The 121,896-nt window shown below is 42.6% G+C and overlaps 3 protein-coding genes and 1 long non-coding RNA gene across 4 annotated transcripts; all 4 read right to left on the bottom strand.

Moving 5' to 3' along the window:
* Positions 1–692: 692 nt before the first annotated feature.
* CIST1 (colon, intestine and stomach enriched 1) lies at positions 693–6,502 on the bottom strand. The gene is made up of 4 exons (XM_072601657.1): positions 5,966–6,502; positions 2,219–2,746; positions 1,744–1,883; positions 693–1,340 (listed from the first exon to the last, which is right to left on the bottom strand). The coding sequence occupies exons 1-4, from the start codon at positions 6,027–6,029 to the stop codon at positions 1,293–1,295; spliced, it is 780 nt and encodes a 259-aa protein (XP_072457758.1). The 5' UTR covers positions 6,030–6,502; the 3' UTR covers positions 693–1,292.
* Positions 6,503–22,842: 16,340 nt separating this feature from the next.
* Positions 22,843–82,221, bottom strand: IQCN (IQ motif containing N). Its single transcript, XM_072601655.1, has 3 exons — positions 82,159–82,221; positions 76,244–76,294; positions 22,843–31,345 (listed from the first exon to the last, which is right to left on the bottom strand). The coding sequence occupies exons 2-3, from the start codon at positions 76,247–76,249 to the stop codon at positions 22,919–22,921; spliced, it is 8,433 nt and encodes a 2,810-aa protein (XP_072457756.1). The 5' UTR covers positions 76,250–76,294; positions 82,159–82,221; the 3' UTR covers positions 22,843–22,918.
* A 12,958-nt stretch (positions 82,222–95,179) lies between these two features.
* On the bottom strand, positions 95,180–97,937 carry JUND (JunD proto-oncogene, AP-1 transcription factor subunit). The gene has a single exon (XM_072601654.1). The coding sequence runs from the start codon at positions 97,412–97,414 to the stop codon at positions 96,215–96,217; it is 1,200 nt and encodes a 399-aa protein (XP_072457755.1). The 5' UTR covers positions 97,415–97,937; the 3' UTR covers positions 95,180–96,214.
* Positions 97,938–103,242: 5,305 nt separating this feature from the next.
* Positions 103,243–117,836, bottom strand: LOC140499787 (uncharacterized). Its single transcript, XR_011965540.1, has 3 exons — positions 113,944–117,836; positions 108,087–108,234; positions 103,243–105,788 (listed from the first exon to the last, which is right to left on the bottom strand). It is a non-coding gene; the product is annotated as an uncharacterized lncRNA (long non-coding RNA).
* Positions 117,837–121,896: the final 4,060 nt, after the last annotated feature.

Raw genomic sequence — 121,896 nt, 5'->3', positions numbered from 1 at the left:
CTAGGTCAATCCCTTCAGGCTCCTTCCAAGCTGGCTGCCCCCTCCCCCCACCCACCTGATGACCGAGGGTAACCCCAGCTGGCCTTAACCTCAGCTTCTGCACACTGTGGGTATCAGTCAAAGGCCCAAGCAATGGAAGAGATCCCAGGGGGGGAAGGAACTGATGGAGACATCACCTCCCTCCCCAAAGTTCTCAGACCCTATTTCCACTGAGGTCTAAAATCAATTCATGCCCTCCATCTTTGGTGGACTCATGGGGGCTGTGAGTGCCCCAGGAACAAGAGTCCTCAGCCAGAAGCAGAAAGTTAGATTCAGAAGCAAGAACAGCCATTCTCTTCTCCCTTCTTAGACCCTGAGCACCAGTATAAAGGTCTGATTCCAGCCTCCAAAGTTTAGGGATCTGACTCCTGGCTCTGCCCCATGGCTAGTTGTATGACTTTGGGTAAGTCGTTTCCTACTCTTTCCCAACCAGTTAAATGAAAGAGAAGAGAGCCAGTCGGTTTTGAAAATGGAGCCCAAAAGGCGGGGGCTTAAATTAGAAGCTGAATTTCCCAGGAAGTCATTTTACAGATGAGTAAACCTGTAAAACGGGAATGATGGTATCTACCTCAGAGAGACTTGTGAGGATCCAGTGCGATAACAAGCGTAATGTGCTTTGCAAACTAAATGTGTTAAATAAATACCAGTCATAATTATCATTATCCACGTTACTGCTTTATTATTATTAGTACAAAGAATGGAAGGGTCTTCCCCAAGGTCACATAGTCAGGGGCAGAGCAAAAATTCAAATCCAGGTTTTCCTGATTGCAAATCTGGTGCTCTATTTTTTTCCTTCTTCAATACACTGAATATCCCCTTACTCTCTAGGGCCAACAGTAAGGTGATGATTTTCCTGGGAATAAGAGGGGGTACAAAGGACACAGCTCCACACTACCGCAGCTTCTTGACCCCTGAGCTCTGCCCACCAGAGGAGAGAGTGGTCCAATTCAGTACAGTTTGGTCCCCTTACTTGGTATTGGGGTGCTCAGGGAAAATCATCATAACTATAATGATAGCAACACCTAAAAAGTGCTTTGAGGTTCAAAAGCACAAAAGCAAAGGTGGGGTCCCAACTTCAGTAGTAGAGTAGGGTGATACCAGTTAAAGGATCCAGTGTGAGCCTCGGTCTCATTTCAGTCTTCATTTTATTCAGTGACAGACACCTGTATCCTTATGGGAGGAGGGAGAGGACATGGGTGAGCAGGAGCTGTCCCAACAGCCCCTCAGAAGCCAGCCCCTACTGCCATCTGTGGTCACTGAGGGGGAAGTCTTGCAAAGGGTGTCTCCTCTCGAACAGTTTCCTGAAAAAAAAAAAAAGCACACAAGGCATTCAAGTGGGAGCTGCCTCCTTGGGGTGAGGAGAAGGTGGGGAGGACCAGGTTTTGGGGTTCCTTGGAGCTATCAATGCCTTGGGCCGGCCAGTCTCAGCCTACTGTTCTGGTAATTCTTCCAGGGTGAGCTGGTAACAGTGGTGTAGGGCAAAATGTGAAGGCAAGAACAAAAGAGGAAGAGAAGAGGAAAGAGAGAGAATGGGAGGGGAAAGGGGAGAGAAAGGGGGGCAGAGAAAGTGATAGGAAGGCAGAAGGGGGAGGGAGAGAAAGGGGGAGGGAGAGAAAGGGGGAGGGAGAAACAGGGGAAGAGAAAAAGAGGAAGGGAGGGCTCATCAGAGAGGAATAAGGACAATCTTCTCTCAGAGGCACAGACCATGGGCGTCTCATCCATCTTCTCAAAGCCTGTAGTATTCTTCCGGCAACATTTCACAGCTACCACCGCAGAGCCCAGGACCAGAATGGACACCACCAGGCAGACCACAATCACCACAGCAGGATCACGCTGGGTCCCCTCTGTGGGGATGGGGAGGGAAATTCCCAATCAGGCTCTTCCCCTCCCCCATCAACATCCCCCCTCTTCCCACTGCTGCTGCCCCTGCAGGGCCCTGTGAGTAAGGTAAACGGATGGGGAATAGAAGGAAGGCTGCCCAAGCAGAGCAAGGCATTCTGGAGTCTAACTTCCCCCCCTCCCCCTTCATCTCTCTTTCCTTTGATCAACCTTCCTGCTACTCTGACACCTGGGTGAGTTCCCATGAGGCAGCAGCGCCGTCTGGTGCCCTTATGTGTGATGACCAGCTTTCCAGATGTTAGCCTGACCCTGGGGTTAACCAGCAGCATTAGGTCCTCACCTGAACTGGCACTGATCCCCAGCTTGGTGGACCTCTCCTCTGGGGTTGTTGTAATAGCTCCGGAGAAGGTATTGGAGTTTGGAGAGAAGCCCTCAGGGGTAGTTGGGGAGAAGCTGGAGGGGGAGGTAGAGCCACTGTGGGAGGTGGCAGGGGTGGAGGAGGCACTGGTGGAGGTGGCAGGGGAGGGGAAGCCACTGTGGGAGGTGGCAGGGGTGGAGGAAGCACTGGGGGAGGTGGCAGGGGTGGAGGAGGCACTGGTGGAGGTGGCAGGGGAGGGGAAGCCACTGTGGGAGGCGGCAGCGGTGGAGGAGGCACTGGTGGAGGTGGCAGGGGAGGGGAAGCCACTGTGGGAGGCGGCAGGGGTGGAGGAGGCACTGGTGGAGGTGGCAGGGTAGGGGAAGCCACTGTGGTTGGTGGCAGGGGTGGACGAAGCACTGGGGGAGGTGGCAGGGGAGGGGGATTCACTGGTGGAGGTGATGGTGAAGTTGGTAAAGTAGGTATTCCCGGTGGTAAGACTGGTAGTGCTCTCTAAAGAAAGAATAGAGATCTGGGTTAGAAATATCCCTTTACTCTCTCCACCCCCTGAAAGGAAACCAGGTTCCTTCTTCCTGTCTAATTCCTGTCCTAGGAGATGGCTTAGCCGTTTGGATCCTTGGTCAAGATTCACCCTATAGAGAGAAAAATTGGTAGCATAATTGAAGGACAATAGAAGGCTTCCTTCAAACCCCCGTCCTCAAGGTCCTTGACCTCTGGCCTGTCAGGGTGGCCTAACAAATTCTGTGGTCCCAGGAATCATAAAACCACAGACTGTCAGAGCTGGGAGGGCCCTTAGAACAGCATCAATGTTGGAAAAAGCCTTAAATTCATTTGAGTCACAGGGCAGGGCTTTCTGTACTCTACCATAAAGGGAAGCCCTGAGCAGTTAGGAGTGAAGGGACAGCAACCTTTCCAACTTTACTATTCTGTGGTTGGCTGGTCTTCTCTCCTTCTATCCCGCCCTACCCTGTTAGGGAACTCCACAGGTGGACCTGCCCCAGGGTGTGGGTGAATCAATATTTCCTTATCTCCTCTCTCTAGTCCTGGCATGGCTCCCTAGACAATACTTTGCTCACAGATTTTTAGTTGCCCAACCTGGCCAGATGTTTCTTCTAAGGGCTAATAAATGAGCTAGTCTCTATATGGCACTTATGAAAGTTGACAAAGTCTTCCAAGGCACTTATCAAAAATTCTATCTCATCTGATTCCCACAACAACCAGGGGAGGTAGATGCTAGTATTTTTTCTTTTAAGAAAAAAGTGAGGCAGGCAGAGATAAACTGACTTGCCCAGAGTCACACATATAGAAAGTGTCTTCAGACAGGGTTTAAACACAGGTCTTCCAGAATCCAAGTCCAGTACTGTATTCACTGCAACACCTAGCTGGCAAAGACTGCATAGTTCTCTTACATTAGCACAGGACTCTACTTCTCCTCCCAATCAATCTTCTCTCTTTCTCCCTTTGCCCACAAATTACTCTACCTCGAGTTGCAAGGCAGGGGGAAAACAGACCTCTTAATTCATATGGCTCTGTCAGGAACAACTGAGAGTCCTGAAGCACAGATTTATTTTAGAAAGGGGGAACTGAAACCAAAGAGGGTAAGTGATTTGTACAAGGTCACACAAGGAGCTATTTAAGCAAATAGCTGAGCTGGGACTAGAACTCAGGTCTCTTGACCCTCCAAATTCAGGGCTCTCTCCACTGGACCACATGCTATCACCCCAGTTTTCCCTAACTTTTCCAAGTGATTAGAAATTTATCTGTAATCCATGAATATCTAAATGCTGACATTTAATAATAATAACCTTAAATAATAGCTAGCCTAAATAGGGCACCTACTATGTGTGAAGCACTGCACTAAACACATTTTGCAAATATTATCACTTGATCCTCATAATCCTGGGAGGTAGGTGCTATTATTGTCCCCATTATACAGATGAGGAAACTGAGGCTGACAGAGATTAAGTCACACGGGCAGTAAGCATCACAGATGAGATTTATGTACCTAGGTCCTCTGACTTCATGGCCAAATCTCTTTCCACCTGACCATGCTGCCCCCTGGTGGAGAAACCACCAATGGACATAAGGAGGAGACACAGGAGGCACTGTCAAGAAACGTGAAGGAAGAAGGCAATGTGTTTGCTCTGCCTTGAAACTTTCTGGGGTTCCCTATTGCCTACAGATCAAAGTAGAAGTTTCTTAGCCTGGCATTCAAGGCTCTCTATGGCCTGCTTTAATCTCATACTACTTCCCTTCATGAAATCTACACTGCAGTAATTCGGGTTTCCCCCCAGAACACAAGTCTCCACTTCACCCATTGAAGTCTACCCCCATCACCTCAGGTGACCACTACACTACAAAGTCATCCCTGACTTCCTGGACACCCCACTGCAACCTCCAGCTAAAGGAGTTCTTCCATTACACCCCATTCCTAGAGCAGTTTCCAACTCCCTCTTTTGCCCGTCCTGCATACATCAGATTATTTATGGCCACCTTTGAAACCAGCACTCAGCCTAGGACCATGCACAAAGAAGTCGCCTGAGTTATGTTTGATTAGAAACTAACCAATGGGTAAGTATATCAACCATCTTTGCCCCAGAGAAAAGAGATCTCCCACATTTGAAAGGCTACGGATGTGGAATATTCTATGGACAGTCAAATTTGGTCAAGATGTTGGTTAGTTTTCCTGACCTGCTTTATTCTTCTTTTTAATTATTTGTTAAAAGAGGTGGCTGGTTGGGCAGTGGGAGCTGATGGTGGTGGTAGAGAGGATGAGGATGATGCTATCACCTACTATCCAATCAGTCATTTCTTGTAACAAAGCTAATAATAATAGTTAGCACTTAAGGTTTATGATTTGCAAAATACTATTACAAATATTATTTCACTTGATCCCCACAATAACCCTGGAAGATAGGTGCCATTATAACCTCCATTTTACAGATAAGGAAACTGAAGCAAGCACAGGTTAAGTGAATTACTCAGTGTCACACAGGTTGTATGTGTCTCAGGTTGGATTTTGAACTCAGGTTCAGTCAAACACAACTCCAAGTCCAAGGTTCTATTCATTGTGATACCTAGTTGCCTCTAATATTCAGAACAGAAGGTGACGGGTTGTGTTTTTTTTTTAAGACATCAACAAAAATAAAAAAAAAACTCAGAAAAATATTGGCTGAACTGGAAGGAAAAAACAGATTAATGCTCACCTAACCCTTCCTGGAGAATGTGAACTGTTAAGACATCATATTAAACAGACGTAAAAGCAAGAAAGAAAATCTGACCCATAGGAAAGGGGTAGATGGGGTGGTAGGGGTAGGTTAGGGTCCTAGCTCTATCAGTCTGAATTTAGGTTGACCTAGTCTTGGAGGATGGCCACCTGCTCGGTGCCATTTAGGATGAGAGAAAGAAAAAGACTGAAATCGAAACAGCCAGTTGTTTGACACCAGGCTCAACACTTCCTGGAGAGCGGTCAGGAGTAGCCAGGGAAGCTACAAACATTTTAAGAGTTTGTCTGGGGAACGGAAGGACCAGATGAAATCGGGATGATTCCCTTCTACATCATCTACAATTTGTGGGGTGTGTGGCACGAAGGGAGGAGTGGGGGGCATCTGTGGCAGGGAAGCCAGATCCCTACTCTCACCGAACTCCTAACCCTCCCAAACTGTCCAAAGGTCCAGCTAGGAGAAGGCGCCCCAGATTCGCAACTCCTACCTCCAATTACATCCAACTTCCAGGACAGAAGCAGCAGGGCGAAGAGAAGAGACCGTCCGGTCATGTCTAGAAGGTTTCAGGGAGAGGCCCCAGCTGGGGAAGGGCTCCCAGTTTCGGGCTGCCTGCGTGTCTGCCTCAAGTTCCACTGAGGTGAACCACTTAACCTGGGGCTCCGGCGAGCCGGCGGCTGCCCAGTCCCACCTCGCCTCCTGCACACCTGCGGCGTGGATTGGAGTGGGATGCGGGCCGGAGAGGTGGTGGAGGTAGGGTTGTCCGGAGGGAGGGGAAGTAGAGCTAACATGGGGAAAGTCCCACCTGGGGAAAGGGCGGAGCCAGAATTTCAGACCTACCCAACCCTTCCTTGGAGGTGCCTGGGAGCTCAGCCTAGCCTCCTGAGAAGGAAGGGCGGGACCAACACAGCTGGAATCATTCTAGCAGCTCACCTAGGGCTTTAAGGGTTACAAAAGGCCTTTCTTCGCAAGGTCTCCCACATCCACTGGAAGCGCTGCATGGGAAGGGCCCTTCAGTCACCCACTCGGAGGGATTTTCCACATCACATCTAAGGAATGGTCTGGAATCATAAACTTTGAACTGAAAGGGACCTTCATTCATCTACTTAAATGCATTCATTTTATTGTTGTTCAGTCGTATCCAACTTTTCTAGACCCCGTTTGGGATTTTTCTTGGCAAAGATACTGGAATGGTTTGCTATTTCCTTATCCAGCTCATTTTACAGAGGAGGAAACTAAGGCAAATAGGGTTAAGTGACTTACCCAGAGTCACACAGCTAGGAAGTATCTGAAGTGAGATCTGAACTCAAGATTCCAGGCAGGGCACTAGTACTGCTCCACCTAGCTGCCCTACTCATTTTACCAAGGGGAAATGACTTGCCCAAGGTCACACAGGGAGTTAATGACAGAGCCTCAATATGGACCCAGGACCTCTAGACTCCAGTGCAAGTAATTTTTTCCACCACATCACATTAAGTCTCTTAGTTCCAATCACAATTTCTCCCCTCTTCCTGCCTCTGTTCCTCTAACTCCCTAGCGCATCTCACTCTTCTCTAGGGATGCCTTGACAGGAATGTCCTTACACTCCTGGAGCCAGCTCTGGGAGCCTCAGCATCCACTAGGGAAGACTTATGTATGCCTTTACCAATCACACATCGCTCTTGCAGAGGGACATCCTCAGAAGTTTCATGGGTCCTAAGGACTCTCAGGCCTCTTAAGAGGGGCAGCTGCTCTCAAGTGGATAGAGTGAGGATCTGGACTCAGGAAGACAAGTCAAAATTTGGCCTTAGACTCTAACAGTGTGACTCTGAGCAAGTCACTTAACCTCTGTTTGTCTCAGTTTCCTCAACTGTAAAATGGGATTAATAATAGCATCTACTTCCCAAGATTGTTATGAAGATGAAACGAGAAAATATTTGTAAAAAGAGTTTAACTGACAAAGGGTGAGGAACGTGTGATCTCTGTGAAGTCTGGATTCAGTCACAGGGCTGTACTTGAGGACCTAGAGGGCCTCAAGGCCAAAGGTTCCCCACCCCTGGTTTAGCACAATGCCTGGCACAGTAGGCACTGTATATCTATATATCTATAGACATAGTTATATAGGTATATACACATACGTATACACTCACATATGTATGGAATAAGTGCATATAGAATATGTATACTTATTCTACATATAGATATATGTACATATATATGCATGTATAATATATATGCTTATTCCATTCCCTTTTCCCCCTTATAACTCCTTAGGATGTGTCAGGCCCCCCATATGCTCTAGGGTCCCTCACAACCCCTAGGATATCCTGTAGACCCCACAAACCCAAACTGGCTTACAGTCCCTAGGAAAAGCCCTACACCCATCATTTCCCTCAGAGATGGCTCGGGTCCCTTATACTCTTAAACCCTTAGTTGTACCCTGGGGAAGTCCTGGACTTCCCCAAACCCCCAGGGATAGCCCTGGTACCCCGATGCCCTTTAGGAAAATCCTATGTTGTCCACACATCAATGAGACATATTTAGGGCCCTGTATGCTTTGTAGAGTCACACATCTAAGGGTTATCTTGGTTTTCCTTTGCACATTCTAAGGAGCCCTGGCCCTCTGGAGACAGTTTTCGTAGTGGGTAGAGCACTGGCCTCCTGGCCTCAAAGTTAAGAAGGGCTGGGTTCAAATTCTACTTCAGATGCTTACTGTGTGACACTGGCTGGGTAAGTCACTTAACTTCTCTCCATTTCAGTTTCCTTATCTGTAAAATGTATATAATAGGACCTGCCTATACACAACAACAACCGAAAGTGGTTGTGAGGATCAACGAGATCACATAAGTAAAGGGTTTGGCAAAGCTTGAACTTATTATAATTATAAATGCTAGCTATTATTGTTATGATTATTAGATCCTCCCAGTTCTTCAAACTGCCCAGGGCTTCTCAAAGGCCTTTGCTGTTCCTTAGGGATGGCCAGCGTCACTTCCATTTTTCGGGGCCTCTAGGAACTTCCTAGGGATGTCCTTTGCTCTCCAAACTTCCTTAGGAAAATCTGGGCACCTTCCACCCTGTGCTGTGAGCCTGGGCTTAATTCAAACCTCTCGGGAAAGTTCTGTGACCTCAAGCTGCTTTGAGGACATACTAGTCCCTAAAGATAATGCTGTCCCCTCATGTTATTTAGGGATACAGTAGAACCCCCACACACATCTAGGATCAGCCCTGGGTTTTTCCCTTTCCCCTTGCAATGATTCAGATTGACCATGTCCTCTAGGTATAGGTTTGGGTCCCTAACATCCAGAAGGATGGTCCAGGCCCCTCCCACTCACTAAAGACAACCTCAGTGTCCCTTACCTCATAGAGCTATCAGGTCCATTCCACACTCCCTGGAGACACCCTAAGCCCCTGAGAATGCTCTGGGTCCCCTAGGGAATCCAAAGCAGCACACCGTCCCTAAAGATAGCCCAGGCCTCTCACCTCTGTAGGGACATCCTTGGAAGGAATGGTCTCAGACAAAGATAGGAAGTCCTGGTAATATAAGAGTCCTTGCTCTGCCACCCACCCATATCTATCATTAGATGGTGATTCATTTGTCAGAGTCAGATGGGATCTTAGAGCATCAAATCTCCAAATTAAGCAGTCCCCTTGAATACAAACTAGAGAACGTCAGAGCTAGGGGAGGCTTTCAAACATGGAACATTAGGGTAAAATGGAAAGTGCTAGACCTGAATAAAGTTAGAAGAGACCCAAGTTCAAACGGAAGTTTTAGTGGTTGACAGCTGGAAGACAGTCATGCCAAGTGACTTGGCTCTCTCAGCCTCAATTTTCCCATATGTAAAAGGAGAATAACAATACTTGGCAGCTCTCCAGGTTACACGGCGGGTGTTATATGGCACTGGTGAAGGGAGTCTCCTCACAGAGTTTAGAAGGAAATCAAAGGCCTGGTTCAAAAATACTTATCTAATCTATTATGGGAACATGGCCTGGCATGACTGGAAAGGACTTTAGAAATCAAGGACTCTGAAATGGAAGCCAGGATAGGATTCCAAGGGAGTTATGATACCATGATACCGTGACTCCAAGGAGTGGGTGATCAACCAATTAGAAAGTGGAAAGATGGATTGTAGTATCCTATCCTCCCCAGAATATCCAATAATAGCTTTGTCTCCAACATAACTCTACCACCCCCCCTTTGCCCATTGTGAATCAACTTTCTCACCCCTACCCCTCACCTCCCAGATCAAAATAGGGCTGTGGTAGGTACCCTTCAGTGAGTGGCTCTAAGGCAGCAGTTGGTTTGTGATCTGTATTGTAGATGTCATTCTATTACCTTTTCCCCCAAACCCACTCCTTTTCTGATCCTTATTTCAGTCAAGGGCACCCTTCAGTCAGCCAGGTTCACACAGCCTCATGTCATCCTTCATCACTCCCACACAGCCAAATCAACTATCAAAGCTCATTATTTTTTACCTACAAAGCCCTTCTTTTTATGTTTTGTCTTTTCTATACAGGCATATCTCAGAGATATTGTGGGTTCAATTCCAGACCATGGATATAAAGTGAATATCACAAAAGTGAGTCAAAGAAACTTTTCGTTCCCCAGTGCATATAAGAGTTATGTTTACACTGTATGTAGTCTATGAAGAATGCAATAGTGTTATGCCTAAAAAAAGACCAAAGTACATAGTTTAATGAAAACTACTTTATTGCTAAAAAATGCTGACCATCATCTGAACCTTCAGCAAGTTGTAAACTTTCTCTTGCCTCGATGCTGCTGGCTTCTGGCTGAGCAGAGTGGTGGTTACTGAAAGGTGGGGGGGGGGCAATTTCTTAAAATAAGACAATGATGAAGTTTGTTGCTTCTGTTGACTCTTCCTTTCCTGAAAGATTTCTTTATAGCAGGCAGCGCTGTTTGGTAGCCTTTTACCCATAGTAGAACTTCTTTCCAAACTGGAATGAATCCTCTCAAAACCTGCTTTGTAATTTTTAGTGTAATATTTATTATGTATAATAATATATAATTATAAATTATTAATAATTTTATATAATATTATTCATGTAATATTCTTCAATGTTGCTGTTTTAGGGAATGGGGAGACCTGAGAAGAGGGAGAGAAGGGAGGGACAGCAGGTCAGTGAAGCAGTCAGAACACACCCATTGATCGGTTAAGTTCACGGTCTCATAGGGGCATGATTCCTGGCCCCCCCAGAACAATTACAATACTGACATCAAAGATGGCTGATCACAGATCACTATAACAGATGTAATAATAATGGAAAAGTTTGAAATAGTGTGAGAATTATCAAAATGGAAAGCAGAGACATAAAGAGAGCAAATGCTGTTGGAAAAATGGCACCAATAAACTTGCTTAACACAGGGTTGCCACAAACCTTCAATTTGTTTTTCTAAAAAACCAATATTTGCAAAGTACAATAAATGTAGGTCTGTCTTTTTTACAGAGCCGAGTGTGAATACTCTCATTTGGATTATTGCAATAGCCTTTTAATTAAGCTCCCTGTCTCATTTCTCTTCATCCTAATCCATTCTCCATATAGTAGTCAAAATGATTCTTCTAAAGTATAGGTCTAGTCAAGTCACTCATACACTCAATAAACTCTGGTGGCTCCCTATTACCTCTATCATCAAATATACTTTCCTCTTTTACCTCATCCTTTGTATTTTCCATTTTTATGTACAATGTACATAATTATTACACAGTAGTGTATCTATAGAGTAGCTAGGTGGCAAAACATACCAGCCTTGGAGTTGGGAGGACCTGAGTTCAAATGTGGCCATGTAACCCTGGGCAAGTCACTTAATCCTGTTTGCCTCAGTTCTGAAAAATGAGCTTGAGAAGGAAATAGCAAACCACTCCAGTATTTGCCTTCCCTTCCATCATCCCCTCCACCTCGCTTATCCCCTTCTCCCCTGTTTTCCTGTAATGTAAGATAGGTTTTCATACCAAATTAAGTGTGCATGTTATTCCTTCCTTGAGCCAAATGTGATGAGAGTAAGTTTCACTTTTTTCCTCTCGCCTCCCCCCTTTTCTCCTCCACTGAAAAAGCTTTCTTGCCTCTTTTATGAGAGATAATTTGCCCCATTCCATTTCTCCCTTTCTCCTTCCTATATATTCTTCTCTCACCCTTTAATTTTATTTTTTTAGATATGATTCCTTCCTATCTATTCACCTCACCCTGTGCTCTCTCTCTCTCTCTCTCTCTCTCTCTCTCTCTATATATATATATAATATGTGTGTGTGTGTGTGTGTGTGTGTGTGTACAATCCCACCAACTACCTAAATACCAAGAAAAGTTCCAAGAGTTACAAATATTATCTTTCCATGGAGAAATGCAAACAGTTCAACTTTAGTAAGTCCTTTATGATTTCTCTTTCCTATTTACCTTTTCATGTTTCTCTTGATTCTTGTGTTTGAAAGTCAAATTTTCTTTTCAGCTCTGGTCTTTTCATCAAGAATGCTTGAAAGTCCTCTATTTCATTGAATGACCATTTTTTCCCCTGAAGTATTATATTCAGTTTTGCTGGGTAGGTGATTCTTGGTTTTAATCTTACTTCCTTTGACTTCTGAAATATCATATTCTATGCCCTTCAATCCCTTAATGTAGAAGATGCTAGATCTTGTGTTATTCTATTGTATTTCCACAATACTCAAATTATTTCCTTCTAGCTGCTTGCAATATTTTCTCCTTGACCTGGGAACTCTGGAATTTGGCTACAATATTCCTAGGAGTTTCTCTTTTTGGATCTCTTTCAGGGGGTGATTGGTGGATTCTTTCAATATTTACTTTGCTCTCTGGTTCTAAAACATCAGGGCAGTTTTCCTTGATAATTTCATGAAAGATGATGTCTAGGCTCTTTTTTTGATCATGACTTTCAAGTAGTCCCATAATTTTTAAATTGTCTCTCCTGGATCTATTTTCCAGCTCAGTTGTTTTTTCAATGAGATATTTCACATTATCTTCCATTTTTTCATTCTTTTAGTTCTGTTTCATAATTTCTTGCTTTCAGTCATTAGCTTCCATCTGTTCCATTCTAATTTTTAAAGAACTGTTTTCTTCAGTGAGCTCTTGAACCTCCTTTTCCATTTGGTTAATTCTGCTTTTTAAAGAATTCTTTTCTTCATTGGCTTTTTGGACCTCTTTTGCCAATTGATTTAGCCTGTTTTTAAAGGTGTTATTTTCTTCAGCATTTTCTTGGGTCTCCTTTAGCAAGCTGTTGACTCACTTTTCATGATTTTCTTGCATTGCTCTCGTTTCTCTTCCCAATTTTTCTTCCACCTCTCTTACTTGATTTTCAAAATCCTTTTTGAGCTCTTCCATGGCCTGAGACCATTGCACATTTATTTTGGAGGTTTTGGATGCAGAAGCCTTGACTTTTAGGTGTCCCTCTGATGGTAAGCATTGTTCTTCCTCATTTGAAAGGATGGGAGAAAATGCCTGTTCACCAAGAAAGTAATCTTCTATAGTCTCATTTTTTCCCCTTTTTTGGGCATTTTCCCAACCAGTTACTTGGCTTTTTGGTCCTTTGTCAAGAGGAGGGGATACTCTGGGGCCCTGTAAGATCTCAGTTCCTCCAAGGTGGCATAATCAAACCTGCACATTGGTCTGGGAGTAACCAGAAACTTTTCTGCCCAGAATCTGAGAGTAGTAGAATCAATTCCTTTCCACAGCTGCCTCCAGTCCTGCCATGACAGCACTCAGGGCTGAGGTTCATATTAGCTGCTCAATTCCCTTAGGAGTTTTAGGCTGAGGGCTCCAACAATGGAAGATGCTGCCTATCCCAGTCACTGCCACCACAGCCACCTCTGCTGCTGCCACCTGGGGCCAGAGCTAGGGGGGAGACCCTGCTCCCTTCTCACCCAGCTGAAAAAGCCCTCTCACTGATCTTTGAAGCTGCCTTTGTTGCCTGTGGGTTTGAGGGATCTGCAAATCTCTGCTGTTGCTTGGAATTCTGCCCCTGAGGCCTGCTCTGGTCCTGCTCCTCCTGGTACCACATGACCAAAGCTGGGCTGTGCTCTGCTCTGCATCCAGTGTGACAGACCTTTCCCATTGGCCTTCCTGGTCACTCTGGGCTGGAAATCTCCTTCACTCCATCATTCTGTGGCTTCTGCTGCTCTATAATTTGTTGAGAGTCATTCTTTACAGGTTTTTATGGGCTGTAGGGGAAGAGCTAGAGTATGTGTGTCTTTCCACTCCACCATCTTGGCTCTGCTGAGAAATCCTATTTAAAGCTACTGTCAGGACTATAAAATATCTAGGAGTCTACCTGCCAAAACAAATCCAGGGACTATATGAAAACAATCACAGAACACTTTTCACACAAATAAAGTCAGATCTAAGTAAGTGGAAAAACATGAGTTGCTCGTGGGAAGACCGAGCTAATATAATAAAAATGACAAATTTATTTTACTTCTTTATTTTACAAAATTATTTTACTTATTCAGTGCCATGCCGATCAAACTACCAGGTAATTATTTTCTAGAGCTAGAAAAAATAATATCAAAATTCATCTGGAAGAAAAAAATGTCCAGAATATCAAGGGAACTAATGTAATGAAATGCTAGGGAAGGTAGCCTAGCCCTACCAGATCTCAAATTGTATTATAAAACAGCAATCATCAAAACCACTTGGTACTGGCTAAGAAACAGAGGGTAGACCGGTGGAATAGGTTAGGTATTCAAGACATAGTAGTCAATGAATATAGCAATCCACTGTTTGATAAACCCAGCTTCTGGGATAAGAACTCACTGTTTGACAAAAATTTCTGGGGAAACTGGATAACAGTATGGCAGAAACTGGGCATAGACCAATGCCTGATACCATCTACAAGAATAAAGTCCAAGTGGGTACAAGATCTCAGTATAAAGTTTGATACTATAAACAAATTAGGGGAGCAAGGAATAGTGTATTTGTCAGATTTATGGAGAATGGAGAACTTCATGACCCAACAAGAGATAGAAAACATTATGAAGTACAAAGTGGATAATTTTGATTACATTAAATTGAAAAGTTTTTGCACAAACAAACCCAATGCAACCAAGATTAGGAGGGAATCAGAAAACTGGGAAAGAATTTTCGCAACTAATGTCTGTGATAAAGGCCTCATTTCTAAAATATATAGAGAACTGAGTCAAATGTACAAGAATACAAGTCATTCCCCAACTGACAAATGATCAAAGGATAGGAATAGGCAGTTTTCAGAGGAAGAAATTAAAGCTATCTATAAGCATATGAAAAAAATACTCCAAATCACTATTGATTAGAGAGATGCAAATCAAAACAACTCTGAGGTACCACATCACACTTATGAGATTGGCTAACATGACAAAACAGGAAGATGACAAATCCTGGAGAAGATGTGGGAGAGTTGGAACACTAATTCATTGTTGGTGGAACTGTGAGCTGATCCAACCATTCTGGAGAACAATTTGGAACTATGCCCAGAGGGTTATAAAAATGTGCATGCCCTTTGACCCAGCAATATCACTTCTGGGATTCTATCCCAAAGAGATCATAGAAATGGGAAAGGGTCCCACATGTACATAAATATTTATAGCAGTTCTTTGTGGTGGCCAAAAACTGGAAATCAAGGGGATGCCTATCAACTGGGGAATAGTTGCACAAGTTGTGGTATATGAATGTAATGGAGTACTATTGTGCTATGAGAAATGATGAACAGGAAGGACTTATATGAACTGATGCTGAAGTGAAAGGAGTAGAACCAGGAGAACTTTGTACACAGCAACAACCATAGTGTGCGAGGAATTTTTCTGGTTGACTTAGTACTTCATTGCAATGCATGAACTTAAAAAATTTCCAGTGACTCTACAGGCAAAACACCTTCCACATCCAGAGAAAGAACTATGAAATTGGATCGCAGAATGAAGCAGACCATTTTCTTTTGCATTATGTTTTGTTTTGTTTTATGGTTTCTCCCATTCATTTTAATTCTTCTATGCAACATATATTTAATAGGAATGTTTGCGTGGAACCTATATAAGATTGTATGCTGTCTCAGGGAGGGAGTGCGGAAGGAAGGGGATATGAGGGGGAGGGAGGGGAAAACATCTAAGATATATGGAAGTGATTGTCAAACACAGAAAACAAATAGAATAATTTAATTTTTTAAAAAAGAAAAAAAAAGAAAAATAAAATAAAATGAGAAAATTTTCTCCCTCTCCCTCTCCCCTCCCTTTCCAAGATGGCATGCAATCTTATATGGGTGCATATTTTTATATTTTTTAAATATGTATGTATTTTTAAAATAAATATGTATGTATTAGATGCATATACTCAAAAACTTTTTACTGATAGGATGTCAAAAACGTTTGGAGACATGACTAACATGGAAATATGTTTTACACGATTGCACATATATAACCTATACCAAATTGCTTACTGTCTTATGGAGGGGGAAGTTAAGGGAGGGAGGGAGAAAATTTGGAACTAAAAATTTAAAAAATTAATGCTAAAAATTGTCTTTACATGTAACTGGGAAAATTTTTTTAAAAAAGTTTACAGACTATTCATCCAAATCAGTTCTATTTATGCCCCCCCTGGAAAAATTCCTCTGTACTTATTTTATGTATATTTTTTATATTTTTAGAATTTTTTAAAACTGGCATGATACCATCTAATAAAAGAACATTTTTATTGCATTTCTTTTCTGACTATTATTCTTACTATCTTCATTTCATGGTTATTTCAGAAAATAATTTTACAAATTTTTGTGTCCCTGCTTGCAAAATAATTTGCAAGTCTCTCCCACCCCCTCCCATGATCATTTAGCATTTCCTTGAATACTTCCAGCAAAGGAGAACTCACTACCTCCCCAGGCAGCCTATCTGGGGGATGGCTCTCTGTTACAATGTGTTCCATTCCTCAAGCATCAATCTGCCTCTTTGCTACTTCGAACCGTTCCTCCAAGTCCTGTCTCCTGGGACAAGAAGAACTCTTTCATATAACAGCACAACAAATAGCCAAAGATAACTAAAATGTCTCCTTTAAATTTTCCACCCTTCAGGCTAAACATCCTGAGTTCCTTCATCTACTCCTCCCGGGACGTGAGACATCCTGAGGTCGATGGTGCCATGTTGCATAGAGCAATGGTCCTGGAGTAAGGAAAACCTGAGCTCAAATCTGACCTCAGAAACTTACTCCCTGTGCGATCTTGAGTAAGTCATTTAAGCTCTATCTGCCTTAGTTTCCTCAGCTGTAAAATGGGAAAATGATAGCACCTACCTCCTAGGGAGGATGTGAGGATCAAATAAAATAATATCTGTAATGCACTTAGCACAGTGTCTGGCACATCGTAGGCTAGCCAAAGAGGTCAACAGGCATTTAGGAGCCTACAATGTACCAGACAATTTGTTAAAAGCTGAGAGTGTAAATCCAAGCAAAAAGAAAGATAATCCCCTTTCCTCGAGGAGATTGTATTCGAATGGAGAGCTCAACACGTAAAAGGGAAGCTGAGAAAGGAGAGGGGGGTTGGAGTAAAGATGTCAGGGAGAGAAAGTATTTGTTTGGGTGTGTGTGGGTTGGTGGAGGAGACATGACGAAGTTCAGAGAATTTCAGCCTGGTAGGAAATGTCTGGCTTGAGCTCCCTCCTTAAATGAAGGTTCCAAGAGAAGCCCGCTACAATCCAATCAGAGAGAAGAGCCCCAGGGGCAGAGGGTACTGATAAGGTATAAGGAAAAGGGTTCCTGGAGGATAGTGGAGTCCAGAGGAGTGGCCACTTAAAAAATGAAGTAGGCACTTAGTAAATGTTCATTCCCTTCCCCCTTGTTTCCCCTACTCTCCTGCTTCTCAATGTCCTTTTGAAAACATGATACCAAGACATAAAAGCATAGCTCCATTTGGGGTCTGACCAAGCATAGAGAGATCAATGGGAAGTAGCCCCCTATGGGGGAAAGAGCATTGGTTCTAGAGTCAGAAGGCCCAGACTGAAATCCTACTTCCGATGCCCATTCCTGGTATTTTCTTGGGCAAGCTTCTCTACAACTATAGCTTTCAGTTTCCTTTTCTGTAACACCTGGGAATTGGATTATTTTGCCTTTAAATTTCCTTTCTGCCCTAGAACTTAGATACTTGTTTCCGGACACTGTGCCTCTCCTTAACACAGACTAATGTTGTATTGGCTGCCATCTTGGTCTCAGTATCATACTGGTGACTTCAGTCTGGTTTGGAGTCCATTAAAGTCCTCAGATCTTCTTCTGACAAACTGCCATCTAGACTTGTTTTCTCTTATCTTATACAAGAGAAATTGATTTTTTTGGTCCTAAGAGCACAACTTTTCATTTATTCCCATTCAAATTTGGTGTTATTAGATTTAGATCTGTGTTCTAGCCTTTTTATATCTTTCAGGATCCTGACTGTCATCTAACACTCTAGCTATCCTTCTTGATTTTGTGATATCTGCAGATTTGATGAGCATGCTATCTCAAAGTCACTGATAAGAAAATATTAAACAGCTCAGTGGTAAATAGATCCCTGGGACATTCCACTGGAGACCATTAATCAATACTCTTTGATTTTGGCCATTCAATCAGTTTTGAATCTAATCAAACTATTGCTTGGCCATGTCTCTCCATCTTGTTCTCAAGAAAAGCACAAGAGAATTTGTGTGTGAGTCTCTGATTTGAGAGCCTAATCTTTCTTGTGAAAGGCTGTTTTTGTTCTGGATTTGCCTCTTCCTCCTGCCCTTTTTTTGACATTGTCTCTGCCTGGAAACTTTCATGCTTGAAACTTCAATGTCTCATGCAACCTCCATTATTGATGGTTCCCAGATCATTGCTTCAGAGGTGGAACATGAAACAACTGTGGCTATTGAAGACTCTCTCTCTCATCCAGGGTGGGGAACCTGCTCTAAGTCTTCTGGGTCCTGTCTGTATTCTATAGGTACTCTGTTGTGTGCGATGGACCTAAGTGCTCCTGAACCAAAGCAGAAGGAGGAACAGGAGTCTCTATTTGTATTAGTGAGCAGGATGGTCTGCTAGCACAGGTTCTTTGATTTGCTTTTATAAAGGAAAGACAGCTCAAAAGGGGTTAACAATTAAACAATGCAGACTTTATTCTATCTAACCTTCTCACAAGGGGTGCTGAGCAACCAACTTCTCCCATGAACTGGTGAGAAGGGGGGCAACTCCCTCTATATCTCAGTGGGGCCAATCGAGACAGGCACAATGTGTGCATTCACCTAAATCCCCTCAATTCTCAATGGGAACCAGTTGAGGCAAATAGAGATCCCCTTGATGGGGGCTGATCGAGGCACACACAGCATCCTAGCTTGTGCATTTCAACCTTAAAGGTTCCCCATCCACTGACCAGTATCCACCTGCTTTATACTTACACTCCACCCCTCCAGGGTCCTGACCATTAAAATCTAAAGAGATGATACCTGGCCCTCACAATCTACATGGGTCATGGTGGAGATGTTTTGAACCATAACTAACACCTGGGATTGTTATGGTTGTGGATTCCAGAAAACCAAACTCCAAAAAATGTTAACAACAATCCACTCTGCTTATGCTTACATTACTGGATACAGATGGCATGGCATGCTAAACTCTTAACCCTGGGCCCATGTCCCTTGCATAGGACTTCTTCTGTGGGGTGTCAGTAGGATTAAATGAGGAATTAGATTACTCTAGGGATGCTAAACTATTATACCTCTAAAGGTAATGAGTTTGTATCTATTTATGTATGAGTGCAAAGGATGTTTTCCTCCTTTCTTGTTCTTTATGTTGCTTCATATCTTAATTAAATACTTTCTTACTCTGAGATTTATATGTACCTTATATTGTCTGATAATGAAGTGTGGTAGATAGGGACTTGAACTGAGAATTGTATAGTTGGTTACCCAAAAGAGCCACACTGACGCTAGGGATAAGCAATGGATTCCAGAATTACATAGGCTTCCTGGTCCTTCTGTCACATTTCTTTGATTTGTACTGGTGATCTCTCACATTATAGTGATTCTGGAGACACAATATCCTACCTTGAAGGGCAATTAGCTGCTTGATCATCCTTGAATGGTGAACTGGGACTTGAGACTACAGTTCTTTCATTCAGAAAGAACCTGTCTTTCTGGTATAGAGGGCAGGCACCACCCACAGGTAAGGGACTGATGGTATTGCTACAGTCAGTTTTACTATTTTATAATGCACCTGTCTCTTACATGAGCAATGGAGGAGGAAAGACAAGTGGTTGAGCCTCAATCATTGCTTATGTGCCTCCCAGAGACAAAGAATAACTCAGTGCAATCTCAGCATAGGTCACCAGGGGGCACCCTGACCTTAGGCCACCAACCCTAGACCTCTTGAGAACCCCCTACATGTACAAATTTAGGTTTCTAGTTTTCACATATGTGCACCTACTGGAAAGTATTCTCTTCCTCCTCCCATTATCCGCTTGGGTTCTATTCAACTTGGCCTAGAGTTTAAAGTGGAAAGCCAGTTAGAAACTCTGGACTATTCCACACCCAATTTCTGACTCACCTTTTTGGGTTGGGTCTCTTTGGTGACAATTATACAGGTGCAAAGTCCTCTGTGGTTCTGCATTCCTAAAACACTAGTGCTGATGAGTTTATTACCTCCAACAGTCAGAGAATGAACACAACTAGCCCAAAGCAAAATCATTTACTGAAATGGCAAACTGAGAGCAGTAGCAAAATAACTCAGTGTTCTCATAAACTTCTCCCCAAAATATTTTCTGGTAGAGAGGCACAGTCATAGGTGATACATGTGGCCAGGGCAATTATTACCTCTTATCCTACAGGATCCTAGCATCCTCATGCTGTGGAGCACTTATGTTGGGCAAATCTCTCTGTTGGTTTCCCTAGGCTTATTTTTCCCTATAGCTTCTCTCTCTGCAACAGTCCTCTTCTGGGTAAAGTGCCTCCTCTGCAAGGATGTGCTGGGAAATGCTTAACAACCAGCTCTCCTGGGGGAGAATGTAAGCACAGCACACTATTAAGCTTAATATGCGTTGTTAACATTATCTGTCACTTTCTTAAGTCTAGACCAGGGGTCAGCAAACTACAGCCAGGGGGCCAAACCAGCTGGCCACCTGTAAGCTAAGAATGGTTTTAAAGAATGACATATGGTCTACACAAGCAATTCTTTTTTAAAAATTATTTTGTTTTCAGTGTTCTACAATCACTTCCATATAGCTTAGATTTTTCCTTCTCCCTCCCCCTCCTTCACCTTCCCTCCCTACTCCCTCCCCAAGACAGCATGCAATTTTAAATAGGTTCTACACATACATTCCTATTAAATACATTTTCACCTTAGTCATGTTGCATAGAAGAATTAAAGTGAATGGGAGAAACTATAAAACAAAACAAAAGATAATACAAAAGAAAATGGTCTGCTTCGTTCCACGATCCAATTCCATAGTTCTTTCTGTGGATGTGGAAGGAATTTTGCCTCAAGAGTCCATTGGAAATTTTTTAGGTCCTTGCATTGCTATGAAGGACTGAGTTAACCAGAAAAATTCCTTGCACACTGTGGTTGTTGCTGTGTACAAAGTTCTCCTGGTTCTGCTTCTTTCACTTAGCATCAGTTCATAAAAGTCTTTCCAGGCTTCTCTGAAGTCTTCCTATTCATCATTTCTCATGGCACAATAGGACTCCATTACATTCATATACCACAACTTGTTCAGCCATTCTTCTATTGATAGACATCCCCTTGATTTCCAGTTTTGGGCCACCACAAAGAGAGCTGCTATAAATATTTTTGCACATGTGGGACCCTTTCCCATTTTTATGATTCCTTTGGGGTAGTCCTAGAAGCGGTATTGCTGGATTAGACAAGGAATTCTTAAACTGTGGGTTGTGACCCTATATAGTGTCAAGAAAAATTTGGCAACAGTAAGAGGTTTCTGACTGCACAATGACCAAAAATTAAATCAAAATCAAACAAGTAATGAATCCAAGGTGTTTTTTTTTTTTACCAGCGCTTGCTTTTATTGCATAGGGCAACTTCACCGCAGCCTTGGTTCTGAACAGAAAGAAGGCAGACTTTGCACTGGGCATGCCATGATGCTCCGAAGTACCAACAAATGCTGCCAGAACACAAAAAGGGGTCACAAGTGGAGAAAGTTTAAGAAAACTTGCTTTAGACCAGTGGTATCAAACTCAAATAGAATTGGGGAAAGGGGAGAACTAAATGGTACATGAGGATTCCTGCCACAGATTATTTTATTAACGTAGTTTTAAAATGTAGTATTATCCATGTTTTGCTGTATTTTGTAAAACATGGGCATTGCTGTTGCGTTTGACACCTCTAATAGTTCGTTCAGTAGTGACCAATTTTTTCATGACCCTATTTGGGGTTTTCTTGGCAGAGATACTGGAGTGATTTGCCATTTCCTTGTCCATATTATTTTACAGATGACGAAACTGAGGCAAGCAGAGTGAAGTGACTTGCCCAGGATCACACAACTAGGAAGTGTCTGAGGCTGGATTTGAATTCAGGTCTTCCTGAACTCCAGACCCAGGGCGCTATCCAGACCACTACCTAGCTTCCCTTCTCTGGTCTGGACAACCAACAAAACAATAAACCAAACCTCAGTTTGTAAGATTTGTGGGGTGTAAGTTCTGGAGAGTCCCTTAGTTCTGGTACACCCCAGCTCCTAGAGCTATCTTAACTGCTCCTGCTCTGAGGGTATTGAGAAGAGGGGAGAAGAGACAACAATCTACTCCCTCCCCTTGCTGCACTCTCCAAGGGAAAGATAATTCCCCAGCAACGAAATCCTCTCTTCAGAACCTTCTCTTTTATCAAGCCACCAAATGCTTCCAAAGTAGCTCAGTAAGTACTTCATCACAGGAGTCAAGACTGGACAGCTGTCTCGATCTTCTTCCGGGCATGGTGGCTCATCATTCAGCCCTGGAATCTTTGCTTCGACTCCTGGCACATGTACGTTGCCACAGATGGGGGTGACCGCCCCCCCCCACCACACCCTTTATGAAGCTGGTCCATTGCGTGCCTCTCTGGGGTGGGTGGGACACCTCCCGGATTACCCTGCTGACCTGGTCTCCCATGGTTTCCCAAATCAGAACGGTATCTTGTTTAAAAGTGTCTACTCTTAGAGAGACCCTGCACGAAATTTTGTCTCATCCTCTTAATCTCTGCAGCTTCTACCACTCACCCCTTTGCATTTTGGGGAGCTATCTGGCACCACCTAGACGGAATTACAGAGATTTGCAACTAAGCAGGTGCTCTGCCGGGCCTTATTCCTAGCTAGACCTCAGGTGCCCTACAACCTTCCAGTGATCCCCTTCATTCTCTTCCACTTAGCCCAACCCTAATAGACAGACTAGGATCAAGGCACTGGAAGGCTTTATTAGGTCATCTCAAGAAAGGCTTCATCCTCCAGAGCCACCATTTCCCCAGACTCCCTCCCCTCCCCCCCCACCCCCCAGGGGCTGAGTGGCTTAACGCTCTAGCCTGGGGCCAAGGTAGGGCCCAGGAGCATGACTTTCTCAGTGAGATTTTTGCGGGTGATGAAGCCCCTCCAGAAAGCCTGCAATAGCGTGGCCGCTGCCTGCTGCTTGTTCAGGGCTTGCCGAGCCTGGTGGCCCCTCCAGAGAGCCTGAATCAACACGGCTGCCTTTCGTGCATTGGGTGGCTGGCGAGACTTCCGGCTGGAAGATGAGCTCACCCTCTGCCCAGGCAGGCCCTCGTTGCCCCCGCCAAGGCCATGGAGCAGCCTCGTCTGGAACGTGCGCTGGCAGATATGGCAGGTCCTGGTGTTGGGCTGCGTGAGCAATGCCAGGCAGGTGGGGCCTTTCTCGACTTTCCTCTGTAGGCTCTGACAGAGGACACAAGAACGTGGATGGCAGGACTGGAAGCAGCGGTGGGGCGGGATCTTCTTGTCTGAGAGTAGGTCCACTGCGAACCCCCGATTCACCAGCTTTTGACGCGTGCGGAAGCTTCTCCAGACGGCTTGGATCTTGATAGCTGCTTTCATGTCGTGGACCAGAGACTTCCGATTCTGGAAGCCTCTCCACCTGGCCTGGATGAGGGTGGCTGCTTCATGCTGTACTTTCAGATGGTTACGGGCTTTGTAGCCCCTGAAGGCGGCTTGGATCACGGAAGCCGCGCGTTGTTGCGCTGCTTCCGATATTTCTGGTTGTCCGCTACGGCCTTTTCGTGGAGGACTAGGGATTTCTTTCTCTGAACCTGAACTCGTTTTAGCTTTGCTACCCCCAGACCCTTGTTGTACAGCGCATTGATTTACCTTTTGGGTCATGAGTCCCCAAAGTGCATTTGGGATATCCTTACTGGCGCCAGATCCCTGATTAACAATTGGCACCGCTCCACTGACCGCAAATGCCTGTTGTATGCTTGGTGGTCCTGGACTAACTGGGTATTGCAAAGTCCCGTGTGGAGTCACTTCGCTGATGAGGGGACTCCCATGGAGTAGGGTCATCCTACTGGCAGGGGAGCCCTGGTACACACTTGGGGGTATTCCACTAGCTATGGATCCCTGGGGCACTCCACTTTCCGGGAACCCCTGATAGATACTTGGTGTTACCCCACTGGCCACAGATTCTTGACTTGGGGCTACTCTTATTACTCCACTGGCCGTAGATCCCCAGTTCACACTCTGGGCCATTCCGCTGGCCATGGATTCCTGATGCAGCCTTGGGATTCCTCTACTGGCTATGTGTCCCTGAGTCACACTTGGGACTACTCTACCAGCCGTGGGTCCATGATGCATGAATGGGGCTATCCGACCACCTGCAGATCCCTGATGTATACCAGGGGCTATGCTCCTGGTCGCAGATCTCCAACTTGTTGTAGGTGGGGTCAGCTCAGTGCTCAAGAATTCTTGATGTGCATTTGGGACTGTCTCACTGACCATGGATTCTTGATATACACTTGAGGCTATGTTAGTGTTCTCCCATCCCCAGTTCACATTTGGGGCCCCTGTGCTGGTCATAGATCTCTGATGGCCACTTAAGATGTCTTCACTGGCCACAGACTGACCACCTGTCCTTGGGGTTAACTTACTGGTCATAGGTCCTAAACTTACACTCGGAACTACCCCACTGGTCACAGAACCCCAATTCACAGTTTGGACTGGCCCACTTGGCATCGCTCCCTGACGTACATTTGGGGCTACTTTATTGGTCACAGATCTCAAATTTGATTTAGAGGCTACTCTACTGCTCCTGGATCCCTGATGTATACTTGGGGCTCCTCCAATGGGTACAGAACCCCAACTTACATTCTGAGTCACCGTATTGGTTTTGGATTCTTGAAGTACATCTGGAGTCACTCCAGTGGTCCCAGATTCTAGATGAACACTTGGGGCCACTACACTAACTTTGGAACCTTTATGTACATTTGGGGCCACACCAATTACCACACTTGGAACTGCTCCACTGACCACAGGCCCCTGGTTTATATCAGGGGGTACTCTACTGGCAATTACATTCCTATTCTGTGTTGCCCTATTGGGTGCAGATGTCCAGTGTACATTTGGAACCACTCCATTGACCATGGCTGATTGATGTACGCTTGGGGATGTACCTTGATTTATATAAGAAGCTATGCCTGTGGCCTCAGACTCCTGAACTACATTGGGATCCTCTCTGCTGGGCATAAATGTATAGAATAGGCTTGGTACCAACTGGTTGGCTGCTAATCTCCAATGTACTTCTGGGGACTCTGGCTTGGATACAGGTCCCTGATTGACATTTAGGGTCACCTCATCAAACAGAAAATCTTGTTTCAGACTTGGAGTCACTCCACTGGCCACAGATCCCTGATTCATTCCAGAGTCATCCCCAATAGGAATAAATTTCTGGAATGGACTTGGAATGAACTGTCTGGCTGCGAATCTCCAATGCACTTGTGTGGAAACTGGTTTGGGCAAAGGTCTTTGACATACAGTAGAGGCCACTCTACCAGTTATATATTCTTGACTCATGTTTGGAATGGCTTCACTGACCACAGATCCCTGAGGCAAACTTGGGGCTACTGTACTGACTCTAGATACCTGAAGCACCCTGCTGACCACAGATTCCTTATGCACAGTTGGGATCACTCCATTGACCACAGTTGTCTGAGGCACAGTTGGAAGCCTCTCACTGACTACAGACCTTTGTTGAATACTGGTGGCAACCTCACTGACCACAGATTCCCAGGGCACATCTAGGGATACCTCATTGAACTTGGGTCCCTGGTGAATATTTGGGGCTATTTCAATGGCTCTAGTTTCCCTATACCCATTTGGGGCTAGCTCACTGATCCTAGATCCCAAGTGCACCTTGGATACTACCTCCTTGACTTCAGATTGCCAGTTCACACTTGGAGTCATCACACTGACTCCAGATCCCTGACTTGCAGTCCTCTCCTTACCTACTGGTCTCCTGGGTGAACCTGGAATTACCTCCTGGGACAGATGTGGTCCCATCCTGTAGCTCATGAACTTCTGGCCTGCATGAGGTTCTACCTTTGTGGACATGGAGCATTGGTGCAACTTTGGATCTTCCCAACAAACTGTAATTTCCTGGGCATCATTTTGCCCCTCACCACAGATTGAAGAACCCACAGGTAGGCTTAGCATCCCACCTGTAGCCATGGATTCCTTATGTAGATTGGTTGGAGGCCCCCTGGAATTATTTGGGGTACTCTCAGTAGTCATAGATTTCTGATACATATTTGGGGGCACCTCAATGACTACAGAATCCCAGGGTATGCCTGAATCCACCCTGGAATTCATGGATCTCTGATATAGATTGTGGGTTATCCCACTGACCAGGGACTCCTGCTGTAGACTGGGGATAACCTGAGTGGCCGAAGGACCATGGTGTAGATTCAGGGTTATCCCATTGGCCAAAGAACGTTGATAGAGACTTGGGGCCTCTGCACTGACTCCAGACTCCTGGTGGAGACTCTGAGCCATGCTTCTAGTAGTGGACACTTGGTGTGTCTTAAGCTCTGACTTGTCCCTAAACACCTGTTGTATACTTGAGGTTAATCCACTAGCCATGGACCTCTGGCATAAACTAAGGGGTAACTTACTGGTCATAGAGATGGGGTGTAGATTTTGCTCCATTCTACTGGCTTCAAACACTCGGTGTAGACATGGGGTCACCTCATTGGCCACAGATGTCTCATATAGATCTGAACCTACCCCACTGGGCATAGGTGTCTCAGGTGGTTTCTGATTTATCCCACTGCTAATAGATATCTGGTGTAGATTTGGATCCTCTCCAAGACTCAGAGACATAGGCCCCTGCTGTAGGTTCTCAGTGGCTATACTGCTCCCCAACTGCTCACTTGGATTTGTATTGGCCAAACTGTGTGACTCCCAGTGCATGCTTAGGGATGGAGCATTGGGTCTCAAAGTGTGTTGCAACATTGAACCAGTGGTTTGGGATACCTGGTGGAAGTCTGGAGCTGGTATCCTAGGGATAGGTGCCTGGGAGAGACTTAGGACTGCTCCATTGGCCAGCTTTGAATGTACCTCATTGGTTGTGGAGCTCCAGGACAGACTTCTGGTTAATCTATCAGAAGTTAAGTTTTGTTGTGAACTCAGAATCTTAATTCCTACAGGTGTCTGTGATGCATTCTGGCCTAAAGTGTTGGCTACAGATTCCTGAAATAGGTTTGAGGCCACATCACTGTTCATGGATGCCTGGTGTAGGTCTGGAGACATGCCACTGATTACCAAGGTTGGATCTAGACCTGGAACCAGTCCACTAGCCACAGACCCTTGTTGTAGATTTGGAGTTGGTGTCACCCCGTGAGCCACAGATGTCTGGTATAGCCTTGGCACTATGCCACTGACCAAAGACTCCTGGGATAGATTTGGGGCCACCCCATTGGCCCCAGACATCTGGTACATATTTGGAGATATAGCAGTGGTCATAGATCTGTTATAAAGACTTGAGGGCACTCCACTGATTATGGATACCTTGGAGAGATTTGGGGTAACTCCACTAGCTACCAAGGCCTGGTTTAGACTTGGAATTACCCTATTTTCCATTGATTTCTGGGGAATACTCTGGGCCAAACCACTGGTCTCAGGCCCTTGATGTAGAGCTGAGATCTCTCTGGCCACAGATGCCTGGTATAAACTTGGGTCTATCTCCCTGTCTCTAGGATCCTGAAATAGACTTGGTACCACCCCACTGGCTCCTGAGACTGGACCTAAGCTTTGAGCCACTCCTTTGTCTACAGATGGCTGGTGCAAATTTGGTGTCACCTCACTGACCACAGGTGGCTGATGCAAACTTAGAATTACCCCACTGGCCATTGGTCTCTGATGTAGAACTGGTGTTACCCCACTGGTCATGGGTAGTTGTTGTAATCTTGGGGTCACCTCATTGACCACAGATGTCTGATGTAGGCCTGGCTTGACTCCACTGCTCCCATTTTCTTGGGACAAACTTGCTGTCTCCCCACTGGCCATAGGTGGCTTATCCAGAGTAGAGGCTATCTCATAACCTGGAGGGCCCTGCAACAGACTTCGGACAAGTTCACTGGCCACAGTTCCCTGAGGCAGATTTGAGGCCATTTCACTGGCCGTGGACCCCCAGGGCAGAATTGAACCCAATCCATTGGGCATGAATACTTGGTGGAGACTTGGTCTAGCTCCTGCATTGACCTCAGAATCCTGATGAAGACTGGGGGCCATTCCCCCAATCACGTTGGTCTCCACAGGTAGCAATGTCTCTTCATGTAAGATTTGCTGCCAAGGGCTCTCCCTTGGGACAACAACTGATGGGTTGGGGTTTACTGAGAAGATAGTACTCTCTGCCTCTCCCAAGTCTACCTGACTTGTGGCTTGTGTGATCCCACCTCCCACTTCCCCTAGGGGTGGGCTTGAAGAAGCTCCCACATCAAATGGTCTTGCCATGGCTGCCAACACACCTTGGGATAAAATCTGGCTGAGGACAGTTCTCAGCTCCCCCTGTGAGAGGGCCTGGTTGAGGGCAGCCCTCTCATCTTTGGTCAGAGCTTTGTCCAGGGCTTCCCCAAGCTTTCCTTGGGACATAGCTTTGGCTACCTCTGCCCGCAGTTCCCCCCGAGACAGGGCTCTTGAAACACTTGTCCCCAGAGCCCCGCGAGAGAGGGCCTTAATCAACACTGGCCCCAGCATCCCTTGAGGCAAAGTCCTGGACATGCTAGGGCCCAAAACTTCTTGAGAGAAAGCATTGATTAAAGCTGCTCTCACCTCTTCCTGACAGAGAGCCTTGGACAGCACGGTGCCTAGCTGTTCCTGAGAGGACTTAGTCTTTGCCACCTGAGGCCCTCCCAACTTATTCTCATTTGCCACCTCTGGAGCTGCCGTTATCCCTCCCTGGTCTTGGAGAGCCTGAGCTTTGTCTTTCCAGGATACAGATTTAGATATGAGTGACCCTATCTGTGCCTGCAATGGCATCTCTGTCCCTGTGGTCCCTAGTTGGACTTGGGGTGGGATTTGAGGCTCTAGATAGGACTGAGATAGACCCTGGATTGTCTTGATCTTCAAATCACTCTGAGATGGGACTTGAGTTGCCTTAGCCTCCAAGTATTCATGGGATGGGACCTGGATTGCTTTGGCTTCCAGATATGTCTGAGATGGTATCTTGATCACTCCAACTGTGGAATGTGTCTGGGAAGATGACTCGTTTACTCTAATTGTGAATGATGCTGAGGATGGTGTCTTGGTCACTCCAGCTGTGGAATGTGTCTGGGAAGAGGATTTACTCACTCTAGATGTGGAATATACCTGAGAAGGAGCCTTGGTCACCTCAGCTGACAGATGTGACTGGAATGGGGCCTTGTTTTCTCCAGGTGACAGATGTTTCTTACTTGAGATTTTGGCTGCTCTAGCTGTGGATTGTGCCTGAGATGGGGCCTTGGTCCCTTCAGCTGCCAGATATAACTGGGACAAGGTTTTGTTTGCTCTAACTATGGGGTGTTCTTGGGTTGGGGCCTTGGTCATTCCTCTTGCCAGATTTCCCTTGTATGAGACTTTGGTCACTCCAGCGATGGGTTTTGCCTGGTGTAAGATCTTGTTCACTACAGCTGCCAGATATGACTGGGATGAGGCCTTGGTTGGTCCAGATGTGGGTTGTGCCTGATGTAAACCCTTGTTTGCTACAGCTGCCAGATGTGACTGGGATGAGGTCTTGGATGTTCTAGACATGGGTTGTATCTGGAGTGGGGCCTTGTTTGCTACAGCTGCCAGATGTGACTGGGACGAGGCCTTGGCTGTTCCAGACATGGGTTGTTCCTGGAGTGGAGCCTTGTTCACTACAGTTGCCAGATGTGACTGAGATGAAGCCTTGGTTGTTCCAGCTGTTGGACGTTCCTTGGATGAGACTTTGGTTGATCCAGCTGTGAGGTGTGCCTGGGGTGGGACCTTGGTCCCTTTAGCTGCTAGATTTGCGTGAGATAGGACCTTGGTCACTCCAGCTGTGGAGTGTGCCTGGGGTGGGGCCTTGGTCCCTTTAGCTGCTAGATTTGCGTGAGATAGGACCTTGGTCACTCCAGCTGTGGAGTGTGCCTGGGGTGGGGCCTTGGTCCCTTTAGCTGCTAGATTTGCGTGAGATAGGACCTTGGTCACTCCAGCTGTGGAGTGTGCCTGGGGTGGGGCCTTGGTCCCTTTAGCTGCTAGATTTGCGTGAGATAGGACCTTGGTCACTCCAGCTGTGGAGTGTGCCTGGGGTGGGGCCTTGGTCCCTTTAGCTGCTAGATTTGCGTGAGATAGGACCTTGGTCACTCCAGCTGTGGAGTGTGCCTGGGGTGGGGCCTTGGTCCCTTTAGCTGCTAGATTTGCATGAGATAGGACCTTGGTCACTCCAGCTGTGGAGTGTACCTGGGGTGGGGTCATGATCCCTTTAGCTGCCAGATTTGTATGGGATAGCACCTTGGTTTCACTAGTTGAGACCTGCGTCTGAAATGGGGTCTTGGCTACTTCAGCTACCAGATTTGCCTGAGATGAGACCTTGGTCACTCCAGCTATGTGTTCCTGCAGAAGGTTCTTGGACAATCTAGCTGTGGATTGTGCCTGGAACAGGGCCTTGGCCTGTCCAGGTGTGGGATATATCTGAGAAGAGGTCTTGACCATTGGATCTGTAGGATATGTTTGGGGTGGGACCTTGATCTCTGTATCATTGTAATGTCTGTGAATTTTAAAGGTCTCATTTTTACGCTTTAGCTGATCCTGGGACTGTATCCAGTATGCTTTGGTCTCTAGATATGACTGGGAAAGTTTCTCAGGGGTTGGAATGTCCTCTTGCTCCTGGGAGACTTGAGTCCGTTTGTCCACTGTACTTTTGGCAGGATGGAGCCCAGTGGTAGAGACCCCTAATTTCTGCTGATGGAAATGTTCCAAGGGTCTCCAAAGCTGCTTCTGGTCCTTACTAGTCTCAGTCACTGTCTCAGAGGTGATTATATTCTGTGAATGAGAAGTCCTTCTGAAGACACGGATCTGCTTCTGTGACATGCACCCCAGCTCCCGAGTGGATTGCAGACGGTGGACACCAAACTGATGCCAGGCACTCTGTACAGCCTCAGCTGCCTTGCTTGCCTCTGACTCCATGCACATCTTCTGTCTAAGATGGTGGCCTCGCCAGGCTGACTGGATGATTGTGGCTGCTTTGGTCAACATCATATCCATCTCATCTACCAGAACATTACTAAAAGGCCGGGTTTTGGAGTTACACCTGAGCATGTAGGGCTGGAGATAGTAGGTGGGGATCTGATGGAAAGTATTTTCTTGCTGCAGCTGAACCTGGACAGCTTGAGCCTTTTGGTTCAATGGGGGCTGAGGAGGGCAAGAGTCTTGAGTGCGACTTAGCCTTTGACCCTTGGATTGTCTTGGTTCCTTTATATTCTTGGTAAATTGGGAAGTCAGCCTTGCCTAGAAGAATGTGTAATAATAATCATATTAACATCAGACATTTATATCATACCTTAGGTTTACAGAACAATTTATATGTGTCATCTCATTTCATCCTGACAATCTCTTGAGACTAGTTCTACAGGAATTGCATCCATTTTATGAGTGAGCAAACTGAGACTGAGAGGAACTAAGTGCATTATTTACCTATTCTCACACAGTTATTAAATGCCAAAGATGAAATTTGAACCTATGCCTCTCCTAACTCTAAGTCCAAGACTCTCTCCACTGCACCATTTTCTCAACTCTTGTTTTCCTCTATCTCCCTGCAGTCTGACATTATTGACCACTCAGTTTATTTTTGATCATAGAAGTAATAGAGAGCTATTGGAATTTACTGACTGGCGCAGTTTGACTTTCACTTTAGGAAGATCACTTTGGCAGCTGAGTATAGGGGGGATCTAAGTGGGGAGAGACTTGAGGCATAGAGACCTGGCTAGAAGGGATGAGGGTCTGTATCAGAGTGGTGGCAGGGCCAAAGGAGAGAAGGGAATATATATGAAAAGTATTATGAAGGTAGAAATGACAAGTTGGCAACAGATCAGGCATGTGGTGTGAGTGTTTTGAATTATACTGGGAGGGTGGGGGTGTCTTAGACAGTAACAGGGAAGAGGGAAGTATGGGTGGGTGGAGGGAATGAATTCAGTCTTGGATATATTGAGTTTGAAGTACCTATGGAACAACTAGTTTGAGATATCTTAAAGGTGATTTAATTAGCACTAGATATATTTGTATCTGTATACATAATATATGTGTGTAGATATACATATCTACATATACATATCTACACACATCAACATGTGGCTATATATGTAGATATATACATATATGTGCATATATGTATATATCTTATATGCTCCCCTAGTCGTATCTATTTATACCATCAATGCTAACATCTCTCATAATTTTATCTAAATATGTCATATATGTACATAATATATAATTTTATGTAATATGTGACATATTTGAGAAATCTTAAATATATGTATATAATGCACACACACATATATACATATGTACACAATACATATAGATGTATTATGTGTATATATACATATGTGTGTACATATACACACATATGATTTGAGGAGAGAGCACATAACACATAGCACCTGGGACACTCCTTTCTCACAAGAGGGACCCCCAGAAAAACTGTTTCAGGTTCAAGGTCCTCTGTGTATGTCTTCATCTACTCAAAATATAGCTCATAAGCTGCCATCTTTTGCTAGTCAGCCAGAGGACTTGACTGGTTCAAAGCAAAGCCAAATCATGCACTGGCGTAGAAAGAAAAGGGACATTAGAAAATTTCTTCCACAAACCTGGGATACCTTCTCCTACAAATGCATATATCATCAGTGGAAAGACCATAAATACCTAAGCCATACATGTGGAGAGATGCATCCATATGTGTGCATACACACACACACATGCTAAGTCTACTGCCCTGTGAATGCTGCTCTCTCGGGCCTGTAACTGAGTATTATCTCTACTTCACTTCACTAGGTATCACAACACCAATGCTCTCCATCTCTCTTAGTCTCCTGGACCTGTCTACTCTCTTCTAGGCTGGTTTTGAGGTCACTGACTGATCTGATTCCCTCCTACTGCCTTCTGGGCCTCATCTCCTTAGACCATCTACTCCAGTGTACTGAGTGTAGTTATTCAAAAGTGTCTTCCTGATAAAGGCAGACTGATAGCTCTTTAGACATATTTAGAGGATATAAGCCACCATACCAAGCTAACAAAAGGCAGACAGCATCCCCCTGGCTACAATTAAGTTTTTCTTTCTTAACCTCTTTGTCTGACATGAAGCTCACAGTCCTTTGTCACATCATAAATCAGGGGTGAGGAACCTGTGGCCTCAAGGTCGCATGTGGCCTTCTAGTCCTTGGATATGGCCTTTTGACTGAGTCCAAGTTTTACAGAACAAATCCTTTCTTTAAGAGGATCTGACTTAAGGTAAGAAATTCCCAAAGATATCTTCTGGTTTAGTATGCATATGAATTTGACCCAGAGAAAAAGGTATATGAAAAAGGCATCTTTTCTCTATCCACTGGATTCTAATATTCTTGCAATGATTATGTATCTTTTGGAGAAAAAACCAAAAAACGCAAACCCAAAAGCCCATCCTATAGCTTTGGTGGTATATTTTGGCCAATAGAAAATCTCAAATTCCCTGCAGATGCCTCCTAGCTAAGTCAATACAAAGATTTCTGGAGTACTGGTATCTCATATTGCTCTGCCATTATTTGCCCTGTTTCTTATGTTTCTCCTAGTTTCTGCATCTGCCTGTAATCATGACCACATTACCTTATTGATGACCTCCTGCCTGCCTAGATGCCTACTATTTCATATTCCTGATTCTCCCAGGTAAATCCCTTCTATATCCTGTGCTACTGCTCCAGGTCCCACTATTAATATGTTTTAATAATGCAGCTTTTGTCATGTTAGTTAAACTACACCAAAGTCTACAATGGCTTCCTATTTCTCAAAAGATCACAGAATTACAGGAAGAAAATGTTCTGTAGGTTAAACCTCAGAACAATGAAAGACACAGAAAGGTCCTTGGAACACAAAATGTCAGAGCTAGGAGGGGTCTTAGAACATGGAATGTCAGAACTGAGGCAGGGGTGCCCTTAGAACATAGGATGTCAGAGTTAAGGGGGTTCCTTAGAATATGGAATTTCAGAGTTAGGAGGGACCTTAGGACAGAAAATATCAGAACTAGAAAGACTTTTTGAAAACGGGATGCCAGAGCTGGAAAGGACCTCAGAGATTGTTTAAAAAAAAATAATTATCTCTTTTAAAAAAAAATAAATCATTGTAGGGGGCAGTTTAAAACCTAGAGAGGTTTACGCCAGCCACTTATACACAACAGACTAGAATTTGAAACAAAGAAGATGGATGACAGTATCTTAAAATGGTTCTTCTACCTAGGGAATTTTGTTCCTGGGCCTTCTCTCTCCCTTCCTCTTATATGAAAAACAAAAATAATCTTCAGGTTGAGAAAACTAGAGATCCTTAAGCCCAGCCAGCACTTAATAAGTTGTTGTTAACAATTGTTGATCAATTGATCTTTAATGGTTACATTTTGATAACTGGATATTATAAAAGAGCATTACAGCGACTTTGTGATCCTAAATCAGATAGAATCTCAATGAAAAAATTAGACTTCATTCCTAGGGGTATGAAGCTGCCTTCTTATTTACTGGCTGGTTATTCTGTGTTCCAAAAGACTTGAATCTTGGAGTAAAGACTCTCTTTTTGAAGAGGAAAAGCCTTTCACAGACAAGTTCCTGGAAACTAACAGAGGCTTCTTCTAAGGAAGCAAAACAATAGATAAGGGTTTATCCTTATTCTGATTACTGGGTAGGAGAGGACTTTGATTATCTAAAAGATCTCTGTTAAAAGCTAAGACAGATGTTGTTGAAGGCCCTTCTTCTTCTATGGGAGAAGAGGTCTCTAGGTCTTCATAATATTTTTCTTTGACCTCATCGGGGTTCATCATGGTGGGAGCATAGGCACTGATGATGGTGGCATGGCGTTTTCCTGCGATTGGCAATAGCATCGTCATGAGCCTGTCATTCACTTCTTTTGGCAGGCATACCAGCTTGCTGATTAGATTAATTTTGATTGCAAAAAGTACGCCAGCTTCACAGTGCTCACCTTCACTGTGCTCACTCCAGAAAAATGTGTATCCAGTTCCAACTTCAGTAAGCCCTGTTTCACTCAGGGCTGCTATTTGGTTGAGATACCTGTTGAGTTCTCTTGCAACAAGATCAGTTTGTCATTAAGGTTTACTGGATTTTGTGTTGTCTATAAGTGTGAGCACATTCCATGTGCCGATGGTGAGTGAAATCATCTTTGCAAATGTTTTTGTACATTTTGTACATTTTTTTGGTGGAATTCCCTGCCTGCTGCGGTAATCAGGCCAGGACTGGGTAAACATACAGTTTTTAGGGCATCTTTTCTAGCCTCCTTCCTCATGCCAGGAGGTGAGCAGTGCCATCCTTAAAAGACTGATGAGACACCCAGGGGGCTGCCGAATCCCTCTGCTTCTTCCAGTGAGAAACGACCCTATGGCTTGGGTCACTTGTGTGCATCATTATCATCAATGTGCCAAAACAGGACAAGGTTATAATTCTGGGTGACTTTAATGCTAGAGTAAACTCAGACTACCAGACTTGGCAGGGAGTCCTAGGAAGGAACAGAGTTGGAAACAGCAACAGCAATGGTCATTTACTGCTGAAGACTTGTTCATTGCATGACCTCTTGAGCAACACTGTTTGCCATTTACCTAAATGCACTAAAACTTCAGGGATGCACCCTCGCAGCAAACATTGGCATCTAATAGACTACGTGATTGTAAGGAGAAGAGAGAGACAAGATGTGAGAGTGATGAAGGCAATGTGTGGTGCAGAGTGCTGGACTGATCATAGACTTATCTTTTTCAAGCTACATATTCGCATTCATCAAAAGTGCCACTCCCAAGGCAAAATGACTACCAGAAGAATTAATATCAACACATTAGAGCTCTTCTCTGAGTGTAAACAGTTTGTTAATAACTTGGAGGGAAAATTGAGCCAACACATAATTGGAAACAGTGGAGCAGAAAAGGAGTGGGCAGCTTTCAGGGATTTGGTATACAGCACTGCATTTGCTCATCTGGGTCAGAACAATTTGCAAACTCCAAGACTGGTTTGATGAAAATGACGGGGAAATTCAGAAGCTGCTAAATGAAAAATGAGAACTCTACAGGATGTACCAGCAGGTTCATCCATCTCTAAGAAGGCAGCATTTAATTCCATCAAAAGTAAAGTACAAGAAAGTCTTAGAGAGATGCAGGATTCCTGGCTCAGTAAGAAGGCAGATGAAGTTCAGTTTTATGCTGATAATAATAATCCAAAGCACTTTTATGATTCCTTGAAAGCTATTTATGGACCAAAAACCTATGGTGCATCACAACTACTCAGTGCTGATGGAACCACATTGATTAGTGATAAGGACATGATCTTAGAGAGATGGGCTGAACACTTTTACAGTGTTCTCAGCAGATCATCATCAATCAATGCTGAGGCCATTGACAGTTTACCTCAGGTTGAAGTCAATCCCTCCTTAGCTGAACTTCCAACCAAAGAAGAGGTTTTGAGTGCCATTAGGCTCCTTTCATGTGACAAAGCACCTGGTGCTGATTCTATTTCAGCTGAGATTTACAAGGTATGGGGACCACTGCTCATACAAAAGCTGACTGAAATTTTCCAGGTTATATGGGAAGAGGAGGTTATCCCCCAGGAGTTCAAGGATGCCTTTATTGTCCATCTCTATAAAAGTAAAGAAAATATGTTGTCCTGCGACAATCACAGGGGGTTGTCTCTCTTAGTCACTGCTGGCAAGACTCTTGCTAGAATCCTCCTTAATAGGCTAATCCTTCACCTGGAAGATGGTCATCTACCTGAGAGCCAGTGTGGCTTCAGAAAGGGCAGAGGAACAGTTAATATGGTGTTTGCTGCCTGACAACTCTGGGAGAAATGCCAGGAGCAGAACAGAGGTCTGTACACAATGGTTGTAGATCTGACCAAGGCCTTTGACACGTTAGTTGTGAGGGCTTATGGAAAATTACGTCAAAATTTGGTTGGCCAGAGAAGTTCATCAGTATTGTATGTCAATTTCTTGATGGCATGCTTGCCCAGGTTCTGGATAGTGGACAATACTCTTGTGCCTTCCCAGATACCAGTGGAGTGAAGCAAGGCTGTGTGCTTGCTCCCATGCTTTTTAGCATAATGTTTTCAGTTATGTTGTCAAATGCTTTCAATGAAGATGAATATGGCATCAAGGTCAGCTACCATACTGATGGTAGGTTCTTCAATTTGAAAAGGCTACAAGCCAAGACCAAAGTGGAGGGAGCGTTGGTGCATGATTTTCTGTTTGCAGATGATTGTGTACACAGTGCAGCCTCTGAAGCTGAGATGCAACAACGTATGGATCAAGTCTCTGCTGCCTGCGCTAATTTTGACCTAATAATTAGCACCAAGAAAACACAGGTGCTCCATCAGCCACCACCACACCATCCATAAGTGGAGTTATCGATTACAACAACTGGAAAAGTTTTGAATGCTGTGGATAAGTTCACTTACCTTGGTAGTGTACTTTCCAGGGATGTACACATTGACAATGGGGTTGAGGCACACATTGTCAGAGCTAGCTCAGTGTTTGGGAGGTTCCAAAGAAAAGTATGGGAGAGAAGAGGTATTAGACTGACTACCAAACTAAAGGTCTACAGAGCTGTTGTGCTGACTTCATTGTTGTATGCCTGTGAAACATGGACAGTCTACCAGAGCCATGCTAGGAAACTGAATTGCTTCCATTTGAGCAGTCTTAGGAAGATTCTGAAGATCACCTGGCAGGATAGGTACCAGACACTGAGGTCCTTGGTCTAACTAAACTGCCAAGCATTCAAACTATTCTTCAGAGAGCGCAACTCTGATGGGTTGGCCATGTTGTTCCAATGGAAAATGCATGCTCACCAAAAAGACTATTTTAGAGAGAACTCGCATGGAGTAGGCAATCACATGGTGGCCAGAAGAAGAATACAAGGACACTCTCAAGAACTTTGGATTTGATTGTGTAACATGGGAGACACTGGCACAGGACAGCTCAGCATGGCATGCCTACATCAGAAAGGTGCTGTGCTCTATGAGCAAAGCAGAATTGAAACAGCACAAAAAAAACATAGAATGCTCAAATTTGGAGTATTCACTCCATATGTTCACATGGACTATCTGTGCTCAATCTGTGGTAGAGCATTTTGAGCTCATATTGGTCTAATCAGCCACAGTGGGACACACTGAAACTCAACTTTATCATGGTGATGTCATTTTGATCCTCTTCAAGAACAAAGGACAACAACCACCACCACGGGAGAATAGGTAGTACCACAATTAAGGATGACTATTAATGGTAGAAGCTGGATGTGGTGGTCTGCCTAACAATCTGCTGCCCACTGAAGCTGTGTAGGAAAAGGAGCAGTCACGACCACATTGTCCCAGAAAGCATCATCTAGCAGTCATCTCATGAAACTATCAGCAATAGCAGCATCTTCTTGAGATGATATGCCCTGGTCATATGCCCTGTAAATCTCATACATCGAGAAAACTGAGGGACTTGAGGGGATAAGGAGTGAACCACACTGACTCCCTCTTGTGACTCAATTCTGGAGCTAGCTCAGTTTCATTTCTTTTTTTAAAAATATTTTTTAAATATATAATTTATTTATTTTTCAGTTTTTTAACATTCACTTCCACAAGCATTTGAATTCAAAATTTTCTCCCTATCTCTCCCCATCCCCACCCCAGGGCAACATCCACCCCATCCACCCCTTCCTCCAGTCTGATCTCCCTCCAATTACTCACCCTTCTTCCATCCCCCTTCCCCTCTATTTTCCTGTAGGGAAAAATAGATTGCCTGTATAGCTTAATTTCCAGTGTCATGCTAAAACTATTTTTTAATATTCACTTTGAGTTCCATATTCTCTCCCTCCCTCCTCATGCACCCTCATTGAGAAAACAAACAATTCAATATAGGTCATACATGTATAACAATGCAAAGCACTTCCATAATAGTTATGGTGTAAAAGACTTATCACATTTCCCTCTGTCCTATACTGCCCTTCATTTATTCCATTCTCTTCCTTGACCTGTCCTCCCACAATAGTGTTTATTTCTGATTATCCCTTTCACCAATTTACTGTCCCTTCCTTATGTATCTTCCCTCTCCTATCCCCTTCCCTCTTGCCTTCCTGCAGGGTAAAATAAATTTCCATAGCCAACTGAGTGGGTGTTATTCCCTCCTTAAGCCAAATCCCATGAGAGTAAGGCTCACTTATTTCCTTTCATCTCCCCCCTTTCCCCCTCCATTGTACAAGTTCTTGCTTCCCTCTTGTATGTGAGATGATTTGCTACATTCTACCTCTCCCTTTCTCTTACTCCTAGTACATTCTATTCAACAATAAATTTTATTTTTTTTTAGGTATTCTCCCTTCATATTCAGCTCATCCTGTGCCTCTGTCTATGTACATATATACATATATGTACATACACATATATACACACAATACATATACACCCATGTACTTATACATACCTACACATATATAATATATACGTACACACATACCCATACATACCTACATATATATATATATATATATATATATATATATATATGTATATATATATTCCCTCTAACTACCTTAATGCTGGAAAAGGTCTCATGAGTTACAAATAATATCTTTCCATGTAGGAATGTAAACAGTTCAACTTTACTGAGTTCAAGGCTTCTCTTTCCTGTTTACCTTTTCATGTTTTTTTTGATTCTTGTATTTGAAAGTCAAATTTTCTATTCAGCTCTGGTCTTTTCGACAAGAATGCTTGGAAGTCCTCTATTTCATTGAAATTCCATTTTCCTCCTGAAGTATTATTTTCAGTTTTGTTGAATAGATGATTCTTCGTTTTAATTCTACTTCCTTTGACCTCTGGAATACCATATTCCAAGTCCTTCAGTTCCTTAATGTAGAAGCCACAATACTTGAATTGTTTCTTTCTGACTGTTCATAATATTTTCTCCTTGACCTGGGAACTCTGGAATTTGGTTACAATATTCTTAGGAGTTTTCCTTTTGTAATCTCTTTCAGAAGGTAATCAGTGAATTCTTTCCATTTCTATTTTACCCTCTGGTACTAGAACATCAGGGCAGTTTTCCTTGATAATTTCTCGGAAGATGACGTCTAGGCTCTTTTTTTGATCATAGTTTTCAGGTAAACCGATAATTTTTAAATTATTTCTCCTGTATCTATTTGCCAGGTCAGTTGTTTTTCCAATGAGATATTTCACATTGTCTTCTACTTTTTCATTCTTTTGGTTTTGTTTTATAATTTCTTGGTTTCTCACAAAGTCATTAGCTTCCATCTGCTCCATTCTAATTTTTAAAGAACAATTTTCTTCAGTGAGCTTTTGAACCTCCTTTTCCATTTGGCTAATTCTGCTTTTTAAAGCATTCTTCCCCTCACTGGCTTTTTGGGCCTCTTTTGCCACTTGGGTTAGTCTGTTTTTAAAGGTGTTATTTTCTTCAGCATTTTTTGGAGTCTCTTTTAGCAAGCTATTGACCTACATTTCATGATTTTCTTACATTGCTCTCATTTCTCTTCCCAATTTTTCCTCCACCTCTCTTACTTGATTTTCAAAATCCTTTTTGAGCTCTTCCATGGCCTGAGACCACTGCATTTGTTTTGGAGGTTTTGGATGTAGAAACCTTGACTTTTATGTCTTCCTATGATAGTATACTTTGTTCTTCCTTACCCAAAAGGATGGGAAAAAATACCTTTTCACCAAGTAAGTAGCCTTCTATAGTCTTATTTTCCCTCTTTTTGGGAGGGACATTTTCCCAGCCAGTTACTTGACTTTTGAGTCCTTTGTCAAGTAGAGGATATATTCTAGGAAACTGTAAGTTCTCAGTTCCTCCAAGGTGGCACAATCAAGGGAGAGGAGTTTACTCCTCTCCTGGCCTGTGCTCTGGTCTGTGAGCAATGACAAGCACTCTTTTCTGCCCAGGATCTGCAAGTAGCATTCCCTCTCCACAGCCACCACCAGCTCTACCACACCAGAGCTCTTCCTCACCCCAGGACTGCCACTCAGGACTCATTGTTTGAACCTAGTCCTGCATAGCTGGGAAGCTGAACTACCTGCTACCTCGAGACACTTGACTAAGCACCTAAGTTATGCTGACCAGAAACCTGATCAGATTCAAAGTTTGTTTCAAGGAGTTTTCTCACAATTGTATATTTCAAGCAAACCATGTGGCTCATCTGAAAACTGACATGAACTGATCAATAAGGTGTTGCTTCTGTGCTTTGACTGTTTACAGACACCTGGGTGAATTGGGACATTGCTTTTTCTGAATTCAGGAAATTATATCTGTCTGCCTCCCAACCTAGAAAGTCCATAATCTTTCATCTAATTAAAAATCAGATAACCTAATATTGTATTGTTTCCTCTTGGTTAATTAGCCTTATTTTATTCATTGTTTTTTAATGTATAAAAGTCTGTCTCCCCCTGTATTTGGGGTCCATCCCTAAGCTTAGGAAGGGGCCTGGTCCTGATTCATTGGTCAATTGGCATGCATTGCTTCATAAATCAATATGCCTGGAAGATTGAACCTTTGTTTCTTTAGTTAATTCATCTTTCACCCACCACAGTTTTTGGTGAGCCATGCTAGGTTGAGTCAGGACTCAGTCCCCAGATGACAGCCTTCTAGAAAAGCACCCTAGAGAGCTCTAGGAAGACTACCTTTGAAGGCTGGATTCCTACTCTTGAACCCATTTTCTTCTGAATTCTGGTAAGTAATAGAGTATTTTATTTTTTACTTTAAGGCTTGGAATTTGTCTCAGGGGTTGGAAAAGTATTTGTGTTTTCAGAAATAGTGACAAAAGATGGGTTCCAGCAGTCATAAGATAGCTGTCCCCCTTGGACAGATTTTTGATAGCATGGGAGCAGTAAATGTTTCATATTCCAGTTATGAGGACAACTAAACAACGTGCAATTGAGCTATGTGACATCTGGCATAAAAGTATGATAGATTCAGCTGATAATTTATTTTAATTAATTAGGTTCTTATCATTGCAAGTTAAAGAAATTAATAGTCATTAAAAATCTGATTCTAATCAGATGAACTTTTGGTTTTTCTGGGCAGCTTTAAGTGGGTTTCTGCCCACCTCCCCCCAAAAGTGAGAAAACTCCCCCCCAAGATCCTGTTTTCCTATCACTTTAGTTTTGTCCACATTGGAGTTACAGAAATTAATCAGATTATCAAAATTTCTAGAACTGCTAAGAACACCTTCGTGGATTTTGGAGGTTTAGAGATGAAGAAATTAATCATTTTAAGAGTTCAGGGGAGAACTTCTGGGACTTTGGGTAATTCCAGGAATTTACTTCCTTCTGAAATATCATACTGAGTGTTGGAGTAACACTCTGTAGAGTTTGTTTTAAGGAAAAATAAGAATTAAATTATGTAAATGTTTTAGGGATAAGCAGAATTTAGATTCCCCTCCCTCTGCCTCCCATTACATTAGTATAATGAAGGCAGGCAGTTAGTTTGAAAGCAACCCCAGAGTGAGAATAAAAATGTATACAGTTTGCATTTTAAAATTTATCTGAAACTTGAATATCTTACCTCTTGTTAATCCTTCTCTGACCATGAAAAGAGAAAAGATTGTTTAAATCAGAGACCACCTTCCATTCCAGTTCAGAGACTCCCTATGACTCTCCCAGCTTAGAGACTTTCCCCCTCTGACCCTGTTAACCCTTCTCATCTCAGATCAAATTCCCAAAAAAAGGTGTTGGGAAAAAATGCTGGAAAAATGCAAGGAAATCTGAGTTACATTCCAATCTTGGAAAATTGATTAGCTCTGTGATCTTAAGCAAGGTCTTAAGTCTTTGTTTCAGTTTCCTAATCTCTAAAGATGAAAATAATGATGGTACCTACTTTCCAGGGTTGTTGTGAAAATCAAAATGATATGATTGTGAAGTGCTTAACAGAGTGACTGGCATGTGGTAAGCCCTATATAAATATTGACTATTGCTGCATTATTATTATTTCTTTAATTGGATATAATTGTTCCATGCTTGATAACCCTGTACTATGTTTTAGATATGATTAGTAAAAAATGCTAGAGGGAATAAGATTAATGATTTTTTTATTATAGTTGGTCATTGTACAATGTTAACCGTGTACAATGCTCTCCTGGTTCTACTTTATTTTGCATCAGTGCGTGTAAGTTTTTCCATGCTTTTCTGAGATCAGTGCTTGTAATTTCTTGTAGCACAATAGTATTCCAATAAATTCATATACTGCAACTTATTCAACCATTCCCCAATTGATGGACATCCCCTCAATTTCCAATTCTTTGCTATCACAAAAAGAGTTGTTATAAATATTTTTTATAAGTGTAGTTTCTCTTCCCTTTTTAGGATTTCTTTAGGATATAGACATGTAGTGGTAATCCTGGATCAAAGGGTATGCACAGTTTGATTGCCCTTCAGGCATACTTCCAAATTGCTCTTCAGAATGGCTGAATTAGTTCATAGGTCCAATAATCCATTAATGTCCCAATCTTCTCATACTTTCTCCAACATTTATCACTTTCCTTTTCTGTCATATTAGCCAGTCTGATGGCTATAAGGTGGTATCTCAGAGTTGTTTTAATTTGCATTTCTCTAATCAATAGTGAATTAGAACTTTTTTTCATATTACTATAGTTAGCTCTGATTTCTTCATCTAAAAACTGCCTGTTCATATCCTTCAACCATTTATCAACTGGGGAATGACTTTGTTTTTTTATAAATTTGACTCAGTTCTCTACATATTTGAGAAATGAGACCTTTATCAGAGACATTTGCTGTAAAAATTGTTTCCCAGCTTTCTGCTTTTCTTCTAATCTTGGTTGCATTGGTTTTGTTGGTGGAAAACCTTTTTAGTTTAATATATTATATCATAAAATTTGAGAGACCATTTTATTAGAAATGCTGTTAGAAAAACAATTTTTAAAAACTCTGGATGCTGTTAGAATATCAAGCTTTTAAAAGGATGTGATAAAACACATATTTGAAACAAATATTTAATGGGATATATTTTGATTTAAAATAGATAATAATGATCATAATAAGTTAGTATAATAAAGAATGAATTTGAGAACATTTGGTTAGCACTTATAAGAATTATGAAAATATATAGGGTGGTTTAAAGATGTAAATTTACATCTTTATATTCCATTACATCATTCTATTACTTTACATTAATATGAATCAACTATCAGAAATTTGCCATATGTCTGAAACAACAGAGTGTAGTTAGTTTCAGTTTATAAATGAGGGATAAATGAAATGTTCACTATTAGGGAAACATAAGTAAGGATATTCAAGCTTTTAGTTGTGATTAGTGAAATTCTGCTGTTTGAGGTAAAACTCTTGGGACTATAACTTACTATTGTTTTGAGTTTTGATTACAGGGATGGTTGTCTGAATTATCATGAAAGCAGTAGAAGAAAATGGCATGTACTGCAGTCTGAAAAATGCTGGAGGTGGATGTTTGTGCCTAGGAAAAGTTTTGGGGATGACCTTGGCATGGCCTAAGGTAAGAGCCTCTTGACTCAGTTTCCCCAAAGTGCTATTATCCTTTCTGAACAGTAAATTTCCTTGTCTGGTTAATCCTGAGCTTTGCTTTTGATACCTTGTGACTACATGGTTGGCTGTCAGACATGACTCATGTCTGGAATCAAACAGAGCTAAGGGAGTTTTTTCCCTGTTATGGTATATTTCAGGTCAGTTTGTGCCCTTGAGGGGACAAATCTTGACACTGTTATAATTATACACCTCCTTTTCCTTTCGTGGTGAATTTCTATAATAAGGGCAGGTAGGATGTAGAAGTTTTGTAAGCACAATACGAAATCTATTAATTAACAGATTGATACTGGAACATCTCTGAGTTACTACAATAAGATGCAAGTATGCAAAACCTTATAATTTTAATCTGTAATTGTGGCCAAATTACAATATAGGGATACTATATTCCCTATATCCACCTTCAAAAGGGGGAATTAGACCAAGAAATAAGACAAAGATATAAAGTAAAAGTTTAAGTGGAATAGCAATTTTGAGAAAACAACAAGATCAGATTTTTTTCTCTAAGAACTGCATATATATGCAGTTCTTAGAGAAAAAATAGAGACGATCATATCTATATCTATATACATAATTGTCTTCCAAATGTATCTAGTATAGAAATTCAGACTTTGATTATGTTTTAGGTTCTCAAAATTAGACTAAGGATTTTACATATAAAATTTTATTAATTGTAAAGAACATGAAATTATTTTCCCATTTCTAAAGCATCTGTCTGCTAATTTTAAAAGACAAAAGAGTTATAGTTAGACCTTTATGAATTCTTATATCAGGTACAGAATTTAGGTAAAGATAGAAACAGCAAGTGGTATACAAAAATCTGAAATTCTCAGGCTTGGAGAACCAAATTTAGGAGATTGTAATAAATTGTATAATTGTATTACTACTGGCAGACTTTGGCAGAATTATCTAGGAACCTCTAAAAGTGATTTGGAACCAGAGAAGCAGAACTCCTTCAGAGTTATCTGAGAACGAAGCCTCTTCCACAAAGTGCTAAAGATTTCCAGGAACCAAATGACTATTTGAGACGTCTGGGACTCAAAAAGCGCTGATTAAATGGACATTGGGAGTGGGTCACTAGGATAAGGAAACTTGATGTCAGGTGATATTATCATTATTGCCCTTTTGTTTCGCAGTTTATGTTTATATTTGAGTTTTCGTGGTTGCCTTGGTGACATATAACTTTTCCCTTCTCAAAATTAGTCTATTGTGAGCTCTCAGAGTAGTTTGATATGTAACCTGACATGTAATTCTGATTATAAATATATGAAAAAAGTATACATTTGGTTTATAGATAAGCGGTCCATGATGTGGGGGGAGTGAATCGCCCACTCCCCCATAAATCAAAAGATAGGAAATTAAGAGAATTGAAGGGATTAGAACAGCAAGTGGTTAATTGTGGAAATTGAGTGAACCACACTGACTCCATCTTGTGACTCAATTCTGGAGATTGCACAGTTCCATTCCTGGTCATTTGTGGGTCTAGTTCAACTTCTGTCTTGTGAGAAAACTTTATTCAGTTGTGGGAATTGGGAGAAAACTTTATTGCATTGTTTGAACCTAGTCCTGGGTGGCCAGGAAGTTAAACCACCTGTACTTGTTGCTTAGAGACCCTTAACTGAGTCTTAGTCCTTAATCTTTCCTCCAATTAGAAATTAGATGACCTAATTGTTTCCTTTTAATTAATTGGCCTTATTTGATTAGTAGTTTTTTAACGTGTTCTCTGAGTATCATCTCTAACATATTATCTAACATATCATCTGTCTCCTCTTGTATTGGAGGTCCAACTATAAGCTAAGAAAGAGGCCTGGTCCTAATTTGTTGGACAATTGTCATGCATTGCTTAATAAATTGATATGATTGGAAGATCAAACCTTTGTTCCTCAGTCATTTCATTTTTTACCCTCCATCCTACCTAGAAAAAGCTGCATGCCACATGAGACCAGCCAGGAGCAGGACCATGGAGAATAGCACAGCACCATCATCTGAAGACATCTTCAGCCCTGTTGAATCATGGTCATGACTGATACTCCACACTCCAGGTCTGATCATGTGTTTCCTACATATCTTCTCTTTAGGTATGCTGACTGCACATGTTCCTTGTATGTGGGCCTTCCTATGAATGCTCCTTAGATGTGTCTAGTCATGTGTTTATTTGTGGAACTGTATGTCCCAGGTTTAGGGGAGAAATCTTCTGTTGCTATTTTATTTCTATGTTATTTCATGAACTATCTTCAATCTGAATTAATTGTGTCCTCAACAAACTCAAAAAAACCCCACATTGTTGGAGGTCATGAACTATGGTTTTAAGAGGATTTAGGCATGAGGATTTCCTTCTCTCTACTGACCAACCACAATGTTATTATTCTTTTTGCCTTTAATTTTTTTTTAAATTCTAAACTTAAATACCAAAAAGAATGGGCATATGCACATACACAGTAGAGCAGAAAGAAATGACAACTGGAAACTGTGGATCTCTATCATGAGCATCTGCCTTTCCTTTTTAAATATATAAGTAAATTCAATATGTAGATTTCAAAACTGTCCTGCTTGTCTGTGCTTCTGTGTGGCCTTCCTCTGTTCTCACCTGGGCATTTTGTAAAAAAGATGCCACTGACTCACTTTTCTTTATTTTCTTTTTGTTGCCTTCTCTCTTTCTCCCCTCTTCTTCCCATCTATCTTCATTAAAAAGAAAAGAACAATCTTTGTAACAAATAAGTATAATCAAGCAAAATATATTCCCATATTGATTGTCTGAATATATGTCATATTCTGAAATTTGAGTTCATCACCTCTCGGTCAAAATCTGGAAAGGATGCTTCCTCATCCATTCTGTAGAACTGTGCTTAGTGATTGGCTGATAGGAGTTCTTAAGTCTTGCAAAGTTGTTTGTCTTTACAGTGGCTTCAGGTGTTATTATATAAATTGTTCTCCTGGTTTTCACTTTCCTCTGCATCAGTTCTTATAAGTCTTCCCAGGTTTTTCTTAAAACTTTCTTCATTTCTTACAGCATAATAATATTCCTTTAAATCTATGTACCATAATTTGTTCAGCCATTTCCCAACTGATGGGCATCCCCTCAGTCTCCCATTCTTTGCCACCACATGAAGAGCTACTATAAATATTCTGTACATATGGATTCTTTTCCTCTTGAGTTCTTTGGGATATGGGTCTAGTAGGATCAACTTTATTCCTAAGCCTCACACAATTGCCTTTTCAGTAACCATAGGGTTTATTAAAACATTGTAAAAAAAAAATGTAAAGGAATTGTTGAATCCAAACATTTCTCCCAAGCTTCTTCTCAGTCAGTAGATTATAAGAAAGAATGAGGCAAAGAACGGTCTGTTTGGAATCCACTGAAATTGGCCACAAACAAAAGGAAAAAATAGTGAGGAGGCACATTGGAGGTGAGGGTGGTCGGTCTTTCACTGAATGAGAAGAGATTTAATGCTGAGATTCACAAACAGAATTTCCTTTCTTGGAAGCTGCCAAGTCCATTCCTCCTCTATCTTTGCCTCTGGTTGATGTCTTAATACCCTAAAGCTATGATCCCGTTTTTGCTCCAGGGAATCCAGCTCAGACAACACAGCTCTCCAGGACCTGTCTCACCTCTGATGGCAAAGCGTTTTGGTGTTAAATGGGTACATTTGGGAACAATATATTGCCATTCAACACCCTGACTGTTCTTAGTCTACACTCACATGGAATGTAATGGTGAACTGGGAATCTTCATCCAGGAGCATCATTCAGATGTCCTTTCTTTTGCATTTAAAGGTATTTCTCCAGATGACTTATAGAGCTGATTGTTTCTGAATTGGATTATTAAATTTAATTATTTTTCTGTCTAGGAATTTACAGCCTTGGTTTGTTTTCTTTTCCCCTGGAGGTATTCTATGAATTCTTTAAATTGGAATTTCATTGTCTATGTTCAGAAGTTCTGGGAAGTTTTCTTTTATTATGGTATTAAGGTTTTTTTGTCCTGTCATGTTTTTCTGGAACACCTATTATGCTTGGGTTGTCCGTATGCATCCTGTCTTTGACATCTGTATGTTTAGCTTGCTTAATGATCATATTTTCTTTTAATGTTCTTTCATTTCTTTTTCTTCTTCTCTTCTAGATTGGCCTTCACTTCTACATATTTGCATTCCCTATTTATTGTTCCCTCTTATTTCTTTGATGAGGCTTGCCTTAAGTTTTTGCATTCTGTTTATCATATTTTCTGTGCAGGACATAAATTCTGCTCTCACAATTCTCATTTCTCGTTTAAACCACTCAGGAACAACATGTTATAGTTTCATGTTCTCCTCAAATTCCACTGGGTCCTCTTTCTCAAGTGTTGAATCATTTCCTCTTCATTTTCCAGTATTTATTCATAGATATCTGCACTCATTTACCAGACCTAGAGGCCATATTTCCTTCTGTTGTTACTGTTTTTCTTGCTTTTCATCTGTTTATGTTCAATATCTTTGAAAGTTCTTCCTGAAATTTCTGGTACTTTTCCTCCTTTATTTTCCTTATCATTCACTTTTGAATCCCTCTCCTTTGATTATGGCTTTCATGGGGGCTAGAACTCAAAGCATCTCAATCTCCTTCCACACTGGGCAATTCATTGTACACTAGCATAGGTCTCTGCCCCAAGTGGCTTTTGGGTGGTCCAAACTAGTCCCTGCTGGATGCTGTGCTCTTCCCTCAGGCTTGATAGGATGCTGTGCAGCTCCTCACATGCACAGTGTCCTGTCCTAGTGACCTGTGTCACTCTCTCAATTCCTAAATTCTTTGGCTCAGGATCAGCAATTCAGAGACTATCTTTCCTAGTACTAGCAGAGACTGACTGCTCTTGGCAGAGTCTGTTTTTCCCTGGCACTGGTATTGTTGTTTCCAGGTTTCAGCCCCTAGAAGAGTTTTGCTCTTGAAGGGTTGTGGTCAAGCTGGCTGCTGAGACCCAAAGAAACTTCCAGCTTGGAGTCAGGGCTCTAGGGGGGACCAGAGTGCAGTAGGAATTATTGGTGTAAGCCTGTATGTGGGCCTTCCAGTGCATCCTAAGCCATCTCCAGTCATCCTGATGAATATCTGGTCACTGGATCCAGATGGTTCAGGAGAAGAAAGTGAGGCTGGTGACCTTGCACAGCCCTCTCTCACTCAAATCAGTCAACTGCAAGTCATGTCGTTATTTCCCTGATGTCATGGTTCTCCTCGAAAAAGAAGGACAAACACAGCTGCATGGGAGGTAAGAGAAGGGTGCTGAGTAAGCTCAGGATCAGTGAACATCAGTTTTTAGGTCTGGGTTTTTTTCTCCGTCCTTTGGATTTTCGGTTTCCCAGAGACAATGGAAACAGCTGAAGTTGCTTTATCTTCGGTGCATCATTTCTCTTTTAGAGAGGTTTAAGAGGTAGTAGGGATTGGAGAAAACGTTAGCCTGTCATCTTGTTTAGTAATAGCCTCCTGATCTCTCCTGCCTTCAGTCTTTCCATGATCTACTGTTTGCTACCTGTGTCACCATGGTTCAGTCACTTGGGGCCTCAGTTTTCTCATCTGTAAAATGAGGAGATTAGACTAAGGTCCTTTCCAACTGTAAATCCTGTGCTTCAGTGATCCCTCTCCAATCCATCTTTCATACAAATGGGAAAGTAATCTTCTAAATGCATAGCTCTGACTATGTCATTTCCATGCTCAAAGATTTTTAGCGGTTCCTCATTGACTCCTGAGTAAAACTTCCATCTGAAATGCTTCAGCCTGTGTCTGTGGTTTTCTTTTGTCTCTGTGTCTTTGGGCACCAAAAAAGACATGGAAAGCAAAGCTATTAGTGATAACTGATAGAGAGCAAAGGTTCAAGCTTTCCTCTCAATAACTTTCAGTTCAGGGTTAGGTCCCCTCTGTGAGAGACCTCATCTTAACTTATGGTGATCTACCAGTATATTTCCTAAATCTTTGCTTCCGTAGGCTAGGCAATAACCAGGCAATGACTGTTTGCCCAGCAATCACTAAAGAGTTCTGGAGTTCCGGGTTTCATAGTTTTGGGGTTTTTTTAAACTCCAAGTTCCTACCAGAGTTTTATACTACTGTTCTATACCAGTGAGTGGCTAGGAAAAAGACAGAGGTAACTGCGTTCTGGAAGCAAGTTCATTGTCTCTGCAAATGATGTAAACGTGCAAATGATCTATTCAAGACCTCACAACCTTTATCAGGGGGAGAATGACTCAATCATACCTGAAAGGACCTCACGCTTATATCTCAAATTCTCTGTTCTTATGCCTTAATGATCTCTAAATTTGCTGCAGTCTAAATGGGGCGCTTTTATTGTTTAGTCATTTCCAGTCATATCTGACTCTTGGTGATCCTTTTTGGGGCAGAGATATTGGAATCCAGCTACTCCAGCTCATTTTATAGATGAGGAAACTGAGGTAAACACGGTTAAGTGACCTGCCCAGGGCCACAAAGCTAGTATGTGTCACAGGACAGATTTGAACTCACAAAGATGAGTTTTCTTGACTCCAGGCCAGGCACTCTATCCACTTTGCCACCTAGCTATCCCAAATGGGGGCACATCTTTATATAAATTATGAAAATATATTGAGTATCCCCAAAGGCTTAGTGTAGTTTTAAGCTATGAGAGCTTAAAACTATACTAAAACTTCTGGGACACCCCTATGCTCATTCACAGACTTTAAACATGGAAAGTAGGGAAAAATTAAGAGAAAAATGCTGGGATGATATGGAAATTTGATTCTTGCCCATATGCAGTGGAAATGAATTGATGAAGCTTAAGTTTAGATCACCACCTGGTGGCTTACATAGACATAGCACTGCCCATAGCCACTTGTGAGACAACAGTACTTGAAGACTGTGAAAGTCTTACTACTAATACTCCTAATGTGCAGAGAAGTACTCCTGATATTAGGACATAAACAGTCAATCCAGCAAGATCTAGCTCAAAGAAACTGGCCGGACTTTAATTTTCTCCAGAAGTTTATGGTTCAAATCCAGATGAAGCCCTCACAGTATATTATAGAATTGCTTCCCTTGTCCCACATTCTCATTCATAGTTTGGGTCCGCCAGAAAGTAGCTGCTGCCTTGGTTTCTACTGTCAGTGACTAATGCTCAAACTAGGTCACAAGACCCCACTGGTGTGCTTCCTATTAACAATCAGTCAATAGATTCGTATCCCTTTTAGGAAAGGTATTTACTAAGATGCCATAAAGCTGGAGTGCAATCTCCCATTAATACATGTAGCATTCCCTAGAAAGAGCACAAATTTAGAGTACAATGGTAGTAGGACACGCATGTAGGAAACACATGTGGCCAAAGCAAATCACAACTCCAGAACTGCAGGGCCTCCGAATCTTTTCTCTCCTGTGGAATCCTCACAAAGATCTCTCCTGGGTTCAGCATCTCTGCCACATGGATTATTCATTAGTTGGATTCCAAGATCTGCCCTTCTCTGTGACTTAATTGTCAATTGCTAGGGCTAGTTCTTTCTTGATTCCATAGTTGGCTCTTTTCTTTGCTGCCAGGAGTTCCACTTTTTGAAGGTGTTTCTGGATTCCAGTAACCATTTTTCTGTATGCTTCTCTGACTTGAGAATATCTGTTGTTGGATGGGATATCTCCATCTGGTCAAGTAGTTCTGCTGCAAGAAGCTGTGGTCAATGAGGGGAGAGAAGAGTAAATCTCTTCCTTTTCTCCAAAAAGATGAAGAGCTGGGTTCTTGCCTGACTGCTTGCTCTCCCTCTTGACTGCCCCAAACTCTCTTTTTCCTTAGATAAATTTTTTATTATATGTCTTTTCTGTTTTTTTAATTTTTATTTTTTTCTGTTTCTTCTATATCATCATAGCCATCCCCAGCATCCTTTTCCTCTCCCTTCTAGAGAGCTATCCCATATAACAGTATTTTTTAAAGAGAGAAGCAAATCAGTAAAAATGATCAATACACTGAAAAAATCTAATAATATGTGTTATATTTAACATCTGTTGATCTTCTACCTTCATGGAGTAAGTTGTACCATAAACTTTCAAACTACATCGTCTTTTAGAGATTAGGTATTTGAAACTGAGGGGAAATAGACAATTTTCAGGTCAATCAATCTTGTTAACCTTTTAAATTCAGAATGAATTGGTCATACTTTGTAAAGGGGATCACTGGGAATTAATACCTTGTTATCATACCAACACCTTCCATCCTCTGTGATGATCTGGGCCCCTTAAAGTAGAAAAGATCAGAGCTGGAAGGGCCCTTAGAACACAGGAGGTCAGGGCTGATAGGGACTTTGGAACACAGGAAGTCAGAGCTGGGAGGGCCCTTAGAACACAGGAGGTCAGGGTTGATAAGGTCCTTAGAACACAGGAGGTCAGAGCTGAGAAGGCACTTTGCAACCATTTAGTCTAATAGTTGGACTAAAGGTTAGACTCTAACAAGGCAGCAAAAAGAAAGGGCTTAAGAGAATCATAGTTAGAAGACACTCCTAGGAGCACCAAATCCTACCTTCTTCTAAGCAGAAATCTCCTCTATACCATTTCCAACAAGTGTTCACCTAGCTTTTGTTTGAAGACCTCTGGGAATGGAGAACCTTCATTTTGGTAGCTCTGATTTTTAGGAAGGTTTGTGTTTTTAAACACCAAAACCAAATCCTCCTCTTCCATTCATTTCCCCTAATTCTGCCTTCTGAAGCCCAAGAAAACAAGTCTACTACATTTTTGCTTTAAAATATTCTTTTCCCCCTCTTTTGGTATGAACTTAATAATCACAATAAAGAAACATTACAATATACAAGAAACAAGAAATTAGGATTCTATATTAAAATCATCAACTTTTGTTACAGAGTTTGTTTTTTAAAAGTTCATGTTAAGTTTACCAAAGTAGTAATAGGATTGTCTTGTTTGTGTCCCTTTCTGCACTTCTTTAGTGTACTACATTTTTTGTTTTACTTATTCTCTTTTCTTTTACATACATACACACACACACACACACACAGACACCCCTCACTTCCCACTAACACATTTCTACCCCCCCCCCCATATATACACACAGCTAATAGAAGCTTTCCTTTATAATCAGAGGTAAATTGGAGTCCCTTGAACTGACTCTGGAGAATGATTATTAAATATTTGGGGTGAGCATTTACATCTCAAACAGTGGCAAATGCTACAAATCAGGGCTTGAGTTATTGTTTTATTGATTGTCTAAACTTTAGAAAGCAAAGGAAGAAATGTTAAAATGCAGATTAAACATAAATGTGTATTATGCTTACATTTTTCCCCATGCAAAGCCATTTTAAAAATTAGCAGCATACTCCTGTTTATAAAAACATCTAGTCAAGCAAAACAATCCAACACATTAGGCATGTCTGAAAACGTATGTGTCATTCCATAGCTCTATTTCAACACCTTTCTGCCAAGAGAGAGGAGGAATACTTCCTCCTCAGTTTTCTGAAGTCATGCTTGATCACACAATATGTCAGTTTTGATTTCCTTTGTATTATTGTGCTCATTCTGTAAATTGTTTCCTTCTTCTGGCATCTCAAGCTCAAAATGTTCAAAACAGAGCTTTTCCCTGAAACCCTCCCCTCTTTCCAATTTTCCTATTATTATTGAGGGTACCACCATCCCCTCCCCACCAGTCCCCCTGCTCCAAGTCACCCAGGATCAATACCTACTTGTCATTCTCTCATTCATCTACCCACCCCCATCCAATCTGTATTTCTCTCTCTTTGTCTTTACTCATTCAGCTACCACCCTAGTGCAGGTCCTTACCACCTCACTCCTGGACTATTACAATAGCCTTCTGGTTGATGTCCCTGCTTCAAGTCTCCAGCCCATCCTCCACTCTGCTGCCAGTGATATTCCTAAGGGCGTTGATCTGACCGCTGGATTCCCTTACTCAGGAAACTCCAGTGACCCCCTCATATAGAAGATGTTCTCTTTGCCTCATAGAGCCCTTCATAACCTGGCCCTGTCCTTTCTAGTTTTCTTACACTCTACTACCTCTCCCCTCCACATACTTTATGCTGCAGCTACATTGAACTCCTTGTTCCTCGACCACAAAACTCGTCCAAATCTTTGCATCGCCTGTCCCTACTGTTCTTGGAATGTTTTTTCTCCTCTCCTCCACCTTCTGGTTTTCCTAGCCTCCTTCAAGACTCAGCTCAAACCCACCTTCCATAGAAAATCTGCTAACTCCTTCCCTCTAAGATTACTATCCATTTACATTGTGTATATCTTGCAGGCACACAATTACTTTCATGTTGTCCACCCATTGGAATGGGAAGTAGTTAAAGGCAGAGACTGTGGTTTTGTCCCCTTTTTTTGGATCCTCAATGCTTAGCACAGTGCCTGGCACATTTAAAAAATGCTTGTTGATTGAACAGCTCATCTCATTCTATGTCAATTCAGTTAGGTCTTCTCAAGATTCTCTGAATTCTTCATATTCATCATTCTTATCACACAATAATATTCCATTACATTCATATACCACAAATCAGTCATTTCACAATTAATGAACACTCATTTTCCTTCCAGTTCTTTACTATAATTAGAAGTCTGCTAAAAATTATTTGTGTACAAATGGGTCCTTTTCCCTGTCTCTTTGTTGTTTTTCCTTCATTTTGAAAAGGACCAGTGATGTCACAGGTGATATTTTGATTTGTACGTGAATTGGATTGAAGTGAGACAGAGTTGCACAAAGTCATCAGCCTCACTCTGTCTTCCAGGGTCATCAAAGTCCAGTGGCAAGACAAAAGTCAGGATGACTGGCAATGGCCTAGAGTGCAGTGGGTGACCTTGGCATCTTCTATGTCTGACCAAGCTCTGCGCACTATGGGTCACCTGCTTCAGCTGCCTTCATGGCCATTGGAACAAATTGTTCTCATCCACCCATTCTGCCAAGGTAGTCTTCATGTGCTTGGGATAGATATCCCTCTAACTCACCAAAAATTTTGAATTGTGTCTGTTATACTCAATCTGGTTTAGTCCATCTACCAGGATGACTTACCAGGGTGCAGCTGATGCCCATGCTACAGCTTCTTGGAACCACAGGTGAGAGTTGAATAAAAGGTGGACAACAAAGGTGGACACCAAAACTTTTTCAGTAGTCTTGAAAAAGTGTCAACCCCTCACACCAGAGGTGCTAGTCCTCCTGAACACCCTACATATCCCCTAGCAGAGAGTAGATGTTTAATAAATTCTTATTGTCTGACCAATTGATTTACCCAGGGTCACTCAGCTGATAAGTGTCTGAGTCTGGATTCGAACTCAGGTCTTCCTGACTCTGGAGACAGCTATGTAGCACAGTGGATAGAGTGCCAGGCCTTGAGTCAGGAGGACTTGAGTTCAAATCTGACCTCAGACATTTATTGGCTGTATGACCCTGGGCAAGTTATTTAACTCTGTTTGCCTCAGTTTCCTCATCTCTAAAAGGAACTGGAGAAGAAAATGGCAAACCACTCCAGTATCCCTGCCAAGAAAACCTCAAGTAGGGTCACAAAGAGTCAGACACAACTGAAATGACTGAACCATCGCAATTTCGTAGCTCCAGGCCCATGTGTCATCTAGCTTCCACTAGGAGTAGTGACCAGGGATGACAGTTAAATGTGTGTGTGTATATACATATATGTATATATATATGTCTGGCACTATGAAAGTAGGGATGCAGCTGGTAAAAAGATAGAGCAGTCAGGAGAGTGAGTTGAGCTGTAAGGAAGTGAGCACAGCTGCAGCGGGGATCCTTGTTTGAAATCACCCATCAGGTGCAAGTCCCAGGGCCAAAGCATCTCAAGGTGAGGAGGTCATCGGAAGTCAGTTATAAGGGTAACTGGAATAATAGGATAATTGATCGAGATATGTTTTCCATGAATATTGATTTGAGTACTGTTCTGAGAAGGCAATGCTGGAAATCAGGGAAGAGGGATGATGACATTATGGCAAGCAAACCAATCAGAGCTTAGAGTCATAGGGATGGGATGATCAGTACCAGACAGAGGTAAAAGCAGGTCACAGCATGTAGAAGAACATGTATATAGATTAGTCCTTTTTTGAGTATAGTTCCAAATTGTTTGCCAGAGCGGTCAGATTTTATTTATTAATTTTGAAACAATATCCATCAATAGTATTAGTTTCTTTCTTTACTTTATCTCTCCCTGGTTTAAATATCTGGGCTGTATTTGTTTTATAAAAGGAGAATGGTACCCTGCTTTCTCAATTTCTGAGAATAATTTGTTTAATTGTTCTTTTAAAATTAGACAGAATTCTCCTATAAATCCATCTGGGCAAGGAATTATTTGTTTGTTTTTGCTTCCAATTACTTCGATTTCCTTTTCTGAGATTGGATTCTTTAGCATCTCTATTTGGTGTTGTATTGATTTGGGTATTTTGTGCTTTTGTAGGTCATTTATTTCTTTTGAGTTCTAAGTTTTGCTAGCATATATTTGTGTATGGGAGGCTATGACCATTCTTTTTTCTTTCTAATGAATTTATTGTTGTCATCATCTATTTTGTGTTAATTTGATTTGCCAACCTCATTGGTTAAAGGCTTATCAATTTTTATTTTTAGCTTTGTTTAATAGTTTTTATCTTTTTTTGTTTCTAATTCATCTAATTTTCAAAATTTTCTCCTTTGTGCTTAATTTTATTTTATCTGTTGGTTTTCTAACTTTAAAAAAATGCATATTGAGTTCATTATTCTTCTCTTTTTTCTATTTTAATATACATGTTTAATTCCAGAATGGTTGGACCATTTTACAGTTCCACCACTATTGCTTTCATGTGTCTGTCCTCTCACTTACCTCCCAATATTTACCATGTTCATCTTTTGTCGTCTTTGCTAATGTGACAGGTGTGCAGAAGTGAAACATTAGAGCTGTTTTAATTCATAATTACCTTATTATTAGTGATTTTAAGCAGTCTTTCTTATGGTGGTCAAAAGTTTGCATTTCTTCTTTTGGAAATTTCTTCGTATCATTTTACCATTTAACTATTAACAAAAGCCGTTCTCTTGTTCTTATATATTTTTATCCCTATATATATTAAATATCAGACTTTTATCAGAGATATTTGCAATAATGTTTTTTTCCAGTTACCTGCTTCTCTTCTTATTCTAGCTGCATTGATTTTACTTCAGCAAAAGCTTTTCAATTTTCTATAATCAAAATTTGCTCACTTTATCTTCTACAATCATCTCCGCTATCCATTGCTATGAAAGTTATCTCCTTCCCATATCCATTTTCTTTTATGGTGTGACCATTTAGGCAATGTATCCATTTGGAGATTATTATGGTATATTGTATAATATATTCTTCTACACCTAATTTCTGCTAGGTTGCCTTCCAGTTTTCCCAGGAGTTTTTGCTGAATTGGAGCATTCTTACCCCAGTAGTAATATATTTGGATTTATCACACACTATCTAATCCATTTTCTCCTTGACAGTCTTTCAGATACTCAGAGATAGCAATCATATCCCCCTTGTAAGTCTTCTTTCAGCTAAATAGGATCACTTTAGCTAGTTAACTGAGTTGAGATATGAACTCAGATTCTCTGTCAGCCTAGTGACGTTTTTAGCACACAACACTAACACAGTCTAGAAGAGGAAGTGAAATAAGTAGACAAAATACCTATAATACAAGTTAGGAAACAATAAGCATATTGTTGTTTTCCTTTATTTTAGAAGATGACCAATGTCATCACGAGGTCACGTCTTGACCCCTGTGTGAATTCGATTGAAGTAAGGCAGAGTTGTACAAAGTCATCAATTAGTCTTGCTCTCTCTTGCAGAGTCATCAAAGTCCAGTGTCAAAACAGAAGTCAGGACAACTGGTGATGGCTCAGGATGCAGTGGATGACCTTGGGGGTTTCATTGTCTAACCAAGCTTCAGCCACCTTCATAGACATTGGAACAAATTGTTCTCGTCCACCCTTTCTACCAGGGGAAATCTTCACATGCTTGGGGTAGACACTTCCCCCCACCCCACCCCGCAAACTCACCAATGGGTTTGAGGCCCCTCAGTTACCCTCAATCTGGTTTAACTGGTCTGTCAAGAAAGTGTGTCGGGGTGTGGTCACTGCACATGCTACAGCTTCTTGGAGTCAGGTGAGAATTGAGTGCCAGGTGGATGAATGAGCAAAGGTGAGTGAGAAGCCCTGAAAAGATCTCAGCAAACATATTGCAGAAATCCAGATAGGGAGGCAGAAGAAAAAACTTAGGGGATTTGGGACGGCTTCAAGGAAGATGGGGCACCCAATCTGATGTGAAAGATTTCAAAAGGTGTACACTGAGGACAGAAAGATGGGATTAGGAAAACTTGTCATGAAGGGGTAGAGGGCATGACAGTGAAAAATCTCTGAAATAAGTCTACAAATATGAGTTGGACTCAGGTTACAGGGGGTTTTCAATGTCTGAATCAGCAATTACACTTCATGGTTGTTTCCTAAGAGGATTCTTCCAGTTCAAAGGATTTTTAGCATTTTATCTAACGCTATGATTAAAGGGATGGATTTGTCATCTTATCATTTACTTTATGTAGGATATTGTTTCAGTCATATCTGACTGTGATCCCATTTGGGGTTTTCTTGGCAGAGATACTGCAATGGTTTGCCATTTCCTTTTCTAGTTCATTTTACAGATGAGGAAACCGAGGCAAAAAGGGTGAAGTGCCTTGTTTAGGATCGCAGAGCTAGTAAGTGTATGAGGCCAGATTTGAACTCAGAAAGATGAGTCTTCCTGACTTCAGGCCCTGAAATTTATCCACTTCACCAGCTGGCTGCCCACTTCAGATACATAGTAAGCACTTAATGAATGTCTGTTGACTTGACTTTATGAAAACATATTTAAAAATCTTTTTTTCTTGAGAAATATTATTTTTCTCTAAAGCTCTTCCCAGAAGTGAGAGGAAGAGGAGAGGAGGAGCTTAGAAAGGTAGATGAGATAGGTCAAGACCAAAAGGAAAAAGACTCTCTCATTAGGGGAATAGATTAAGGGTGGCAAACAAAAACTCAGCAGACTACCTTTCATTCTAGGTAAGAACATCACCTGAACCAGACCAGGATAGTGACACATCTAGGGATAGTCACCTTCTTCTACGTTCCTCCAAAATTAGACTAGGTTCTACCCCAGGAAAGGGTTCTCTTTCGTTCAACAAGAGGGCCTTTATCTGCCTCCTACTGAATTTGGACTCTCAATATAGATTAATTCCAGGCTGTATTTTAAAACATCTTTCCCTTGTTCAACATCCTATAAATGTTGCCTGAAATTGACTTGGGACAGAGTCATGTTACAAGGCATGGGGGATTATACCAGTTTGTACATCTCTCTTTTTAGACTAGAAACAACTTGGATAGAGAATAATGTTATGTTATATAAATCTGCTTCTTGTGAAATTAATGTTAATATTTTTCTTTATAAATTTCTTCTTGTTGACTTATGTAAGTATATATACTTATAAATATTTAAGTATACATATAGTTGTATATTTATCTATACATATATAAATGTATATGTATTATATACATAGATATGTGTACATAAAACATGTATGTGCATTATATACATAGATGTACCTACACATATATATGCGTGTGTAAATATAGTGTTTTATGTACGTACATACATACATATATGTCATACAAAATGGATGCAGGGCATTTTGGGAGGGAGGATGCTAGCAGCTTGGAGTGTTGGAAAAGGCTGTTCCTACATAACAAGGCCATTTTGGACACAAGCAGTCTTTTACACTTCCCTGAAATGGATACATACGTTTGCCAAGCACAGCTCATTCCCTCATACGTAGCTCTTGACTTTGAAGTGCTCTATCTTATTTTTCAACCCTGTATTTCACTGCTTCATTTCCTTCCCTTCAACTCTTCTTCAAAGTTCATTACTTATTACATGTGGCAGCCAACTCATCCACCATGTGCCTCTCCATTGCCTTCTGGGTAATACTCATTTGTAGTTCCATGAGGGCAGTATTGTTGCATGACTTGTATCTATCTGACAACACAGGTAGGCTCTTGGTGTTTTAAAAAAATTGGCTTTGTTTTTCAGAGAAGACTGGCATCATTAGAAGAGCTTTGTAATTTTCTCAAGGCAATCCAGCTGGCACTCCCTTCCCTTGTTTCATTCTGGGCCTGCCTGAATAGTTGTTCATTAGCCTTGTCTGTCCCCAGAAATATAGACTGATGGATAAGCTCTCTAAGCTGTCTATTTAACTGTATATCATAATCTGGACAGTAGACATTCTTTGTCCATTTAGTTTTGTCTACTTTGGCAGTTTGGCCAAAGTCTTTCGAGTGGTTACAGGTCTCTTCCAAGAAGTTCCTCAGTGTTTCCATGCTTGATGCAACTGTCATAATATCATTCCCAGTCATGAGAATCTGAGGGATCTTCCCAACTAATCAACCAACATGATCCATCCATGTGTCATAGCACAGATAAACTTTGCCTCAATCAAACTGAGACCTGTTAAAGACCTTAGTTTGAAAGGGCCAAGATTCCCCACTACATCCTGGGTCATCTCCAGTCATCCTGATCTATATCTGGCCCCTGGACCCAGAAGGCTCTGGAGGTGAAAGTGAGGCTGGTGACTTTGCACAGCCCTGCCTCACTTAAATCCCATTCATTTTTATGCCATAGCTTCCCCTTCCTGACACCATAGTCATCTTCGAGAACAAAGGACAAACATTATATATACACTGGAAGAGGTCTTCTACCTCTGCAAAGAAGGGAGGGGGATATATTTTCTGGTTTCTTTTTGGGGCCAAGATTTGTCATAAGACCACAGAGCAGTTTCATTTTTGCTGTTACCATTCCTTCTATTTTCGTTGTAGGTGGTAGCCTTGTTTTCCTGGTTCTTCTAACTTTGCTTTGCATCTGTCCGTACAAGTCTAACAAAGACTCTCCTGCTATCCTTGTGAGCAAGAAGGAAAAATACGGGCCAGAGAAGAGTAGTGAAGTGAATTCAGAATTGGTTCAATGATTAGACCTAAAGAATAGCCATTAATGTCAATTCCTTCTTGTTGTTTTTCAGTCGTGTTCGACTTTTTATGACTGTGTGGACTGTAGCAAACCCATATTGTCCATAGTGTTTTCTTGGCAAAGATACTGGAGTGGTTTGCCATTTTCTTGTCCAGTGAATTAAGGCAAACAAAAGTTAAGTGACTTGCCCAGGACCACACAGCTAGTAAGTTTCTGAGGCTGCATTTGAACTCAAGTCTTCCTGATTTTCAGGTCCAGAACTCTATCCACTGAACCACATAGCTCAGTCTATATCAACTTAGTCTATGTCAACTCAAAGAGATGCCTCTAATGGAATGTTTCAGGGATCTATATGTGGTCCTGAGCTACCTTTTTTAATGACTTAGGTAAAGATATCAATGACATAATTTAAAAAAACAACTTTAAGATGATACAGAGCTGAGAGGGATAACTGATATGTTGGACAATAGAGTCACGACCCAAAAGATATCCACAGGTTAGAATATCAGGATAAATCTAGTAAGGTGATATTTAATAGGGATAAATATAAAGTCTTCTACATGGATGTTGTTGTTTAGTTGCATCCAACTCTTTGTGACCTCAACTGGGGTTTTCTTGGCAAAGATATTGGAGTAACCTGCCATTTCCTTCTCCAGCTCATTTTTTACAGATGAAGAAACTGAGACAAACAGAGTTAAGTGCCTTGCCCAGGGTCACATAGCTAATAAGTTCCTGAGGCCAGATTTGAACTCAGGAAAGTGAATATTCCTGATTCCAAGCCCAATGTTCTATGCACTGTGCCACCTAGCTGCCTTTGGATACAAGGAATCAGAGGCACAAATAAAAGATGAGGAAGATGTGGCTAGACAAGAGCTCATGTAAAAAAACACACACACACACTCGGGGGAAGATACATATTATCAGCAAAATGCTGTATGTATATTCCCTCCCAAATCCTCAAAATAGCAAGAAATGGACCAAATCAATAGAAACTACATTTTCTAGGAAGAAGAAAAGATGGAGATGTTTATACACAATGTCAATCTTTCTGAAACACCAGGGGATGTTTGAACTACCCAGAGTCCCACTAATGCTAACCACCTACATGCTGACCTGCATGCAGCATGAACATCCCAATAGGCTTGTGTCTGTAGTTCCAGATGAAGGGACTCTTACTCCTTCTCCCCACATTAGTGACTTCATCTGAATGCCCACATTCCAAAATGGATAGAAAACATGGACCCTATCCAGTCACAAGGGTATATAACAATGATGGGGAAGACCTGGAAGTATAAAATCAGCAAGAACGGATGGGGATTCCATTTTTGAGGGAAATGGGGCTATAAATCTGGCTACAGCTATCTTCCCATGAAGTGTATACATGATATGGACCCAGACAAACCCCTATATCTTCTAATTTGAGCTGAAGTCTCAGCCAAAGGAGTCATAAGAGGATAAAATGAGTATGTCACTAAAGTGGAAAGGAAAACAGCACAGAGGGAAGCCTGATGCAAACTGCCAAGTATAGAAGGAAAAAGGCTGAAAAACAAAATAGCCAAGAGAGAAAGGCTGGAAATGAGCCCAGCTCCCAAACAGATAAACCAACAATGTGACTCATAAAGAAAGAAGGAAAAATGAGCAAGCATCCTATAAAAGGCCAAAATACTGTGAATGATTATTATTCTTTAAAGGAAGGTTAAAAAATAGATCAAGAAAATGAATTTTTCTAAATTCCCCAGAAATAAAGAGACAACAATAATAAATTCTGCAATAATTCAAAGGTGAAATAAAACTCTTAAAAGTCAACATTAGGTTGGAAATTGGGTCAGAAATGAGAGCTCTTAAAGATAAATAAGGCAAAATTTACAAAAATAAGAGCCATTCCCCAGTTGATAAATGGTCAAAGAACAGGCAGTTCTCAGAAGAAGAAATTAAAGCTATCTGTAGTCACATGAAAAAATGCTCTAAATCATTATTGATTAGAGAAATGCAAATTAAAATAACTCTAAGATACTACTTCACATCTATCAGATTGGTTAATATGTCAGAAAAGGAAAATGACAAATGTTGGAGGGGATGTGGGAAAATTGGGACACAGCCATTGTTGGTGGAGTTGTGAACTGATACAACCATTCTGGAGGATAATTTGGAACTATGCCCAAAGGGCTATAAAATTGTACATACCCTTTGATCCAGGAATACCACTGGGTATATATCCCAAAGAAAGCAAAGAAGAGGGAAAAAGACTTCTTTGTACAAAAATATTTATAGAAGCTCTTTTTGTGGTGGTGAAGAATTAGAAATTGAGGGGATGCCCATCAATTGGGATGTGGCTGAACAAGTTGTGGTATAGGATTATGATGGAATACTATTGTGCTGTAAGAAATGACAAGCACGATGATTTCAGAAAGACCTGGGAAGACTTATATGAATTGATACAAAATGAAATGAGTAGAATCAGGAGAACATTGTGCACAGTAACTGCAATATTGTATAATGATCAGCTGTGAAGGACTTAGCTATTCTCAGAAATGTAATGATCCAAGACAGTTCTGGAGGGCTTACAATGAAAAATGCTATTCACCTCCAGAAAGACAACTGATGAACTCTGAATGCAGATTGAGGCACGCATTTTTACTTTGCTTTTATTGTTTTATTTTGTTTGTGTTTTCTTTGACAACATGGCTAACTCTGAAATATATCTTGCAGGACTTCATATATATATATAATTGATATAAAACTGCTTACCTCCTGAAAGAGGGGGGAAAGGCCAAAGGGAGAAAAAGAATAAATTTTTTTTACATAAAATTGGGAAATGTTTAACAAAATTTGACAAAAAAAAAAGTACTTCTCAATTAAATTCAGATTACTCACATACAGACTTCTCAAGCTTAAAACTCCAGGACATGTGATGATTATTTTTAGAATTTCAATTCCAAGCAATAAATGTTGTAAGCAGCCAAGAGAAAGGATTTTAGCTATGATGGGAAAGATAGTTAGGTGGTACAACAGATACATTGCCAGACCTGGAGTCAGGAAGTTCAAATCTGGCCTCCGATGTTTACTTGTTATGTGACCCTGAGTAAGTCAACCCTGTTTGCCTCAGTTTCCTCCTCTGAAAAATGAGCTGGGGAAGAAAATAGCAAACCAGTCCAGTATCTTTGACAAGAAAACCCCAACTGGAGTAATGAAGAGTTAGACATAACTGAAACTGAAAAAATGTTACAAAATTGGGTTGGAGGTGCTAGTTGGTATCAATTATTCTAATTTGGAAAATACCCCTTTTTAAAAGCTACTTATATCTGGCCAACTAAAATTGTTTTCTACTAATAATCTTGAGAGAAAGCACAGGGATGGGGGCTTGGGTTGATGGTATTAGAAAGTTGCCCTCAACTCCTTAGACCCCTACAATTGTGAGGGAGAGATTCAGCTTTGCTGATTGAGTGTGAGCTAATGATCCTCAAAGTTTATCTAGGCTACATATGGAGCAACATTCAGGGATAAATACTGAGCCCTTTACATTTTCACAAGGGAGATCATGAGGGTCTAGATTCAGAGAAGGACTAGGGTCATACAGGACTGAGCTGGAAAGAACCAGCAGCCTAGAGCAGCCAATGAAAAGAGAAAGAGAAGGCAGGACTGAGATGCTGCAGAGAAGAGAGATAGTGAGAAGGGTATTGGCCCTTGAGACACCTAGAAGTGAAAGATTTGGACTGGAAGATGGCAGGGTAAAGGCAGTGACTTGCCTGAGCTCTCCTAAACTCCCCTCCAAACAACTTTAAAATAATGCCTCAAAATGAATTCTGCAGTGGTAGAACCAACAAAAGGAAGGGAAGAAACAATTTTCCAGCCCAAGAAAACTTAGGAGGTTGGCAGGAAAGGTCTGTTTCACCAGGGTGAGAGTGGAGTACAGTCCAGCACACGCCATGCCCAAGCAGCCTTAGCGGAGGCTGAATAGGAAGGCTTGCAGAGTTCTCAGCCCACATATGGTAGAGTGTTAGTGGATACATGGATAGCTTGTCAAAAGGAGATTACAGGGACCTTTTGGTGGCACTGGGTGCAGGACTCTGTTGCATTGTTAGCTCCAGGTCACAATCCCAGTGCTAGAAGGAGCACTAGCACACTAGTTTGTGGGGGGGGGGGGGATCCTGGTCACAGTTCCAGGGAAGCAAACAGTGCTTATGATCACTCACAGATCAGAGTACAGACCAGGAGAGTAGTGACCACACTTCTTAAATCATACCTCTTTGGAAGAACTGAAAACTTACAGACTTCTCCAAACTAGCTCTGAAAACAGAAACACAAAAAACTTGAAGCTTGAGATAGTGCCACCTCTACCATGGGAGCAGAACCCAACTTTATCGTTTGAGGCAATCGAGGTTAAGTGACTTGCCTAGGGTCACATGGCTAGTAAGTGTCTGAGATCATATTTGAACTCAGGCCCTCCTCACTCCAGGATTAGTTCTCTATCCTCTGTGACTCCTAGTTGCTCTTCTCATTATGAAAAAAGTCTTCAGCTTGGTAAAGGAGGCACAAAAATCCACTGAAGAGAAGTCCTTAAAAAGTAGAATTGGCTAAATAGAAAAAGAGGCACAAAAGCTCACTGAAGAAAATAATTCACTAAAAACTGGAATTGGGTAAGTGGAACTTAATGACTCCATGAGACATTAAAAAATAATCAAATGAAATCAAAAGAATGAAAAAAATAGAAGAAAATGTAAAATATCTCATAGGAAAAACAAATAATCTGGAAAATAAATTGAGGAGATATAATTAAGAATTATTGGACTACTTGAAAGCCATGATCAAAAAATATCCTAGACATCAAGAAATTATCAAGGAAAATTGCCCTGATATCCTAAAACCAGAGAGTTCTAGGTGATCTATCGGTTACCCACTCTAAGAGATACGGAAAAGAAAACTTCCCATAATATTATAGCTAAATTTCAGAGCTCTGAGATCAAGGAGAGAATTCAACAGTCATAAAGAAACAATTCAAATGTCATGGAGCCACAGCCAAAATAACACAAGATTTAGCGGCTTCTGCATTATTGGATCAGAGGACTTGAAATATATTTTGGAAGGCAAAGGAAGTAAGACACAACCAAGAATCACCTGCCCAGAAAAACTATAGTTCTATAAGGGATAATGAATATTCAATGAAAAAGAGGCCTTTTAAGCATTTCTGAAAAGACCTGAGTTGAATAGAAAATGTGACTTTCGAATACAAGACTTGAGAGAAGCATAAAAAGGTAAACAGCAAAGAGAAATCATAAGGGATTCAATAAGGTTAAACTGTTTACATTCCTAAATGGGAAGATGATATTTGTAATTCCTAAGAACTTTATCACTATTAGGATAGTTAGAAAGAGTATACATAGACATAAGGCATGCGTGTGTGTTGACTATGACGATATGATATCCAAAAAAGTAAAATTAAGGTGTGAGAAAGAGGAATTCACTGGAAGAAGGGAAAAGGGAGAGATAGAATGGGGTAAATTATCTCACATAAAAGAGGCATGAAAGAGCTTTTACAGTAGAGGGAAAATGGGGATGGTGGTACAGAGATGTGGACGATGCTTGAAACATTCTCATCAGAATTGGCTGGAGAGAATAGCATACACATTCAGTTGTGTATAAAAATCTATCTTACCCTACAGGGAAGTAGGAGAGGAAGGGGGTAAGAGAAGGGAGGGAGCTGATAGAAGAGAGGGTGGATTGGGAGAGGTGGTAGTCAGAAGCTAAACACTTTTGAAGAGAGACAGGGTGAAAGGAGAGAGAAAGAAAGATAAACTCGGGGGAAAGAGGACAGAGAGAAATAAATAGCTGTGAAAAAATTTCAATAGCAAATTTCTTTAATAAAGGACTTATTTCTCAAATATATAGAGAACTGAATCAAATTTATAAGAACACAACTCATCCCTCAATTGATCAAAGTATATAAACAGGCAGTTTTCAGAAGAAGAAATCAAAGCTATCTATAGCTTTGGAAAAAAAATGCTCCAAATCACTATTTTTGGGGGGTAGTGAGACAACTGGGGTTAAGTGACTTGCCCAGGGTCACATAGCTAGTAAGGGTCAAGTATCTGAGGCCAGATTTTAACTCAGATCCTCCTGACTCTGGGGCTGGTGCTCTGTTCACTGTACCATTTAGCTGTCCTTCTAAATCACTCTTGATTAGAGAAATACAAATTAAAACAGCTCTGAGGTACCACCTCATAACTATCAGATTGGCTAATATGACAGAAAAGGAAAATGACAAATGTTGGAGGGGATGTGAAAAAAATGGGACACTAATGTACTGTTAGAGAAGTTTTGAAGCCATCCAATCATTCGGAAGAGCAATTTGGAACTATGCCCAAAGGGCTATAAAACTATGCATACTTGTCTACCCAACAGTACCACTACTAGTCCTACATCCCAAAGAGATTTATTTTTTTAAATTTATTTGTTTTCAGTTTTCTACGATTACTTCCATAAGTCTTAGATTTTCTCCCCCTTATTCCCCTTCCTTCCCCGAGGCAGCATGCAATCTTATATGAGTTCTATATGTACATTCTTAATAAATACATTTTCACATTAGTCATGTTGCATGGAAGAATTAAAATGAACAGGAGAAACCATAAGGAAAGTTATAACAAAACAAAATGTAACACAAGAGAAAATATTCTTCATTCTGCTGTCCAATTCCATAGTTCTTTCTTTGGATGTGGATGGCATTTTGCCTCAAGTCCTTTGGGAATGTTTTAGGTCCTTACATTGCTGTAAAGGGCGAAGTCTACCAGAAAAATGCCTCTCACGCTGTGGTTGTTACTGTGTACAATGACCAAAGAGATTTAAAAAAAAAAAGGAACAAAAATATTTATAGCAGCCCTTTTTGTGGTGGCAAAGAATTGGAAATTAAAGGGATGTCCATCAATTGGGAAATGGCTGAAGAAGATGTGGTATAGGAGCGTGATGGATTATTAATGTGCCATAAGAAATAATGAGCAGGATGCTCTCGGAAAAATCTGGAAAGATTTACATAAACTGATGCAAAGTGAAATGAGCAGAAGCAGAACATTGTACACAGTAATAGCAATGTTGCACTATGATCAACTGTAATTAGCTTAGCTCTTCTCAGCAATACAATGATCCAAGACAATTCCAAAGGACTTATGATGAAAAATGCTATTCACTCCCAGGGAAAGAATTAATGGAATCTGAATGCAGATCAAAGCGTACTTTTGAAACTTTCTTTATTTTTCTTTTGGTTTGTTTTTTTTTTTTGTCTGTGCTTTCTTTCACATGACTAATAAGGAAATATGTTTTACATGATTACACACATAAAACCTACATCAAATTGCTTGCCTTTTCAATGGGGGGCAGGGTTTTGCTACTCAAAATTTTAAAAAATGAATGTTAGAAATTGTTTTTACATATAATTGAAAAAATAAAATATTTAAGAAAAATAAAATGAAGTAGAATTTTTTTCTCAAATAGACTTTGGCTGGTACAATCAGTTGTACTCATCTACTCAAGGAATGAGGAAAGTTTCAAGGAAAAACTGCTCTTTTCCAAATTTTCCCTTCTGTTGCTTGCCTATATATGAACAACATTATATGGCAGAGTTAAGGAGATGGTATCGTAGACAGTGTGCTGGCTCTGAAGTTAGGAAGACCTGAGTTCAAATCCAGCCTCAGACACTTACTATGTGATCTGGGCAAGTAGCTTAACCACTGCCTCTCTCAGTTTCCTCAATTGAAAAATGGAAAAATAATAGAACCTATCTCCCAAGATCAAGTGAGATACTGTTTGTGAAGCATTTTGAAAGCATTGAAGTGCTATGTAAATGCCAACGATTATTATTATTAAAAATTTAAAGAGAACTTTAAAGAACTCGAAGAAGGAAATTGAAGAGCTGAATAGATATTCTGAAAACTAAAACCCACATTCTCCTATCAGTGGATCATTTTGTTGATGTTATTGGGGCAACAACACAGAGGAATTGTGCCTAAGTGGGGAGAGAGGATAAAGACAAAGAGTGGAGACAGAGATGTCTTTCCACCCAACATGATGTAAGCAAAGAAGTCAAGATGACATTTTCATTCCTTTTACCAGCAAGGGTGCCCCATCTCTGGAGGAGAGTGGGTCTGGGTGTGGCCAGCATCCAGGATAGAAGTGGGGGAGGTGTCAATAAAGAATCCAGATACACTGGCTTTAGGAGAAGAGAGTGGTGATGGTCAGGCCCTGTGCTGAGTCACATGACTCCAGATTCAATGACTCCACTCTCTTTATGAATGGATATTTCTATGAATGAGGGATAGCAGAGGAGTCCTAGACCTTCCTCTATCACTTTCAGTCAGTTCCAGTGGACAGATGGACAAATCTAAGAACCATGTCTCCCACAACCAAACACACAAATGGTATTAAATACAATCAATAAACCCAGGTCACAGAGATAAGAGTCTTTCTGAGGGGTTGACCCTAAGTTTCTGACAAACATTCACTTTGCTAAAATTCATGAAAAGAAAGGACTGAAAAGTATTCAGGCCAACAATTCCAGTGCCTATACAGGGGCCATCCAAGTCCATAACACCAAGGTCCAGGCTCCTCGGGCCCAATATCACCAAGCCCAGAGACCTAAAGACCACCAGACATACCAGCTCCAAAACTCCAACCAAATGCCCAGACCCGAAGACCACAAAACTTGACTCTAAGGTTGTCAGAACTACAGATACTAAAGTTACCAAGCCCACTGACCCAAGTCTACTGCAATGAAGTTTATTATTGACCCAAGAATCACCATATCCAAAGCCAAGGTTATTATATCTAACTCTAAGGTGACCAAGTCCAGTGATTCCAAGGCTGATGATCCCACTGACCCCAAGGCTTCCAAACCCAAAGCTGCCAATGTAAAGACTCATGGGACTAAGGTTACTAATCCCAAATGTCCAAAAAAAGATGTTTCAGGACAGAAGATCATGTTTAAACCCTAGCCTGTCATTTTTCTTAGGTAGGGAATGATCATTCACTCTTTTAGACAAATAAAATAAATAGTAAGTTGTAAGAATAAAAAATAAGACTTCATAAAAACAGAGAAACAGAAAAATAGGGGGAAGGAAAGATGGGATGAGATCTACAAATGAATTAACTTGGGAATGGAATAGAGGAGGGAGTTCAACTTTGTCTTCTAGAAGCTCTAGCCTCCATTAAGGATGCAGAACATGTGGGAAAAAATATGTAATAAGCCTTGAAAAGGAGATGAGGAGAAATTGTAAAATTGTAAAGATTTTGGTATTTTATTGTAGTGAAAATAAGAGTTGTTAAATATTTTTGATTAGGGGGTGACATGGTCAGACCTGTGCTTTAGGAATATTAAAGTGTCTGGAAAGTGTATTAGTGAGAGGAGAGACTGGAGGCAGGGAGACGAATTAGGAAGAAATTACAATAATCCAGGTGAGAAGTGATGAGGAAATGTTGAAAACTAAAATGAAAGTAATTTATTTTTTTTTAAAAGAAGTGATGAGGACCTGCTATGCATTAAAGGCTCATGTGAGTGGAGAGAATGAAATGGATATGAGAGATGTGATGCCGGTAGAATTGGAAGAGTGGCATCTTATTGAATATAACAAGAATGGGGCAATGATGGAAAGGCAGAAGTCAAGGATTATTCCAAGTCTGCACACGTGGGGTGACTGGAGGGATGTTGTCATCAACAGAAATGGGAAGTTTAGACAAGGGATGGGTTTTTGGGAAAACTGAATGAGTTCTGTTTGGAATGTGCTGAATTTGTCTACGGGACACCCAGGTATGGATATCCAATGGGAATTTGATGATAGGAAACTGGAGTTTAAGAGAAATTAAGGCTAGATACATAGATCTGATAGTCATCTGAATAAAGACTGGACTTATGCAATCTGGGAAGGTCATTAAGGAAGGAAATGTAGAGAAAAGAGACCTCAGAACAGAGTCTTAGGGGCACCCAGAATTGAAGGGAAAAGAATGATGAAGCAGCAGAGAGCAGCAGACTGAGAAGCTGTGTTCCTACAAGTAGAACCAAGAAATTATAACAGTTTACTGATAGATGTTAGTAACTGGCTTTTGGGGTGTGCCTGTGGATAGAAAACATTTTTAACATTATTTAGTAACATTTTCTTCATCACTTAAGTCTAGTCAATCAGTAGAATCAATGGGTAAGCTCTGACTTGAAGTATTTGCCAATTTCTGAAGTGTAAATGCTCACCCTGAAAATTTAATAATTGGCTTTCTTGAGCCAATTTGAGCTGATCCTGGAACTCCTAAAGCATATCAGTGCCATAGATGCAAAGGAAGTGAGAGGACGCAGTAGGAAGGAGCAAAAGTCACAGAAGTCAGGAATAATAAGGATTGAGAAGAGACCATTAGATTAGCAGATAAAAGATCATTGGTAGTCTTGAAAAATCATTTTAATCAAGTGGCAGATTCAGAAGACAGATTGCAAGAGGATTACAAAAAGTTAGTAACAGGAGGTGAGGAAATAGAGGAAAGGAACATAACTCACCGTTTTTCAGAGTTTGGATAAAAAAGGGATAAAGATGATGATGATGTATGGCAGAATCAAATAAAGATTTTTTAAAGGTCAGGAAGACCTAGGCATGTTTGTAGGGGATGGAGAAGGAGTTAGTGGATAAGGTGAGACTGAAAATGGAAACTTCCAGAGGAGAGAATAGGGGATATGATTAAGCTGGTGAGTGGAGAAACTAGCCTTGACGAAAAGATCCATCTTTTCATCAGACTAGAGGAAAGGAGAAAATGGGGAATGATGAAGAGGATTTGAAAGCAACAGACCATAGACAGACCTGAAAGGGATCTTAGAGATCATCTAATCCAATCCCTTCATTTTACAAATGAGGAAACTGAGTTATAGAAAGGTGAAGTAACTTGCCTACAGTCATATAAAATAGTAAGTGGCAGAGCCAGGAGTTAAGGTTTAAAATGGGCAAGAAAATAGAGCCCATGATGGATAATCTTCATTTTCTTTCCCCTACTCTCCTCCTTTAAATATTTTGATGATCCTTTTTTTTAATACAACAGCGTCATTTTTCAACAACTCACCATCCTTTCTAGTAGGATTTTTCCTTGTAATTAACAAACAAACAAACAAACAAATAAATACAGCAGTCACGAAAAACAAATCATCACATTGGTCATGCTGAAATGTAGACCTCATTCTTGTACCTGTAGTGGGACAGATCTCTGCTAAGGGGCGAGAAGTCAGTTTTATCATCTCCTCTGAAGTCACTTAGTTCAGCTTCTCATTGCCCCTTGCCTGGACTGTTATAATTATTTCCTAGTTGGTCTCCCTACCTCAAATCTGTTCCCACTTTCTAATCCATCCTCCACATGGGCATTAAGATGCCTTTCCTAAGGCATAGGTTTAACTGTGCCACATCCTCCTCTCCCCACTCAGTAAACACTAGAATTGTGACTAGAATGTCACAATCACTTCTAAGGTGAAACATAAATTCCTCTGTTTGGCATTTAAAGTCCCTTACCTCAATAAAACAAATATCACAATAAAGAAAGTCACAAATTTTTTGGTTTTCCAGTGCATATAAAAGTTAGGTTTACACTATACTGTAGTCTATTAAGTATGCAATAGTATTATGAATAAAAAAGACCGATGTACAGTTATTGTATTGCTAAAATATTCTAACCATCATCTGAGCTTTAGGTGAGTTGTAAACTTTTTGCTGGTGGAGGTTCTTGCATCAATGTTGATGGATGCTAGCTGAACAGGACGGTAAAGGTTGCTGAAGGTTGGGGTGGCTGAGGTACTTTCTTAAAACAAGACAAAAATGAGGTTTGCCACATTGATTGACTCTTCCTTTCCTGAAAGATTTCTCTGTAGCAGGTAATGCTGTTTGATAGCATTTTACCCAGAGCAGAACTTTTTTCTAAATTGGAGTCAATCCTTTCCAATTCTGCTACTACTTTGTCCGCTAAGTTTATATAATATTATTCAATATTGCTGTGTCTCAAGTAATAGGGAGGCCAGAGGAGAGGGAGAGAAATGCGGGATGGCAGGTCAGTGGAGCAGTCAGAACACACACATTTATTGTTAAGTTCACCATCTTACATGGGCATGGTTCATGAAGCCCCAAAACAATTACAATCAAAAATCACTGATCGGAAAGTGGGGGACAAGGGGACAAGCAGGGTGGGGGGGATGATAGAAGGGAGGGCATGGGGAGGAGAATGCAATTCGAGGTCGACACTCATGGGGAGGGATAGGATCAAAAGAGAATAGAAGTAATGGGGGACAGGATAGGATGGACGGAAATATAGTTAGTCCTATACAACACAACTATTATGGAAGTCATTTGCAAAACTACACAGATTTGGCCTATATTGAATTGCTTGCCTTCCAAAGGGAAGGGGTGGAGAGGGAGGGAGGTAAAGAAGTTGGAACTCAAAGTGTTAGGATCAACTGTAATGTTCTTACCACTAGGAAATAAGAAATACAGGTAAAGGGGTAAAGAAAGCTATCTGGCCCTACAGGACAAAAGAGAAGACGGAGACAAGGGCAGAGAGGGATGATAGAAGAGAGAGCAGATTGGTCACAGGGGCAATTAGAATGCTTGGGATTGGGGGGGGGGGATAAAAGGGGAGAAAATTTGTAACCCAAAATTTTGTGAAAATGAATGTTAAAAGTTAAATAAATTAAAAAAAAATAAATAAATCCTAGGATGAAATGGGGGAAAAAAAATCACTGATCACAGATCACCATACAGATATAATAATAATAATAAATTGAAATAGTGTGATAATTAACAAAATGTGATGCATAGATACAAAGCAAGCAAATGCTGTTGGAAAAATAGCACCTATAGACTTGCTTAACACAGGGTTGCCACAAACCTTCAATTTGTAACAAAAAACCAAAACAAAACAAAAAAAACTCATTGTTTGCAACACTCAATAAAACAAAGTACAACAAAATGAGGTTTGCTGTTTTGTTCCCTTCCTCCATTAGATTGTAAGCTCCTTGAAGATAGACACTGTCTTTCCTTTTTCTTATTTATATCCCCAGAGCTTTGCTCAGTGCCTGATACATAATAGGCACTTACTAAACGTTTATCTTGCAATAAACACACAAATGAATAGACAGATAGATAATATCAGAAATTTTTTTTCTAAGCCCAACAATTTGCTATATACAAGTGTAATGAGGATGTATCTGGTGCATGTTCAGCATGTGTCAGGTGGTATCTCTCCATGTGGAGGAGGTCAGGGAGCTTATTTCTCCAAGAAATTTTGAGATGGAATGAGGTGCAGAGAAATGGTGGAGCATGCATGGACATTCTGTAACTCATTCTGATTGTTTAATCATAGGTTAAAGAGAAGGTTCATTGATTGGCTTAGAGGAAAGCAAAAGGGCCCATTAGCTTCAGCATCTGGAATGAGACAATTCAGTAAGGAGAAAGGTTTCTCAACTCCCTAAACAGGTCTGGATCTTTGAATTCTGTACTTGTTCTTCCCTAATCTAGATGAACAAGATGGAGCCTCTTAAGACCATCAGGAGGGCACTCTGGTATCCAGTAGTCCTGTAGTGTCAATGCCCTAAGGATCAAAGAGTGACCTTAAAAACCCTAGGCTAGCAGAAGTTGAGACAAAGACTCATCTGATAGTCATGCCACAACTAGCCATGATCTTATTTAGAACTTACACAGTGTCAGAAGTGACTACTATTCCAGAGATGGAGATGGTGTAGGGGAGGTATCATAGGTGCCTCCGAGATATGGTTTATCTGTTCTGTTTCCACCATATCTTCAAAGTAAATATTCCTTTAGTGAAACTACTTGCTGTTAACTGGTTAAATGAAACTGGGTCCTACTCACAGGCTCTTACATTGGAGAGAACACAGCTGGTAGAGGCTTGAATTGGGAGTTAGAGAAAACATATCTTGTCAATTTCTCAGAGTAATCTAGAACTCCAAGGAGGAAATATAGCTAGTCAGGCTCTTGGAGAAAGAACCACAGCATACTCACTAAATAAGAAATTCATTAAAAATAAGGAAAATGAAGACTTAGGACAAAATTTAGTATGCATTAGGTGATTCAAACAACAAGAAGCAATTATTGTAATCGTGTTCTCAGACAAAACATAAATAAAAATTCATAGTGTCAAGTCAGATAAAGGAAATGATTTTATACTTAAATGCATCCTAGCAATGAAAATAATATCATTATTAGATTTATATACACCAAATGACAAGTTCATAAGGAAAAAGCTAACCAGATTGAAAAGAAATGAAAATACATAGTAATAATAATTATAGAAGATGTCAATGTTCCTTTATCAAAGCTGGATACATCTAACAGAAAGATAAACAAGTAAAATGTAGAACTGAGCAGACTACTGAAAACATTATATTTGAAAGACATGAGAAGATTATGGAATGCATATGAATATATGTTTCTTAGCGTCATACAGTAAATACATTTATAAAAATGTAAAAGGCAGAAATATTAAACTTTTTTATATTCTATAAAGCAATGAAAATTGCAACGAAAATGGGAATCCAATAAAAAAAAATACAAATCTAAAGGGAGACTAAGTAACAATATCCTGAATAATAAGTGGTCAAAGAACAAGTCATAGAAAGTATGTGAAACAATATGAAAAACAGTGATAACAATGTGACAACATACCCACATATTGAGGATCTAGTTAAGTCAGTCCTCAGAAGAAAAATTGTATTTCTGGAAAAAAAATTAACAAGTAGAAAAACAGAATTAGTGAATTGTACACATATTTTTTTAAAAATTAGAAAATCAACAAAATAACAAATGCAAGATGAATATTTTAGAAATGTTAAAAATTAGAGTAGATAAAATGGAAAACAAAAATACTGTAGAAATGACAAAACTAGAATATTTTTAAAAGGCTAAAAATATCAATAAACCTTAAATTAACTTTATCCAAAAAGGAAGGAAAGCAGAATAACAATTTTTAAAAAATACACAAAAAGGTAAGTTTGCAATGAACAGAAAAGAAATAATAAAGATAATCAGAAATTACTACAGCTTATATGCTAGCAAAATAAAATTTAAAAGAAATGAATAATTACTTCCAAATATAGAAAATATCCAGATAACAAAACAAGAAATGGAAATTCAATCAACTCAGTTTCAGAAGGAAGAAAATAAATAAGGTATAAATTATCAAAATGAAAAAAAATACCATTGTCTATGTAGATTTATAAATGAGTTCTATCAGACATTTGAGGAACAATACTTGTGCTACAAAAATTATTCTGTAGTGGGTTAAACAAAGGAGTTCCCTTAGTGAGTTTAACTTGATGATATTGTAGGATGCTATTTATGAAGAACTGGGACATGCCTACTGATAGCTCACTGAGAATACTTAACATATTTTGTTACTTTTGAAAAAAAGGAAGAATTAGGTAATTGTATTTATGTTCATTGTTCTAGACTGGGATGCACCAATATAATAAAAATGACAATGCCATCTAATTAATTTACAAATTTCGTGTCATATTACGGTACAAGTTTAACGTGTAAGCTAGCCTAGTTTTTTCCTAATGAAGTGGTGAGATTATTTTTTAATTGGCCTGGGTGACTAAGGCTCTGGCCATTGATGTAGCTTCCTTGTGGCCTAAATAAAAAAACCAATTTATGAAGAGTTGGAGTTCTTCTCCCAGGTCTGATACTATCTTCTAAAGGGACAATGAAGCATGGCCTACACAGAAGCAGGGAAACTATACCCAAGTTAATAAAAACTGTATTCTTTTTTAATACCCTTTCCATGCTATATCTAAATAAACCTCTTTTTGTTAACCATCAAATAGTTTATAAAGGTCACATTTTATTTGAATTCTGAACCCAAACCAGCAGGCTGGCTTGAGTCAAACCTGTCCCACAACACACACTAATCAAATTTTATAGAACTAGACAAAATATTTTTTAAAATTTATTTGGAGGAATGAAAAGGGTCAGTATCTCAAGGGAAATGATAAAAATGAGTGGTAATGAAAGCGGTCTAGTGATTCCAGATCTCAGACTACAAAACAACAAGTATCAAAACTTTTGCCAGTTTAAAGGAGAAAAAGTAGATCAATGCAACAGGCTAAAACAAGAAAGGATTTTTAAAAATTAGACACAGTAGTCCTGTGTTTGATCAACTTAAGAACATAAACTACTTAGGAACATTCTTCCTGTTTATCAAGAACTGGAAAAAATGAAGAGCTGGTTGGCAGAAAATAGGTTTAGACTAGCACCTTACACTATATACCACAGTAAGTTCAAGATAAGCATTTGACCTAAAAATAAAAGGATGCATCACTTTTTAAAAATAGAGAATGGGAGAAATCAGCTTTTACAATTATGATTGAAGGTGGGGGGATTTTTAAAAAATAAGTGTTTATTGATGTCTTGTTTGTTACATTATCTTAGTTTTTCCAAGCTTCTCTCCCCCTCCATCTCTCCTCATCCCCCTCCCCCTCCCAGAGAGCCATCCCGTGTATCAAATAGTATTTTTACAGAGGAAAAAAGATTAGCACAACTGATCAATACACTGAGAAAGACTGAAAACATGACTAATGTCTTACATTTGTGGACTATACACATCTCTTCATTTGAGTCCTGCTTGATCTTTATAATTTTGTTATTTACTTTTTAGTTTTTGAAAAGCAGCTTTTCTTGCCATATACATTGCTGCAATCATTTTGTATATTGTTTTCTTCACTTTGCTCCCTTCGTTCTATGTCAGTTCACATAGATCTTTCCATGTTTTCTTGAATTCATCACACATACATTTCTTACAGCATAGTAGTATGTCATTCCATCCATATACCACAATTTGTTTAGTCATTCCCCAAAAGATGAGTGTCTACTTTGTTTCTAATTCTTTGCTATCACAAAAAAAGCTGCTGTAAATATTTTGATATATGTGGAGGCTTTCTTCTTACCTATGGCTTCCTTGGGATATAATCCCAGTAATGGAGTCTGGTTCAAAAATTATAAATATATTAATCAGTTAATTTACATAATTCCAAATTGCTTTCCAAAATGGTTGCACCATTTCATAGATGCACCAACAATATATTAGTACACCTATCATTCAAAAAAAACTCCTCCAAAAATGACTATTGCCATTTTTTGGTAATTTTTGACAATTTTCAGACCTCAAGGTAAAACATGAGAGTCATTTTATGGAAAGAATTCTTACCAAAACAAGGAATGGATAGTGATGAACATAAAAGAATACTTAGATAATTTCAAATAAAATATAAAAGCTTTTACATGAACAAAATCAATCTAGCTATGATAAGAAGGAAAACAGTCAATTGTGTAAAATCTTAACATCAAATATCTCTGATAAAAGTTTAACACTTGCAATTAACTAGTACTGATGCAAATATTTTAAGACCAAGAGACATTTTTCCAATAAATAAATTGTCAAAGGATGTGAACAAATCATTTTTACAAAGTAGGGCAACCTATCAACAATCACTTGAAAGACTGCTTCCAAATCACTAATAACAATGAGATAAATGCAAATGAAAAAAACTCAGGTTTGTCTCACACTCGACAAATTGGCAAAGATGATAAATATTGAAAATAGTCCGTGGTTATTAGTTCATCTATTCTGAAAAACAATTTATAATTATATCAGAAGTCATTAATTTGTTCACTGTCTTTGACAAAAATATTCTGGTGCTAGATATATACCCCACTAACATTAAAGACAGTAAAAAAAAATCCCATATCTACCATATATTCATTCATAACAGTATTTGGGGGCAAATAAAAACTGGAAAAAAATGAGTATTTATCAACTGAGGAAACAGCTGAACATGTAGCATGTGGATGTAATAGAATATTATTGCACTACAAGTAACAACACACACAACAAATTCAGAGAAATATGGGAAGCTTTCTATGAACTGATACGGAGTAAAAGTATACAGAAACCAGAAAAAGAATAGACACGACTACATTAATGCAAAATGAAAAGGATGCTAAGGCCCACCTGGACTCTAAGTAACTGTTTTAATGAATCTTGATGCTGGAAAAAAGAAGAGGAAATGTACTTACCTCCTCTTAGTAGGCAGGGGAATATAGGTGTGAAATGTTTATACACGGTCAGATAAGGTGACTGGTCAGTAGTTTTTGCTTAACTTTTTGGGAGGAGGTGGCAAGGGACAGATAACAAAGGAGGGATTAGTGAGTGAATGGTTTCAACACACCTTGAAATGATGGTGGTATAAAAACAAAAAGAAGGGAACAAGCCTTTATGAAACACCTACTATGTGTCAGGCACAATGCTAAGAACTTGACAAATATTTGAGACAGTGACTTGCCCTAGATCACATAGCTGGTAAGTGTCTAAGGACAGATTTAATCTCCCATCTAGCCCAGCATTCTATTGCTAGGCCACCTATCTGCTTCTAGGTGACATGAATAAAATTCTCTCTCTCTCTCTCTCTCTCTCTCTCTCTCTCTCTCTCTCTCTCTCTCTCTCTCTCTTTCTCTCTGAGAGAGAGAGAGAGAGACAAAGAGTCATTGTGTGTCTTCTTTCTGGTTTCTGCGTACTTTTACTCTGTATTGAGAGAAAGAGAGAAAGAGAGAGAGAGAAAGAGAGAGAGAGAGAGAGAGAAATAAGAAAGGCCATTTTTTCACATGAGATAGGGAGAGAATTGGGGAAAGCATCTGAGTGATGAGAGATGAGGAGAAGAGAAGAGAGATCTTTCAGTTAATGGCCTCATTCCCCTCCCCCCCCCCCCCATATAGACACACAACTGTGAATGTATGCTCATTAAAGGTGTTTATCACTGTGATGGCAGCCAGGCCACAAGCATTGATTACATGCTTACTATACCAGTCACATAGGCAAAATCTAGCACAGAGAGCAGGTTGAGGAGGAAGTTCCTTTAATATGGTGAGGTCCCTCAGATACTCCTGTTTGTGGATGACATTATGTTGATTGCATCATGTACCTGGACATTGTAGACACTCCTGGAAAATATCAGTGATCATTCAAAGCAGTTTTTCCTGTCCATCCACACAGAAAAGACTGAAAGGATGAAGAATGTCTATTGCTCAGATTTCAGCATGGACTTTACTATACATCGTTATAGAACTTGTCCAATAGTATGTCTGGGAGAGCAATAGAGATGGACAATGAGCTGAGGGCCCAGCGTTGGAAAGAAGAAGGAGAGAGGGCTGGATTGCTTTCAGGAAATTGTAAAGCACTTTGACTGATTCCAAACTCCTCATAATGGCAAAGACCTAACATGTCAATAAAAGCTTTTTATTGGTGTTATCTTCTGGCAGTGGGACCTGGAACCCCACTGTCTCTGATGAACTGAAGATGGCAATGGAAAGAAGCAATGTGAGTGGGTGCCAGCTGCAGTATATAATCAAGAATCAACTTCAAACGCAAGAAAAATTAATACACAACTTGTTCAAACTCTTTGACAAAAATATGATAGAACTATATACTAAAGAATGAAGAAGGGCTGGTCCTGTGGAAAGTGCAAAGGATGACAGGTTGTTAGCTAGAGTACTTCACTCTTCTCCTCATGGCACTGGGAGAAGTTGAGGAAGGTCTTCTACTGGGTGGACCCTCTGTGGCAAACTGGAAGGGAAAGCATGGATGAGAGTCACACAGGAAGGGTTCCAGTATGCATCATTAGAACTGAATCAAGATCGCAGATCCATTTGAATATTTATTTCTTTAGGGTATTTAAATTTTTATTTAAGTAAGCCTTGAGAACCCTTTTAAATTGACTGCAATCTACAAATATTGCTTACTACCTCCATTTGGAAGGTAACACAACTGAGACACAGAGGTCAAATGATTTGCCCTGGATCACCCAAATGTCTCCTGATTCCAAGTCCAGTGCTTTTCCCACAATGCCTTTAGGTTAGATGAGAACAATGGAAATTGACTGGGAAGAGGCCAGAGTAAGACCTCTCTGAAGCCAGCTACTTAGACTTAGGGCCTCTTCGACTCTACGGCTCCCTATTTCTGAAAGACAGTGTGGCCCCTGAGGCAGCCTGCTCCTCCACAGCCATGGAAGACTGCTTTGTCCTGAGGAGAAATGCTAAAGACCCCAAGGGATGAGGGCTGGCAGGTGACGGAGGATTGCTCCCTCAAGAGGGCGCTTGTGCCCCCGCTCTGACCTTGAAATATGAAAGCCTGGCATTTAATCAATGTGGACTCACCTAGAAATATATTCAGGCACACGGGAAGAGGAAGAAGAGTGAGAACAGATGGGGGTGGGGAAGGAAGTCCTGAAGCATCCTTTCTACTTCCAAGAGTCAAGAAGGAAGGGATCCATTTTACAGAAAGGACCGACAAAGTCTTGGGAGGGTCAAGCAGAAGAAAGCGGAGAGTGGGGCTATCTTTAGCAGGTAACACCTGTAGGAATGGCATCCCAAGGCACCTACAACACATACATATTTCCAGTATTGAGACAAAGGAGTAGAAACCCATTTTACGGAACAGAGGTTTCCCTAGAGATGTCAGGGTAGGGGGAAAGGAGCACTAGCACCTAGCAGCCTTGTCCACCTGGGTGGGGTATAGACCCTGGGCTCACCTGTTACTGCCCTGGACCCAGCAACCAGAGTGATGCATCTCACACGGAACCCAGGAAATGGCGGGGGCATTATGACCTGCTGCAGGTTCTAGCCAATCCCAAATCCTGCCAACCTGCCTTCCTATCCCATTGAAACCAGAGAGATTTGGGGGAGAGAAAGGAGAGAAGGGAATAAGCACCTACAGGGTGCCAAGCATTGAGCTCTGTTCTAGACAAAGGGGCTCGGAAACAGGGTGGAATAGGGAGACTTGGTAATAGAGAGGGTAGTCTGATTGGTAGAGAATGGGGTTGTGGGGTGGAAAAAGAGAGTTGAGGACCCCTGAGTGATGGAGAAAGTGAGTTGGTGAGCATTGTAATGAGATGGTTATTGAGGACTGCTGAGTGAAGGCAGAGGCAACAGACTCCCCACCCCCCACCTCCCAGCAAGGGAAGAGATGACAGTTGGGACGCCTGGGTTGGGAGGATAGCTGAGGAAGATTACTATTAGAATCCTGGTATGATTGGAGTGGGGGTGGGGGTGGAGGTGGGGGGGAGAAAGTGTCACAGATCATCAGATCTCACAGTAGATTGGTACCTCAAAGGTCATTTGGCCCACTAGAACCTGAGCAGCACTTCTCTCTGCAACCTCACTCAAAAGGAATCATCCACCCTCTGCCTAAAGACCTCTAGGGATGGGAAACTCACTACCTTTCCATACTGAAATTAAGAAACATCAAGTAAAATAGACATTTCCAAATACATGGCAGAGCAAAAAAAGAGAATTGTACATCAAACTGCTGGTCTTTATTATATGTAGCTTGTTTTTCTTTTTAAGTATTTTAAGTTCAACCTGGACTTTCAAAGGTCATCTTGTTTCTCTTTGTTTCATTCTGGTTCCTCATATTCTCTGTATTTTAAAAAATGATGCATCGATTACTCTTTCTTCCTTTCCTCCCTCTCCCCCCTCTCTCCTCTCTCTTATTTCTTCTCTCCCTCTTTCTCCCTCCCTCTCTCCCCTCTCCCTATCTCTGTCTCTGTCTGTTTCTCTCTCTGTCTCAGTCTCTGTTTCTCTGTCTGCCTCTGTCTCTCTCTCCACCCTTCTTCCCATTCCCCACTCCCTCTCTCTGTTTCAATACCCCTAGGCGTGGGGAACCTGGGACTTTGAGGCCACATATGACCTTCTCGGTCTTCAGTGCAGCCTTGTGACTGAGTCTAAGTTTTATAGAACAAATCCTTTTATTAAGGGGATTTGTTCTGTGAAGTTTGGATTTAGTCAAAGAGCTGCACTTGAGAACCTAGAGGACCACATGTGGTCTCAAGGCCAAAGGTTCCTCAGCCCTACACCCTATCTCCCCCCAACCATAACCCTCTCAAACAATGCCTTGGGGGACAAAAATGGAAAAAGAAAACCCAAGCCTTTGTACCAAATATACATAAACAAATTCCCCTATTAACTGTGTCTACCATTACTTTCTTTCTTATCAGGAGCTCACAGCCTGCCTCACTATCAGTTCTCTGGAGTCATGGTTGGTGGTTGCATTGATCAGAGTTTTTGAGTCTTTCAAAATTGTTCTTCTTTATAATGTTATCTTATAAATTGTTTTCCTGGTTCTTCCCACTTCACTCTACATTAGGTCACGTAGGTCTTCCCAGCTTTCTCTGAAATTATCTATTTTGTCATTTCCTACAGCACAATAATATTCCATTACATTCATATGCCTTAATTTGTTTAGGCATTCCCTAATAGATTGGCAACCCTTCAGCTGTTACTAAAAAGAGAGCTGCTATAAATATTCTTGTATATACAAGTCCTTCTCCTCCTCCTTTGCTCTCCTTGGGGAATGGGCCTAGTTGTTGCATTTCTGGGTCAAAGTAGTGTAGCTTGATCACATTTTACTAGTTTTGGGTACCTAGTTCCAAATCACTTTCCCAGATGGCAGAGCCGATTCATCTTTCCACCAACAGTGCCTTATTGTGCCTGGCCCACCAAAGGTAGTCCCACCAACAGCTGTCATTAAAACAATGATTAGTATTTATATAACACTTAAAGATTTGCAAAGCACATTATATACTGTTATTTGATCCTCAAAAAACCCGGTGATGAAAGCGCTATAATTATCCCTATTTTACAGATGAGGAAACTGAGGCAGAGAGAAGTTAAATGACTCAACCAGGTTCTCACTGCTAGCAAATATGTGAAGTAAGATTTAAATACAGGTCGTCTTGACTCTAGGTCCAGCAATGCATCTTCTGCAACATCTATTATTTCATTTGATATACACAACAACCCTGTGAGGTAGGTGTTAGGATTATCCCCATTTTACAGATGAAGAAACAGGCTGGTAGAGTTTAATTGACTTGCTCAGAGTCCCATAGCTAGTAAATATGTAAAAGTTTTAACTGTATTGGTTTTGTTGCATTTTTTTTCTGGAGCTCTTATATATAGCTATTGATAGCTTAGGTTTCTTCTTTTGAAAACTGTTCACAGCCTTTGATTACTTAAGCACTGCAGAATGGTCCTTGTTCTTATAAATTTGAATCAATTAATTAGATATCTTTGATGAGATATTTATCAGAAAAACTTCGCCAGTTAAATGTTTCCCTTCTAATTTTAACTGCGTAGGCTGTGTTTACATAAAACCTAAAGCAATTTAAAAATTTTAATTGTATCTTAGTCTATGAACAAAAATGTTTTCCCTTCCTCTCACTAAGAAAAAGAAAAGAAAAATGAAATCCTTGTAACAAATGTGTAGTGAAACAAAACAAATTCCCTCATGGGGATTGTCCAAGAATTATGTATGGCATTCTGCACTTAAGGTCAGAATGCTTCATCATTAATTCTCTGGACTTGGTTAATGCATTGACCTTTGCCCCAGTATCCAGGCCAAAGTTCTTGAGTCTATCTAAGTTGTTTGTTGTTACAATATTGTTTTATGGTACAAATTATCCTCCAGATTCTTCTGTCTTCACTCTGAATTAGTTCATACAAGTCTTTCCAGATTTCTCTGAAACAGCTCCTTTCATCATTTCCTAGCACACAATAATATTCTGTTGCAACCCCAATTGGATGGATCCCTCCTGAGTTTCCAGTTCTTTGTTATTACAAGAAGAGCTGCTACTCAGTGCTGATGGAGCCACATTGATTAGTGATAAGGACATGATCCTCGAGAGATGGGCTGAACACTTCCACAGTGTCTCAACAGACCATCATCAATCAATGCTGAGGCCATTGACTGTTTACCTCAGCTTGCAGTCCCTCCTTAGCTGAACTTCCAACTGAAGAGGTTTTGAGGGTCATTAGGCTCCTCTCATGTGGCAAAGCACCTGGTGCTGATTCTTTTCCAGCTGAGATTTACAAGGTAGGGGGACCATTGCTCATACAAAAGCTGACTGAAATTTTCCAGGTTATATGGCAAGAGGAGGTTATCCCCTAGAAGTTCAAGAATGTCTCCATTGTCCATCTCTATAAAGGTAAAGGCAATAGATTGTCCTGCGACAATCACAGGGGAGTCTCTGTCTTAATCATTGCTGGGAAAATTCTTGCTAGAGTCCTCCTCAACAGGCTGATCCTTCACCTGGAAGATGGTCATCTACCTGAGAGCCAGTGTGGCTTCAGAAAGGGCAGAGGAACAGTCAATATGGTGTTTGCTGCCTGACAACTCCAGAAGAAATGCCAGGAGCAGAACAGAGGTCTGTATACAACATTTGTAGATCTGACCAAGGCCTTTGACACTGTTAGTTGTAAGGGCTTATGGAAAATTACATCAAAATTTGGTTGCCCAAGAAGTTCATCAGTATTGTATGTCAATTTCATGATGGCATGTTTGCCTGGGTTCTGGATAGTGGACAATGCTCTCCTGCCTTCCCAGTCACCAATGGAGTGAAACAGGGCTATGTGCTTGCTCCCATGCTTTTTAGCATGATGTTTTCAGTCATGTTGTCAAATACTTTCAATGAGGATGAACATGGCATCAAGGTCAACTACCTCACTGATGGTAAGTTCTTTAATTTGAAAAGGTTACAAGTCAAGACCAAAGTGGAGGGAGTGTTGGTGCATGATTTTTTGTTTGCAGATGATTGTGCACTCAATGCAGCCTCTGAAGCTGAGATGCAACAAAGTATGGATCAATTCTCTGCTTCCTGTGCTAATTTTGGCCTAATAATTAACACCAAGAAAACACAGGTGCTCCATCAGCCACCACCACACCATCCATATGTGGAACCATCAGTTACAACCAATGGAGAAGTTTTGAATGCTGTGGATAAGTTCACTTACCTTGGTAGTGTACTTTCCAGGGATGTACACACTGACGATGGGGTTGAGGCACGCATTGTCAGAGCTAGCTTAATGTTTGGGAGGTTCCAAAGAAAAGTTTGGGAGAGAAGAGGTATTAGACTGACTACCAAACTGAAGGTCTACAGAACCGTTGTGCTGATTTCATTGTTACATGCTTGTGAAACATGGACAGTCTACCAGCACCATGCCAGGAAACTGAATTGCTTCCATTTGAACTGTCTTAGGAAGATTCTGAGGATCACCTGGCAGGATAAGGTACCAGACACTGAAGTTCTTGCTTGAGTTGAACTGCCAAGTATTCAAACTATGCTTCAGAGAGCACAACTCTGATGGGCTGGCCACGTTGTTCAAATGCAAAATGTACACTTGCCAAAAATATTATCTTATGGAGAAATCACATGAGGCAAGCGAAGCAATACAAGGACACTCTCAAGGTCTCTCTCAAGAACTTTGAATTTGACTATGCAACATGGGAGACACTGGCATGGGACCGCTCAGCATGGCATGCCCACATGGGTAGTGTGCTCTTTGAGCAGAGCAGAATTGAAATACAAAGAAAATGTAGGAGATGCAAATTTGGGGTATCCACCCCAAATATGCACATGGACTATCTATATCCAGCCTGTGGTAGAGCATTCCAAGCTCATATTGGTCTGATCAGCCACAGTCGGACACGCTGAAATTTCACTTTATCATGGTGATGTCATTTTGATCCTCTTCAAAGATGGGCAACAACCAACCAAACATTTTTGAACATATGAGTTTTTTTTTCCTTTTTCTTTGACCTCTCTGGGACATGGGCCTAGTAGTGAGTGGTATTTCTAGGTGAAAGGATATGCATAGCTTAGTGACATTGTGGGTACAGTTCCAAATTGCTTTCCAGAATGGCTGGACCAATTCACACATCTATCAACTGTGCATTGGTGTGCCTGGTCTGTTTTCCCGCAACCTTTCCAATATTTGTCGTTTTCTTTTTTTGATATCTTTGCTAATCTAAAGGTTATGAGGTGCAACCTCAGAGTTACTTTAATTTGCATTTCTCTAAGTGTTAGAGATCTGGACTTTTTTTTCTTAATGGCTCTTGATAGTTTAGGTTTCTCCACTTGAAAACTACCCACTCATAACCTTTGACCATTTGTCAATAATAGAATGACTCTTGTTCTTATAAATTTAAATCAGTTTCTTATATATCTTGGAAATGAAATTCTTATAAGAGAAACTTGCTGAAGTGATTTCTTCCCCTCCCAAAATCATCTACTTCTCTTCTCATTTTAATTGCTTTAATTTTGTTTGTGGAAAAAAATTATATAATCAAAATTTCCCGTTTTTTGGTCACAAATTGTTCCTCTATCCACAGATCTGAAATGTAATTTCTTCTGTGTTCCTCTAATTTATTACTTCATATCTTACGTATAAGTCATTCAGTGATTATCTTGGTATATATTGTGAGATGTTTGCTTATGCCTAATTTCCACTGGACTACTTTCCAATTTTCCTAGCAGTTTTTGTCAAATAGGGTTCATGTCCTTATAGTTGGGATCTTTGGGTTTATAAAACAGTAAGCTAGGTCATTTGCTGCTGTATGCTATGTACCTAATCTGTTCCACTGATTAACCTCTCCATGTTTAAACCAGTACCAAATCATTTTTATTATTTTTATCTTTGTAGTGTAGTTTGTAGTGAAGTCTGTTACTAATAGCCCTCCTTATTTTCCTTTTTGTTTTCATTATTTCCCTTGAGAGTCTTGACTTTTTGTTCCTCCAGATGAATTTCATTATTATTTTTTCTGGCTCTATACAATAATCCTTTGGTATTTTAATTGGTATGACCCTGAATGAATATATTAACTTAAGCAGTATTATAATTTTCATTACAATAAAATGGGCTAATGGGCATGGGCTACCTAATAGCAATTAATGTTGCTCCAATTATTCAAGTCTGTCTTTATTTCTACTTTGTATTTGTATTTATAAAATTCCTGTGAATATCTTAATAGATTGACTTCTAAGAATTTTATATATTCTGTAATTATTTTGAACAGAATTTTTCTTTCTGTTTCTTCCTGGTAAGTTGTGTTGATGATATATACAAATGTCAATGATTTATCTTACATCTTGCAACTTTGCTAATTTTATAAACTATTTCAATTGATTTTCAGTTGATTCTTCTAGGTGATTCTTCAGGATCCTCTAAACGGATCATTAAAATAAAACAACATGCTTTAGTTTTATGTCTTCTTTACCCATCTTTTGTCCCTCTATTTCTTTTTCTTGTCTTATTGCTTTGGCTAGCGTTTCTAGCTAAATACTTTTAGTATTCTTAAGTTAAATTCTAGTATTCTATTCTAAATATTTCTAGTAATAATGAGCATCCTTGTTTTACCCCTGATTGTTTTTGAAAGACTTCCAAACTTTCTCTATTACATAAAACGTTTATTCTTGATTTTAGAAAGATACTGCTTATCGTGTTAGAGAAAAGTCAGTTTATCCCTATGCTTTCTAATTTTTTTTTTAAACAGAAATATGTGTTGGATTATGTCAAAATCCATGTCAGCAACTACTGATGTAATCAAGTAGTTTTTATTGGCTGGTATTAATATGCTCTATTATGTTCACAGTTTTTCTTATATTGAATCAAACCTGAATTACTGGTAGAAATATAAACAAGTCATGGTGTATAATCTATTAAAATCTTGCTGTAGCCTATTTTCGAATATTATATGTATTATTTTTATGGTAATGTTCATTAGGGAAGTTTGTCTGTAATTTTCTTTATTTGCTCTGTCTCTCCCTGGTTTAGGTATCAAGACAATATTTGTAGCATTGAAACAGCTTGGAAGGGTCTCTTGTTTTCCTGTTTTTGCAAGTTTCCCTTTCTTTTTTCCTTCCTTTTAATTTCTCCTGGAGTTTATTTTTTTGTTTTGTTTTGTTTTGCTTATGATTACTCTATTACCTATCCCTCTCTCCTCTCCTTATACTCCCCTATTTCTTTGTTGCCCTTCATAACCTAGTTCCCTCCTATTTTCCAGTCTTCTTGCACCTTATTCCTGATATGTACTCTTCAATTCAGTGATGCTGGACTCATAACTATTCCACAAAGGACATTCCATCTTTTGGCTCTGGGCATTTTCTCTGACTGGCCTCCATTCCAAGAACATTTTCTCTCCTCATCTTCATCTTCTGTCTTCCTTTAAGTCCCAACTAAAATTCCATCTTCTATGGGAAACCTTCCTTAACCCCTCTTAATTTCTTAATAACCCCTTCATTCCATTAATTATCTTCATTTTACCTCTTTGTAACTTGCTTTGTGTATATTTGTTTACATGTTGTCTACCCTATTAGATTGTAAGATCTTTGAGAGTAGTCTTTTGCCTCTTTTTGTATCCCCAGTGCTTAGTACAGGGTCTGGCACATAGTAGGTGCTTAATAAATATTTATCAATTGATTGATATAACACTCCTCATAATATTGTATGCTAGTTTAAGGATTATTATCCTCATTCAGGAAAATGAGGGTCATGCAGGTGAAGTGACTTGCAGAGTATCACAGTTTTTCATTACTCATCTCTATAATGCTTTTAGGTATAGAAAGATCTTCACTTATAGCAGCCCTCCCTGTGAGATACAAAACTGAGGGATGCTGAATGGTTGGATAAAGGGATTGGCACTGTTTAGACATCAGAAGAGAAGTCTTTAGGAGACACCTAATCATTGCCTTCCACCTGATGAGGGAGTAGTCTTATTCTTTGTGGGCTCAGAGTTGTCCAAAAGGAAGTTGGACTACCGTGGAAGATAATGAGTTCTACTCCCTAGAAGTCTTCAAGCAAATGCTAGATGACCTTGCCGAATGCTTGTTGAGGTTGTGATATGGAGGATACTTGTTCAAGATAGGGTTTGATGATGGCCTCCCAGTTTTCCTTTAACTCTGAAATTCTTTGCTTTTGTGAACTTGTCTCTGGTTACACAACCAGAGTATGTCAGAGACCTTAGGTCTGGGGTGAGCTGGGCTGGATTCCCTGTGAGTTCAGCCATCTGCAAGGGTGGAGAATTGGAGCCCTCTCTGCTTGGGCCTCTCTAGGCCTCTTCTGTCTCCCCCCACACTAAGGTTGAGCCCAGGGACCAGTGGGAGCTGGGGTTGGGTGGAGATGGCAGAGGTCCAGCTCTGAGTCACTTCCCTGGCCCTGAGTACCGATTACACTGGTCTTGGCACAGAAGTCACTCTCCACACCTCCCTCCCTCCATCTTCCAGTTTTCCTTGCGGCTTTGGACAAGTGAGAGGTAATGTCATGCCAATTCCCACTGTGACCAGAGCAGGGGAGGGTCTGCCTGTATTTCAGTACTGCCTAGAGCTTTAGTCTCTTCTATTTCAGGTGGGCCAAGAGCACTGCCAGAGCCAACTTAGAAACCAAAGAATCACAGAGTAGAGGTGCAATGGAACTTGGAGAACATTTGTTCCTACTACTTCATCTTATAGATGGGAAAACTGAGGCCCAGGATAGGAAAGGACATAGCCAGAGTCACATGGCTTAGTATTTGGAGATGACTTGAATTCAGATGTAGACTCTGCTACTCATTTGCCTGTGTTATCCTGGGCAAGTCCCTTCTGCTCTCTGGGCCTCAGTTTCCCCACATATAAAACAAGGAGGGGATCCTGACTAGATCAGGATCAAATCCTTTTATTAAGGGGATTTGTTCTGTGAAGTTTGGATTCAAAGGGCTGAACTTCAGGAAATAGAGGGCCCCATGTGGCCTCGAGGCGGAAGGTTCTCCACCCCTGGGATGATCTCTAAAGTCTACCATAAGAATTATTTCCTTTCTCCCTTACTTTCCAGGTCAGATCTCTTTTCTGCTCCTCCTCATGCCTCTTTCCCTCTGCCGGTAGGGGGAGCTCCAACGTTAATTCATGAGAAGCGATAACTTGATGGAAGTGGAAATCACCTGTGACATAGGCAAGTACCTCACCTCTGAGGCTCAGTTTCCTGACCTATTTTTCTCACAATGTGGTGAGGGATGCCTTCTGTTTCTCGGTTCTGTTCCTGACTCATCAGACTTGGCCACCTTCCAGGCAACAGCCCTCTCTCACCCTGGAGATACTTCTGCTCCTATGGACTCTTCCAATGATGGGTGCACCAGGACCACCAGCAAGCTGTGTGGCCATTGCTTCCAGCACCACCACCACCATGATGGGGAGAGTCATGGAGACAGAGTGGGGATTGGATTTGTACTAGTGGGGATTGGATTTGGAGTCAGGCAGGCCTGGGGTGAATGTCCAGGGGACACTGTGTCCTGGTTGGAGCCCAGGGTTCTGCTGTGGATCTGCCATTGATTGCCTGTGTGACCTTGGGTAAATCATTATTGTTTTCTCTCCTCTTAAATGAACGAGTTGGATCTCTAAGGTACCTTCTAGTAAACAACACCCCACAAACCATCTAGAACTTCGCAAACTCTACTGAATTCTTGAAGGATCACAGATTTATAGCTGGAAGGAACCTTAGACACTAAGTCCAACCCCCTCTTTTTACAGGTGAGGAAACTAAGGCAGAGAGAATTAAATGACTTACCCAGCATCGCACAGTTAGTAAATGTGTGTAAGGGGATTGAAATGCACATCTTCTATCTAGTACTGGACCTAGTAGCCTCGGCTACATGGAAGGTTGTTGTTTTACCAGTAACGGACATCTTAGGATGAATTTTTAGCCTGATCTGAATGTGAGAAAAGACAGAGATGTGTTTGGAGTCATCTTGAACCAGCTAAACCCATTGTTACATCTTTAGCATTAGCATTTATACATTCCAAATGAGAAAGCCCTATATATAAATCAAGGCTTGATTTATTCTTTCGTTGATTGTCTAGACATAAGAGATGGAGAAAATGTGAATGATGCAGATTAAGTTTAAGAGTGGCCATGCATACATCTCCTCCCTCTTCCCTACTCCCACCCCCCACCCCAAGCCAGCACATCACTGGAAAAGCCCAAGATGACATTGTAGGACTTAGCCAGTAGAGAAGGGACTGGGGGTGAGGGAAGGGGAGCCTTTCCTGTAACCTTGAAATCATCCAGTCAAGGATGATAATGAAGAAAGAATCATAGCTTACATCTTTTCACATTCAGAGTCATTCAAGGTTTACAAAGCATTTCCCATGCACCATCTCGCTGGACTCTCACAACAATCCTGAGGCAGATACTATTATTATACCCATTTTGCAGATGAGAAATCTGAGGCAGGCTTAAGTAACTTATCCAGGCTCATACAGCTAGTAAATTCCTAGGGTCAGAATAGACTGACCATTCTTTCTGGCCCCAAGTCCCAGTTTTCTATCCACTACCATGTATCCTTCCTGCAGTCTGTCTTCAGTGACCTCTATGATGGCTCCAAGTCTCCAGCTGGCATCTGCCCAGCTCATTCTCTTCCCAACAGAATGTACTAATCAGACTAGAGAGACTGAGGCAGCCTAGTTTAGTAAAAAAAAAAAAGATATAGGAGTAAGAGTCAGCAGAACTGGGGTCGAGTCTTGGCTCCACTACTATGAAACTCTCCCAGCTCCTAGCTATGTAACCCAAGGCAGAATCCTTCCAAATGGGACAGTGTGACTAGGTTCAGTACTAACTCATTTCTGTTTTTGTATCATCAGAGCCAGGCACATAGGAGAAGCTTGATAAATGTTTGCTGACTGAAATGACATAGCAGAGAGTTCTGGACTCGAGTGAGGAACACCTGAATTCCAAGCCTGCCTCTGACATTTATTATATGACACTGGGCCATTCATTTAACTTCTCTCATCTTCCATTCTCTCATCACAAAATTGGGAGTAAAAATGACACCTACTTCACAGGGCTGGGATAATCAAATGAGATAATGTCAAGGGTATTGCAGATCTTAAAAAGCTGTATAAATGTTAGCCAGTGTTATTGTCATTCTAGACTGTAAAGTAAACTAGGACAGGGGCCAGATGGTACCCATTTCTAAATTGCCTTCAGTGTGTTCCAGCACACAATAGATGTGAGCATTCAGTGTTTGCTGAATGAATAAACAAACTTGTGAGTATTGCTGAATGAAAACTTCATATTTTTAGGGAGTTAGATTTAGCATTGACCAAACCAGTCACTCCCTAGGGATCTGGGCCCCTGGACAGTAAAGACAAGAAAGTTTGCAGTCCTGGCTTCCATTCCTGACTGCCACACTTCATAGCTCTGTGACCCTGGGCAGCTCCACTCAATCTCTCTGAAACATTTTCCTAATAAGAAAAAGGAGACTTATCTTTCCACTGTCTATCCATCTCTCATGGCAGATGCACATGTCATAAGAGCGCCTTGTACACCTTGTCCTAATGGTCCTTCCAAGCTGTGAATGGTTTTCCCCTTTCCTTCTGCCTCTTGGAAGCTCTGACTTTTTTCAAGTGCCATCTTCTCCATGAAGTCTTTCTTCCAGCTTTGAGAGTTCTCTGTCCCCAAAACGACCTAGTATTCACTTTGTAAAAATTCCATATATTCTTTATATTTGTGTACATATACACACAATGTGCTGAATATTTCCTATATATGCAGCATTTATATAGCGCCTACTATGTGCCAAGCATTGTGTTAAGCGAAACAACCTTACAACTTGATTGCACTGGTGTCCACAGAAGATTAACAAGTTTAAAAAAAATCTCTAAAACCCAGAGGAAAATTTTCCTTGGAGAGCTAATGTGCAGAATGAAGTGTTGATGGATCCAATCTGGAGACCTTATCTATGCTATGAGGCCCTACCTATGCTAATGAGAGCAAAATTCCCCGAAGTCTGGTCTATACTTCATAACTTACAGGGTTGGTGTGAAGGAATATTTTCTTCAATGAGTTGTTAGGCTAAGTCTCAACTCTGTGACCCTGGACAGATTCCTTTCTCTGGTCCTCAGTTCCCCCATACTTAAATGAGAGGTCTTAATTAGATAAGATTTCTTCCACATTTAAATCCTTTGCTCTTTTCCAAGGCTGTGAGGTCCTCTCACTTGAAGCCCAAGTGAGATACACATGTAAGCTATTATCATCCGGGGCAGCTAGTTGGGGGGGGGCGGGGTTGGAGATGATCTCTATTAGGTGACAGCAGAACACAATTTGATGGCTAAGTCACCATAGCTATGCGTTGGTGGACTTTCGCTTTCTATCTAAAACCTCTGTTCAGGAACACGAGTCTACAGCCTTTGAGAAAGGAAGAAATCCGACTCTGCAACCCACCCCCAACCCGGAGTTACATGGCCCCCCCAGGAAACCCACACTCCAGGAGGGCTGGACGTCCTGGCCCCAAGTTTCCGGGTTCTAAAATTGCGTCCAGGGCTCTGCCAATCAGCAAGCTGCCTGCCAGGGGCCCCGCAGGCCGGCCGGCATGCCTGGGCCTCTGTTCCCCACCCCACCCCCCACCATAGGGGCTGTGGATGGGGGTGGTCCACTAAGAGCCGCAGCCCCCGGTGCTTTACGTCAGTGGGGTGTACTTTCCCCACCCTGCCTGCAGCCAGATGTCCCAGCTCCAGTAGTGTTCTCCCTCCAGGGGTCCTCTGAACAAATTCTGAGTTTTAAGAACCCCGGCGCTCCAACTTCCCGGGGAGAACCAGAATTGGTCCAGCACCAGCCTGACCCCTCCGAGTCGCAGGGCCGGAGGAAGGATGGAAGAAGGGAATGGGCTGCGGCCCTAGGACCAGAGGGGAGGGGAAACAGTGGGGAGGGGCTCCAGGTCCCTCCCCCAAAAGAAGAAGCAGGCGGAGCCTGAGCTCGTGGTAACAATACTTTACTGAACAGAAGGTCAGAGTACAGTATTACATACTGGAATGTGGAGTAATAGCAAAAGGGGGGAGGGGGATGGATGGGGTGGGGGCTTCTTCTTAAAAAAAAAACCAACCCACCCCCCACGTTGTTCCCAGTATAAACATAAATAGGGCAATTCGAACACTTCAAACAAAAAAAATAGCTTGAAATTCTGTAAGTGTCACATTTACACTTTGTACAAAGGGGGCGGGAGACTCAGGTTTGTGCAAACCGGACAACACGATAGGGGTGAGGGAGAGGGGGCGTAGAAAAAGGGACGGACGGACAGACTAGACGGTAGCGGCCCAAGCAACTCACGGGGCTTGTAAACAGGGGGCGGGGAGCCCCCCAGCAGCGACAGCCCGGGGACAAGGGATCGGTCTTCAGCGCTCAGACCTCCGGGGCTGGGAGCTCGTCTCACCCTGGTACACGCCACGGTCCCTCTCAGCTAGAGCCCCCAACCCTAAGCCCAGACTCCCTAAGTTTGCCCCCCACCCTATCCCGTTTCCTTGAAAGGTCCAGTAGCGCCGCCCGGAGTCCACTGCAGTCCGCCCGGGGACCACTCTGGATCGGGCGAGTCGAGAGCCTGAAGCGCTGGGGGTCGGAGCAGCTGGAGCCCGGGACTGCGTACGCACGGGCTGCTCGAAGCCTGGGGCCTCCGGAAAGGCGTGAGCCCTAAGGATTAGTTCTTGCCCCGAGCCAGGCGCCCGGGGTCAGTCGAAGGGTCCTGGCCCCAGGAAGTAAGAAGATGGTCAAAAAAGAGGGGTCGGCCGGGCCAGGCATGCGCCCTACGGAGCAGTCCCACGGGAGACGCCGGAGCTCTGTCCGAGAGTCTGGTCCCGGCCCCCGAGGTTTAGGGGGAGAAAAGCAGCTGGAGCATGCGCCCTGATGGAAAAGCAGTCCCGAGCCGGGCTCTCGAACTCCGCCAGTCAATGAGTGGGTGGCCCCGGGACCCCCGTCCCGCACCCTGGGCCTCGGGGAAGCTTAGGCTGTCGGCCCCCCTCAGTACGCGGGCACCTGGTGCTGGGGCAGGAGCTGGCAGCCGCTGTTGACGTGACTGAGCACCTTCTGCTTGAGCTGCGCCACCTGTTCGCGTAGAAGGTTGGCCGTGGACGCCAGCTCTGTGTTCTGGCTCTTGAGGCTCTTCACCTTCTCCTCGAGCCGCGAGATCCGCTCCAGCTTCCGCTTGCGGCACTTGGAGGCTGCGATGCGGTTCCGCAGCCGCTTGCGCTCGGCCTTGATGCGCTCCTGGGTGTCCATGTCGATGGGTGACAGCGGCGGACTCTCGCCGAAGCTGGGCACATCGGGCACGATCTGCGGCTCGTCCTTGAGCGCCTGCAACCGGGGGTGCGGCTGGGGAGGGCCGGGGCCGGGCCCGGGTCCCAGGCCGGCAGGGGGTGGCGGGTAAGGCACCGTCTCCGTGCTGTAGTTGACCGTGGTGCCGCCCAGCGCGCTAGCCGAGCCCGTGTAGCTGCTCAGGTTGGCGTAGACGGGCGGTTCGGGCTGCGCCAGGGACGCGGCGGCCGCGGGCCCCGCGCTCAGCTCCACGCCCGCCCCGCCTGGCGTGGGCGCACAGCCGCCCGCTGCCCCCGTCGGCCCTCCGGCCCCGGCCGGCCCCGCGCCGCCCCCGCCGCCGCCGCCGCCAGCGCCGCTCAGCTGGTTCTGTTTGTGCAGGTCCTCCAGGGCCTTGACGAAGCCCTCGGCGAACTCCTGCTCCTCGCTGGCCGCCACCTTGGGGTACAGGAACTGGCTGCTGGTGGGGGTCGTGGTCACCAGCCCGTTGGACTGGATGATCAGGCGCTCCAGCTCCGGGGACGCCAGCTTCAGCAGGCCCAGGTCCGGCGACGTGAGCAGTCCCTCCGTGGCCGCCGACGCTCCGGCCCCGCCGCCTGCTCCGCCGCCCGCTCCGCCGCTGCCGCCGCCGCCGTCCCCGCGCAGGTGGTGGGCGCCGTGGGGCGGCGGCGGCGGGGCGGCCTTCAGGGTGGCCACCACCTGATCGCTGAGGTTCAGGGTGAGGCCGTCCTTCTTCATCATGCTGCCGCCGCCGCCGCCGGCGAAGGGAGACGCGGCCGGGGGAAAGAGGCGGCCGGAGGAGGCGAAGCCGCCGCCGCCGCCGCCGCCGCCACCGCCGCCGCTAGTGCTGGTGCTGCTGCCGCCGCTCAAGCTGCTTAACACATCATCATGGTAGAAGGGTGTTTCCATTCTCCACCTCCTCCCCCGCAGCGGCCCCGGGGAGGAGGGAGAGGAGGGGGGTAAGGGGCGGGCCGGGAGGGGAGGAGGGACGGCCCCGGGGGGGAGGGACGGGGGCGGAGGAAGCGAGGAGGGAGGGGGAGCGGGCGGGGGAGGGGGCTGGGGGAGGACTCGCTCGATCGGCTCCCCCAGCCCGGGACACGCTCCCTCCGAGCGGCTGCGCTCTAGTTGTAGTAACCCCTCCCCGAAATTGGACTGGCTGCTTGGTGGGGGTAGCTGCGGACGACCCTCCCCACGGTACGCGCGCGTGCGCGCGCGGGGACCTTATCTTTATCCTCGTCCCCGCCTACGCCTACCCCCCACCTTCTCGGGTGTCTGGGTTCGGGAGGCCGTTGCCCGCGCAGTCCCCAGCTCCGGCATCTTATACCCTCGGCCAGCTCCGATGAGCTCACTTCACCCGCTCCCCATTGGATGCAGATGACGTCTCCCTCAGGCCCCCCCCTCATTTACATAGGGGGCAGGGCAGCCGGCCACCCCCAACCCCCCTCGCGGCCTCCCTCTCCAACCTCTCCGACCCACCCCCATCCTCCACCCCCCCCCCCCCCCAGCTCCGGTTGTCCCGGTGACGCTCTGTAAACTGCACAACAGCGCGCGGCCTTGTGGGTTGATGTCATGGGGGCGGGGCCCCCCGGGGAGGGAGGGAGGAAAAGAAGGGGGTACGGTCACGTGGTATTTTCTGGAGCCGAGCTGGCCTCGGCACCGGAGCACGTCAGGCCCTATTTATAGGCACAAAGGGAGTTGCTCTGAGCTGGACCCTAGAGCCCCTCCTCGGGCTGGCTCTGGGACCGCCCCCACCACCACCCACTGAACGTCACCCTTGGGGCACCCCACCCGCAGTGGCGTGATGTCCCTTGGCAGCTCCCAAGTCTATCCTGGACCAGCCACGTCTGGGCACTCCCCCTCCCCCATACACGCACACACAATATACACACCTTCCTGGGCTCCCATCCAGCCTTCCCCAAGGCTGAGCCCCTTTTTGGCCCCAGCACCGGGAGCATTACACCCCCTCCTCATCATCTCTGGGGCAGGAGACTGTGGGGTGGCACCGGGGCCTCTATCCCTCAGTGTCTTAGCTTAGAAGTTCTAAGCCTTGGTCCAGACCCTAAAAGAGTCCTTGAACTTCAAAAGAATTAGATTTTTATTTTCATTAATCTCTGACTGAACTGTAGCATTTCCTTCCATTAAGAAAATGGGCGACAAACATTATTCTGAGAAAAGGTCCACAGAACAGAACAACGTGCTGAGGCACTCAGCCAGCTCTATAACAAAGTTCTATAATCAAAGCTCGTGACAAAAAAAGTCAAGGATCCCTGGCCTATCTGGACGGGCACCCCCTCCCCAAGCTACTTTGTTTTGGAGGGGAGAACCCCCTCAGAGTCCAGCTGTTAGGTCTGCCCCCAGCTCTCTGGACTGACAGGATAAAACAGCGTCACCATCGTGGCAGCCCTTATTATTATCATCATCATTATTATAGTTGCAGCCAGTGGGAGGTGAGAGGAGCCACCCCACACCCAGAGGGAAAAAGGAAGGCAGTGTTTGGGGTACTGGGAGAGTGGCTTTAACCCTTGGCCCAAGGGGCCTCCTCCGCTTAGCTTATACCAGGCAGGGGAACTGAAACCATAGAAACTAGCCCTGTGGGAGGTAGGGAGCTAAGAGGGGCCCTTGGGCTAGCCAGGTGGAGCCCAGGGCCTGGCATAGAAAGCAGACACTGCCCAGCCTCCCACTGCCACAACATCAAAGAGCTGGTTGCTCTGGGTAAGTCAGGTCTCCCTGATAGGGGCTCAGGGGCAGAGAGGTTGGCTGCTATCAATAGAGGTGGGGCTGGGAGAGGGGGTACCAACAGAGATGTCTCCATAGAGGGGCTGCTGGCTTCTTCGCCTGGCTCCATAGGGCCTCAGCCCCCACTCCACCCCCTGTCTTGGCCCCAGCCCCAGCCCTGAGGGCCAAGCCCATCTGGATCCTGGCAGCTGGCACCGGGCTAGGACACTGTGAACTCAAGGGGGTGGGGAGCTGATGTCCTTCTCTCCCCCCACTACATGGGGCTTAGTCTGCCAGCCCTCCCCACCCTCTGGTGGTGAAGGAGAAAGGCCTGGAAATTTCCCTGCTCTGGGGGAGGTGAGGGAGGCTTCTAGGGGAAAGTGGAGGTGGGGAGCCCTTTAGACTCTAAAGTGTTAACTTAAAGAGCAGAAATAAAATACTCTTGGGGAACTTGGAAAGCTCTTTCCTCTCCAGTTTCAAAAGCACCACTCTAAACACACACTCCCACGTCCACACTGTCACCCACACACTCACTCAGATCGAATCAAATCCACACATACAGTCACACCCATAGGCAAGTTTATGAGTGGAGGAGGAGCATTGAGGGGGTAGAGGGGCTTTTGTAGGAGGGAACCCCATAGATGGGTGAAGATAGATAAGATAGGAGCCCCTGGATAGCAAAAGGAGAAGTAATTTGGGGTGGTAGTGAGAGCAGTGAGGTTGAAGTCAGAAGACCTGAATTTTAATCCCAGCTCAGACACAGCCAGTTCTATAACCTTGGGCAAGTTATTTTGCCTTTCTGGGTCTCAGTTTCCTCATCTGTAAACTGAGAAGGGCAGACAAGACAGGTCCTTTCCAGCACTAAATCCTATGACCCTATAAATGGGGCTGGGGTAGGGGGGCAGAGACAGATGGTCCAGGGGAGTGGGAGCTGAGGACAGAAGAGAGAGGATGAAATGGAGAGGTCAGGATTTGGCATTTGGAGAGTAAGAGATTCTAGGGGTACGGGTGGGGTGGGGGAGGTCCAGGAGCCTGCCATCTGCAGGAGTTGGGGGTGGGGTGGGGGCAAGGAATGAGAAAGGAGGGACTGAGAAGCCAAATTAGGGACTTGTAGAGGTGAGAGCTGGAGTGAAGAGGCAGAGATCTGAAGAGTCTGATGACAGATCGGTGGGGCTGGGCTCTGCCTGCATTTTCTTCCCCTCATGGCCCCTCAGCCCCATCTTCACTTTCTGAGGGACCATTAGGAGGCCTCTGAGAAGACCCCAATTTCTGAAGCAGGACCTTGGTCCTGAGGGAGGATCTTGAAGCTTCCAGGTTAATTTCAGAGAAAAAAGGAATGAAATATAAGGATAGAAATGTCCAAGGTTTGGGGTTCAGAAAACCTGGGTTTGTCTCCCATCTCAAACACTAACCATCAGCGTGACCTTGGGCCAGTTCCTTCCCCACTCTTGGTCTCAGTTTTCACATGTCTGAAATGAGAGGGCTGGACTAGACCTCCGGTCCCTCCTATCTCTAAATCTGATGATCACAGGCTGACCCCAAGGGGCAACCTGAAGCCCTGGGAGCTACATCAGGCAGTGGAGTTCAGACCCCACCCTTTCCTCTTCCTCTTCCATCACCTACCCCTTCTCCCCTGCCAACTGAGGCTTGAATGATCAGACCAGACAGGGAGGGGTTAAGGCTTCACAGTTAGAGGCTCAATTTAGAAATGAGGTTTAACTAGTTTGGGAATAAACCTCAGGAGGGTGGGTGGTTTTCCCCCTCTGGACTCCTAGGAGCAGAGGGCCTCTGTGGGTGTTTTGGGGTATGATTAGGTATTGGCTCTGGCAGTGTTTGCGGTTGTATGCCTGTGTCTGTGAGTTTTTGTATCTGGGTACATCTCTGTGGATAGCTGTCATCTTTGGTTATGTCCATACTTTTTTTGTGTATACCTGTACATGTGAGTATGTCTGTATGTGTTTGGCCTTGGGTGATTGTCTTACAGTTTCTTAGAGTTAGAAGGGACCTTAGAAGTTGTAAAGCCCAACCCCCTCCATTTTACAAATGAGGAAACTGAGGTCAGGTGACTTACCTAAGATGACTCAGGTAGAAAGTGATAGGGGCTTGCAGCTTGGAGTATTAGAAAAACTGAAGGAAGTTCAGTCAGAAAGTACCTGAGATCAAATCCTACCTCCTGCCTACAATTAACTGGGTGACTACTGCTAAATCACGTGCTCTCAGGCCTTTGGTCTCCTTACCTGTAAAAGGGCAATGTGTTGTTCAGTTGTTTTTTCAGCCATGTGACCCCTATTTGGGGTTTTCTTGGTAAAGATAGAGGCATGGTTTGCCATTTTCTTCTCCAGTTCATTTTATAGATGAAGAAATAGAAGCAAAAAGGGGCAAGTGACTTGCCCAGGGTCACACAGCTAGTAAGTGTCTGATGTCAGATTTGAACTGAGGTTCTCCTGACTGCAGGGTTAGTGTTCTATCCACTGTGCCACCTACCTGCCCGAAACAGCAGTAGTGATACCTAGAATACTCACCCACTCAACAGGGTTTTTGTATACATTAAATGATATAATGCGGAACGTGTTTTATAAGCCTTAAAAGTGGGAGCGGAAAGCATATGAAATGTGGAGTCAGAACTGGTTCGCACCCTATGTGACCTAAGCAAAACACTTCACCTCAGTCTCCTCATCCATAAAATGGGAAAGGTTGGACTTGCAGTTCCAAGGTTATGATTGTACATCTTCCACAAATGTGAGCCGTGATTGTTGTTGTTAACACCTATGTCTGCCTCAGTTTAGGGATGTATGTGGGGTAGAGGTCTGGTGGTTTGGGTGGGTTGTGTCTGTGTTCGATTATGTGTGTCTGGCTGGGGTTCTGTCTGTGTGTCTGTCACAGTGTCTTTTCTCCATCGGGGAAGGATGCATGGAGGGCCTGGGGAGAAGGAGAATCCATAGCAGCTCAGAGTTCATAAGAATTTCACCAACCACGAAGCCAGGGAATCCTACAAGCTGGTTCCTGCCCAGACCAGCGATGTTTATGTTCTGAACTAACCTGCAGATCAACTCTTCCCCTGAGCTGTTGGCCCCAGGCCCAGGCCAGCCCAGAGGGTTCTGGGCCCAGAGCCAGACCAAGGTCTCTTATGGAGATACCCAGCCCCCACTCTCCAGCCTTTCCCCTTCTTGCTCCTTCACTTGTCCCCACATACAAGGAATGGAGAGTTACAGACTGTCAGCTGGAAGGGGCCTTATGCATCACTCCCCTTCTCAACCTTCATGCCCAGACACCTGGGCCTTCTCTATGTTCCTAGCACACACCACTCCATCTCCCCCCGTTCTATTGGAAGGCTGTTCCAGTTGTTTGGGATGTATTTCTGTCTCTAGTTTCCTTCACAGTCCAAAAGCCATCATCTGCATGAAGTATTTCCTGATCTCAGCTGCTAGTGTTCCCTCCCCCCCCAAAAAATTACCTGTATTTATTTTGCATATACGAATGTAATAGCAGGACTGGCCATAGAGTTCAAATACGAAAGGATTTGTACTCTCTTCCTCAGGACTTTTGCTGAGAGTTGCCAGGGATAGGAGGGTCAGCCACAAGCTGTGTGATGTATGGTTATGTATGTGTTAGATTAGGTTATAGATGACCTTATGAGCTCCAAAACATAGTAAGAACCATCAGAGGTTCCCCCAGCTACCAGGATCAGTAGCAGAAACTGTCCAGAACCAATACCTGAGTTGGAAGAGGAGCCAGCCCTGACCCAAGCTGCTTGACCCTACCCAGCACTTGATTGATCCATCAACTGAAATGCCATGTTCTGAAAAGAACTAGCCCCACTGAGAAAGGGAGTAACCCTCCCCATCACTGATTCCTCACCCTGAATTGAACTTGCTGGGGACTCTGCCAAGTGAGAAAAGGATTCCCAGCACCACTATCTCTTCGATATGAGAACTAGGCTCCCCAAGTACTCTGATTCCCTGAGGGACAATTCATTTTGGGACTCTAGGCTAAGGGGACCTCCCTAGCAGCGATGGGGTTGGGTGAGAAATTTTAAAAGATACCTAGAATACAAATGTGGATCAGGTATAGAACAAGCAGATTTATTTCCACATGTAGAAAACGGAGCTACAATGTATCGAGCACAATGGTTGACTACAAGTGAGAAGCTAATATTCCAGCCTCATTGGGACGTTCACAGTGGAGCTACTCATTCTCTGTGTCTAGCCTTCTCGGCACTGGATGGGCTCTTTCAGTGACTTTCTTCTGTCTTTGTGATTAGGAGACTTGCCCTCTTGGCAGGTCTGCCACTACTTCTGCTACTGCCAATGTTGTTGATATAAGTGACTCAGTAACCGTTTGTACCTGGCTATTCATCTAGGCAGGGGTGAGAGGTGAGGAAGACACCTATTCACAATCTCGCAAGACCCTATACCAAAAAAGACAAAAGGCAGCATCATCCCAGACACAGGCTTGCCTACCAGGCTGGGGGAGGCAGGGAAGAGAGGAGGAAAAGAGCATCTCTTCCCCTGGCTCCGATGATATTCTTACACCCCCCTTCCCTGACCACCCAGAGAATGTTCTTATACCTGAAAGTCACCAAGGAAGAAAAGTCTTCAGGGCAGGTTTTAGTATATTCATGGAGCTTAGCCAATTAAGTTATCTAGTGCCTACTATGTGCCAGGTACTATGTTAAGTGCTTTTTACAAATATTTTCTCATTGGGTCCTCACAACAACCTTGGGAGAAAGGTATTGTCACCCCCATCTCACAGGTGAGGGAAAATGAGGCAAACAGAAGATAAATGACTTGCTCAAGCCATATACACCTAATAAGTGTCTGAGACTGGATTTGAACTCAGGCTTTCATAGTTCCAGATCCAGTGTTCTATCCACTGTGCCACCTAGTTGTCTGGGTCACTATTACTAAATCACCAGGAGAGAATCAAGATATCTATACCTGCTCTGAAGGGAGGGATTGAGGAGGAGGGTCCTTCTATCATGCATTCCCAAGGGGGTACTACATGTAAAATGGAGGAAATAAAAGTCAACATTTATTAAGGTCCTACTTTGGGACAGGCACTAGCTAAGTTTTAGAGCAACAAAGACAAAAATGAAACCATGCCTGCCCTCAAGGGGCTTATATTCTGTAAGAGGAGAAGGCATGTGCAAAATCTATTAATATAGTAGAAAATATGTGGAAAATAAAACACTAAGGGGGGGTATTCCCAGTTTCATAGTTGTCACAGAGAAAGCCCTGAGTCTTACAGATAACTGTCATTCATATTTTCTCATCCAAACTACCCTTAATTTACAGACATCAAAACAAGTCCCAAGAGGGACTTGTCCAATGTCCCACATCAGGTGGCAGAGATGGGAAAAGAAGCTTGCTCTCTTTGTGTCTCACCCTTAGACGCCTGATTCTCCACACTGAGCCATGATACATTCTTTCCCTCAGGGCAAATGGAAAATAGTTCTTTGAAGAACCAGGAGACTCCACCATTCCCCTCACCTCCAAATCCAGAAGGGGCCCTGCCCTCTAAGATTGAAATTCTACTATGTTCTCAGACCACCTATCATCTGTCACTGGTGTCCTAGGTCTGAACGTTTTCCATTTCTCTCCTATGTTCAATATTCTGGAGGCTATCACAGCTCTAATATTCTGTTCTCTACTCTCCAATCTCTTGTAGCTCTGATGTATATTTTATGTTCCTTTGGCTTGTCCACCTCTCACCTTTTCTGGGCTGTGTTCTCAGGGCCCTTGGAGTTTGACATTCAATGTACTAGGTTCCATGCTCCTTAATTCAGTTTTTGTCTTAGTACAGTTTTTGTCCTTCTATCCCCAGCACCTGTCACAAAGGTTGCCTTAACAAATATTTGTTTAATGATTAATTGATTTCCAGCCCTAAGAGTCTATATTTTGTGTTCTGTGTTCTCAGGGCTCTCTTACTTCTGACCTGCTATGCCCTAAGATCCCCCTCAACTCTTCCATTCTGTTGTAAGCTCTGACATCCTGTGTCCTAAGAGCCCTCCCAGTCCTTGACATCCTGGGTTCTAAGAGCTCTCCCAGCTCTGACATTGTACCTTCTTAGGGCCCTCTCAGCTCTGATATCCTAGGTTCTAAGGGACCTCTCAGCTCTGACATCCTGTGTTCTAAGGACCCTCCCAGCTCTGACATTGTGTGTTCTTAAGGCCCTCTCACCTCTGACACTCTAAGGCATTCTATCTGCCTCTGGGTCCCTGTAGTTGCTGACCTGGGCAGAGATTTTGCCCAGAGAATTCCTCAGGTTTGGTGGGAATGCATCTTTCTTGCTTCCACTGATCTGGTGTGGAATACCTGTTGCAAAGTGTAGGGAGGGCAGAAGGGAGCTGCGTGTATGTTGGGGAACTTTCATCCCTAAGAAAGGGAGACCAGGAATCCCCACATCTCCTCCAGACCTGTCCATGGGGCAGCAATCTCGGTGAAATTAACCTCATTCAGTCCGGGTAACTGCAATCTGATCCCAGGCTCAACTCAGGCGATCTGCTTCCCGCTCTTCTCAGTAGGGAGGCAGGAATGCCTCATCAGCTATGTTTCTACAAAGCCAGATCCTGGAAGCAGGATATACAGGGGGTGAGACGGGGTCAGACGTTCCTGGCTAAACCCCTAAGCGTTCAAGAGCCCCCTCTTCCCTCTTCCTAAGGTTGTTCTGGGGGGATAGGGAGAGAAGATGGAAAGGGGAGGGGGAGGGCTAATGTGACTGGTGATTCTAGTAAAAATAATGGATTCTTCTCAATGAATGGGAGAGAGGCTGGAGGAAAGGAGGGAATTTGGAGCTCAAAATTAATATTAAAATAAATTAAAATAAATGAAATGCTAAAAGAATAATAGTAATGGTTCCTATTTCTATAGCACTATAACATTTACAAAGCTTTCCCCACAAAAACTTTATGAGGTCAGCAGTACAGGTATATCACCCCCATTTTACAGATGAGGAAACTGAGGCTTATAAAAGAAGAAGTTACAGCAGAGACAAGATTCCAATCCAGGCCTTTGGGCCATAAGACAAGGGCTTGAATATCCTCAGACTTCCTATAGGACTTGTTATGAACCATTCTAACACACTTGTTATTGTGTGTTATAATATTATATATTACAGTTATCTGTTTGTGTCTTTCCCCCAAGTAGACTATTAGTTCCGTAAAAGCAGGGATGTATCTAAATATCTCTTTTGCACCTGATCTGCACTAGGTAGGCCCTAGATAAGTATTTATTGAACAAGAATTTATTAAATTATTAAGTGTTATGAATAAGTATATATTGAACATGAGTTGAACCCAGATCTTCTGACTTCTGATAATAATAATAATAAATAAAGCATTTATACAGTGCTTTAAGGTTTGCAAAGTACTTTACAAATACGACCTCACTTGACCTTTACAGCAATCCTGGGAGGTAGGTGTAATTATTACATCCATTTTACAGATGAGGGAACTGAGACACAGAGAAGTTAAGTGACTTGCCTGTGGTCACACAGTGTATGAGGCCAAATTTGAACTCAGGTCTTCTGAATTCCAAATCCAGTTCTCTATCCGTTGTGCCACCTAGCTGCCGAAATTCTGACTCTAAATCCTGCTCTATTACATCTTTCTGCCTGCTAATAATCACAGTAATATTCATAATTATGCCTTATGTTTCTTAACTACCTCTTTTTCACACTAAGATTCCTTTTATGACATGGCATGATGATCAGTTATGGAACACCACAGTTTCCAAAGAATCCCTACCTGGGGAGACCCAAAGGAGAATGAAAAGATTCCAAGGGGGAAGAAGAAAGTAGAAGCCCCTGAAGATGGGTACCTCCACTTAGGTTGACTCACTGATCCTCCTCCTGAGGGCACACTCCAAAGCAACCAAAGACAAAAGGGAAAGTCCTATAGCTACAAAAACGTTTTATTATTGCACTTTTTGTAATAAAAGAGAACAGGAAACAGAGAGGACCCTTTGATGGAAGGATGGCCAAACAAATAGAGATATGGTAAAATAATGGGGTATTGTCAAGCTAGAAGGAATAATGAAAGTGAGGACTTCAGAGAAATTTTAGAGGATTAGTCTGAACTGATGCAAAGGGTGTTAAGCAAAAACCAGGCAATCAAGTTACATAAGGACCACAATCATGCAAGGAAAGGAGCATGGGAAGATAGCAGACTTTGAATCAATAGAGTGACCAATTGGAGTCACCAATTGTCCCTGAAGGTGTCCCTGAAGGATAACACCTGAAGGTGAAGAAGGCCTCTGTCTTCTCAGTAGATAGATAGTAGACCATGGCTATGAAATGAAGCCCATGTTGCTAAACACAGTCAAATGTGTTGACCTGCTTTACTTAGCTGTACTTAACTATACAAAGGAAGGTTTTTTGGGGATGGAAGGGATGGCAAGGAGCAATCACTGGGAAGTGACAGTGACATGAAATGTGCCTTTTTTTTAAACAAAGTAAAGAGAGATGAACATGGTATAGGACAAAAAAGCACTGAGTTTGGAGCCTCACAAAATGGAGATCAAATCTCAGCTTAAGCTACCTGCCCAGCAGCTAGGTGGGGTATTTGATAAAGTGTTGGACTTGGAGTCAGAAAGTCCTGAGCTCAAATCCAGCCTCAGACAGTTACTAGCTGTATGATCCTGGGTAAGGGACTTAATCTGTCTGCCTCAGTTTCCTCATCTGTAAGATGGGGATAATAGCACCTACTTCCAAGAGTTGTTGTGATGATCACTTGAGATAATGTTTGTAAAGGGCTTAGCACAGTGCCTGATACATCATAGGCACTATATAAATGTTAGTTATTGCTACTAATACTATCACTACTGCTACTACTACAACAATATTTATTCATTGGCTAACTATTACTCACTTCTGGTGATCTCCAGGGCACAAAACATAGTGTCAGCAGGAATGAAATCTTGGACAAGAAGATGATGTCCTTTGGATACTGCTGGTGTTTTACACATGATGACTTCCAAGGGTTTCAGCAGAAAAAGTCAGATTTGGATAGTGATCAACTGGTTTAAATGATAATGGATTTAAAAGATAAAAGATTAGGAATTTCTGAACCATTATTAAAAATATAGTAATAATAGGCTCATGGCTAGTGATGGGGTGTTTACTGTCCTAGAGTTAGTAACAACATATTTACCCAGAGTTTCACAAATATAATCAAAAAAGTTGAGGTTAGAAAGGAGAACATAAGTAGAGCCCATGTGTTCCCCCACATATATAGTTGGGGTTGTTGCATTTGTGTTCAACTCTTCATGACCTCATTTGGCAAAGGTACTGGAGTGGTTTTCCATTTCCTTCACCAGCTCATTTTACAGATGGGGAAACTGAGGCAAATGGGCATGTGACTTGCCAGGGGTCATACAGCCAGTAAGAGTCTGAGGCCAGATTTGAACTCAACAAAGATGAATCTTCTTCAGACTCAGCACTCTGTATACTGTACCACCTAGCTGTATAGATGGATAAATGGATAGATGGATAGATAGATAGATAGATAGATGGATGGATGGATGGATGGATGGATGGATGGATGGATGGATGGATAGATAGATAGATAGATAGATAGATAGATAGATAGATAGATAGATAGATAGATAGATAGATAGATAGATAGATAGATAGATAGGTAGGTAGGTAGGTAGGTAGGTAGGTAGGTAGGTAGATAGATAGATAGATAGATAGATAGATAGATAGATAGATAGATAGATAGATAGATAGATAGATAGATAGATAGATAGGATGGATAGATGGCTGACTGGATAGACGATAGATGAGAAGATACATTTATATATATAGTTATAGATGTGTGTATGTATGTATATATATATATATATATACTATATATGGATTACACTAGCTATATTTTTATGTGCATATATATACATGTTTATGTGTGTATATATCACACTAGTTCTCATATATCATAACTACAACAAAAGAAGAACACAAGTATAACCACTTGGAAATTCAGAGAATTCAAAAATCAGGAAAGGAAACTATGACAAAACCCTTGGCTTCAGTTACCTCTCTATAAATGCACAAAATATGGAGTTGCCTTGATTGGGATCATTGAGATTTGGTGGGATGAGATCCATAAATGTGAACAGTGGTGAAAGATGGAAAAGTATCATATATCAGAAAATTAAGATAATTCTCACTTTAGAGAAAATCTAGGAAATGGAGGGAATAAGCATGGTAGAGAAGATTTGGATGAAGATAACTGGAGATAGAAAGAGAAGCAACATTGTCCTCAGAATATACCACAGACCACCAGGACAGAAGGAGGGAATAGATGAGGAGAACAATGAAATAAGCTCTGGATTTGGAATTAGAGGGTCTGGGTTCAAATCCAGCCAAAGCCCTCACTAACTCTGACCTTGGGCCAATCTTCATCTCTAAAATGAGAGACTTGGAGGACCTTCCTGGGTCAAAATCTAGAAACTTATATGGATCACCAAACTAGTATAGAATGATGAGGATCTTGAATTATGTAGACATCTGCTAAAAGGCTTGTAGGAAGTACAGTAACTACTGCTCAGGACTCGCGAAGACTTGAATACAAATTTTGCCTCAGACACTTATTAGCCGTGTGACCCTGGGCAAGTCAGTTATCCTCCATCTTAGTTTCCTTATTTATAAAATGGAGATAATAGCAGTACCTACCTCAAAGAGTTATTGTGAAGATAAAATGAGATAATCTTTGTAAAATGCTTTGTAAACCTGAAAATACTATATAAGTGCCAGTTATTATTATTATTAAAAATGTATAGGTCAGACAAAGCTAGAAGGGATAATTTACAGATAGTATGTCAAAATCAACATTGATTGAATCAACATTGATGGGCTCAAGAATTGGTGAATTTTAATAGAGATAAATGCAAAATCTTTGACTTGTTTTTTTTAAAAAAATCAGTTCATAAGCATACACTAAGGAAGACTTAATAGTTGGAACCAGGCCCCAAAAGTCACCAAACTGTATACCTTTTGACCTAATGATAGCACGCCTAAGTTTATAATGCAGAGGAGCCAAGATGGTGGAGTAGAAAGATGCACATACTCTAGCTCTTCCCCCACAGCCCATAAAATATCTGTAAAAAATGACTCTAAACAAATTCTAAAGCAGCAGAAGCCACAAAATGATATAGCGAAAGAGATTTCCAGCCCCAGGTAACCTGGAAGGCCAACAGGAAAGGTCTACTGCACAGAGCTGATCAAAGTGCAGCCTGGCATGGGCCGAGGCATGGTGCAGCAGGAATAGGACCCAGAACGGGCCTTGGGGGTGGAATCCCCAGCAGCAGTGAAGGTTCTCAGATTCCTCAAACCACAATTGCCAAAGACAGCTTCAAAGGTCAGTGAGAAAGCTTTTTAAACTGGGTGACAAGGGAATAGGGTCCTTCCCTAACCCAGGCCCCAGGCGGCTACAGCAGTGAAGGAGGAGGAGACAGCAACAGCAGCAATGGCAACAACAGCAGTGTCCATTTTTTGAGCCCTCTGCCTAAAGACCCTGGGGGGAATTGAGCCACTGATCTGAGTCTCAGTCCTGAGTGGAGCTGGTGAAGGCTCTGGAAAGGGAATTCTACTCACAGATCCTGGGCAGAAAAGCTTTCATAGCTCCCCAAATAGTGTGCAGGCCAGGCAAGGAGTAAGCTCCTCTCTCTTCATTGTGCCACTTTGGAGGAACGGAGAACTTACAGGTCCCCAGAGTATACCCCCCTCTTGACAAAGGACTCAAAAGTCAAGTAACTGACTAGGAAAATGCCCCAAAAAAGGGGAAAAAATAAGACTAAAGAAGGTTACTTTCTTGGTGAATAGCTATTTCCTTCTATCCTTTCAGATGAGGAAGAACAAGGCTTTCCATCAGAGGCCTCCAAGATATATGTGCAATGGTCTCAGGCCATGGAAGAGCTCAAAAAGGATTTTGAAAATGAAGTAAGAGAGGTGGAGGGAAAATTGGGAAGAGAAATGAGAGCAATGCAAGAAAATCATGAAAAGCCAGTCAACCGTTTGCTGAAGGAGACCCGAGAAAATGCTGAAGAAAATAACACCTTTAAATATAGGCTAACTCAAATTGGCAAAAGAGGTCCAAAAAACCAATAAGGTGAAGAGTGCTTTAAAAAGCAGAATTAGCCAAATGGGAAAGGAGGTTCAAAAGCTCACTGAAGAAAATAATTTTTTTAAAAATCAGAATGAAGCACATGGAAGCAAATGACTTTATGAGAAACCAAGAAATTACAAGACAAAACCAAAAGAATAAAAAATAGAAGATAATGTGAAATATCTCATTGGAAAAACAATTGACCTGGAAAACAGATCCAGGAGAGGCAATTTAAAAATTATAGGACTACTTGAAAGCCATAATCAAAGAAAGAGCCTAGACATCAGAGGGCAAAATAAATATTGAAAGAATCCACCAATCACCTCCTGGAAGAGATCTGAAAAGAGAAACTCCTAGGAATATTGTAGCCAAATGCCAGAGTTCCCAGGTGAAGGAGAAAATATTGCAAGCAGCTAGAAAGAAACAATTCTAGTATTGTGGAAATAAAATCAGGATAACACAGGATCTGGCAGGTTCTACATTAAGGGGTCAAAGGACTTGGAATAGGATATTCCAGAAGTCAAAGGAACTAGGACTAAAACCAAGAATCACCTATCCAGAAAAACTGAGTATAATACTTCAGGGGAAAAAATGGTCATTCAATGATATAGAGGACTTTAAAGCATTCTCGATGAAAAGACCAGAACTGAAGAGAAAATTTGACCTTCAAACACAAGAATCAAGAGAAGCCTGAAAAGGTAAACAGGAAAGAGAAATCATAAAGTTCTTTCTAAAGTTGAACTGTTTACATGCCTATAGGGAAAGATAATATTTGTAACTCTTGAGGCTTTTCTCAGTATTTGGGTAGTGGGAGGGATTATACACACACACATACACATACACACACACACATATAGACAGAGAGCACAGGGTGAGTTGAATAAGAAGGGATGATATCTAAAAAAATAAAATTAAGGGGTGAGAGAGGAATATATTGGGAGGAGAAAGAGAGAAATGGAATGGGGCAAATTATCTCTCATAAAAGAGGCAAGAAAAAGTTTTTTCAATGGAGGAGAAAAGAGTAGAGATGAGAGGGGAAAAGTGAAGCTTACTCTCATCACATTTGGCTTAAGGAGAGAATAACATGCTCACTCAATTTGGTATAGAAATCTAGCTTACACTACAGGAAAGTAGGGGAGAAGGGGACAAGTGGGGTGGGGGAATGATAGAAGGGAGGGCAAATAGGAGGAGGGAGTAATTAGAAGTAAATACTTTTGAGGAAGGACAAGTTCAAAAGAGAGAATAGAATAAATGGGAGTCAGGATAGGATAGAGGAAAATATAGTTAGTCTTACACAACATGACTATTATGGAAGTCATTTGCAAAACTACACAGATATGGCCTATATTGAATTGCTTGCCTTCTTGGGGAGATGGGTGGGGAGGGAGGAAGGAAGAGAAGTTGGAATTCAAAGTTTTAGGGAATGAGTGTTGAGAATTATTTTTGCATACAACTGGGAAATAAGAAATACAGGTAATGGAGTATAGAAATTTATCTTGCCCTACAAGACAAGAGAGAAGATGGGGATAAGGGAAGGGAGGTATGTTAGAAGGGAGGGCAGATTGGAGGAAGGGGTAATCAGAATGCACAGAATTTTGGGGTGGGGGAAGGGAGAGATTGGGAGAAAATTTGGAACTCAAAATTTTGCGAAAATGAATGTTGAAAATTGGAAGTAAATAAATAAGCAATTTTTAAAAATTAAAAAAAATAAGTTTATAATGTAGAGATCAAATAAAAAAGAAAAATGTTCATGTGTAAAAAGCATTTATAGCAGCTTTTTGCATAGTAGCCAAAAAAACCCTGGAAACTAAAGGGGTACCCACCTATAGAGGAATGACTAACAAACTGTAATATATAAATATAATGGAATATGATTGCTCCATAAAAAAATGACAAAATGTTTTGGAGCAGAGGAAGCTGGAGGAGGACATCTATAAATGAATGCAGGGTGAAGGGAGAGCTAGGAGAATGGTCTGTATAAAGACAACAACATTATAGGGAAAAATAACTTTGAAGGATTTGAGATCTCAGATCAATGAAGCGATAAACGGGGAGGTCAGAAGGCAAAAGGTGAAACACCCCGCCTACCTCCTCCAGAGAGAGGAGGGACCTAAAGGCAGAATGGAGCATACATTTTTGGATGTTGCCAACATGCACATTTGTTTTGCTGGATTATGCATATTTGTTTTGAGAATTTTCTTTTTTCTTTTATTATTCTTCACATGGGGGGCAATGGAAGGGAGAGATAACAAATGTTGTAAGAATAAATATATTTAAAAAAGAGAAGAAGGTCTCTAGTCCACTGGGCAGGTCCTCTGTGGAGATCTACCAAAAGAAAAGAATGGGACATGGGGCAATAACGTGAGAAGACATTCAGGAGTTGGGGAAATGTATGTGTGAAGGGCACCACCGGGGCCTAGTAGGTATCAGGTAGTATTGGGGTAATAAAGAAAGCACTTTGTTAAGTACTTGCTACACTCCAGGCACTGTGCTAAAAACTGGAGATACAAATAGAAATTAAAAAAAAAAGATAGTCCCTTCCCCCAGGGAGCTTATATTCTAATAATTACAACCCAGAAAGGGAGGTGAGAAGACCAATAAGTCAGAGGTAAAAACCTACCTAGTCCAGGGAGTCAGGGGCTGAGCCAGGATAGCTGAAGCATGGTTGTCGTGAGGGCTTCTTCAGATGAAGGTAAGGAACTCACCAATCAAAAGAGGAGGAGTAGGAGGCTGATGGGCTAGAGGTATTTCCATTATGAGAAGGCCACTGGGACAGAGGTGGAAAAGCAGTCTAGGGCATTAGAAGCTGAGCTGATTAGAAGTGTTAAAGGACTGGGGATATGAAGAAAAATGCAGACCAGTTCTTGACCTCAAGGATCTGCCATTCCATTGTGAAAACACCCTCATTGAGGAAACCTGTTGACACTATGCTAAGATCATCCATTGCATCCCAGGCCACCTCCAGTCATCCTGACTTTTGTCCTGCCACTGCACTTCCAATGACTCTGGAATAGAGAGTAAAGCTGATGACTCTGGGCAATTCTACCCCTTTTAATTCACTTGAAAATCAAGATATCACCTCATAATGTCATTGGTCCTCTTCAAAACTGAAGGACAAACACCACCTCTATGGTAGTCCGCAATTTACAAAGCACATTCTTAATTATTTCCTCCCACCCTAGAACATCTCTCTGCCATGCTGGTCCTCTTCTCTTGTTGATGAGTTCTTTTGCAATTTTCCATTTGAGCCCTGGCTCTAGCTGGCCATGTTTCATTTCTTTCCTGGCTGTGCTTCTGACTGTCTTCATTACCATATTCCCTGTGGGTACTCTATGTACTGCCCATTGGCTTCTCTTTACATGCTGTGTTGCCCCATTAGAATGTAAGTTTCTCGAGGACACAGACTGTCTTTCTGCCTATATTAATATTCCCAAAACTTAGCACCATAATAAATACTTGCTTGTTTTCGTTTCTTTCCGTGTGACGCAGGCACAACAGGGTTATTATCCCCAGGAGAATCCCAAATCCCACAGAAAAGAAATGATTTCTTCATAGTCATACAACTAAGAAAAGGTCTAGCTGGGACTAGATCCTAGTTCTCCCAATTTACTCTCAGCCTATTGATTGTTTCTACCGTTGCAGTGAGTTAGGTCAAACTCTTCTGAACTTCAAGGGCTGAAGAGTGCCTTTTGTTCAGTTTATGATAGGTAGTTGGATGGATGGCCTATAGAGCTTGTCCATCAGTGTGTAATTCTTGGACCAACACTGCAAGTGGACCCAGGTCAGGACTTGAGCAATAGGAGAGCAGACTTCGAGAAATTTCAAAGGTTTCTTAATGACCTTAAGTCTCCCTAAAACATAAACCTATTAATTAATACCTATATTACACTGGTGGTGGTGTTGTCTAAGTATGGGACATGGGATACCAGTCTTCAAAGACCTAGAAAGAGTAAGACTCAGGAGGCAACATAAAGGCACAAGGAGGGTGTAAATAGGCTACAACATATTACAAAGAGGGAAAGATAAGGGAAGAGTGTTGTGAAGGATGGTATCAAAGACATGCAAGATCGATAAAGAAATGTGCCACTCATGTGTCAGAGCAAAAGAGAACCATTGGACAGCCTGTAGACGTCACTAATATCTTCTTTCTTGCAAGAGAAATTGAGAGGATCTTAGCACATGCAGTGGACTAGACTTATAGGTTGAAAGAAGTATCACAGGATGGGCAGGGGTAGACGGATTGAAAGCTGCATTGTTGGAGGAAATAACCACTTTGATAAGATCAGAGACCCTCGATGGAGCATTTAAGTAGGGGCTACTAGAGCTGAGAAAAGCCAGGAAGGCCAAGGTCTCAAATCTGGGCAGGAAAAGAGGGAGCCTCGCTGGAGTCATGGGGAGTATTTGAGTGAGCTGTGTGGGATGGGCTGATGGGGAGTGCTATGGCTTGGATGCATTCTTGAGAATCAGGTTACTCAAGAAAGGTCAGCTTTTCCCAGGCTGCCTCCTTCCAGACTTTTCCCTCTCTGACCAGGGGCCCTCCTTGAAGACCAGACTTCCTACCACTTCCACCTGGCCAGCAGGTGCTCCTTGAGACCCCTCTGTTAAGCACCCTGGGGGATGAAGGAGAGGGAGAAATCTCTACCCACTGTCCCCCACTGTCCTCGGGGAGCTTACACTCCAGATATGGAGATGAGACAGTGGAGTGATGAAACCTGCGTTTGTCATCAAAACAGAGAATTTAAAAATTGGGAGGTACCTAAAGGTACCTGATCAAGGAATCTCCATTTCAATATACCTGATAAATGATCAGCCCTCTTCTTTGTGAAGGCCTCCAATGAGGCAGAACCTCATATGTCCTTAGACAGTCCATTCCATTTTGGGACAGCACTCTATGCTAGAAAGTTGGCTTGGGAGGATGTATGGGAGTGGGTGGGTTTACATTTAAAAAATTGTCTTTGCTTCCTCAACCCCTTTATACTGTGTCTGCCCTTAGAGTTTAGTACTATACCCACAAGATAACCTTTTAAGTACTTAAAATGACTTTAATGTCAGCCTTCAATCTTTCCTAGGTTAAACATCCCTAGTTCCTTCATCTGAGCCACCTAGGACATGAATTCAAGGCCTTTCCACATTCTGGTTGCCTTCCTCCAGACACTCTCCAGTTTATCAATGTTCTTCTTAACGTGTGACTCCCATCACTGAACCAAGAACTCCAGAGGGGGTCTGGCCAAGCAGGATGCTTTCTGTGATCCTCTCAATGAAGGGCTGAGATTGATTTTTTTGGCTGCCAAACCATGGTCTTACTGATTTTCATGGAATTGGTGGGTACCTAAAAACACCTAGTCATGCTTCTACAATTGGTTTCAGTGTGACCTTGGGCAAGTCACTTAACTTAGGAGGTAGCATGGGATGGGGAAAACAGCATATAGCAGCCAAGTTTAGCGTATCCCACCTTCCCACCCACTCCAACACACACACACAGACACACACACACACACACAGACACACACACACACACTACAGCTACATCTAATGACAATAATAATGTATCTGTGATGCTTTACAGCTTTGATTTTCTACCTTTCCCTCCCATCTCCATCATTCTCTGGTCTAAGGATTTCTCCTAGCTCTGACAACAAATTAGATAGTATTTGTAAGGCACTTTGCTCTACAGCATGCAATATAAATGTTATTACCAGGATTCTGTTTTCTAATGCCCCTCCAAGTTCCTTCTCCTGTCCCCCAGCTCTGACATTCTTTGATTCTTTGATCTGGACCTCAGTCTTATCATCTGAAAAATGGTGATACCTGCTACTGGACCTCATTCACCGGGCTCAGATAAACAGAGAGGATAGAATACTGTCCTGTAAATTGTAAAATACCATGCATACATTTGTTATTATCATGAGATAATATCTGTGATGTGTGGGTAGGGGTAGGGGTGTGTGTGTGTGTGTGTGTGTGTGTGTGTGTGTGTGTGTTTGTGTGTGTGTGTGTGTGTGTGTGTGTGTGTAACATAAAAACCTGGCTGCTTTATGACCCCAGCAAAATCTCAACTTCCTCAGTTTCTGAAAAAGATCCTTTAAAACTAGAGCTTGGGGGTGTAGGAAGGTGAAGGGGTGGGCTGGATCAGAATCAGACTTATTTGTGAGGGACTGAATCTTCTAACAAGGAAGAATGATATGTGGGGAGGGAAAGAGCCCAGCCCTTGGAGATACTGCCTCCCAGGGCTCCCAGGTACTGGCTAGTCCTTGGGCAGGGGCTTGCTGGCAGGGTCTGCTTCCCCAGGGCCATCCCCCTTCCTATCCCATCATCTGCCCAGGCAAAATGATCCTGAAGTCTGTGTGTAGGAGGATCCAAGAGGAGAGTCCACAGAGCATCCTAAGTCATGGGAGAGGGGAGGTACAGCTGCTCCGAGGTTCCACCTCCCATTCTCCCTTCTTACTACCTTCCCTTTGCTTTCTCTTTCACACCTCCTCCCCCACCTCCCTCCCTCCTTTTCCTATCTCCTCCTTCTCCCCCCCTTCCCCCTTCTTTCTCCTCCTCCTCCCCCTCCTCTTCCTCCATCCCCTCCTTCCCCCTTCCTCTTCTCCCACCAGATCCAGGGGAGGGAAGGGGCCCACTGCTAGGGCTTAGTTTAACCCCTTCTAGGCTGAGCACTGACACAGCAGGAGGGTTTTCAGGAAGCTAATGGAAAAGGGCTAAAGTCAGTGAATGAAGCTACAGCCAGGATGTGTTTCCTGAGCTCTGCTCCAATCTGGGGCATGAGGGAAAGGTACACCTGGATCCCATAATATCCCAGGGCTAGTCCATCCCAGGCAGTCAGATCCCATTTTCCCTCCCTGACCAAAGAAAAGATACCCATCAAGTCCTATTTAAGGGACATCTCACTCAAATAGGAGTGGGGAGAAGAGAGAGGAGAGTAGTGATATAATGTTTACAATAATAATATGGAAAATGCTCCCATTTCTAAAGAGCTTTGAAGTTTGCAAAATGCTGCCTTTCCCACAGCCCTATGAGGTGCTTTATATGCCTGTCATCAGTCTCTTTTACAAAGGCAGAGATTGAGACTTTCTGGAGAAAAGATGAGGAAGTACCTCCCTCTTTTTGCTAGAGAGGGGGGGACCTATGTGTGTGAAATGTTGCCTACACTGTGTCTGTTAGTCCTGCCTGCCTGCTTTTCTTTGTGTAGGTGGGAAGGCATATCCAGAAATGGTTGTGATGCCAAAAACAAAAGGCATCAATAAAATGTACTTAAAAAAAAGAAAGACACTGGGGCTGAATTTGCCCCTCCCCTAATAAGTAGCAGAGTCAGAATTCGAAGCTGGATCTCCTAGTTCCAGATGTCAATGATTTTCCATTAGGAAGAAGATTGGGGAGGGGGGAGGTGTTCGAGGGTGAGAACTGGAGGAAGGTGCCCAAAATCTACAAAAGGACCTTGTGACATAAGTTCAGCCCCCATCTTTTCTCCTCATTATTCATAGACTGCTTTTCTTCCCTGCTTTCCTAGGACAGCCCAAAAAACTCGTCCCTGGCCTGGAATTCAAGAAGTCTGGCTCCATGTGCAGGTTCCCTCACTGGGGGACCTTGGGTTATTCCCTTCCCCTCCTTGGGCCTCCTGGTCCTCAGCTGTAAAATAGGGGTGGGGCTTGGCCTATGGCCCTGGGAGCTAGAAGATTAAGAAAGATCAGAAGTTGTATGAGTTTATATGAATCAAATGAGTCTTCTCTCTTCTGCCCCCTTTATCTTTCCTCCTCTCCCCTCTTCTCACCCCTATGAGAAGGAAAGATTTAAGGACTAAGAGAGGAGGAGGATTGGGAACAGGGCCAAGACCAGAAATTCTAGTAGATGGGACAAATTTGGGGAGGGGAGAACCAGAGGTCCCCGCTGGTTTATACCCATCATCCCCTCAGATCTCAAGTGGCCCTCCTGGCACAGGCCCCCAAACCTGGTAGCAAAATGTGAGCAGTCAGCCACAGTCAAACCGGCCCTCCCTTGGATGTGTGTGCCCTGGAACAACGCCCAGGTTGTCCTGTGTTAGTTCCTGCTTGGGGTAGGAAAATGAGAGGTAATTATGAGAGGGCATAGGTAGGAAGACAGGCCAATTAAGATGTGTTAAGGAGTGTTGAGGAGGAGAGGAGAGAAGGCTGACAGGTAGCAGGCTGGTATCTGCCCTGCCCTGCCCCGGGGGAACAGCTGGGTGGATGTATCCCTTTTCCAAAGGACTTTCTGAAGACTGCCAGGTTGCCAATGACAGGCCTCTGGTGGGGGAGGGGGAAAGGGGTGTATCTCTTTCCCCTGGGGTTGCGCACTTTCTCCAGAGGCCAAAGATGAGGGTGTGAATGAGGAGCACTTTGGATTAAATGGGCGCAAGATCTTTTGGAGGTGGTATAAAGTCAGGTGTGAGAGGGGTGCTGAGGGTCATTATCCGCTCCCCATCAAAGTGTCCCCTACCCTTGGTCTCTCTGTCCTTCCCTAGGGAGAGATAAGGTAGTTGAGGGATGAGAAACACTCTTCGCTGGGGTCCCTCAAGTCCTGGGCAGTCCAGGGAGGGTAGTGGGGCAAGGAGATCCTCATCTTCAGCCCGTTTCTGTTTGGGGCCTCCCCTCCCCCTTCCATCCGCCCACCGCAGGCGGGGGAGCAACTCCAGGTACTGTAAACCCCGCAGGAGTTAAGCCGGGCTGGCCGCGGGCGGCTGAGGGGGCGGACCCGCGTCAGCCGCTGACGTCAAGTCCGTGCCAGAGCCTGTGCGCAGCTCGGTGGCGGTGGCGGTGGCGGCGGCGGCGGCGGCGGGGCGGGGGGAAAGGAGGAAAGCCCAGAGTTCAGATCGTTACTGATAGTAGCCCCAGGAGGGCCCTCGACTGGGAAGAGACGGGGTGGGAGCGTTGGCTCCCGGAGGCCAGACGTGACTCGATGCATGACCACATGAACTGAGAACACAGAACACCAGACCTGGCTAGCATCTTAGAACCCACCCTCCAGAATGTCAGAGCTTCTAACACAGACGAACGTAGTGGAACGTCACAGCCAGACGGGACTTAAGCGCCCAAAACGTCAAAGCTGGGAGAACACTTGGAACGCAGAACCCCCAATGCCAGAGCGTGGTGTAATGATGGCTTTGGGTTTGGAGGACGCGGATTCAAATTCCAGCTCCGCCACTAACAACCCTGGGTCACACAGGGCAAGGCACTAGCCTCTCCAGGCCTCAGTTTCCACATCTGGAAAATGAGGGGGTTGGACTGGACCTCTAAGGACCCTCAAGTTTTTTACTCCCAATGAGAAGGGACCTCAGAGATGATGGAAACCCACTTTCTCATTTTACAGAGGAAGAAACTGAGGCAGCCAACCATCAGGCACATATTGAGGCCACAACTATGTACCAGGCGCGGAGAAGGGGTGGGTTGGGGTGGAGGATGCAAATATATAAAAGTGAAACCTGCTCTCTGCCCTCAAGGAATTTACCAGCTATTGGGCAAAGCCAAGGGAAGGGATCGCCCAGAATTGGGGGCCAGAATGCTAAACCAGGTCTCCAGATTTAACGTTTTAGCTTTACACAAGGAAGGCTCTTTAGGCCCCTCCACTCTTCAGGGGCTTTCTCCGGCCCTTCCCGGAAAGCCCCCAGGGAGGGGTGTTGGGGCGGGGGTCCCAGACTAAGCTCCTCGGACCCTACAGCTTGGAGAAGGTCCCTACCCATCCCCGCACTCCCCACTCCCCGCCCCTGCTCCGCCAAGTAGTAACCAGACCTAGGAGGCCCAAACAGGGTGGAGAAGGGGGAGGCCAGGGCTGTCAAGAACGGGTCTCTTCAGGCCCAAGATTGGGTGTTTGGCCCCGAGAGGGCAAATGAGAGCGTGGACTTCTGCCCAGTCTGAGCCCTGCCCCGCCCCTCCTCCCCTCCTCCACACCCCCCCCTCCCCGCCCCGTTCCTTTCTGCGCTGGGTGCCCTAATCTGGGGCGGTGGTCAGGGACTTCTCTAACTGTGGCTGGGCCCTGGGGCTGCCCTCCTGTGGGGAGGGGATGCTGGGAGAGAGGGGGGTGTCTGCAGGCGGCGCCTCTGGCTGCTGGGAGACTTTAGCTCAGATCCTTATCTGGGGCCCAGTGGGGAGGAAGAGAGGAGGGGAGGGACCAACAGGCCCTATCTTCTTCCTCCCACCCACCCCCCCCCCACCGGCAGAGAATGCAACCCGGCCATTAATCAGGGGGAACTGGGGCTAAGTGATAACAGGCTTGGGTCTGGAGCTAGGAGGGAAGGGGGGCGGGGGGTAGCGAGGGATCAGTGGGAGGAGGAGGGCGTGCCTTGAGTACGTGTGTCCGTCTTTGGATGTCTGTACACTGTGTGTCTGTACCTCCGGCCAGCCCTGGGCAAAGGCAGATTCCAGCCACACTCCCTTTCCTGTGGAGTCCTCTTCCTCCGTTTAGAGGCCAGCCCTTTCCTCACTGCTCCTCTGTGAGGAGGTAATACCTTCATCTTACCGATAAGGAAACTGAGGCCCAGAGAGGGGAAGGGGTTTGAACAAGGCTGTATTTCTATGGAAAAATGAGTAGTCTCTATTCTACTCCCTGTCTTGTCATTAAG

This window comes from Notamacropus eugenii, chromosome 4 (genome assembly GCF_028372415.1).
Source record: "Notamacropus eugenii isolate mMacEug1 chromosome 4, mMacEug1.pri_v2, whole genome shotgun sequence".
In the NCBI taxonomy this organism is placed as follows: domain Eukaryota; kingdom Metazoa; phylum Chordata; class Mammalia; order Diprotodontia; family Macropodidae; genus Notamacropus; species Notamacropus eugenii.
This window is presented reverse-complemented; position numbering and strand designations above follow the sequence as displayed.

Excerpts from the sequence above, each read along its gene's own strand:
- CIST1 (XM_072601657.1), bottom strand. The coding sequence starts at position 6,029 with ATGACCGGACGGTCTCTTCTCTTCGCCCTGCTGCTTCTGTCCTGGAAG. Across the intron at positions 2,747-5,965 it reads GAAGTTGGATGTAATTGGAG|AGAGCACTACCAGTCTTACC; the intron begins GTAGGAGTTGCG and ends TTCTTTCTTTAG. Across the intron at positions 1,341-1,743 it reads AGATGGATGAGACGCCCATG|GAAACTGTTCGAGAGGAGAC; the intron begins GTCTGTGCCTCT and ends TTTTTTTTTCAG.
- JUND (XM_072601654.1), bottom strand. The coding sequence starts at position 97,414 with ATGGAAACACCCTTCTACCATGATGATGTGTTAAGCAGCTTGAGCGGC.